This window comes from Microcebus murinus, chromosome 2, assembly GCF_040939455.1.
Source record: "Microcebus murinus isolate Inina chromosome 2, M.murinus_Inina_mat1.0, whole genome shotgun sequence".
NCBI classification, from domain to species: domain Eukaryota; kingdom Metazoa; phylum Chordata; class Mammalia; order Primates; family Cheirogaleidae; genus Microcebus; species Microcebus murinus.
The window spans coordinates 19201031-19345209 of NC_134105.1; the positions used below are offsets into that span (position 1 = coordinate 19201031).

Here is a 144179-nt window from a genome sequence, read left to right on the forward strand (position 1 = left end):
GAAATTCCACTTGAATGTTCCAAGGATTTTGTTTAACCATTTTGGTACGAGTGTGGACTATAGTTGACAGCCACAGATGAACGCGCACAGCCCAGTGTCAACTTTAGCTGACAGCTGTGATATGACTTTCCTATTTTTCATTTATCAAAATAAAATTGTGAACATTTAAAAATAACGTAATGAAAACATATATGTATATGTTACCTATTCTGATTTACATTACAAGTAAAGCTGCCTGTAAAGTAAAACAACCTTTCAGTGCTTTAAAGCTTTCCTCGTCACACAGGAGCAAAACGGATTCGTCGTCAATGCCCAGCACAAACTATCTTGCTGACATGAGTGCCGGCTGTGGGCAAGGTACCGAAGTGGTTAAAAGAAACTTGTTTTAGAAAAATAAAAAATTCCTAAATTGCTCATTTCCACCTGCTACCAAAGGATTTGTAAGAGAAATGTACCTTATATTAATTGTAGGGGGAGACAGATGTTTATCTACTCCTTGGGCTTGGAAATCAATGCCTTTAATATCTATGCTTATAACTGGGTAAGGATATACCAACTAACACATTTACTTCAACTACGGCGTCGTTCAAAATCTGCACCTAATAAGGAAAAATACGTGTAATAGTCTAACATGTATGGTACTTGGGAAGCTAGAACCGAATTCTAATTTTCTTCATTGGACTAAAAGGCAGAAAACTTTCTTGATGGTTTTCCAGGCCAGTGGGCGACAGCCAGACCCAAACTGGGAGAAATGAGACAAGTAGTTGATGTACCATGAAATCAGGCCAAATGAAGGTTTGAGGCCAGTTTGTCAGTTTTATTGCTTTTGTGTTTTAAACTCAGCACAGCAAGGTATTGATTTCTTTGGTAATTAAATTCCAGCACATTTGACAGCAAATGAAATTTCTTATCATTCTAGTTCTAAACTTTACAAAACAATGTATTTTTGAAATAATTAAGAAATAAATGCTCTCTTGCAGATTATTTAAAAATATTAATTTTTCCATGTGTATTTATACCAAATGGTTAATTTTAAAAATTTTTTTTGGTGAAATTAATGACCTAGTTATTGAAAAGGTGACATCTTTCTAATGAACTCTTCATTAGAATCTATATGAAGCCCTAATTAGGCTCCTCCTACACAGCTGGCAATTGGGCTTATCCTATTCAGAAAACACACAGGAGCAAACTGTATAGAAAATAAAAACTTTATTTTTTTCAAGTTTATAAGATAGTTCCCATTACATATAACATCATGGTCAAGGATTCTACAGCCACGAATGCCCGCAGTCACATAAATATATCTAATCCAATCAATGCCTTTTCCTGCTAAAAGAGGCATGTGAAGTCCAGAGGGAGAGTCGTATATGAGTAGAAGTCGTCCTCCACGGGATGGCTCCCGTCAGTGCAGTGGGAACCAGCCAAGGAGCCTTGCTTTCTGGAGCTCTCTGACTCAGAGGAGAGGAAGGGACAGTCTGCTGATTGGGGCTGAAGCAGAACTGGATTTTCTCTCTTGTGGTTTAAGATATTTTAGAATCTCAGAATTCAGATTTGGCTTCTTTAGTGTGGTATCTGGGGAGTTCTAACTTTCGGATGAAAAAGGAAACTAATTTAGTGGTAAGAAATAGAAGCTTGCTTAAGAAGGGCCCTAACTGCCCCCTTGAGGAGGAGTGAGCAGTGAGAAGGCCCCAAGCTCACCACTCGGCCTGGACCACTGCTCTCCCAAGGAAAAGGGAGACAGACGTGGCTCTGCCCCTGTACTCTTCTCCCCGCTAGCTCAGTGGCACTGACACCCATTCAAGGTAGTGGACATCTAGAAGCTCCATAGGCTGCTGCTGGAGTTTGCCAATCAGATCTGTCAGAGCTTTAAAGCTGAGTTTGTGTAAACTGCGAACAAGCTGTGGCACACAAGTCTCTTGGGACACTAGCTTTGCCCACCCTCCCCCCAACCTGCAGAGCAGAAGACAGGAACACCCCAAATCAAACAAAAGCCCAAATAGGCATCTAAATCTGGAGCAGGTGTCCATTCTCCTGGACACAACCAGCTGCCCCAGGGGCACTGGGCAGGGTGATGCTAAGGCACAGTCAGTTTTACATTCGAAAGTCAAGACTCCTCTTAAACCCAGGACACACCTGACGACTCCAGCTCTGCTGCTAGAGACAGCCCTCACCATGAAATGTGCAGACCCACCTTAGAGAACCCAGGTGCCCAGCTGGGGAAGGACTCATCATCTGGCTAGTTTCGTGGAGGCCTCTTTCTAGTAAAGAGGCCTTCCCCCTTGATGAAAGGACCCATAGTATCCTTTGGCCCTCAGCTTCCAACAGCTCTTGATGCTACCCACTTACTTTCTAAATTTTTGTGCTGGGGAGGAGGAAAAGACAGGGTAAGAAAAGCACTGTTTCCTGGACAGTTCAATTTGGCAAAGATGAGCCAAGAAGCTCCTATTTTCTGTCTGTCCTCTAAATGAGGGTGGCAGGAACTAGAAAGCAGCAGACTGCTCTGCTCAGAGAGCTTCCTTACGTCTCTTGGCCAAATTCAAGTTCCTTTTGGAAAGAGCTAAGCTGGGAAGTCAGCGCAAGAAGAAAAAGCCCATTGATAAAAGAGTCCAAGTCATAGTCTGCGAATTAAAGAGCTCCCACAGGGTGGGGAGAGGGAAGTATTTGTGTATACTTACGTGGGTTACCACTCCACAGCCTCGCAAACCTGAAGCACCAACAGCGTGGCCTTTGTCCAGGACAGGAAACCAACAGCTATATTGGCAATGGGGGAGTGTTTTAGGCCTGAAAGTAAAACCTAGAGCTTTCTAAGTTCAGCCATCAAGCAAGGCAAAGCAGCCTCTGGGCAACTATGCTGAATACAGACCAAGGCAAGGTCTACCTCAAGACCCCATCTCCCTCCTCCCACCCCCAGGAAGCAAGGCCAAAGAGGCAGCTAAGTAATGGAGCACTGCCTTCAGTTACTCTCCAAAAACTCTCCCTAACAATGTGAGTCATGAAGCACTTTTCAATGAGTTCTGAAGGACTGTGTATACCAGCCTATCTCCATTGCCATCTCGGTGACCTGGCATTCAAGTCTTGTCTCTTTGTGCTGTAACATTTCGGAAAATGGGTAGGCAGAATCTCTGGCAAAAGTGATCATAGCTGGGCTTGTTCAAGGATGCCTCACGAGGACCAAGCCTGCATTGCTCTCTGTGCAGCCTGGGAGAGGCTGAACTTCCTCAGCTCTGGGGAAGTTTACCCTGAGGAGATGCCCAGGTTGGTCTTGGAGGGATGGGGCACCAGACAAACATTGGGCTGGAAGGCTGTGACTAGTGCCTGGGTACCCAACAATCTGCCCAGATGCTTTTTTTGAGATGCTCCTGCATTTGGCCCAGGATTAGGTTTTCAGGCATGAAGCAAGAGATCCAGCACTCTCATTTAAATCAGGAAAAGTCTTTCTGGTCTTCTGTTTTCCTACTTTAGATTAGGATTTGAGAAGCGAGGTGTTCCATGGGAGACTAGGTTTTAATTATAGCAATCTTCTCTTTTCAGGCAGAGATGTGGATAAATGCATGCCTAGGGTACCCTTCATATGACTTGAGGGCTCCCTCAAAGGAAGTCAAATACATTGGTAATTCTGGCTAAAATGTAGTTAGAAGCCTGTTATCAGACTTGATTTGACCTCTTGGGTCCAACACCCAGGGACTGGCCAGAGCCTGGAGGTGGATGTGCGCATGACTAAGAAGGAAGAGGCTGCGGGGGTGAGCATCTCATGGGCAAAAGGTGCTTCTCTGCAGGAAGAATAAGTGGAAGCTTCCTGTCTCAAGAGCTAAAGAAGCTGAAATTCCTAAAAAGCCTTAGCCCCATCTCTCCAGTTTGGAGGCTAAGCCTCTGGGGACACAGTCTTTGAATAAGAGTCAAGCTGAAGGCTTAGAACTTACTGTCTAAGAAAAGGAGTCTCTAGAGTTGTGCCATTTGGCTAAAGGGGAAGAAGGATTGCAAAGGCTTAGACTAAGACTTCTAGGATAGGAAATGCCAAAGTTTAAAGTTGCTCAGTGTCCGGTGCCCCCATAGTTCGGCAAACCAGGAGATGGAAGAACAGGGAAGGAACCATCTCAGAGAGCAGACCACTGCAGCAGCTGAAGAGGGGCTACTGCTGCAGAGAGGTATTTTAGATATTTCAATTACTATTTTCAAGGAAACTTTACACATCCCTTTCTTGCTAGAAAAGGGGGGGGGCGGGAACCTGCTTCAGAGACCAGGCCTTTAACCTATAAAAATAACATACACATTCACCTGGAAATAAGTTCTACAGCTATGGAGATTCTAGACTGCAAGAGATGTTATTATAAAATCTGCTGCATTTATCCAATCACCACAAGTTAATAGCAGTTCTCAATCTGGTCATGGACTAAGAGTGCAACTCTGCCCCAAGAATTGCCTTTTTTTTTCCTTCGTTTTTTGAAATAACAACAAAAAAAAACAAAACACAGAAGAATTAAAAGCACTGTAGCTGCAGTGAGTCTATTGTTCTCTCTATCCAACTGTCCCCTGCTTTTGTGCGAGGATGAACACAGGGGCTGCGGCTCACTCTTGGCAGAAACTGCAGCTCTTGGTTCTGATTGTGTTCTCGCCAGCATTCGATGGAGAAGGACAGAGAGAGAAAGAAAGAGAGAAAGATCCCAGTTGGTTCCAGTCTCTAGCTCCCTTGAGGAGTGAAAAGTTCACAGGGTAGGCTCCTTATTCCAGTTCTTAGAGAAAATCAAGCTCCAAAGCCTGGTGAAGGGATACTAGGTCCCCGTGGTTTGTGATCCTCCAGAAAGGCATGTTGTGCTGGAAGAAAGATGGAATAGCTGGTTAATCCAATTTCTTTTGGGAACTTATATTTACCCCTATCCTTTCTCCCACGGACTTCTCCCCAAGGTATGAGGTAACCCTGGCTACTCAGGCCCACCTCCTATGGCTGTTGTACATTATAGGATACTTTATAAACGTGAGAGGTTGTTATTAGGTTTCAGTGGTAGCTTTGTGCCTTTATGAGAGATATACCTGTTCTATCTTTTATATGTAGGGTCTTCAGGATCAAATAAAATGGCCCAGGTGAAAAATTAGTATTGATATAAGATTACATCGTCTTACAGATGGTCAATTCATAAATTTCAGAGCCACAAGGCCCAAATCTTGCCCACGTCCAAGATGTAGGACACACAGATCTGGGAAATAATAATCCCATTATATTATTTGATCAGCATTATGTCCAGAATACTGTGTGCTGTTATAAAAGCCACATTTAAAAAAAAAAATTAATAGAGTCTCAGAGCCAGGTGCAGTGGCTCACACCTGTAATCCCAGTACTTTGAGAGGCTGAAGTGGAAGGATTGCTTGAGGCCAGGAGTTCGAGACCAGTCTAGGCAACATAGAGAGACACCATCTCTACAAAAAACAAAAACTTAGCTGAGTACAGTGGCTCACACCTGTAGCCCCAAATACTCAGAAGGCTGAGCACTTGAGTCCAGGAGTTGAGGCTGCAGTGAACTATGATGGCACCACTGCATTCTAGCCTAGGTGACAGGGTGAGATATTGTCTCTCTTTTTTTTTTCTTTTTTTGAGACAAGGTCTCCTGGGCCCAAGTGATCCTCCTGCCTCAGCCTTCCGAGTATTTGGGGCTACAGGTGTGAGCCACTGTGCTTAGGGTAATTAAATTTTTTTTTTATTTTTTGCCCAGCACTTTGTATAATGGAAATGTATAAGAAAAAGAAAAAAACATTTTTTTTTTAAGAGAGAAGGTCTTGCTATATTGCCCAGGCTGGTCTTTAATTCCTGGTCTTAGGTGGTCCTTCTGCCTCAGCTTCCTGAGTAGCTGAGATTATAGGCACAAGCCACCATGCCCAATTTTGGAAGCCATGGTTTAAAGGAGGGCTTTGATAAACCTAAGTGTTGGAAACTATGTTCTATGTAGCTGAAGGAGATTGGCTTTACTGACTGTCTTGTTCAAAGTGGTTCAAAGTTACTCAGAACACTAAGGTCCTAGATCACAATTATTTTGGCATGTATCCTGGTTTTTTTCAATCAAGCTGCTCATGCATAATACTTAAAAGACTATTAATATACATAAGAGGAAGCAGACTTGTTAGGTTATGCTCAGGAGCGCCAGACGAGGACCATTATTAAGTCAAAGTTAGAGAGAGACATTTTTGTTCACTGGAAGGAGAAACACCCTAACAGCTTGGTTGACCCCGCAGTGGAAAAGGCTACCTGGGAATCAGTGTCCTCATCCTTGGGTATTTCCAAGTAAGGACTGGAAAGTCTTCTGCAGAGAGGCTGAAGAAAAGATCCCTCACAGGGTGGAGGCTAACCTGGATCAAGTGCTAAGGCATTTTCCAGTGGGTCTATTCCACTGCAGATGATTATAGACATCAACTTACAGACACCAACTCTGCCTAATGACTTAAGTTGTTATTTCTCTCCCCATGCCCTTCAGATCGAGAAGCACTGATGCCTACACCCGCTAGTGTCTTCCCCCAAAGAGGGCAAGGAGAAGCACTTGAAAATCAAAGCTTCAGTGATAACATATGTGGAAAAAACAAAGTTCCTTGAATTGCTACATAAAGTAGCAAATGAAAACATAATGAGTACTAATGCCAACTAATTACCAATCTCATAGTTTATTATAGTTGCTGAGGTTTCTACCTTAACTGGGTAAAGAAAACCAGGCAAGTTGGTCCTAGTTGGCAACCCAATGCCTTCAAATCTAAGAAATCAAGTTGCTGGAAGAAAATAAACTGAGGTAGGAAGAGAAAGAACCCTTATAGATTCATTTAGTAGAAATGAAACTCAATCTACTGTTTCCTTTATTAAGAAAGAATGGCCTGGAGTTGGGACCTGGATAGTGATGAGTTTAACATCATAACAATCTTCCCAGGGCTCAAAAGCAGAAAGGACTTTCTCTATAGAAAACAACTTGATTGTACTGGTTTTTTGCTTGTTTGTGAGAATCTGAAGCTTATGTCAGAATGATTTGCTTTTTTGCAGTCCAGTCTGATGTTCTTGAGAAAGCATTGCCTTCTAAGATGAAGATGGGGCCCATCCACGTTTAATGCGGGGGGGTCCCTGTAGCAGGCCTCAAATGTCTTAAGATTCTTGAGTGCCAGGGAGGAGGGGGAAGGGAAGGATTTAGTAACTTACAGGGAAAACTACATTTAGGGAGAAAAATGGTCCTCTTTTTCTTTAAAGAAAAACGGTACCTGGGCACAGTGGCATATGCCTGTGGTCCCAGCTACTTGGGAGGCTGAGGCAGAAGGATCGCTTGAGCCCAGGAGTCTGAGGTTGCTGTGAGCTAGGCTGACACCACAGCACTCTAGCTGGGGCAACAGAGTGAGACTCTGTCTCAAAAAAAAAAAAAAGAAAGAAAGAAAAAGAAAAGAAAAGAACAATGGAAGAAGAAGAGAAGGAAGGGAAAACACTAAAAATGCGCAATTGATTGCTAAGATTTTGTAGTTTTTACCATTTTTCTAATTGCACAATTTTCCTTATAATGGTTACCTGTTTGGCTGCAATTTCTTCATCTCGTCCATCTCCAATCACTACATACGTGACTTTCTTTCCAAACCTTGACACAATTCTCTCAAAGCAGCTCTCCTTACCTGATAAGAAAAATAAATTTTCTATTAGAATATCCTCTTTTTTTCCCAAAACCAAGGAAAAGGACTGCTCTTAAAGTTACCTGCCTGTGCTTAGGTGGACTAAGTGGCAGCCTGTATAGTTTGTTTGGTGGGATGTAGGGATGGGAGTTAGAGATCTAGTAGATCCTCTACCCAAAGAAAGTGAAATTGTGCCATCAAAACAACTACTTATTTTAACCTACACATTGAGTGTGAAGTCCCTAAGATCTTAGTGTGAGGGAATTTCTATAAATGGGAGACTAAGGAGTCTTATCTATGTTGAGAGCTATGAATACCACCTCTTTCTTCCATTTCGCCTGTAGCCTGTACTTTACAGCTTACAAAGTACTTATCAATTTATTCATTTAGTTCTCCAAATAATCTAGTGAGATGGGTGCTCTTCCCTATTTTACAGATTTCAATGGGATTCACAGGTTTGGTAACTTGCTCCCAGATCACAAATAAGCTAGTAGCTAGAATTTGGACTTGGGGGGGGTGGTGTCCCTGGCTCCAAATCCAAGCTCTTGCCATTGTGCCATAATGAATAATTAATTTTTGAGGGGAAATGTTTTAGGGCTGGAAAGATAAGTGGAAGCATGTGGCCCTGATTTCTTGGTAGAAATAAGTAACAGACAAAAAGCCATTTCCATCCAATTCTTCATTTTCCAAAAACAGTCCTGGGCACAGACCTTGTGTCTTTCAGTGGAGGAGGAGCCCCAGCGCAGAACTGAGAAAAGTGACTAACAAATACAGCAACAATATTTGTTATATCCAGGATTCCCTCACTTACTATACTTTGTAGTTGTAACCAAGACATTGCATCACTGAAACTGACCTTGGGAAATGGGTGACTTAAATCCATTGCAGTTCTGAGAAACATGCCAGCGTAACAACATTCAAATCCCATATGCAATCAACACCTAAGCATGCACAGATGATAAGGCTGTGGGAAAGATACTTTATGTGCATAAACAAAAGGAAATTATATCTCTTGCTCTTTCTTCATCATCTCTTATACTTTATTTCCCTGTTTCTGCCACCTTTTTTAGTTAAGCAAGGTCCTAACTTTGGCTTCCTTCTTCATCCTGCTCCATTAACCTTCTCAGTCTTTCTTCTTGTTTTAGATCCAGTGACTTAGTACCAGGGTTCCTGTGTGAGTATAATAAAAGTGTCTCTTCCTCAAGACACTTGACTGCCATCTGCTGGAAAGTTGTAATAAATCCACAAATCTAAGATGACTGTAACGTAATTGACAAGAACTTATATCTCCATACTTAGAAGTCCTGCTTAGTACATCTGAGCAAGTGTAAATCTTGACATCCATAGCCCAAGTGGCACCTCAAAACAGATGGACTAGTCACCTGGACCAGACACTAATGCACTCTGGGTTCAGTCTCCCACTTATAATACTATGCTTGGCTTAGGTGCATTTAGGTCCCTTTTTACTATTAACACTTTACGATAGCACTGTCATACCTTACATTCATATGAAGCATTCAATCAATGTTTGCTGAGTTAATGTATATTAATCTCACAAATGATTCAATGAAGGACTATAGTCCATATCTTAAGCCCCACAATTCAGTTCAAACATTAAATAATTCAACTAATAATGAATTCTTATGTTCAAGGTATTGAAAAATTTTGTCTAATTCCAACCATTATAGCCTTACAAACTAAGCCAACCTCCAGCAGACCCACCGTCTAATATGCTCTCTCTACACACAAAAAAACTCATAAGTGAGTCAGATTTTGTCTTTATCCTAAGATTCAACAAAGGGAACACCTCATGTTTAGAAGGACACAGAGATTTTTTTTTTTATCCTGGCATGCAGTAAGTAATCAGGGATGGAATACATTCTGGAATGTCTCCTCTGAACAGATTAAGAGACAAGGAGAGTTATTAATAGCTCAAAGTAAAGATTACCTACATGAAAACATGACTCCAATACAACTGGTAAAATACTTCCATTTACATTCTCAAAACAATCCTGGACATGCGTGTTCCTATTCAGAAGGATGAGGCCAATGACAAGGCAGTTTACCAAACGTCAAGTAATGGAAGCTGGTGAACTGTAAGACCAGCTAAGCCTTTGGAGAACATTGGTTCCTGTGTTTCCTCTATCAGAAACATTTCTGACATTTTCAGAAGTGATTTTGAGAATTCTCTTTAATGGCCCAAATCAAAGAGTGGCCATTAAGAGAGAACCACACTTTGAAATCATTTCAAACTGAAAAAATATTTCCTTGCTCCCATTTCACAGTTCTGTGAAGGGAAGCCTCAGGCCGCCCACTGTGGTTACCATGGCACCAGATCCCACTGCAGCTTCACAAATTAGCTCCGGATGAACTGAGACTGAGGAAAATCACCAAATAAGCACACTTATTGTCAGAGGGAATGAAATCACTTCCATTAGATTGATGAGCCTGTGGGTGCCAGGACTTGGGATAATGAGCACTACAGAAAATCTACCTTGCAGGTGTGGGAGCTCCGTGAGTGTTCTGGGTTTTTATGACATGACATGGTAAGGCAGCGACAGCAGGAGCAATATCCGAAGGGAGTGTTGATGTATGTTCACTCCAACTCAACCTCTTGTAAATGAAATAATTCAACCACAAAATAATATGGAGAATAAAAAACCCCACAGATGCCTGCATAACTGCCTAAAAATAAGATATTATCTGTGATATATTTTTGTGTTCAACATTGTTTTTCATATTAATTCTTATGAGTAGATATAATTTTAGTTCATTCACCTTTAACTGCAATATAGTATAGTATTTCATAGTATTTCAATAGTATTTCATATAGTATTTCAATAGTATTTCATTGTTTGAATATATCTACCCATTTTTTGTTCACAAACAGGTTCACAGACCAATTATTTTCTATTATGAACAAGGCTGCACCAAAAAAATCCTTGGACATGTCTCCTCCCTGTGCATATGAGAATTACACAAAGGCAGGGGTCAGCAAACTTTTTCTGTAAAAAGTCAGATAGCAAATATTTCAGACTTTGCAGGCCATATGGTCTCTGTTCCAACTATTCAACTCTGCTACTGCAGTGTGAAAGCAACTATATAAATGAATGGGCATGACTATATTTTAATAAAAACCTTACAAAAACAGGCAAGGGGCAGGATTTAACCCATGAGCTGTAATTTGCAGATCTCTGCTCAAAAGTACATATATCTCATGGAATGGATCATAGGGTCACGTACATCTCAAACTTTATTAAACATTAACAAACTGTTCTCCAAAAAAGGTTATATTCCTTTTCAATTCCATTTGCAGAGTAAAAGTTCCCATTACCTTAACAAAGCTTGGCACTGTCAAGACTTAATTTTTCTCTGATAGGTGTGAAATGCATGAGGTTAAGGAATTTTTCATTTTTTTTAGACAGAGTCTCACTCTGTTACCAGGGCTAGAGTGCTGTGGCATCAGCCTAGCTCACAGCAACCTCAAACTCCTGGGCTCAAGTGATCCTCCTGCTTCAGCCTCACGAGTAGCTGGGACTACAGGCATGTGCCACTATGTCTGGCTAATTTTTTCTATATATATTTTTAGTTGTCCAGCTAATTTCTTTCTATTTTTTTAGTAGAGACGGGGTCTCCCTCTTGTTCAGGCTGGTCGGGAACTCCTGAGCTCAAACGATCCGCCCATCTCAGCATCGCAGAGTGCTAGGATTATAGGTGTGAGCCACCACGCCTGGCCAGGAATTTTTCATATGTTTACTGACAGTATGGTTTCCTTTTCTGTAAACTTGCTATTTCAAGATTTTTGCCTATTTTTCTATATTCTATATTTGCAATTGCTGCTTATTGATTTGCAGGGATTCTTTACAGATTCTGTATACTAATTGTCAGAGGGAATTAAATGTTTTGCAAATATCTTTTCCCAATGTATGGCTTGTCACTTGATGTTATGTTTCATTGTATCTAACATTAAAAGCTTCATGAAATCAAAATAATCATTTTTTTTTGTTTTTTTTATAGTATCTTTTGATGTTTTAAAAAGAGATCCTTCCTCACCTTAATATCAAATGGTTATTTTTCTATATTTTCTTCTAAAAATTAAAGTTTTGCTTTTCATGTTAAGTTTTTTTTTAGAGACAGGGTCTTGTTCTGTCACACAGGCTGAAGTGCAGTGGCCTGATCATAGCTCACTGCAACCTCTGACTTCTGGGCTCAAACAATATTCCCACCTCATGTTAAGTTTTTAATCTACTTGCAATTGATTTTATTAATGTAAAGAAGGAAAACAATTCTGCCTTTTCTCCCCCATATGGATAACCCGATTATCCTAATACCATTGATTGAAGGTAAGTTCCATGACAACAGAGGACTTTTGTCATTGCTGTGTTCCTAGTGCCTTGGCAATGCCTAGCCCACAGCAGGCACCATTATCATTTTTCCTCATCTAATGGATCATTTCCATCTACATATAAATTTGATATAATTTCTCTTATGAATCTTATAAATCCTCAAGCCCACATATCCCTCCAGCTACTGCCTTATTTCTTGCTCTTCTTTAAACAAACCTTCTCCAACAACATATAACAACAATATAGTTGTATCATTGCTGTCTCCAACTCCTCTCTTCACATTCTCTCTTAAACCCATTCCAATTAGGGTGTCATCCCCATCACTCCACTCAAACTGCATGTCAAAGTTAATACCTTCAAGTAGTTAAAAACCACCTTCGATTCTCAGGTTTCATTTGACTCAACAACATGGGATAGAGTTCCTCACCCTTCCTTTGTCTTTCAAGACACCATTCTCCTCATACCTCAAGGGCAATCCTTCTGACACTTCTGCTGGGTCTTTCTCACAATCCAAACATTTAAATATTGGAGGACTCCAGGGCTTAGTTCTTAGACCTCTAGTTTTTGCTATCTGCATTCACTTCCATGATCTCATCCAGTCTTAAATAGCCATGTGTACAAGAGAACTCACAAGTTTGTATATCTAGTCACTATCTGTCGACTTCCAGAATCAGATATCCAACTGCCTACTTGACATCTTCGTTTGGAAGTTTAATAATAATTTCAAATTCAACATGTCCCAAACTAAACTCCTCATCATTCTTTCACAGTCTTTTCCATCTCAGCGAATGACATCTTCATCCTTACAGGTGCTTAGGCACAAATACTTGGAATTATTCTTAACTTCTTTTTCTTTTAAATCCTACATCCAAACTATCAGCAAATCCTGTCAGTTCTGCCTTCATACTGTCACCCAGTAACTGATTACTTCTCAACTTCCACTGCTATTAATACTATCTGGAAGCCATCCATGATCTCAGGCTGGGTTGTTACAATAACCTAACTTTTCTACCTGCTATCCTCCTCAAGACCCTTGAGGAGGGTCTTAGTGAGACTAATCCATTTAAAGTATAAGTCAGGCTGCGTGTGGTGACTCATGCTGGCAATACCGGCACTTTGGGAGGCCAAGGCAGGAGGATCGCTTGAGGCCAAGAGTTGGAGACCAGCCTGAGCCAGAGCAAGACCCCATCTCTACCAAAAAAAAGTGTAAGTCAGATGTCACTCTTCTGCTCAATATCCTAAGTGCATTTCATTCTCTAAGGTCCTATAGAAACTCTCTACATTCTCCTTTAACCTCTCAATTTTATTTCCTACTATTCTTTTTCCCTTGTTCTTCCTTGAACATGACCCCAACTTTTCCCACTGTTTCCTCTCCTTAGCAGTTCTTTCCCCAGACATATGCTAATGGCTCATTCCCTTGCTCAAAAGATACCTGTTCACCAAGGTCTACTCTAACTTCTATTTAAAACATGACCTACCTTTGCTTCCTGACTGATTTTTATCCACACTACTTATTACCATCTCACATATTTTACTTATTCATTGGTTATCTTATCCATAGGGCAGGGATTTTTTCTTTTTTGTTAACTGCTACATCCCCAGTACCTAGAACAATGCCTGGGACATAAAAGGTGATCAATAAATATATATATATTTTTTCTGGTCAACTTGCATCTAGAAAACATTTGTTGAATGAAGGAAAAACACAAGTGTCAATAGGATTTGGTAGGCTTATTTATGACCTCCACAGATCCTGGGATATAAAAAATATTAGATCTATTTTTTTATGTAAAAAGCTGATCAACAGGCATATAGTATAGATTAGAAAATGAATGACCACATCTTTAAACTCCAGGACCTACCCCTTTGCTACAATGGGGAAGAAGGGACTATACACATAGACTAAATGATATGAGGGCAAGTGGATGGTTTCACCAGAACACACAGGGAATTAGAGTGAGATATTCTGCTGTCTTCTCAGCTGCACAAGTGGTTTTGTATAAACCTGATGCTAATTAATTAATCCAGCAAATATTTATTGAGTACCTATCACTTTATATACTTGGTATTAAATATATTTTTTGAGGTTAAAAACTACCTTCATATATGTTATCTCATTTGATTTTCCCAACTTTCCAACAGATTTTCAAATACATGAGAAAACTGAGGCTCAGGAGGTAATTTGGCTAAGGTAAGAGCTAGTAAATAGGGGAGCCAGGACTTAAATCCTACTCCGTCATTTTTATTTTCTTTTCCCTTTGTAAAAAATTGTGGTAAAATATGCATAACTTATAATTTACTAATTTAAACTTAAAAACTCCTAGGCTCAAGTAATCCTTCTGCCTCATCCTCCCGAGTAGCTGGGACTACAGGCATGCACCACCATGCCTGGCTAATTTTTTTTTTCCTATATATTTTTAGTTGGCCAATTAATTTCTTTCTATTTTTAGTAGAGACGGGGTCTCGCTCTTGCTCAGGCTGATTTCGAACTCCTGACCTTGAGCGATCTGCCCGCCTCAGCTTTCCAGAGTGCTAGGATTACAGGTGTGAGCCACCTCGCCTGGCCTAAAACTGAAATTCTAAACCCATTAAACATTAACTCCCTATTTCCTCCCTCCTTTGAGCCCCTGCTAACCACTATTCTACATTCTTTTCTAAGAATTTAACTACTCTAAGTACCTCATATAAGTGGAACCATACAGTATTTGTCTTTTTGTGACTGGCTTATATCACTTAGCATAATGTCTTCAAGGTTCATCCATGTTGTGATGTGTGTTAGCATGTGTCAGAATTTTTTTCCCTTTTAAGGCTGAATAATATTCCATTGTATGTCTATATCACATTTTGTTTATCCATTCATCCACTGATGGACATTTGCATTGCTTCTACTTTTTGGCTATTGTGAATAATGCTCCCATAAATATGGGTATGCAAATAATCTCTTTGAGAACCTCCTTTTGGATATTTGGATATATCTCAAGAATATGAGACTTAATTCTTTTAGATATTTATCCAGAAGTAGGATGGCTTAATTCTTTTAGATATTTATCCAGAAGTAGGATGAGACAGGATCTCATTATGTTGCCCAAGCTGAATGGGAACTCTCGGGCTCAAGCAATCCTCCAGCCTCAGACACCCAACTAGATGGGACTACAGGTATGTGCCACTGTGCCTGGCAACATTTGCATTATTTTACAGTTCTGCCAATAGTACACAAGGTTCCAATTTTTCCACATCTTCACCAACACCTGCCATTTTTTGACAGTAGCCATTCTAATGGGTGAGAAGAATTTTAACCATATTTAAGTATTCAGTTTAGTCCTTGATTTTACATCTAGTGCTTTTTATATCATCTATTCTCTAAGAAAAAGACAGAGAAACTTGAAATGAGGCAAACTAGATTACTAAGCTAGATATTATATTCTTTCAAATATTAATAAAAGATATGTTTATGTAACTAACTAGCTGTTAGGCTTTGAGCAAGCTATATAACTGCTAAGCCTCAACTGCCTCATCAGAAATATCAGAAGACTGTTGTGAGGATTACAGATACTATATATAAAGTTTCTAATAGAGAGGCTGGCAAATAATAGGTACCGTGTTTCCCTGAAAATAAGACCTACCCATAAAATAAGCCCTAGCAGGATTTCTAAGCATTTGTGAAATAGAAGCCCTATCCCGAAAATAAGACCTAGTGATGGGTGTGGCTATGCAGTGTATCTGTACAACCCATGCATTTCATTGTGGAGCGGTAAAGAAGATGAACAGCCCTTCTCATCTGCCCCATCGTGACAGCTACTATTCCAGAGGTGACCGGCAAGGTGTGGGCAGCCCCACCAACATGGTCGGCTCCCCCTGTCAGGTCCCGGCCATCCTATGTGTGCTATAAGCTGAGGCTTTGAGGGGAAAATAACACATCCCCTGAAAATAAGCCCTAGGGTGTCTTCTTGAGGAAAAATAAATATAAGACCCTGTCTTATTTTCGGGGAAACACAGCATATCATGAGTAGAAAGTTTTATTGTAAGGCCAGTGACAAGAAACAGAATAGAAACCATACCAATTTTGGTAGCACTATAGATGTTTTCAATAGGAAATATTTCTCCTAGTCCATAAAGGAGAACCTTGGCCAGGGCTGGAACCAGTTGGGTGGTAGTGATCAGAACATTCACACAATTCTTTCTAGAAGGGAGTAAGAAGAAAAAAGAAAAGAAACAGATGAAACTAAACTGACCTGGAGTAAGAATTCAAATGGGCCACCTCTTTAGGATCTAATTATTAAAAATTAACCTCAAAGGGCCTGGTATGATACATTTAGTGCCAATATGCAGCTATTATTATTATTATGCTCTTATTATTTCAGGTTATTTATTTTCTATGTTATTAAGAGATCCTACTCTTTTTTGTCTCTCATTGGACACAGAGCAGCAACTTAATTCTTACCTAATGATGATCATTCTAGTTCACAAACACTTGTTAGCAAATACTACCAACCTGTGTCATTGATACCATATTTTAGAAAACAAATAGCAAAAAGCTTTTGGGTGCTGTACTATTTTATCTGAATGCAATTCAGTCCATAAATGAGATATAATTTAAGTTTTCTCTGTTCTTCACACAACAGCAACACAAACGCTATAATACACGTTAATTTTACGTGTCCTTTACCCTCACTCACCAGATATCCAGCCCTCAGTGTCAGTTTTACTGTTTACTACGTTGTGTATCTGGAATTCCTGCTGTGAGGGAGGGAGCAATAGGATACTGGTGCAAACATGGCTGCATTTATTTCCTTGTCTAAGCTTCATGCTGATGTCTCCTTAATCTGCTTACTGTACCCTTTTTCTTTTGATTCTTGCCTTCTTCAGTGGGACTGAGTACACTTCTTAGAATTTCCTACACTTAGGATATTTGTGATGATTTGTCTTCTTTGATGTCGCCAGGCCCATCTCCTGGACTGGAGATTATCGGTTAGTGAGTTTTAATTTTGTGAGCAAAAAGTAAGGGGAAAGAAAAAGGATTTCATATATAAATATTCTCTGAAAACTCTAAGGTATGAGGTTAATATAAAATGACCTGGCCACCCACCCTAACCTAAATACTTCCCTGCAGCAGACTTCTCTCTCCCCATCCCAAAACCTATGTTAGGCAATTGCCTGTCCTGGACTGGGGTAGTAAAGAGTGTGTCTCTGAAAAGATGAGACCTAAAAGAATCATTTCCATACCTGGACTGGATGAGGAGTAAGGACTTTAGTGCAGTTCCTAACCAGGAATCTGTTAAAACTTCAATTTCTGCTCTTAATCTCTGCAGTGCTTCCTTTCTTTGGGGACTGAGGAGGCCTTTGGGAATAAAAGCAGACATGTTTACCATTTGACAACATATATTTGCTGATACTCAGACAGCCACTTCTAAATTCAATTTAAAAATAATGCGAGTCACTAAAATATTTTCCTGAGCTAATATATTTCTCTCCTCAGAGAAATATTAGAGTAGTGCTACTTAAAAGGCCATTTTGACTTTCTTCATCAGAATGTTTTGTTATGGGGCAAGAACAACAATAAGATCAGCTGACAGAAACATGACTGCATTCTGGTACAAGCTTCCTTTTTCCTCACTAACCAGTAACATCACTTGCAGACCAGTGGACCACACTTTGAGTAGCACTGCTTTAGAACATGACATTAAGAACCAAAGTGGGAAAAATGAGTGTACAGCTGGAGGAGTCCTCAGTAGTTCTAATTTCTTTCTAAACAAACCAAAGTCCAAGGGAGAAAGGGGACTGGGTCTAAGGTTACATAGTAAGTTAGTAGCTTTTTGTCTCAGGGAGTCTTTCCATTACTGTACACGACTCCCATGGTGACTGCACTTCCACCTGTGTCAGAATATGTCAACTTGAGATTCCAGGGTGAATGAGCAACTCTCTGTACTGTACTTACTTCTGAAACAACTTCAGCTGATAGACTAAAATACTGCTTAAGACTAGATAATTAAGCACAAAACAGAACTTGATGGGAGCTTGTTGTTGGACACTTGAGTTAAAATATTCAAATAAATCTCGCTCTGAATTTTCTGTAGTGAAGTTAAAAAACAAAAAAATTCTATTAGCTATACTATTCTATTAACAATACTCCATAAAAGCAGAAGGCATTTCTGTGAGGAGGAAAACTTGGAGTATAATCTGTTTTGACTGATGGTTTCAAAATGCAAGCCTAGAATTAGATGGTTCTTATTTAACACTTTAGAGGAAACAACAATAAAACCAATAACTGTATGTCACATACTTAATATATGATGTGGTACTTTTGTTAATTCATACTGTATAAAACATATAGCAAGCTGGACATTACTTTTAATCTGTTCCCCAAATTAGGCTCAGGGGATTCTCACAGGGGGTTAAATCATTTTCTTTAGGAAACCAGGTCCAGGCACTGTGCAGGGAAAGGATCAGAGACTTAGGTTATATATGAAAACTAACCAAAAAAAGGCTAATGTCTGTGAGAGAGAAAAAGTATAACAAAAAGACTTGGAGCTGCCAAAATAAAAAATACTGCTCTAAATCATGAGAAGAAATAAACAATAAAAAAGGGAATCTGAAAAAAGTAAATTAGATTCTAATGTCCGGAAGCCCATGATTTTTATCTGGTTTTAGAGGGCTAAACAGAAATAAACCAAACTGAATTTTAAAGCCAACTGAACTACACTTGGCACGACCCTGTAGGGCAGCATGGTGCAGTTAAAAAAACTCTTGACCTTGAGTAATCTACCTCGTGTACATTTTGTGGGCATGTACATCTTTGAGGGTGTACACAGTTTTAAGAATCTTCTCATAAGGGTATCTCACCAAAAAAAAGGGAACACATGAATGTAAAATGCACTGGACCAAAAGTTAGGGAATGTGGACTCCAACCACGGTAGGGTCACAAGCTTGCAGCATGACCATGGGTAAGCTGCCCTTACTACCCTGTGATGGACTAATTTTCTCAGCTGTAAAATGAGGAATTTATATTAGATTTCTAATGTCTATTCTAATTTGACCAATCTGTGATTAATTAATTCTTTTTTTTTTTTTTTTTTTTTTTGAGACAGAGTCTCGCTTTGTTGCCCAGGCTAGAGTGAGTGCCGTGGTGTCAGCCCAGCTCACAGCAACCACAAACTCCTGGGCTCAAGCAATCCTCCTGCCTCAGCCTCCCGAGTAGCTGGGACTACAGGCATGCACCACCATGCCCGGCTAATTTTTTCTATATATATATTAGTTGGCCAATTAATTTCTTTCTATTTATAGTAGAGACGGGGTCTCCTCACTCTTGTCCAGGCTGTTTTCCAACTCCTGAACTCGAGCAATCCGCCCGCCTTCGCCTCGCAGAGTGCTAGGATTACAGGTGTGAGCCACCACGCCCGGCCAATTAAGTTTAAATAATAGAATTTTAGGCATAGTGGTACCTGGTATTTGAAATATTTCTGGAAAGAAAGAATTTCCAACGTGCTTCAAATCATAACACAATGCTATCCTACAACGCTGGACAAACTTAGTTTGTCTAAACTAGCTAGAAGTCTAACTAGTTCTACTTGACTTGTCCTGATGGTATAATAATCAGCCAAAAAAACGTGGCACCCTATTAACTAGTATTGACAGTAGTTGTTGTAAAGAATAAAACACATCATCAAACGTAATCTATGGAATACATGTCCTTTAAAAAGGCATTTGTCTAAGAGAACAAGAGAACTGTGCAAAGTTATGCTAAGAGAAGTCCATTAGAAATGCAGAGCTTCTTCCCCAAAGGTTTTCAACCAAGCCTCTTATTTTTTATAGAGTGAACATGTTACTGTGGCATAATTCGTAAGCAGTTGTCAGGGGAATCTAAGGAATCCCTGGAAAGGAAAGTAGGAAATCAGAAAGAAACAGAGAATTAGACTGGCTGTATGCCACACTTACCACCCACATTGCTTTTATGCTTATCATAGATTTCTCTCACTTTTCGGTAGCGGAAAGCCAGTTTCCTCATCCAGTCTACACCTCCCTGGACACCCACAGAGGAACCATGGCTGCCACTACCTCCTGAGCCACTGAAACCATCTGTTGAGAAACTGTAGTTGCTGCAAAAAGAGAGGATAATGAAAATTAAAATCTATATACAGTATGGGGTTTTTGGATGCAGGCCACCTGGGATTCTCTATCTTGTTCCTGGTTATCTGATAAACAAGGCTAATGACTTTAAGAATCTTCTCCCTTAATCTTCGTATATCAGAGTCCATCTTCCATTAGTCCTCTACCTCACCTCTATGAGTTCTATCAAAGAAAGGACTGGGAGGGAGGGAAGGAGAGGAACAAACAATTCAAGCACTAGTATTCACCAGAGTTTGGCTTGGGATAAAGCATCTTTTTCATTAATGACAGACAATACCATACAGTGAAAAATGCAGAATATAAAATTTTGTCATACATATACATACACACAAAATGACATACACATACACACTGCAACTATGTAAAAAGGAGAAATGTAAAAAAAATAATGGAAGGAAATAACCCGGAATGCCAATACTGAAAAAATGGCAGATTTCCCCCAGTGATCTGCTAGCTAGTTTATTAAGTTCATGTACGTAGCTTCAAAACATGTCCACAAATTCTTTGATACTCCTCTCTTCTAATTCTGCTCCCCTTAGGTATGGGCTATACCTAGAATATAAATAGAAAGTGGTGAAAATGATAGTGTTAGAATTCAGAGACTAAGCTTTCTCTTGCTCTCTCTTGGAGCACTTGCTCTGGCAGAGGCCAGCTGTCACATGAGAACATTCAAGCTTTCCCATGGAGAGGCACATGCAGTGAGGAACTAAAGCCTCCTGTCATCAGCCACATGTGAGAGACTCCAGCCAACATCTTGATTCCAACTCCAGAGACCCTGATTAACAACTATGTAGCCAAGCCACTTTCAAGTTCCTCACCTATAGAAACTCTGAGAGAATAAATATTTAATTATTTTAAGCAACTAAGCTTTGGGGTAATTATTAGACAGCAACAACAGGTAACTAATATAGGGATAAACATTAAAACAAATTGATATGAAAAGACAGATGTGACAAGTCTTTTTTACTAAAGGTCTTTAAATATAAGCTAGATAAATTTTGGATCATTCTTAGCTAAGACTATTAGACCAGAAGACAATAGCCACAAGAGGAATAGGAGACTTGTGCAACCAATGAGATCTCATTGGTATAGCCTTCACTATAATAAAATGTTTAAGACTGTCTTCCACAGAGTTATTCCTGACATTATCAGACTCCTGAAGTTGGTTTCCTTGGTGAAATTTTAGATGCTTATTTGCATTTAAAACTACCCAGGCTGGAAGCACATTTTCTCCTGACTGAAAATCTGGCCAAAAAGAAACAAACTAGTATATCCTTCATTTTGCAAAGCTTCTCCTCATCCTGTCATTGCTACCTATCCTTTAAGGTCCTGCTCAAATGCTACTCCACTGAAAAGGCCTCTCCACTGTTGGTACCACCTGCTCCCTATTCCCATCAGAATTACTTCCTCCTCTGTGCTCCACTGTATTTTCTATTGTCACCTTCTCATACTGTATGTCACAGTTTATCATGTTTGTTTCTGTGTCCTCTAATAGAATGTGAGCACTTTTAAAGTTGTATCTTATTCATCTTTGTTTTCCCCTGCACCTACACAGATCTTGCACATAACAAGTGTACTGATGTTCAAGACATCATTGTATTTATCACCTCAAGTCTTGGCCATTGTCATCAGAAGCCACATCTTCCACATGTACCTGGTCACACTCCTGTTAAAAGACAAAACACACTATTTCAGTCCCCAGAGTAGAAAAGCTATTATTGCTATGACATATTGTAAAAAGATCACATACAATGGCAGGATGATGAAATGTCTTATGGTCTTTCTTCTGTGTAGGTGATCACTTTCACAACCCTTGCTATCCAACTTCTTTTATGGCCTGATTCACATCCCGCAGTCTTCATGAAATTTTCCTTAACTATCCTATCCCTCAGTTCTGCTCTTCTCTCAATAGTTCATTTCTCCAACAGCTCATGGGAATAAGCACAAGCTCCTTTACACTTCAGGTGCCATCTATGTCCTCCTACACTAGACTGTAAATCCTATCACACTATAGGCCTCTTGGGGCACTAGCTACATTTTACATCTCCTTTGCATTCCTCTGGTCTAGTCCAATGCCTTTATGAGTATGTACCCAATAAATTTTTGTAAACAAAACAGATGCTAGTGGAGTATGGTATCAAAACTGAGAATGACTGAAATAGAAATCTGTAAATTCAAACTTAGGAGGTAGAGAGCTTATCTAATTCAATCTCCTTATGTTCTAAAAGTGAGGTGAAATGATTTTATCAAGGTCATACAACTAGTGAGTGGTAAAAAAAGAATAGAAAGAACCTAAGTTTTCCGCTTCTAATCCAAGGTTCTTTCCACCAAGCCCATGCTACTACTGATATAAAATGCCACCCACTGCCTAACTCTGATGGATGCACTCCTCTAATACCACCTATGGTACTTGCATCAGAATCCTCTGGGGAAGTTGCTTAAAAATGCATATTCTTGAGTCCATCCCAGACCTACTCAAATCAGAATTTCTGGGATTGAAGTCCCAGAATCTCCATTTTTACAAAGTTCCCCAGGTGATTCTTATGCCCCCTAAAGTTGAGAACCACTGACCTGGGGGGCAGGAACACATTCAGGTCAAATTCTTCACAGAAATTTCAGTCCTGAGTGAGGACTATGTCTAGAAAATCATTACAAATACAATTTGGCAATAATTATTGTCACATAGTAGGTTTTCAATAAATGTTTGCTGAATAAAAACTATGATGTCCTAATTTAGCACTATGTGAAGCTGAGGGAAGCTTAAAGTATTAAGGAGTTCAGACAAAAGTACTGAAGTTTAGAGCCCTATTAATTTAATTCATTGGAGAATTGTCTATTGAGAATTAGATTCTATTTTAAAACAAAGGATTACTTTATATTTCTAAAATGCTATCTTATTTTACTTTAAAATGTTTACCATTTTCAAAAAGTGGTAGTAATGTATGTAGTACACAGCTCAAAATTCAAAAGGACGTGACGTGTAGAGTCTGCTTTCTCCTACCTCTGTCCCAGCAACTCATTCCCCTCTCCAGATACAATAACTGTTAGTAGTTGCCTACATAGGGTGACTGCTTAACTGAGGCCCAGAATGGGAAGATAACTTTCCCAATCTGAGATCGATGCTCTGGTCTTCAAACTCCCAGTGCTGTGCTCTTTTTGCTACACCATGTTTACCACAAAGGTGAACTCAAATGTCAAAGCCAAAAAATGTCCCCATTAAGCTCTTAGTGTTTCTTAATTTTCCTGGCACCTAAGTAAAAAATGATTCCGTACATCAAGGTTAACCTATATATAAACAATAAGCATGTATAGCATATGATGGGTTAGAATAGCCATTTAGAGACTTGACAAATCAAAAGACTATCTTTTTTGGTCCCCGCCCCCCCTGATACTATCTTTTAAAAAGCTAAAATTGAAGAACAGTCAAAATATAATTGAGAACAAAAATAATCAAACCCATTTTATATATATTATTTAATATGGATAAATAAATTGGAATGTTGGTTTATATGTCAGTGTTTCACCTGATAGGCTGGCATGTCCCTTAGTGCTAGATCACTTCCAAATACGCCAACAAAAATCAAATTTTGGAGCCAATAAAATTGAGGGCTAGAACCAAGACTATGGTGACACATCCATGACACTATTTCTCTAAGACTATATATGCTTAAGTGGCCAGCTGATCTCTCCATACCCACCCTCTAACTATGTTTCTTCTAAATATAATAAGCATTGGCTTTAAAACAGTTATTGAACAAGACTTCTCACCAAAGTACAGAAACAATTTAAAATGCTTACCTCTAAATCGTTGAAAAATAGATGTGTATCAGCCACTTCAAAGATCATTTCTTCCATTGTTAAACCTGAGCCAATCACTACTGTTGGGTCCTAGAAGACAATTAAGAAAAAAATTTCCTTAACTTGGTAATCACAGCACTGGTTCTAATCTTCAAATATTTCAAAATTATTTAGGGTTAAGGCCAAAACAACACAAGCCCACAATAGTGCTTCAAAGTATAACTGATGCAATTTCATTCATAGTTATAGGAATACAGGATTGTGCAACAGAGAAGATATGGACAGTTAAAAATTTTAGGACTTCAGTTTCTAGAAACTAGAAACTATAAAAGTAAATGGGGACAGAGGATATATTTTTAAAAACCAACTCAATGCTTTACAGTTAAAATTATACCCGTCATTCCCTTTGGAGGTCTCCTCCCACTTAAAAAAATTCACTGAATTTTTGGGAAATTCCCTGTTCCAGAGTAAATTCTAACTATTGCTAAAATATTGCTATCATAATATTCATTATCTTCCCTGCATGTACACACACAAAATGTATATGAACACACACAAGATATAACACTAGATGCCAGTTATCTGATAATCTCAACACCAGGAAGTAAAGAAAAGTTGCAGAACCAAAATATTTGCAGGAAAACCATTGCAAGTTGCTTAAAAATGAACCATCAGTAAGTTGCTTAAAAACGAACCATCAGTCTTTCAATTAGAGGCTGTATGCCCTTATTTTATACATTCTTAAAACCAGCTTAGTTATGTAGCTTATGACCTTATGCCAGTGGGCCAACCTAAATACTAAAAGTCTGTGGAAAATACTCCTAACAGAAATATTAGAAATAATACAAAATAACTGAAAGTAGTAAGATGGCAAAGGAGGCAGATATTATATTTGAATTTTTATTTTTAGAGATGGGGATCTCACTATGTTGCCCAGGCTGGATTCAAACTCCTGGGCTTAAGCAATCCTCCTACCTCAGCCCCCTAAGTAGCTGGGACTGCAGGTGCATACCTCTGCGGCCAGCTGGGGGCAGATATTTTTATAAAATTTATTCATAGAAATATGAGCTTTGAGGTAATTTAGTGTATAAACTGCAGCCTTAATCTTCTTAAAACAGCTCATCTTTCTGTTAAAATTGATGTTTACAGCCGGGCATGGTGGCTCATGCCTGTAATCCTAGCATCCTGGGAAGCAGAGGTGGGAGGACTGCTTGACCTCAGGAGTTTGAGACCAAGCCTGAGCAACAGGAAAATCCTGTCTCTACTGAAAATACAAAAAATTAGCAGGGCATAGTGGCGTGCACCTGTAGTCCCAGCTACTTGGGAGGCTGAGGCAGCAGGATCGCTTGAGCCCAGGAGTTTGAGGTTGCTGTGAGCTAGGCTGATGCCATGGCACTCTAGCCTGGGCAACAAAGCGAGACTTGTCTCAAAAAAAAAAAAAAAAAAGATGTTTACATTGAAGATAAAGTAAGTTAAATTTTGTTTGGTATATTTAGTTTAAAAAGGCATATAATCTATTTTAGAAAGATATTTTATCTATATATTTTACTTACACATACCTGGCTACATGAAATGCTCAGTTTGGGCTGTTAAAAGTATCTTAGGGTATAACAGATCAGTCTCTGGATTATAATCCCGAAACTCTACTCTGTTTTGAGCATCATTCCTGTGTTTGCTCTGTTGCCCAGGCTGGAGTGCAGTGGTGTGATCACAGCTCACTGCAACCTCAAACCCTGGGCTCAAGTGATCTTCCCACCTTAGTTGCCCAAGTAACTGGGATTGCAGGCATGTGTCATGTCACCATGCTCAGCTAATTTTATTTTTGTAGAGACAGAATTGTACTATGTTGCCCATAAAACTTCTGTCCTCAAGTGATCCTCCTTGAGGATCAAGGAGGATCACCTTGGCACCCAAAAGTGCTGGAATTATAGGCATGAGCCACTGCATTGGGCCATATACTTTAATCTTCATAAATGTCACTCTCAAACAACTTAAGCTTTCAGCATTGGTGCTAGCAGTCTCTAGCTTTACCATGTAGCCTGCCTGGTGCAAGCCATCTGTTGAAGTTTTATATGGAAAGTGAAAAGCCAACAGGGTAAGATGGAGGTAGCAGAGAAAATAATTTTACTTATGCACCTATGTAGTCCAGAAGAGGAACAGTTACAATAAAGGAAGACTTAAATTACCTTTCCATACTTCTGGGCATAGGATCCAGTAAGAAGAGAGTGGAAGATGATGATGGTTTCATCCAAGTCCCACAAAAATACCCGCTGAGAGAAGAAAATATAAAAAATAATGAATATCTTTTCCAATGGAAAAAAACAAGAAATCAATAACAGAAGGAAAACTGGAAAATTCACAAATACGAGAAAATTAAACAACACAACCTTAAACAACCAATGTGTAAAAGACGAAATCAGAAAGGCAAAATTAGAAAATACTGTGAAATGAACAAAAATGCAACATATTAAATTTTATGGGATATGGTGAAAGCAATGCTAAGAGGGAAATTTACAGCTATAATTACATATGTTAAAAAAGAAGATCTTAAATCTATAATATTTACTTTTATACTTAAGGAACTAGAAAAAGAAGAGCAAAATAAACATAAAGCCAGCAGAAGAAAGAAAATAATAAAGCTTAGAGTGGAGATAAATAAAATGGAGACCAGAAAAACAATAGAGAAAAAAACAATAAAATCAAAAGCTGGTTATTTGAAAGTATCTACAAAATTGACAACCTTTAGTTAGAATGACTGAGAAAAAAAAAAAGACTCAAATTACTAAAGTCAAAAATGAAAATGGGGACATTACTATTGATTTTTACAGAAATAAGGATTAAAAGAGAATCTATGAACATTGTATGCCAACAAATTAGATAAGCCAGATGAAATGGTCAAATTCCTACAAATATACAACAGAAAATACCAAAACTGACTCAAGAAGAAATAGAAACTCTGATAAGCCCCATAACTAGTAAGGTGATTGGAAAAATAATTAAAAACTTCACAATAAGGCCGGGCGTGGTGGCTCACGCCTGTAATCTTAGCACTCTGGGAGGCCAAGGCGGGCGGATCGCTCAAGGTCATGAGTTCGAAACCAGCCTGAGACCCCGTCTCTACTAAAAATAGAAAGAAATTAATTGGCCAACTAAAATAAATATATATAAAAAATTAGCCAGGCATGGTGGTGCATGCCTATAGTCCCAGCTACTCAGGAGGCTGAAGCAGTAGGACTGCTTAAGCCCAGGAGTTTAAGGTTGCTGTGAGCTAGGCTGATGCCACAGCACTCACTCTAGCCTGGGCACAAAGTGAAACTTTTTCTCAAAATAAAAAACCCAAAAACCCTTCACAATAGGCCTGGTGCAGGGGCTCATGCCTGTAATCCTAGCACTCTGGGAGGCCAAGGTGGGTGGATCCCTCAAGGTCAGGAGTTTGAAACCAGCCTGAGAAAGAGCAAGACCCCGTCTCTACTAAAAATAGAAAGAAATTAATTGGCCAACTAAAAATATATAGAAAAAATTAGCCAGGCATGGTGGCGCATACCTGTACTCCCAGCTACTCCGGAGACTGAGGCAAGAGGATCACTTGAGCCCAGGAGTTTGAAATAGGCTGATGCCACGGCTCTCTAGCCTGGGCAACAGAGTGAGACTCAGTCTCAAAAAAAAAAAAGAGAGGCCAGGCGTGGTGGCTCACACCTGTAATCCTAGCACTCTGGGAGACCGAGGCGGGAGGATTGCTCGAGGTCAGGAGTTTGAACCAGCCTGAGCAAGAGCGAGGCCCATCTCTACTATAAATACAAAGAAATTAATTGGCCAACTAATATATATAGAAAAAATTAGCCGGGCATGGTGGCGCATGCCTGTAGTCCCAGCTACTGGGGAGGCTGAGGCAGGAGGATTGCTTGAGCCCAGGAGTTTGAGGTTGCTGTGAGCTAGGCTGACACCATGGCACTCACTCTAGCCTGGGCAACAAAGCGAGACTCTGTCTCAAAAAAAAAGAAAAGAAACAGTACAGCTACTGTGGAAAACAGTTTGGTGATTCCTCAAAAAGTTGAACATAGAATTACCACATCATTCAATTCCACTCCTACTTTAATAATATCAAAAGAATTGATAAGAAGGACTCAAACAGAAAATTATGTAGCAGTGTTCAAAGTAGCATTATGCACAACAGCCCAAAGTTGCAAAATTCCAAGTGTTCATCAACAGATGAATGGATTAACAAAATATATATAACATATATATAATGAAATATTCAAACAAAAAAAGGGATGAAATTATGATATATGCTACAATATGGATAAACCTTGAAAACATTATGCTAAGTGAAAGGACCCAAATACAAAAGAATAAATATTGCATAATTCTGCCTATATGAGATATCCAGAATAGACAAATTCACAGAGAGAAAGTAGAATAGAGGTTACTAGAGGTTAGGAGGAGGACAGAATGACGAATTATTGTTTCATAGGTATTTTTTTTAAAAGACAAGGTCCCCCTCAATTATGCAGGCTGGAGTTCAGTGGTGATCATAACTCACTACAGCCTTGAATTTGTGGGCTTGAGCAATCCTTCCACCTTAGCTGCCCAAGTAGCTAGGACTATAGCTACATGCCACCACACTCAGCTAAGTTTTAGAAAATTTTTTGTAGAGATATTTACATTGTAGAAAAACTGAAAACAGAAAACCAAAGGGTAATGTTAAAATTGCATTCTTCTTAGCATTTTGGGTGACTTTCTTGTCTTTAACAATGAAATCAAATATATGTCAATAAATTCTTTTTTATTTTTTTTGAGACAGAGTCTCACTCTGTTGCCCGGGCTAGAGTGATGTGGTATCAGACTAGCTCACAGCAACCACAAACTCCTGGGCTCAAGCAATCCTTCTGCCTCAGCCTCCCGAGTAGCTAGGACTACAGGCATGTGCCACCATGTCCAGCTAATTTTTTCTATATATTTTTTAGTTGTCCAGCTAATTTTCTTTCTATTTTTGGTAGAGAGTCTCGCTCTTGCTCAGGCTGGTTTCAAACTCCTGACCTTGAGTGATCCGTCCGCCTCGGTCTCCCAGAGTGCTAGGATTACAGGCGTGAGCCACCGCACCTGGCCGATACATTCTTTATAGTGCTTACATTATACAATAAATCAGTGTGAATCTCACTAATAAGTTACCAGATCTGTTTGTGTCTTATAGAAACGTGGTTTAAAGCACTCTAGTCCCCTTACTTTTCTTTTAGTGGATTTCTGAATGGAGAACAGTATGATATCACTTGTGACTCCCTCTGCTTTCTGAATATGATGCATTATTTATTCTGTTCTACTTTGGAATATTGAGAATATTTTGTTCTTTCCATTAAAAAGTTACTTGGCAATCTAATTTGGCAAAGCTTTTTCAATGTTTTTGATGAAAAGCATCTGAAAAGGATAAGGAAAGTTATGGATATGGAGAAATGTGTTTTTACTTTTTTTTTTTTCCACCTGGCCAGTTCAGTTTCTTTTGCTCAGGAATTAAAGTGGACATAACAAGGTACCACATTATATCTCCATGAACTTCAAACATATGCTTCATAAACTTAAGAAGTGAGAAAAAACAATGTAGGTAACTCAAATGAGTTTCTTCCCATACTTCCAATTCACTGTCCTGGGAAGAAGTGGCATCAGCTTTCCTCTTGCCCCGGTTCTTGCCAGTCATGTTTTTCCTGGACTGATCATCAACATCTTTACTTGGTGTAGTCTGGGACAAAGATGGGCTTGCAGAAGGGTCTCCTGGAAAGGAAAAACAAGACATGTTGCCAGTAGTCACAGGCTATAAAAACCAGAGCAGGAAGAGTGTCATCGGATTCTATGTGCTTGATTCTATGTCATAATGCAGGGATAAAAATTGGAAAACTAGACTTTCCGAAAGTAATTAGGGAATGTAGATCTAGATACTGAGCATCAACACTGGCTAATGTCACAAGAAGAGTTTAAAATCAGACTTTATATGCTTGCCTCTTGATGGAGGAACACATCTATGAAGTTGTTTTGCCAAAGAAAACTGAACCTGAATCTAGTCAAGCTTCTTTATTTGTTTTCTTTTTTCTGAGATAGAGTCTCGCTCTGTTGCCCAGGCTAGAGTGCCGTGGCATCAGCCTAGCTCACAGCAACCTCCAACTCCTAGGCTCAGGCAACCCTCCTACCTCAGCCTCCCCGAGAAGCTGGGACTACAGGTGTGCACCACCATGCCCAGCTCATTTTTTCTATTTTTAGTTGCCCAGCTAATTTTTTCTTTCCTATTTTTAGTAGAGACAGGGTCTTGCTCTTGGTCAGGCTGCTCTTGAACTCCTCAGCTTAAGCAATCCTCCCATTTCAGCCTCCCAGAGTCCTAGGATTACAGGCATGAGCTGCTGCACCTGGCCAGTCAAGCTTCTGGGTCAGAGTTTTTCAACTTGTCACAACTGACATTTTGGGCCAGATTACTTTTTGTTGTGGAAGGATGTCCTATGCATTGTAGGATGTTTAGTTAAGCAGTATCCTTGACCTCTACCCACAAGAGGCCAGTGGCACCCTCCCAACTAGCATGACAACCAAAAATGTTCCCACATATTGCCAACCTGGGGTACAAAATTGCCTCTCATTGAAAAATACTGCTCTAGATCCATTTACTAATTTATAATAAAACACAGAAGGCAGTAGTACATGTTAAACTACTCGATGAGGATATAATCGGCAAAATTCAGACTGGGAAACAGTATGGGATAAACAATGCAGTTTCTTCAAGAAATAAATTAAAAAGTGGGGGAAAAGGGGAAATTTATAAGTTAGAAGAGAGATAAAACAAAAAATATATGCCCATCAATCACAATATGTAGACCTTATTTGAATTCTAATTTTTCTCCCTTCAAATTTTCTATTTATTTTTAACAAATAAAAATCATATATACTTCTCATGTATAACACATTGTTTTGAAATAAGTATACACTGTGTATTTACTTGGACCCTAATGTAAATAAAATGTAAAAAGAAAAACAACTTATAACATTTATGAGAAAACTGGAAATATGAATATCTTTTGGCACTTAATTTAAGAAATACTAGTATTGAATTTTTAAGATGGGATAATAGCACTGTAGTTATGTTAATGAGTACTGTGCTTATAATTTACAGAACAATGCCTGGAATTTAGAGAGGGAACTGGATGAAGTATAGCTGAAACAAAATTGGCCATGAGTTGTTAACTGCTGAAGATAGATGATGGATACGTAAGGGTTCATTATAGTACTCTCACAACTTCTATGTTTGAAATTCTCCATTATTTGAGTTAAAATTGTTATGAAGAACAAAGACATTAGGAGAAATGAATTCAAAACCTTAGTTTTTAATCAATACCTGTAATTATTTCAAATTTATGTAAGTATGAAGCACTGTCCATTTGTATGTCTTACTTACTAGACTGGTAAGGGTGAGATGGACAGCACAGTTTTTTTTTTTTTTTTTTTTTGAGACAGAGTCTCACTTTGTTGTCCAGGCTAGAGTGAGTGCCGTGGCGTCAGCCTAGCTCACAGCAACCTCAAACTCCTGGGCTCAAGCGATCCTCCTGCCTCAGCCTCCCGAGTAGCTGGGACTACAGGCATGCGCCACCATGCCCGGCTAATTTTTTATATATATATATCAGTTGGCCAATTAATTTCTTTCTATTTATAGTAGAGACGGGGTCTCGCTCTTGCTCAGGCTGGTTTTGAACTCCTGACCTTGAGCAATCCGCCCGCCTCGGCCTCCCAAGAGCTAGGATTACAGGCGTGAGCCACAGCGCCCGGCCAACAGCACAGTTTTTAAACATGCACCAGCGCCCATGATAAACAATTCTTTCCTCAAGATACATCATATGATAGTCAACCACCAAATTTTCATAAATATAGAGAGAAAAAGTATGTGTATATGTTTACTGAATGTGTGTATGAAGTTTTTATGTCAAAGGTTTTTAACCTGGACGTCATAATTCATTGATACATATCAGAGCTGTGACCCTTCTGAAATCCTAGGTTAAACTTTATGTATTTCTTTGGCGAAAAGGACCATAGCTTTCCTCAAACTCTTAAAAGCATTGAAGACACAGAAACAAGGCTCTGAGGTCTTAGCAGCAGTTCAAAATATGCAAAAACTAAAACCAGAGTCCTCCAATCTACAAATACACCAACATCCTGAAGCTCCCTGTGACAAGCGTATTAAAGCTACAGGGAGGGCAGAGTAGGAGTCACAAACACAGTCTTTTCATTTTTGATACTCTTCTGTTCTCAGAATCAGGCATACATTCTGACTCATCACAGCCTGCTTCCAATATTTAAATATTCCTCAACTGAGAAGGAAAGGCAACAGCATGGTAACAGTGGTTTAAACCAGAACAAAATCATCTTTACCATGGCCTAAAAACACCTGTTAGATGAAGTGCCCTTAAGCCAAGGTTTTCAGAGCTGCGGTGCTTACCAGAGGAAAGTCTCTGTGCTGCAGGTGCAGGTACCATGACACTAGGCTTCTCAGACTGGTATGTGGTTGCTGCTAACGTGGTGCTCTCGGCATCACTGTTAGTCTGGCCTGTGACTCCAAAGCTGGAGCTGGGGTAGCAGGCCTGGTACTGATTCTGACCAAGAATAGTATAGGTGGGATAGTCCTGTAGGCCAAAGGGAACAGGGAGGAAAACAAGACTCTTATAGTATACATTAATTTCAACACAAGAGGTTTTCTTCTCCCTCTTATTCATAATTATTTTCCCAAAAACATTAATTTCACTTGTCATTTACGTATCTAGTAGTATCCAAACTAAATCAATGATTTTCAAAATGCATTCTGCGGAAACTTAAGAGTTAAGAGGAGATATCACAGGAACTATCTTTGGGATGAGGGGCAGGATCCCATGTACTCTTATACATATACACATAATGCCCCCTTTTCTATAACAGCCCCTCCCCCCAATTTTATGTTTTGAATTTTTATAAATTTCTGCATAGAAATTTTGAGGGAATGATTCTGCTCTTTAAGAAGTTTATGAACCACTGCACTAGATGGCAGTAATTCTAAGAACAGATGATCTTAAGCACATTTCCTACATTAAAGTTTCCTAGTTTAAAAACTGATTATCTCCTTACATAAAAGAAACAAGTTTGCTTTAAAACTAAAGTTTCCTTACAATACTGGGAGGAAACTGGTGGTGGTGTCACAGGCATATGTAAGGCAAAACTTATCAAACTGTACAATTTAAATCTGTGCAGTTCATCATGTATCAATTACTCCTTAATAAGAGTAAGAAAATTAGGTGTGACACACAGCTCCAATACAAACCTTTAAAAAATTCCATTGACACTGATATTGGTGACAAATAAACAGCAAATTGATCACAACCAATTATTTATAAATAGTCACTGAGCATCTATAATAAACCAAATACAATTCAGTGTTTGTGTGTGTGTGTGTGTATTTGTGCACGGGCAGGAAAAAGAAATACTAAAGATAAGAATAAGTCACACTAGCACAACTCAAGAGGGTTAAAAATCTAATATGAGAGAAGAGAGAGAAAAAAATTCCCAACAAATTGGCAGTAAATTATACGTCAAATGAATGAAATACTGAGAAGATAACTGTCCCTGTAGCTTGTGGTAGTGAGAGAGTTTTTTGTTTTTTTTTATTTTTTTTTTTTATTTTTATTTTTTTTTGAGACAGAGTCTCGCTTTCTTGCCTAGGCTAGAGTGAGTGCCGTGGCATCAGCTTAGCTCACAGCAACCTCAAACTCCTGGGCTCAAGCGATCCTCCTGCCTCAGCCTCCCGAGTAGCTGGGACTACAGGCATGCGCCACCATGCCCGGCTGATTTTTATATTATATATATTAGTTGGCCAATTAATTTCTTTCTATTTTTATGGTAGAGACGGGGTCTCGCTCAGGCTGGTTCTGAACTCCTGACCTTGAGCAATCCGCCCGCCTCGGCCTCCCAGAGTGCTAGGATTACAGGCGTGAGCCACCGCGCCCGGCCGTGAGAGAGTTTTTTGAGATTAAATAGGCAGAGGAGAACACGAATAGGCCCTGAAAAGGTTTTATTAAGGGGCCACAGATGTTGAGTTTGATTGAAACAAAGGATCTCTATAGTCTTGAATAACTGGTGAAGCAATAGGACTTGGATTCTTTAGGCAATGGTGTACATATAGCTTGTGTGTGTGTGTGTGTGTGTGTGTGTGTATGAGCACATGCACTGGGGGGACAAGAGGAAATGGGGACTCTCAAATGAAAAATTCTGTGTAGGTGAATTGACATTTAGAGAAAATTAACCAGATAGTATTTTAGAGCATGGACAAGCATAGCGGGTGGAAAATGGAGATGAGATGAGCAATTAACCATGGTAATTCAGGATTAAAGGGGGGAAAAACAAAACATGGGAAATGATAGCAAAAATGAAAAGGAAGGGAAGAATTCAAGAAATGGCTGGATTAGGGAAGGGTATGGAGAAAAATGGAAGATGATTGGTCTGGTTTTAGGCCTAGGTTTATTAAGGAAAAAATAATTGACGTCAGCCAGATACAGTGGCTCATGCCTGTAATCCCAGCACTTTGGGAGGTTGAGGCATGAGGACTGCTTAAGGCCAGGAGTTAGAGAACAGCCTGGGCAACACAGCAAGACCCCAACTCTACAAAAATAAATAAATAAATAAAATTAAAATGAAAAAAAAAAAAAATTAGCCAGGCGGTGGCACATGCCCTCTACTCAGGAAGCTGAGGCAGGAGAATCCTTTGAGCACAGAAGTTTGAGGCTGCAGTGAGCTATGACTGGGCCACTGCAGCACTTCAGCCAAGGCAGGAGGGAGATATCATCTGTTTTTTAAAAAAATTAATTAACTAAAAAAAAAGAAAAAAGGGAAAAAAGTCATTGACAAGAATTGAGAAGTCATAGGGAAAGTGGTTTTACTTTTGGAGAACAAGCAGACAGGAAAAAGGTTGGAATGAAAGCTTGGTTTTAGATATGCTGAACTTAGGGAAACAGCAGGACTTTAAAGAAAAAATATTCATCAATCAGTTGGAAACCTGTAAATATCACGAAGTCAGGATTCAAATTTTCATTTTTTGTAGTAAATGGACATTGTGACTGTGGTTAAACATTCCTATGGATGAAGTAACTAACATATAGAAAAACCAAATAGACACTGTTCATGTTAGAAGACAGAATCAAAAAGAGAAGCAATGAAAGGAAGAGGCCCTAGAAGTATGTCAGGTACATAGATAGAAATTCAATAAATATTTGTGGACTAAAAAAATCAACAAATGCATAAACAGCAAAATATAAAAATGAACCAGAATAGGAATGTTAACTGCAGGCAGAAAAAAGATCCATGGAGGTAGTGGTGATACTATTAATTGTTACAGAGAAAACAACAAATAAAAACAAAAAAAAAAACCCTCTAAAACACTGAAGATATTACCATTGATCTTTTAAGCAGTTAATAATATCATCATCAAGACCAGATTTTTTAAAGTTTACAAAAGAATGAGTGGTTTAAAATAGAGGTAATTATTTATTCATTCCACAAATATTTATTAAGTGCCTTTGATGTGAGTGGCAGGTATTTTTCTATGCTCTGGGAATATATACGTGAACAAAATAGAAAACTAAATTCCTACCTTCATGGAGCTTCATGCCCCCATTCTAGTGGGGGCAGAATAGGAGGAAGAGACAAACATAAAGGAGCAGATAAACCATATTTTAGAGAGGCTTAGCAGAGGAACAAGAGAAACTGGATGATAGCCTGAAAAACCATTCGGGATCCTAGTTCTGAAGGCATCCAGAAAAAGGTCTCCATAGTCCATATCATTCCTGGTCATTTCTTAGATGGGCAAATTGACCATGGAAATAAGAGAGGAAGAAGAGCAAGCTAGAGGAACCATATATAAACAGGATGTACAAAAGTAGCACCATACCTGGTTTGAGATGCTGGCAACTGCTGCTGCTGGAATATTGGCAATCGTAGATGAAGTGGATATCAGGCTGGCATTTGTGCTTGAAGCTATAGGATTGAGAGTGTTAAAAGATACTTTATTAAACACATTATGTAAAAGGCTAGAAAAAATTGAAAACATATTATATCTTGAGTGAACACATCTACAAGGAGATCAAGAACACTGGCAAAGGAAACAAATACTTGTTTTGCCTTTTTGCATGCCATACCTCAAATTTAGACTTACTTAGAAACATAACACTTCAAACATGTTTCTGTTGCAACTTTAGTCTCAACTCTTCCTACTAAAGTCCTAGAAGGATACATACATAATTCACAGAATATACTAATGACACCCGAAATGAAATCAGAACTAAACCCAATCACTCCAGTCCATCTTCTCCAGAGGCTGAAAATGACTCACCTGCAATGTGACTTACTGTAAATCAGCAGAGCTCTGGTAAACCCTATATTGTGATATTGTTTACAGTCACTTCTCCCAAAGCATGCCTTTCTTGATGCAACATAATTACTTTGAGAAATAGAGCTGGTCCTCTAAATTCTAAAGTACTTGGAATTGCTTCTTGGGTTCTACTCAAATAATGGATTATTAATGTGGATCAACAAACACCATGATCTTGCATTTAGAGATTTTACCACTGAGCCAGGAAAAACTCAGAAAATATTAAATATTATTCTGGTCAGGTAAAAATGTACTTTCTAAGCTACTGGGGCTGCTTGTTTTAAAACAAGAAATTTGGATTAAGTTTTACACTCTTGTATCACAGATTCCAGCAGGGTTTTAATTAAAACTGCAGTGACTGGAATTTACCATAGTGATTTTTTTCAGGTGGACAATGTAATTGCTATGATGAGGTATTGGTCTTGAACTCTTCTCCCTCACTTTCCATAAATACACTTAAATAGGGTTCCTACTGCAGTCACACACCATAAGGGATTCACCATCAGGTAGATTGACTACTTGCCCCCATTAGCAATGAAGTCCTCCACAGGGAAAGTTAATAAGAAACCTCCATCAAGAACAGGGCAGGAGTCTATGGCCATATCACCCAGAATGTGCCCGATCTCATCTGATCTCGGAGGCTTTGCAGGGTCGGGCCTGGTTAGTACTTGGAAGGGAGAAGAACAGGGCAGGAGGACAAATGTAGCAGAACTCAGAATTTTCATCCCTTTCCCCAAGGATATTCAGTTTAGAAGTGTCTAGATGAGATTAAGGTCAGTTACAGCAATTGCAGCAACCTAAACTTCCAGATTAAGAACCTGGGACAAAGAAGAGTTAAAGTAACTTTCCAAAGATATGGAGATAGTAGTAGATAACCAAAATCATAACTTGGATCTCCCAATTCTTCATCCAGGGTTCTTTCCTCAGGGTCAGTTGCTGAGCTAGGGTTCAAATTTCCTGACTGTCTAGAGTAACTTTCTTATAACTCCTGTCTCAGGAGAACTAAAGGACTCTTAAGGGTTTACTTTCTTTTTTTTTTTTTTTTTTTTTTTTTTTTTTTTGAGACAGAGTCTCGCTTTGTTGCCCAGGCTAGAGTGAGTGCCGTGGCATCAGCCTAGCTCACAGCAACCTCAAACTCCTGGGCTCGAGTGATCCTTCTGCCTCAGCCTCCTGAGTAGCTGGGACTACAGGCATGCGCCACCATGCCCGGCTAATTTTTTTTTATATATATATCAGTTGGCCAATTAATTTCTTTCTATTTATAGTAGAGACGGGGTCTCGCTCTTGCTCAGGCTGGTTTTGAACTCCTGACCTTGAGCAATCCGCCCGCCTCGGCCTCCCAAGAGCTAGGATTACAGGCGTGAGCCACAGCGCCCGGCCAAGGGTTTACTTTCTTGAACAACTAAATGAAATGTATTTCCTAACTTTACAGATGATATTTTCTTCCCATCAATATTCATATTCTTTTCTACTATGGCTTAACCCATTGTTTTTCCTAAGAGGAAGAACCAAAAATGACAATACACAAAGTAGATGACTCTATAAATAGTTTTAATCAATCCTGTGGGAAAAGAATTTGACTAGTTTCCAGATTCTATTACCAGGACATTATGCTAGGCAGGTCTGAAATAAAACAGACTGAACATAAATGATTTAAGGTAGGAAAGAAAATAAAGAATTTATTTAATCTGTTAAGTTTATCTTCCCCAACAAAGTCCATTTCTAGTTCAATTTTCCTTTGGTCCTGGTTCTGGCATATACTCCTCCTTTTTCTCCTATTGATCTTTAGCTCTGTTCTACCGATAGCTTTGTTCTTCTTGATAATTTAGTAATGGCTAAAGGTACAATTCATTCATATGTGATCTCTAAACACAAGGGGGACAATGAACTCTCACAAGGTAGTTTTAGAAATTTAACAATTTTCAGACCATTTTCTGAACTGGGCTAGAGGTAAAAAGGTAGATATAATAAAAAACTGGCCATATACTCTATTATATCCCTGCTAGGAAGTTTAATGACTTGATTAGCTAGCTGATAACTACCTGAGTTTCTAAAAAGTGCCATGCTAAAAATAATAAATTTCTCTCAGCAATAGTAGCTTCTGTCATAGGGGATCTTGGCTTCCTGACTTAGAAAGTTCACAGGGCTCAATTGTACTTCTTTCTCTAACTCAACCAAATCATTTTTAACACGGGCCATTCATTCAGCAAACTAATTAAGTATATCAGCATCTACTATGTGCCTAGAAACTACTCCAGCCACTGAGGGATAAAATGATAAGCAAGACCAAGTCCTTGCCCTTATGGAGTTTAAAGTCTAGTGAGGGAAGTTAGTCAATAATTAAATAAATGATGCTGTTTAGGCTCTTATAACCATCATTGAACCCAAGCTAAATTCACCTAAAAATGTGCACAACCACTCACTATATGCCCTACTCTACATACAGGTATGACTAAAAAGCCAGTATTTAAAAAAAAAATGTACTGATCATCCTGTATATATATGTGTATGTATGTGTATATGTATATATATCTATTTCAACAAAATAGTATTCAATTGTGGGTTTAAAAACAAAAGCAACGGCAATGAAATATGCAATGAAAAGTACAAATATAGAGAAGAAAATAAAACTCAAGTGATAGGTCCTATTGTTATATATCTAATGGCTGTTAGCTCTTGAAATGCCACAGTATGGCCAATTGCTTTTAGATAGTCCCCACTCCCTTTTTGACAATGGAGCTACAAAATCATTTAAAAGCTTTTCATTTAAAATCATCTCAAAGCTTCTGAGAACCATGGCCCACTAGATGCCCACTTAATATAGTCAATATACAGACAGAACTTTGATCAGAAGACCCTGGTTATAGAATGATGAGTTGAATTATGTGACATCGCCTCAAAGTTGGAAGGTTAACCCAAGTATTAATGGCACATAAAATCTGTGCAAGATTTAGTTTTTACCCACTTCTCTAATTTTATTCATTGTGTCACTCTACCTTCCTTGACCCCACTGACTATGAGTTACTCAAAACCAGACAAGCTCTTTATCATTTGAGGACCTTTGCAATATTATTCTCTCTGCTTGAATTGTTCTCTCTATCCCTCTAGTCCTACTGGCATGACTCCTCCTCAGCACAACTCACTTTCTCAGAAAGGCTCTCTCTGACCTTTCTATTATAATAAAACTAAGTCCTTCCTTGTTTTCCCAATCACAGTCTATTGTTTTCTTTCAGGCACTTTTCAAAATCTGGTATTTATTTATTTATTTGCTTATTTCCTGTCTCCCCCACTAGTCCGTGAGCTCTATGAAGGCAGAATCTTACTATCTTATCATCTCCAGCATCTAGCTAAGTGCCTGGCATACAGTAGGTGATACTCAAATGCTTGTGGGATTCATGTATATCAGTCTTGTATGCACTAGGTGTGAAGGGCAAATCATTATTTTCTGCTAGAGGCTGACAGTTAGGTGGGTTCCTAAAACTTAACTTTCAGTATGTGACCAACATAACTAACAAAAACTCATCCAATTCCTGATCATTTGGGAATGAGTAAAAACTGCATATTTTGGTTAAAACTGATGGCTTAAGTGGATCATTCATTCATTAACTCATTTATTTATCAAATATTTATGGAGTGCCTACTATGTGCAAGTACTGTTCATGTGCTTGGGATGCATCAATACACAAAACAAAAAACTTCCCCTCAAGGAGCTTAGTAAATCAAAGTAATGAAAGTCTCCTAATTAAGGTTTCTCATGGTTGGAATAGAGATTTACAGATCACCAAGAGATGGAGTTTGTTTCTTTTTGTTTGTTTGTTTGTTTTTTTAGTAGAAGGCAGGAAAAGTTTATTAATTTGCCAGCAAATGAGGAGGTTGGCAGACTTCAGGGACAGAGTTTAGAATGATGTATGTGGTAATGGATTAGAGCTGGAGAAATGAGTAACAACTCATGTTTAACTTAACATAGATACAGATTACTACATAATAGAAATATTTATAGATATGTATCTTTACATGGGTTGTATACACACATACATTTCCTTGCTCTGTCAGTTGAGAGAGCCTAAAAGAAATGTCACCTGATACCCCAGTAGCAATGAGCATCCTGTGAATGCAGATCTTGGTTTCTAATATCATTCTCTCCAATAAAAGGAACCAGGATATGCATTCTCTCTAATAAAAGGAACCAGGACATGCATTCTCTCTAATAAAAGGAACCAGGACATGCATTCTCTCTAATAAAAGGAACCAGGACATCTTGAAAACATGGCTGATTATAGGACTTGGACAGGTACTATACAACATGAGCCAGGAGAATCTTGTAGTGCCAGGAAGTAAGAAAGTGCTTGGAAAAAAACAAAACAACCAAAAAAACACCTAAACAAACAAAAAATGGGAGTGTGTGAAAAGGCACAGGAGCCAACTGAAAGAGCTCCCAGTGGCCAAGGTGGAACAATCGGAACAACAAAATAAATAAGGTGGTTCTGGATTATGACCCAAAGTATACATTAAATATCTACAGGTCCATAAACAAATGATTGAATAAATTAATAAATGGAGAAGAGACAAATCTCTTGTGCAGAAGAATTTCAAATGTATTATGTAGATATTCCACCCTAGAGGAAGGGCAGCATAAGTCCTTAAGTGTGGGCTGGACATAGTCATTTCTATCTAACATATACAGTATGAAAAAGGAGGAAAAAGAGTAATTTTACAGTGTAGAAACCTGACAAACACTACTTCAGCTAGGTGATTGAGGTCAACATCAATAATCATAAACCATGTTGATAGTATGTACACCTGACATGAAGCAATAGAAAAGGTATTTTATCTCCATGGACTTCCTTCTAAAAACCCATAACCCCCAGTCTAATCATGAGAAAAACATCAGACAAATTCCAATAGAGGGGCATCTTATAATTTGCCTAACCAGTACTCCTCAAAACTGCTGAGACTATCAAAAACAAGGAAAAGTCTGAGAAACTACAAAGTCTAGAAAAGCCTAAGGAGACATGACAACTCAATGTAATGTGGTATCCTGGATGGGATCCTGAAACACAAAAAGGACATCAAGTAAAAACAAAGGAAATCTGAATAAACTATGGACTTAGTTAATAATATTGTACTAATAATGATTCATTAACTGTAACAAGTATAACATACTAATGTAAGATGTTAATAAAAGGGAAAAGTGTGTGTGGGTTCAGGGGGATACTGTGAGAACTCTGTACTACCTGCTCAATTTTTCTATAAATCTAAAACTATTCTAAAAAATAAAATCTATTAATAAAAACAAAACAAGCAAATCTCCTAGTCAAATTTAATAGACTACTGTGTGTTATCAACAAAATCAGAGCCTAAAGACATTCATTAAAAGAGTAAGTTAAAATTAGTGAGAGCTTACTCTCTATTAGAAGGCTGAGTTAAAATTAATTTTGAAATTAATTTTGCCACTTGATTCTTTTTTTTTCTGAGACGGTCTCAGGGTTGCCTGGGCTGGCGTATTAACGCCTCATCATAACTTCTTGCAGCCTCGAATTCCTGGGCTCAAGCGATCCTCCTGCCTCAGCCTCCCAAGTAGCTGGAACTATAAGCGCATGCCACTACACCTAGTTAATTTTTGTATTTTTTGTAGGGGGTGGGTAGTTAGGGAGGGGCTGTGGGGTGGAGGCCTCCCTCTTGCTCAGGCTGGTTTGAACTTCTGGCTTCAAGAGATCCTCCCACCTTGGCCCCCCAAAGTGCTAGGATTACAGGTGTGAGCCACCATGCCTGGCCTTGAATATTATTTAATCAATTAAACCATCCGAACTGAAGAAAGTAACGAAAGACAGGGCCACATAGTCACATGAGACTCTAGGAAATGACTGATACTATAAAGCAGCCTGATCTACCCATTCAAAGGATTTTCTTGTGTGAACAAGGGCAAGTCCTTTCTCATTATGGTACCACTGAGGTATAAACTAAAGAAAGGGTTTTGTTAAGAGTTAATCAAGCCAGAAGTGGAATTTGTTTTTTTTTTTTTTTTTTGAGACAGAGTCTCACTTTGTTGTCCAGGCTAGAGTGAGTGCCGTGGCGTCAGCCTAGCTCACAGCAACCTCAAACTCCTGGGCTTGAGTGATCCTTCTGCCTCAGCCTCCCGAGTAGCTGGGACTACAGGCATGCGCCACCATGCCCGGCTAATTTTTTTTTTTTTTATATATATATCAGTTGGCCAATTAATTTCTTTCTATTTATAGTAGAGACGGGGTCTCGCTCTTGCTCAGGCTGGTTTTGAACTCCTGACCTTGAGCAATCCGCCCGCCTCGGCCTCCCAAGAGCTAGGATTACAGGCGTGAGCCACAGCGCCCGGCCTGGAATTTGTTTTTGAGATAACTTCCCTAACTTCCCCAGGGAAGATGAGCTGCTGTCAACTGCAGGATGCTTGAGGGTAGAATGAATGAATATTGCTGTTTTGACCACCTAAAAAAAATCAGGTAGTCATGTAAGGGGAAAGAAGCAGTTCTAGCTAGCTGCTTCATTATCCATGCTAAAGGAAAGGGGAAGTGGGAGTGAGGAGAGTGGTATTGAAAGTAGTGAACCCAGGTAATTAAAATCATCTAATAATACCTATATTTCATTTTACCACTTGTTTTTCTACTAATTTTTCTTCAGAATAAATGGCAAAAGTTGGTAACTTGATGGTTAACTTCTGCTTTAATTTCTATCCTGTGCTAAGTTCTAATGAACAAAAAATGGGCCAACAGATTAGCCAGGAAAAGGGAAGAAAAATGAATTTAGATATTTGTTAGTATAGGTTCTCAAATATGGGAGAGCTGATATTAATACCATGACCTCAATACTGACAATCATAAATATTGTACTTGTGCTCTGGGGTCAGAATGCCCAGCTTATATCATGCTTTAATTATTTACTTACTTTGTGACTTAGGATATAGATATACTACTAAGCTCTTCTGTCCCCAGGTTTCCCCTCTGTAAAATGGGGCCAATTCCCTCATATGGTTGTTGTGAAGATTATGTAAGGAGAAAAACGTCTCTATCCACTGCTTAGAACAATGCCGAGAACATAGTAAGAATTCCATAAATACCAGCAATTATCATTACTATCAAAACAGGGGAAATCAGGTTAACCTATCCAAAGGAAAAAGTGTACTAATAGATAACAAATAAGGACAGTGATTACTGAAGTTTAAGGGATATTTTCACGACTCTTTTAAAGCACTGAGTCCCAACAGATCCCCAAAGAGGTGGTTCCTCTTGTTTTACAAGGAGGGAGAAGGAAACATAGCTATCAGGTTCCTCAAAGTCCAGCACCTTGGTAGAGGGTTGTTAATATAAGAGAACCCTTACTCTTCTTTCACAACCTAGGTGTAGTCATCAGGGAAATACCTGTTTAGGAGGGATTTGGCTACTTCATTTGCCTGTGGTTGGACCCAACAGGCACATCAACCTAGAGAAATTACTTTATAAAAATGAAAGAAGGTGCTGCAGAAGGCAAAGTCACACTCTCAAGTTTTTTCCCTCCTGGTTTGTTCTCATTTTAGAAAGAAAGAAGGAGGAGGGGACAAAGAAAGAAAGAAGGGAAAATAAGTAAGAAAAGGTGAGACTCAGTACACAACAGGAGGTAAAGGTGGCTTAGGAACATAGTGACCACTTCTTGTTCCCATTGTACTAAGCAGAAGTAATAATCATTTTTGAAAACAGTTAAAATTGAAAATCAAAATCTTCTATTCAATCTAATCTACATCACAACATTTTTTCATCACCAATGTTCTTAAGAGTACTTCAGCACAAACTAAACAGCTAACTTTTAAATCAAAAACAGAAAATAAATAAATAAAAAACAAAAAGGTAAATAAAAAAATATATTAAAAAAAGAGTACTATATGCCGAAATAAAAAAAAAAAAAAGAGTGCCGCAGACAGGTTATTGCTGTCTCATACTTATCCTTATATTAACCATTTTATAAGGAATAAAAAATTTTTTTTTTTGAGATAGAGTCTCACTGTGTTGCCCAGGCTAGAGTGAGTGCCGTGGCGTCAGCCTAGCTCACAGCAACCTCAAACTCCTGGGCTCAAGCGATCCTCCTGCCTCAGCCTCCCAAGTAGCTGGGACTACAGGCATGCGCCACCATGCCCGGCTAATTTTTGCTATATATATTCGTTGGCCAATTAATTTCTTTCTATTTATAGTAGAGACAGGGTCTCGCTCTTGCTCAGGCTGGTTTCGAACTCCTGACCTCGAGCAATCCGCCCGCCTTGGCCTCCCAGAGTGCTAGGATTACAGGCGTGAGCCACCGCGCCCGGCCTATAAGGAATAAAATTTTAAAACTGGGAGAAATCAGGAGAAAGAAGGCAGATGAGAAGCCAGGTCCACAGACACTAATCCCAGTCTGGAGCAACGGCAAATTGCCTGCACTGGATTTGGAAGGGTAGGCAATTAATTCTATAGTTTTTTGAGGTTTTTTTGTGTTCTTTCCTAATGCTCGTCACAATTCTAAACTTTTATTTTTTTATTTATTTATTTATTTTTTTTTAAAGATTCCATGTCTAAGCTTAACAATTCTAAACTTTTAGAAGAAGAACCCTGAAGGCAAAGATATTTAGAATTTAAGTTTTAATCCTATGACTTTTATACTGAGATAGAATAAGAATGAACATTTTGAGCAACATAAATGCTCTCAAGTAGTAAATGGGGTGTAGGTGTGACAAAGCCACAGCAGAAGAGCAGCACACGTCGTAGTGGTCATGTACCACTATGATAATTCACATAAAAGAAGTCAGCAAAATTCTAACCCATAGAGTCTTTTGCTCACTTATAGGACAAAATACTACTGAGAATAGACTAGAATAAAATCAAAGTGATTTTCTAGACACCAACATGCAAAAGGGAAGGCTTCAATTCTATTAAGCAACTCACATTCAAAGGCTAAATAAACTACTTATAAACCATGCTCCTCAGCTCTGCTTTGCCTAACACAAAAAGCATGCACAAATGCAAGTATCACTCCTTTCTATTTTAGAAGACAGAATCCTGTATTGCCCAATTTGTTTGGAGATACAGGTAGATTACAAACAAGAAACAACAACAACAATAATAATTAAAACACACACACACAACCATGCCTATTTACCTTGAATGGGATAAGAATAATGTGCTGGGCTTGGCTGGCTTGTGGTTAACCCTGTAGTGCAGGTAAGAACACTGTGTTGACTTGGAGATGGAGTCTGAATTAAACCACTTTCAGGTTTCATACCTGGCCACAATGCACCTGAATCAGATAAATTGGACCAATTACAAACAATACACTGGGACTGAGGAGCATAATTATGCTTTCAAATATCAGCCAGTAGGTTTAAAATCTAAATCTTAAAAATAAATTTGCTTGTTAAGAGAAAATTATTAATTGTCCCACTTGTAATATACCACAAGCAAATATACTTTCAAAGAATTAGGGGATGGGGCCAAAGAAACAAAAATCTTGGGACAGACCCCAATAGTGATATGTATATAAGTTCATTTCAATGGTTGTAGAAAATTGACCAGGATGCAGAAAAAAGTTACTGACACCCAACTGGAGTTTTTGTCTCCAGGGCCTAAAGAGTGTCTGATGTTCATGTACAGTGATAAATTATTTATCTGTATTGTCATGGTGGGAGACATTCCACATAAGTTTAAAATTCACTTACCCATTAAACAAGCACGAAATATTTCTAAAATATAGTAAATGCTTCTCTGCCTTCATAAGTTGGTTATTTTGTTATTTTTATTTCTTCTGATTAGGAAAGGCATACCTGCTTATTTTTTAACATTACAAAAATATGTAGCTTAAAAATATAATAAAGTCATATATAATCTCATCATCCAGACTTAACCACTATGAACACTTTGCAGAAGAGTTACCCATATTTCTTCTATATATTCACTAATCTTTTTAACAAAAATGGGATCATGTTATATATACAATTCATAATTTGCTTTTCTACATAATACCTCTGAAAGATATTTTTCCATGTCAGAATATATAAATCTATCTCATATTAATAGATATCATGGCTATTCACTTTTATTTTATTTTTATTATAATGTTCCTTCCTGAGGGACAATCTTTCTAATATATGTTTATATCCTTTCCTGCCTTCTTAGCAGGGAGGAAATAGCAAACATACCTTCAAATTTTCTCAGAATTATTGTTACAAAGATCAATATTGTGCAGTGCCATATATATACATACACACATATATACATTACAGAGATGCCATAGAGGCTATTGTGTTGTGTGAAGACATTTACTTAGTACTAAATAGAACTCAATTATAGTTCTATAATTTTTAGGTTCTTATATCACTTTCTGTGATTCAGGAAGTGATCTGTCACTTCTTGACTTCTCTGGCTTTTAATCTGCAATAAACTAGAAAACCATAAACAAAGCTTTGCTTTTTGTATGACAGCCTAAGTATATCCTTTATGAGCTAAATACTCATGAGTGTATAGTTTTGGTGCTAATTTTGGCTATGCAAAAGCCTATTTCTTAAAAAATTTAATTTTTAGTTGTGCACTATGTTCTGAATAGCTATGGTTGCTGGGTTGGTGTTGTTGAAGCGGACAGGTCTAATAAGATTTATCAATCAAACACATTCCATGTATGAAATCAATACTTAGATTAGCCATGGCTTCAAATTTAACATTAACTCATTTCATTTACTCCTAATCTGACAAAGAATTTATAGTCAATCAATAACTATGTTCAATAAAAAATATTATACTTTGAGAATGAGGAACTCTGCCTCCCCAGGACACTGAGATACCTCAGTGCAACTCAGATTTGTCAAATTTGTTGATAAGTAGATTTAAGAATAGTAAAAAGAAATTTGAAAATCTTAAAAGGTTGACAATGGGACATGGTAATTGCTCTGCCCCAAACTCTTACTGCATAAATATAGAAAATGTCATAGTTTTTTCCAAACTATTAACCATATGAAATAACTTATTTGAAGAGACAGGAACACTGGTATCTTTAGCATGAATTAGGAACGTTGCCCTGTCCCCCTTAGTTCATGATCATTTAAATATGTTTTATGCAGGTTAGCCACAGCTAAGATCTTATGTTATGTTTGATTTTTAACAATAAAAATATTTGAGAATGTTATTTTTAAAACATTTATGATGTAAAATGTGAACAATGGCATCACTCTTGGTAGTTGTATACCACGTGCTATGATAAATTGCCATTTCAATATTACGATGACTTCCAGATTTATTGTAATCAATGTAATTTCTTTTTCCAATGTAATTTCTTTTTCCCTCTTTCCAAATAGGGTTTGACTCTAATGTGTTGTATTTGTGAGCATGTTTATTATCACACTATACTAAAATAAAGCCTTATTAATAATAATAGTATCAACTGAGAATGTTTTACTGGTCTTATTATTTAGTATATATTTTTTAAGTTTCAAACTGTAAAATGTCTATGAATGGTCCCTCTTACAAAGTCAAAACTTGGGACACAAATGTCCAAGATAAGTAGGAATGTCTCTGGCCAAAAACACACAGTAGATACTTAATATATATAATTATTTTATGAGGAATGAAGGAATAAAAGACAATATAGACTCTGCCTCCAGCATCACTGCAGCCCTGCTCTTTAGGCATGTGAATATCTTCCTCTAGAAGCAACCCTCACAGAATTCCAGATAATAGGCAGCAAAACCAAATGGTGTGACTCTATAGCACCACTGCCCATAGCAAACAAAGAAACCAAATCCTGTTTACCTGACTCCTAGTACATTACTCTATGCCTACAACTACAAAGCTTCTTAGATACTTGTAAGCACCCAGAGCCTGCTGCGGGGAAACTGTGGGTCTAACAATGGAAAAGAAAGTCTGTTCTGGAGTGCTATGCTCCTGCCGCCCCCTAGTGGGGTCTTATCGCAAACTCTACCCAAGTTTCTTAGCACAAATGCCTCACAGTTGGTGAGTCACTAACCAAACTAATCTGATCAGTTCAGTTACAGTAACACAGATCAGAGTAGTAGACCTTTAGAGATTAGTTTGGTTAGGAACTGAAGTACACCCTATGCTAAAGAAAAAAAGACATAAAAGAATATTTTGGTTTGTTGATTCAATAGCTCATTGCTATGAGATATTATAAATGCTAAGTAATTTAAAATCTGAGTACTTTTTCCTGATTATAAATGAAGTAGATGTATATTATAGAAAATGAGGAAAATACAAGAAGTAAAAGAAAAAAATCACGTACCCTTACCACACAGAAAAAAAATAAAGATATTTCTCACTTTTGCATGGGATGTGTTAACTGAAATCTGTGCACATTCAAACTTTGTCCCTGCTTTGCACAGTTCCATGGTAAATGAAATAAAATCTATTGTGTTTGTACTATTAAAAAATCCACATTTTGGCTGGGCGTGGTGGCTCACGCATGTAATCCTAGCACTCTGGGAGGCTGAGACGGGCGGATCGTTTGAGTTCAAGGAGTTCAAGACCAGTCTGACCAAGAGGGAGACACCATTTCTACTAAAAAAAATAGAAAGAAATTAGCTGGACATGGTGGCACATGCCTGTAGTCCCAGCTACTTGGGAGGCTGAGGCAGGAGGACTGCTTGGGCCCAGGAGTTTGAGGTTGCTGTGAGTTAGGCTGAGGCCATGGCACTCTAGCCCGGGCAACAGAGTGAGACCCTGTCTAAAAAAAAATCCATATTTTCTTCCAAATTATTCTCTATGCATATTTTTAAAAATACTAAATTAGTATTACATTGTGTTTCCAGTGTTACATACTGCTTTCTTTAATTAATAATATACTGTTTTCTCAAGACCTTAAATATTTTTTAGGAGTATGATTTATAATGGCTAGTTTTCCATTCCATGTATACACTGTAATTTAATGTATACCTTACTATTCAATATGTAGTTTCCAATTTTTTGCTATTATAAGTAATGCAGCAATGAATATGTTGGTCAGTAAATTTTTGTGAGTATCTCTAATTAGTTTCATAGGTTAAACTCCCAAAAGTGAAATCTATGAATTTCACTAAGGGAAATGAAATAAACCTCCTTAACGCTCTTAATAAATATTGCCAACTCCTTCCATCTCATATTAAAGTTCTTTTAAGATATATCAGAATAGTGGCAGCTAACGACATATTTTATGAATCCCACTAATAATAAATGAGTACCCTTTTCCTCACACATACTCTGTCAGTCCACTAAGAGTTAAATCTCTAATTCTCTTTTTGCCACCCCTTCCCCATTTGTATATAAGCTCTAGAAAGAATTTGATCAGTATCCCTTCATTTTTTTATTTATTTATTTTTTTTGAGACGGAGTCTCACTCTGTTGTCCAGGCTAGAGTGAGTGCCATGGCATCAGCCTAGCTCACAGCAACCTCAAACTCCTGGGCTCAAGCAATCCTGCTGCCTCAGCCTTCCGAGTAGCTGGGACTACAGGCATGCACCACCATGCCCGGCTAATTTTTTCTATATATATTAGTTGGCCAATTAATTTCTTTTCTATTTATAGTAGAGATGGGATCTTGCTTTTGCTCAGGGTGGTTTTGAAACTCCTGACCTCGAGCAGTCCGCCCGCCTCGGCCTCCCAGAGTGCTATGATTACAGGTGTGAGCCACCACGCCCGGCCACTATCCCTTTACTTTTAAAGATTACTCATAATATAGCTTTCCTAGATTTCTTCTAGTCTTTTCTTCTTTCTTCAAGAGAAAGAAGGTTTTTAATTTCAAACTCAACTCTGAAACCATCTTTTTGATGTAGATCTAAAGTTATGAACATTGCTGGAATTAAACAGACATGGGTTCAATTCTAATCCCAGGCACTTACTAATTTTATGATCTTGGCCTAGTGATTTACCTAAACCTTAGTTTTATCCATAAAAAGGGAAAATGCTACTACTTACCTCTTAGGACTCTTCTGAGGATTAAATGAGACAATAATATAAAGTGTGAAGTGCTTACTTAGCATATTGCTTAATAAGCACTTAATAAATATATTATTATTACAAGATTTTCTGAAGCACTACTTATATCTGAAATCACAGACCAGCTAATCTGAAAATAGACAGTACTAAGATAATAAAATGTACCAAAATCTTGATTTCAAAATAAAGAAATCAAATGTTTTCTCATATTTAAGGAACACATTACCCAAAAAATCCACATGCTAAAACACTAGAAAATGCCTTTTAAAAATATAATCACTTTAAAAAATATTACAAACATCTAATTTCCCTCTCTAGTAAATTCTGAGAAGATGTGATATCTAACATTCACATTAGCCCCAACCTAAATCTCTCTCTGGTAAATTTCATACACTACTTAAAGCCAAATTAAGATAATGATTATCTCTCTCTGAATTACTGATAGAAAAAATTGTGAAACACAAGTCTCTCTTGCCCACAAATATTAAATAAAACCAGATTATTAAGGGAGCCAATATTTCTTCATAACATAAAACTCTATCCTTCAAGTTTTTAATAGAGATTGATTTACTTTACAGCATTTTCTTTCTTTCTTAATACAAGGAAATGCAGTCATCATAAAAAAATACCCATTAAATCTAGACTCTATACATACATGGCATTATGTTAGGTATTCCATAAACTGAGTTCAGAGATATAACTGAAGTTTTATATAATATTGAACAGCAGAAATGACCAACTGTTAAACAATGTTATTAAAATATAAAGGGCTTGGGCTTGCTAATAAGAAATTCAAGTCAAAACAGAGGATAAAAAAAACTGTGAAAATAATTATAATGGCTAGCCTCTTATTAGCCAGCTATTGTAGAATCAGCTTTAAATAACTGAAAAGAAATAAACACATATTCACAGAGGGTTTTTCCAAAAGGCCAATTCACTATTCAGTCTTGGCTGGTTAAATATATCACAAATACAAGATTTGAATATACTGGCTGATACTGACAGCCATGGAGGCATGGCCGTACAAATGGGGAAACAAGAGAATTTCTGTTTCCCTTCTCTCATGAATTTATCAACTATCCCACTATCATTAAACATAACCCCCAATTTTTGTTTCTAGCAGTTACCAGGAGCCAAAGAATGCTAACAAGCCTAAAAGAAGGCTGTCACTATCATAAAATACTAGCCAAATGGGCCAGGAGAAGTAGGAATATAGAAACCAAAAGCAGACAACGTTGATACATCAAAAATGTGTGGTGATCTATCTGGAAAATTTTCATATTCCCAGCTTATTGACATAAAGTCTGCAGTGATATAAATTATTAACATATTACATATTTAAAAATAATACAGTATTCTCAATTTACTGACACCAGTTCTAGGAGAGCAGGAAAGGGTCAACGAAGCACAATGTGTATTATCTATCAATTCACACACATAGAAAAATCAGCACAGATATTAAGTTGCCCAAAGAACTTCAGAGTGATTTCTGGTAAATCAACTAATTTACAGTTCATACCCAAGATACCTAAAACCAATGAAAATAACTCCCTACGCACATGATAAGATTATAGAAAATTAGGGATTTCCCAAATTCTAGGATGACTTTTTGGTTCAGCAGAACAACATTTGATCAGAATGAGGCAGGGGTGGGGAAGGGAGGAAAGGGAGAAATTGACAAAAAACAAACAAAAAAACACCACAGAGTAAAACTATGAGGCATAGTCTCTCTGGATATTTAGACTACCTGGTTGTAGCCACCTCAAAATATGTTCATTATGCTTACCTATGGTACAATGTTATACTATAAATAAAATAAGTCAAATCAATAGTAATTCCTCAAAGAGTTTCTAATATTAAAGATTCTAAGCTTCAGAGTCAGATTTAGCACTATGGAAATAGCTACATTTTGGTGGATAACAAATGAGTATCGGAAACTATGATTTTTATATTACACGGTTACGGATCAAACATACTGTTAGAACACTGCATGCCCAATTTCCACCACACACATAACTGAGTAAGAACTGTGTAAAGAATGACACATCTTTCAGCTTTCTGATCAGCCAAGCAAGTGTGGCTGATAGAAGTTTCTGGGGAATAAAATCAACATTATTAGAAACTACCTACAATAGGATGCCTTACCAAAAGGAGGTAGTCCATATGTTTGGGTTGCCTGAGGGTAGACAGCATAGGGTTGAGACTGCTGTAGTGTCTGGTACTGAGTCTGCCCAGGGTAAGCAGTTTCAGAAACGGGAACTGAGAGGATATGTGCATATGGTCTGGAAAAATTCAAGAAACAAAAATTTTCATGTGTAATTTATTTTGGTTATGAAAAATAGGTAAAAATAGCTAATACTACCAACAGCAAAGAACTAGCAACAGGGAGACTAACCTTCCACATAAAATGGCTCTTATGGGTCAGAAAGTAGACCACTTTTCTCCTTTTCAGATTCTACCATCACCTACCCAAGGAACAATTTTATGAAAAATGTAATAGTTTGATACATCCTCCCAAGTTCCAATTATGTTCCTATAAACATTCATGGCCTTTTGTGAGATATAAGGATGGATTAAACTTGTTTATGCCCTATGTCTACACACAGAATAAAACCCTAAAAACAGAAAACTGGATAGAACAGGATTGGCAATTGGCTCCAGCACCCTGGGCCAAGCTAAAGGTCTTAGAGGGAAAGGGGAACTTGGAAAAGAGAGTGAAGCTAGTGGAGAAAAGGTAAGTAACCTCATCAGGAAATAGCAGGTAGGGATATGGGTCCCCATATCCTCAAATCAAGCCAGGTAAATAATAAAATCTGGGAAGTTGCAGACAAGACTCAATCTCCTCCCTGATATTTAAGTCACAGCATGCTGCCACGAGCTGGGGCCAACCACATCAGGGACAGCTAGGGATTAAATTCAGCAGTTAAATCCCTGGGACTTTATACTGGCTGGGTGACACAGTAATTTCATCCATGATATTATACTAAATTTTTAGATATTAATTATTATAGTTGGTGAATTATGTTATAATTAAGAAAGAGAATGCTATATGTACCATATAAGTCATGACAACAAAATATGGGGATTGTACCTTTTGGGGAAGAGGTAAATGAAGAAAGGTTAAAAAAGAAGAAGTGGTATATGAGCTGAGCAGATAGGAGGTACAGAAATGGGAGAGAAAGGATGTTCTAGGACAAGAAAAATACCCTGTCAAGGTACATAGGAAGGAAAGCAAGGGCTTTAGCCTATAAGGAACATAGATTATATTAAAAGAAAGGAAACAGCAAGCCAAAGATAGAAAGATAGACAGCAAAAATCTTCAATGCCAGGCTAAAAGAGTTCAGACAAATCTGAAATTGGGAGCCACTGAAATTGTTGAGCAAAGAGTGATAGGAACAGAGATGTTCTTTAATAAGGATTAATTTGACATTGTTTTGTAAAATGCTTTAGAAGGGGGAGGAGAAACTAGAAATGGAGGTCCAGTTAAAAAATTATAATGCAATGGTTCAGATTAGTGGTAAGGAGGTCTAAATTAAGATAGAAGGCATAGCTAATAAGGTGTCTTGAATGTAGCAGGTATGCAAACACTTTTTGAATGAATTAGTGAATCTTGAATATGCAACATATTCACATCTTGGTAGATTCTAAGAAATTGAATTTTAAAATGTCTATTCTTCTTAGCCAGAGTTGAATCTAGGAAACAGCTTGGGTTATAGTTGTTATACTCAAGTCACATGGGAATGATTTAAAATCTTAGTGATCTCAAATAGATCTCCAGATATATTTAAGACCATAATTCCTTTTTCAAGTAGTTTCTTTATAGCCCAAGGTTCAAATGTGTTTTCACATTTAGTATCTAATTTCTTTATAATAATTCCAGAGAATAGATTCAGTCATTTCACACAAGAGAATCACAGGAAAATGGCTAGCCCAAGGACACCATTAATGTTAACACAAGATTAAAATTTGGAGAACTCACTGAGTTAACTTTTTAGTTTATTTTTTATGTAATGCAAAATTCAAAAGGTACAAATGGGTATAACAAGGGGGGAAAAGCCAGTTTCCATTTCATAACAGCCCCCTAGGCATCTCTCGTCTATGTTACTAATTTCCTTGTGTATCTTGCATTTGTAAGCACATTAGTATATATCCTGGCTTAATAAGGGCACTTGTATGTTTTTGTATGTACAGGTCAATTCTTCGTGAATGTACAGTTGGGAGCTTAGTATACACACTGTTCTGCGCCTACCTCTTTTGGTGATGAGTAGTCTAGTTGATCTTAAATGCTGATCTTACCCCATAAAGGGCCAAAACACTATCTCTTAGTGACTTTAACCCCCCAAACATATCTAACTTCAAGCCTAGTTCTACTCTGAGGACACTCCTCAATCAAGAAACTGAATACAGATTAGACTGAGAAATCCTAGTCTGGGCTTGGCTTGAGTGTTTTTATTGATCTGTATGTCAAGGTAGAGGAAAAAAGAGAATGATCACAGGTCAATCAAGTATATGCTTTGATCACTAACACTATTTTGCATTTTCAGTGTCTACTCATTTAGTGTGAGCTCTTCTGTAACAGTGATCCATTCTAGGCAACCATCTATTTTTTAAAAGGAAGCCACGTGCACTATATTTAGAGGGAATTGGAGTACGGACAGAGAGACCAAGAGAAGTGAAAATAAGTTAAGTATCACAATCAATTTTGCAATGAACCTAGAGAAAAAGCACATATATTTTGGAAATAATTATTCAACTTACTTTGTAGAATATATTTGTGAGGTATAATCATTGGATGAGCGAGGGATGTAATCGGTGCATGTCATAACTGAAAGAAAGATAATATCACCAGGTAAAAAAGTTAGAACATTTCAAAAATGGAATGAGAAAACTGCATATCTCACTGTATAGTCTTTCAAACTAATTAACAGAACACAATTTGGATACCAGAAAGTTTGAAAGACTATATGGTAGAAAATACCTCACTTTTGTCTTTACAGACCTGTTCACAGACTTTAGAGACAGTGAAACAAGAATGAGGGGGGACATGGAAAAGAGCTAAAAGTTGGTACTGACTGATCTCTACCTTCACTCATCGCTGACCTAAAACCATAGATGAAGCAACCCCCTAAGCTCTCAGCTATACTCACAGGCAAACTTAAAAAGCAAGATCCATACCTAGGAAACCACATTATGCTTCTTCAGCTTATTTATTCTTTGGGTACTTACTCTACTCTGAATAAAAGGCTGTTAAGAAGGGCTTACAGAAAGACAGATTTAGAGGAAGCATCCAATCTTATTAGAAAACCATTGCCACTGCTGTGTATAATCAACAGCAGAACAGATGCAAGTACGCTTCTATACGACTATTTTTTCTGCTTTGTAGCGAAGGCTTTAAGTTTGGCAAAGAGGAGACAGACCTGAGGAACTGATGTGATGCTCTGATGAACTAGCAAGTAAAGATACTAGTTTTCTAAACAGTGTCCTCTTGATTCTCATGACTTCATCTGGAATAGATACTGTGAAGGCTTGCTCTCACAATTACAAGTAGGATAAATGTTGTAAACACCTAAACACCTGACTCAAGTTTGACAGGTGGCAGAACCCTATTTATTAGGAATTATTTCAATCCATACTGTAGACAGAGTTACAACATAAAGAGCTTTCACCAGACTTTTAAACTGCTCAAGAATTTCCTTCATCTACAAAGGAGGTTGCTCTACTGTGAATAGAGATTCAAGGTGAACCAATTAACTTTATGTCTAGATAGGTTCCCTGAAAGAATGCCTGACCCAAAAAGGGAACCCTGGTCAAGAGCAGATACAGGATCAATTTACATCCAAGAGTAAGACAAATCAACACCTGTGACTTTATCATAGAAGATCTCGTCCAATACCATTGATTAAGGTCTTTAAAACTAATTATTGGAAACTTGAAGATCACAGTCATCAATAATCATTTTGACAAAAATGAAGATCTCAATTAGCTCTAAAGTTCTTACCATATATTACATAGAATGTAAATTAAGTTCAAATTCTGTATGATGGGTTCTTTCTCTGCTGACAAGTACTTTAAAAAATCCAAACCCAGCAACTCAGAAGGCTGAGGGAGGAGGATCGCTTGAGGCCAGGAGTTTGAGACTAGCCTGGGCAACATAGTGAGACCTTATCTCTAGAAAAATACAAAGAAAAAATTAGCCATGGAGGTACGCGTTTATAGTCAGCTCCTCCAGAGGCTGAGGCAGGAGGATCACTTGAGCCCAGGAGTTTGAAGCTATAGTGACCTATGATTACATCACTGCACTCCAGTCTGAGCAACAGAGAGACCTCCATCTCCTAAAAAACAACAAAAACCCAAACCCTTATCCTCCTCCAATTGAATTTAATCCTGGAAGAGATCAACAAAATATCCTAGAAGACTCAGGCCAATTTTTATTTCTCTAGAGAATAAGCGAGTCTTGATCTTGGCAGTACTTGGGAATCATGAAAGGATTATAGAGAGTCAAGACATAATCTGCTATTACACAATAGGGGGATCAAGTAAGTAATATGCTTGCTTAGACAAGAGTAGCAACAATGGGGATGAAGCAAAGATCCTGAAATATATTCTGAAGGTAAAACTAACAGGACATTCTGATGGATTTGAATATAGGGAATGAATAAACCAGAGGAATAAATGATATTTCTAGGTTTTTAGTTTGAGCAGGGATAATACCAATTCCTTAGATGGGCAAGTTTGGGAGAAGAATAGATCTGATGGGGGCTAAAGGAATCAAAAGCTCTTTTTCAGAAATTTTAAGTATGACTTTCCTTTTAGACATCTAAGTAGAAATGTCAAACTGGAAGTTTGATTCACAAATGAAATTAGGGAAGAAGTCAGACTGGAAATATAAATTTGGAGTTCACTTGCAATGTATAAGATATGTAAAGTAGGCCAGGTATTATGGCTCATACCTATAAATCCAAGGACTTTGAGAAGACAAGGCAGGAAGACTGTTTGAGGCCAGGAGTTCAAGATCAGCTTGGGCAACATAGTGAGACCCTGTCTCTACCAAAAATTTAAAATTTAGCCAGGCACGGTGCCATGTACCTGTCATCCCAGCTACTCAGGAGGCTGAGGCAGAGGATTGCTCGAGCCTAGGAGTTTGAGGCTGCAGTGAGCTATGACCGCCTGAGCGACAGAGACTCTGTCTCTAAAAAAAATAGATATTTAAAGTAATGTAATGGATGGGAAGATCCAGAAAGAGAAAAGACGGTAGCCTAGAACCACACTCTGAGGCCCACAAACAGTCAAGAGTTCAGAGGGAGAAGGGCCATCAAAAGAGAAGGGTGGGAGGAAAAGTGGAGAGGGAGAATATGAGTAGAGAGAAATGTCTAGTAGGGTTGGCAATATGAAAGTAAAGGATGACCTTGACAAGAGAGGTTTCATTGAAGAGTGGGGGTAAAATCTAAATTTGAGAGACCTGAAGAGTGAAAGAGAGGTAAGAAAGTAAGTGAGGGAAACTCTTTTCAGAGGTATTCATATGTCATGGAATAAAGAGAAATTCTATGACCAGCAGGACATATGGAATCAAAGAGGAGGCTTTTGTTTGTGTTTTAAGATGGTACCTACCAGAGCACGTCTCTTTAATATAGGAAGGATTAAAAAGAGAAGAATGTGATGATGTAGGACTGGTGGCTGGATAACTACACCACTATAATCCTTGGGGAAGGTGAGAAAGGATAGGATATAGAGCACAGATAAAAGAACTTACATTTTATAGGAGCAAGAATACTATTTCCATTCTGACAAGAAGGAAGCAAGAAAACATGGGTAAAAACACAGGCAGGTTGAAGATCTGATGATGGGATGAGAAGATAGTTTCCAGTCCAACAGCTTTTATTTGAGTAGTCATCAGTTAAGACTGAGGAAAGGTGAGTGAGTATTGGTATTTTGCAAGGAGAAAAGGTAATGTGAAATATTAAAAGGCAAAACTCACTAGGGAAATATAGTCAGATGTCCAAGCACACTGAGTAACCATTGAGGCACTGTGATTATGACTGAAGTGTAATTAACGAGTTGGGAATATAATTTTATCCAATAAAGTTTAGCTAGGCTGGGCGCAGTGGCTCACATCTGTAATCCTAGCACTCTGGGAGGCTGAGGCGGGCAGATTGCTCAAGGTCAGGAGTTCGAAACCAGACTGAGCAAGAGCGAGATCTCATCTCTACTAAAAATAGAAAAAAAATTAGCCAGTCAACTAAAAATAGAAACAAAAAATTAGCCGGGCATGGGGGCTTGCGTCTGTAGTCCCAGCTGCTTGGGAGGCTGAGGTGGGAGGATCACTTGAGCCCAGGAGTTTGAAGTTGCTGTGAGCTAGGCTGATGCCATGGCACTCACTCTAGCCTGGGCAACAAAGCGAGACTGTCTCAAAAAAAAAAAAAAAAAAAAGGGACCACAGATTCTATACTGAGTAAGAAGGAAAATAAAGAGATCAAAGACAGGAGAGGTACTGGATAAGTCATCTACGTGAATGTTAAAAATTACAAAGAACAATAAGATTTTAGAAGTAGAAGAAAATATAGAATCTAGTCTTTAAAGAACAGAACAATTGGGAGTACAATCTAAGGTAAAAAAGGTAAGGTGGGATGGCTGGGTGCAGTGGCTCATGCGTGTAATCCTAACACTCTGGGAGGTCAAGCTGAGAGGATCACTTGAGCTCATGAGGTCAGGAGTTAGAGACCAGCCTGAGCAAGAGTGAGAACCCATCTCTACTAAACATATAAAGAAAATAGCTGGGCAACTAAAAATATAAAAAATTAGCCAGGGTCGAGGGGGAGGAAGTAACACACGTAACTTAAACATTTGTACCCCCATAATATGCTGGAAAAAAAAAATCAGCTGGGCGTGGTAGTACATGCCTGTAGTCCCAGCTACTTGGGAGGCTGAGGAAGGAGGATCGCTTGAGCTCAGGAGTTTGAGGTTGTTGTGAGGTAGGTTGATGCCACGCACTCTAGCCTGGGCAACAGAGTGAGACTCTGTCTCAGAAAAAATAAAAAAATAAAAAAGAGAAGGCAGAGCAAGTTACAGGTTAGACTTCAAAGGAACTAATGTTTTTGAAGGGAAAAAAGGAAGAGAAATGATTTGCAAGGAGCAAGAACACTCAACTTATTTCCTGGCCCTGAAGAATGTAAAGTATAAGATTTTAGGGAACAGGCCTTCTTCTTGGGGATGAGTGGGATATTCAAGAAATTAGAGGAGACATTTCACTGATTAGAGCAGTTTCCCACAGTATGTACAGTTTCCCATATGTATAAGAATCACCTAGCTAACTTCTTGAACATGCAGATTTCCCATCCATATCAGATCTACTGAATGATCTCTGAAGGTGAGGCCAGAATTCTACATTATAAACAAGCATTACAGATGATTCTTATATATGCTAAACATTTGAGAACCAATGGAATAGAATCACCTTTGAGGAAATAATATATAGATATACCTTTTTTTCTACAGTCATCCTTTTTTTTTTTTAATACATAGGAAATATACAAGGTTAAGGATAATCATCTTAAGAGCAGAAATATTCCCCAAACAAGTGCCTTTTTAAAATGTCTTATACAAATTTATTTTTTTAAAGTGTGTGATAAAATATGGAAAGACATAGCTATTTAATTTTAGGGAGGACTATCTGATCTATGGAGGCAATTTAGGGCAATAAGTAGGTTGCCAGACAAAGTCTATGTCTTTTCCACAAGAAAAAAAAATAGAACACTTCACAATTTTTTTGTCTAGTGCAGGAATATAACTATTCTATAGGAGTGAGGGGTGGTAAGTGGAGGCTTTATCTTTCTGAGCTGGATCTCCTTTAGGGCCCAGTTATCACTCCTTGGCTCTCAGGGGGCTGCTTTTCTTTTGTGGCCTAGATTGATAGGTGGGATCACTTAGTTTTATTAGAAAGGTAGAAAAATATCAAGTCCTCTGGAGGAGCAATCAGGGGTTAGCCTACAAACTTCTCTGATTTTGAGGAAGACACTATTAACCTTTAAAACCTCCAACCTCAGAACAAAAGTAAAACCACTGAGTGTATCTCCTTGGGCGAGTGGATCCTGTGTGATTTCTCCTCAGTATGTATATCAATAAAGTTTGTAGGAGAGCACAAGGATGAACACACGCAAGGATGGGAAGGCTTTCTGGTATTCTGGGACAAACAAGGCAATTAGTGGAAACCAAATGTGTAAGAATATATGCCTGGTTATAGGAATATCTGTTCCATCACACACAGAGTATGTTATTAATACTTACTTTCCTCCGACATGGTAAGGTTTGAAGCAAGGCTTGATGTTTCAGGTTTCTGTTCGCTGACATCCGGATTGCTTACTTGACTGGGAAAATCAAAATAAATATATTAGCTCCTGACTGATTTGCTGCATTGCTAAAAGTATTGAGATCAGACCCATTTCCTTCTAGGCTATACAAGTATGGGGCAACGTAAATCTTCCTGATAGCCTTATTGTTGGTTTTTAGCAATTGCTTGAAAAGAACTAAGGCTAGGGTTAGTACCCTCAGCATTCTAGTGTTCTTTCTCATATCCCAAATCCCTTTCATTTTTATATCATTCAGAAACTCCAGCTAAGTCACAGGTAAGCCAGATTTTTCTGTAAGACCATATCACAAAAGAGCAATTCCACAACATCTAAAAACACTGCTGCTACTTTTTAAAAAATTGTATATATTATATATTTATGGGGTACAATGTGATGTTTTGATACCTGTTTATATCACAGAACGATTAAATCAAGCTAATTAAATCTATCGCCTCGCATACTTATTCTTTTATGGTAAAAACATTTAAAAACTATGGTTTTAGCAATTTCGAAATATATAATGTTTTATTATTTATTATAGTCACTATTCTGTATAATATTGCTGTGTCACTTTGTTTCTAAAGTACCACAGGAAAGTAGGGAGATGCCTGATTTCAAAGAGTGGTTCTCAACTGGTTACAAAACAATCACATGAGAAGTTTTTTCAAATTACAAATGTTTATTTCCAAGCAGGGGTTCTGAACCCATGGCATCTCCTCTCCCAGTTAAAAAATAAAAACTATATATACACACACACACACACATATACATACACAGCACCAAAATTCTTAAAAGTTCTCACATTATTTCTGAAACTGACCTCTAATATTAAAGTATAATAAAGGGTTCTTTTCTGGTACATTTTGAATGTTTAAATAATTTTTCCTTAGATCAATCAATGTTTAAGGCTACATCCCCAGATAAAATTTATTTTTATCCCTTCACTCAAATGCTTACATTTTTGGAATCACACTTAATGCACTAACCAAGATGTGACTATGGGAACTGAAGGGTAAGGGTAAGATAATACATGGAGTAGTTATATCAGTGTTTCCCAAACTGGCTAATTTATTATAATTACCCGAATGGTTGATAAAAATACACACTTCTAGGGCCCATGCCACATCTACTTAAATAGCGGAAGGGCATAAAAGTGGATAAGTTCACATTTCTGACTGCAATAACTGGTTTGTCTTATAGATATACCTGGATAAGTCTGGGGATCACTGTTATGCCCACTGTTGAAGACTACTTCTAGATTCTGTATCTTAGAAGCTGGTGATATTTGTATGGGCTGGTATATACTGGACCAGTTCCTAAAATATGATGGTCCTAGAATCTTACTTTATAGCAAAATCCTCTACATATTCAACTGATCATCTAGAGTTAAAAAGAAACAACAGCACAAACAGTGAATTAACTAGCACTTTTGTTAAATATTTAAAATTTTTTTAAATTAAAAAGTATATATTTTAAAGATATTATCTCTACAGAAATGATATACTGTCTCAAAATATAATTGTTTTTAGAGTTACACAAACATAAATTTTGCTTAACAATGTGTGCACCATGGGGAATAAAAAGTTGCTCCAGGCCGGGTGCGGTGGCTCAAGCCTGTAATCCTAGCACTCTGGGAGGCTGAGGCAGGTGGATCCTTTGAGCTCAGGAGTTCGAGACCAGCCTGAGCAAGAGCGAGACCTTGTCTCTACTAAAAATAGAATGAAATTAACTGGCCAGCTAAAAATATATAGAAAAAACTAGCCGGGCATGGTGGCGCATGCCTGTAGTCCCAGCTACTCCGGAGGCTGAGGCAGAAGGATTGCCTGAGCCCAGGAATTTGAGGTTGCTGTGAGCTAGGCTGACGCCATGGCACTCACTCTAGCCTGGGCAACAAGAGTGAGACTCTGTCTCAAAAACCAAAAAACAACAACAAAAAAAGACAAATATTCTATGATTTCACTTCTGTGAGGTACTTAGAGTAGTCAAAATTACAGTGACAGAAGGAAGGTAGAGTGGTGGTTGCCAGGCACTGGGAGAGGGGGTAATGAGGAATTCTTGTTGAATGGGTATGAATTTCAGTCTGGGAAGATAAAAAAGTTCTAGAGGTGGATGGTGGTTGCACACAAAGTGAATGTACTTAATGCAAGACTAAATTGTACACTTAAAATAGTAAACTGTATGTTATGTATATTTTATAACAAAAACACTGCTAAAGCTAAAAGAAGAGATAATTGCAGGAAGTGATGAAGGTGATGGGTTCTTTAGTACAACTGGAGGGGTGAGCCTTAGATAAGAACAAGGTTATTAACTTCAGAGGAAAAGGAAGCAAAGAATATCTACAGAAAAGCAGATCAAGTGGGTAGATACAGTGAAACAGACAGCAAGATGTTCCTATCTAATAGTTTCTAATCTCTATTTGAATTAGGGAGCAAGATCCACAGCTGAGTGAAATGTAAGTGGCAGCGGACAGAGAGGGAAAAGTGAGAGGGCAAGAGGCAAGGAGGAAAGGAAGGAATGAATTAAGATGATTTTAGAGACCAGAAAATCAGACACACCAGGAAGGGTGTTTAAGTGTCTGTTTGAGATGTAATCATGAATGGAAACTAAGACCAGTTGGCATAGTTTTGTGTTTTTCTCTTATGATGTATGTGGGTGATTAGAAGTTAAGTATAGAATGGGTGGATAGTTCGGCTTATCCAAGGCTGTGGTTTCGCTAGGCAAGTATGACACAGGGAAAAGGGGGAGGAAGTTAAAGAATGTCTGTAAGGGACTGATTACAGTAGATATTATCATTTAAGCAGCATGAGAAAGAAACTAAACTTTTTTTTGAGGGAAGGGCCAGTGGTTGATAGTGAAAATAAGATACTCATTTAATTGGAAATGTAAAACATCACATGGCTAGCAGTTCTAGAATAAATGAACTGAAATGATAGTGTGTGGTGGTAAAAGAGTAAGATTCTTGAAATTAATATGTTAGAGGTGACACAGTTAATGGCTCATATGATTGGTGCAAAAATGACAGGAGGTAAGAATTATGGAAAACTGAAAACTATGGTGCATGGAAGCCAGAGTGCGAGGTGCTAACAAATTGCCTCTTTTCTATAAGGGGAGTGGAGTTAACGACTAAGGCATCCTATACTTATTTGATAATTAATGCTAAATCCCTTGGATTTCCTTTATTTCAGCTTATGTTCCTATTTTGTATACTATACACTTGACTAAAGAATGTGGCATTTTTCATATTTACCATCAGGTCTCCCCTATGTAGTACAGTGCCTGATACATAACATGAGTTTGGTAAATGTTATAGAATAAATAATGCATAAGAAAAAAAAATAAGCATATGTGTTCCAGTGAAAAACTATTTTGGAGGAAAACTTTTATTTTTTTTAATTTACTTTTTGAAAAATTTAAACTTAAACCCAATAATCTCAAAATGTAAAGGCTGATGTTAAAACCAAGAAAAGGTCATTCAACCCAAAGCATGCTCATACACTAATCGGCATGAGAAAAAACTATAAGTAGATCATTAAAAACAAATTCAACTTTATATACCTTAATGTTTGCTCTCCTGATTCCTGCATCTTGGCTTTTTTCACCTATAAAAATAAATATGCAAAAGTATCAATGCAGTGATCTGTTGAAATCATCTAGCTACTCAAATAGCAGGCTAATATGAACTAATATATTATAGGTTAACTGTTTCATTTTGTTTCACTTAGATTTATTTAACTAACCCATGTTATATTTTAGAGTTATAGACAGACTGTTCTTACATGGAGCTCTTCTTTTTAATGAAAAAAGTGTTTCTCAGACTTGAAGAAATACCTTTATACTTAAACAGAAATACCTTTATACTTAACAGAAATACCTTTATACTTAAATTGTTTGAGTGTCAAAAATTCAAATAAATTTTTACCAGGTTACTAGTAATTTAGAAAATACTGTTCTATTCTTTTTTTCATATTTCACCTTTTCTACTTCCTTGTGAGAAGGCATTTCCATTGCAACAGTTTAATAATCCACAAATGGAAGATAAATGGTTAATATTATGAATGGATTTCTCTGTTTTAATATTATAAAAAATATAATTTTAGAGCTTTCTAGTTAGAACTAGTCACAGCAGAAAAATGATTAGTTTGCTTATCTATTCAAATTATGAATATCTGAAAGTATCTCAAACTAACAAAAGAAGGCAGAAACATTGCTAATAATTTGAAACAAATGTACCAGGTGGGAACAGAGATATAAATATAATTAAATTTAGCATTTTGGACCAGGTAAACAATAAATTCAAGGCCCATAAAATTTCTCATGGGCATCTATTCCTCATAAGAATATACAATCACAGGCTGGGTGCAGTGGCTCACGCCTGTAATCCTAGCACTCTGGGAGGCAGAGGTGGGAGGACTGCTCAAGGTCAGGTGTTCGAAACCAGCCTGAGCAAGAGCAAGACCCCATCTCTACTATAAATAGAAAGAAATTAATTGGCCAACTAAAAATATATAGAAAAAATTAACCAGGCATGGTGGCGCATGCCTGTAGTCCCAGCTACTCGGGAGGCTAAGACATAAGGATTGCTTGAGCCCGGGAGTTTGAGGCTGCTGTGAGCTAGGCTGACACCAGGGCACTCTAGCCTGGGCAACACAGTAAGACTCCGTCTAAAAAAAAAAAAAAAAAAAAAAAAAAGAATATACAACCACAAAATAAATAAAGAAGGGGTATGATAAAAAAAAGCACTTCTAATTTTTTCTTTTTTTTTTTGAGATACAGTCTCGCTTTGTCACCCAAGCTGGAGTACAGTGGTGCGATCACAGCTCACCATAGCTTCAAACTCCTGAGCTCAAGTGATCCTCCTGCCTCAGCCTCCCAAGTAACAGGGACTACAGGCCCACGCTCACCACACTGGGCTAATTTTTTAAATTTCTTGTGGTCTTGCTATGTTGCTCAGGCTGGTCTCAAACTCCTGTCCTCAAGCAATCCTCCTGCCTCAGCCTCCCAAAGTGCTGGGGTTACAAGCATGAGCTACTGCATCTGGCCCACTTCTAAATTTAAAAACAAAATTACAGAAGCCACAAAAACAAAATACAAAATCTCGAGGTGGTTAAATCCTTACCAAGCATAATATTAAATCCAAAAGCCATAAAGAAGAAAACAGATATGATTATACAAAAAATTTAAGCTTCTGTATATAAAAGATACCATAAACAAACCAAGAGGTTGAGTGATTCCAAAATAGTATGCAGACTGTGACAAAATAATCTAACTGTAAACTGTATTACAAATGTACATAAGCTCTTTGAAAGGTACAAGAGAAAAATGATCTGACCTAGGTAATGTTGGAAAACTGTTTTGACAAGAAACTGTGAAGTTAAAACAAGAAAAATTCAACTATCTAGTCTGCCACAATTTCACAAATAACAAAATACAGGCTCTTTTTATAAAATGTTCTATCCTTCCTATCTAAAGATGATAATATGTAAAGTCAGACAATAATGTACTGTCCAATAGCGGGGATGAATTTATGCTTAGCTCACCCAAAGACTCTGCTTTGCTATCAAACAAATGTAGTTATGAGCTTGTTGGTTGAGTAACCAAAACAATCTATTGTCTCTAAACAGTAATCCATACAAAGAAAATTAGAGCATTTGAGAATCTTAATGTATCATAGCCTTAATTTTGTTAGAGCCATAGAGGAACCAATTCAGAATCAAATCCAAAAAGAAAAAAAAAGGTCCTAGGTTTAAATATACCTACTTTCAAAGAACTATGCTTCTTCACTTTTTATTTATTACAGTGTCAACCCCCTGCAAAGAGTAAGTATTCATAAAAAGCAATGGAGAAAATGTGCCTAAAGTCATCTCTACGAAAAAGAAAAGTCTGGGGGAGGAAAATGTGTTAGAAAGCAATCCTTACCAAGGATATGTGCAGAAGGTCAGGAAAAAAACCAAAATTTTACATGTAAAAAAAAAATATAAATTTTTAAAAAAAGGCAATCCTTCTATTAATACAAGGCCCATTGCTCGCCTTGCTTTGGGCTATTATGTCCCACTCTAAGTCAAGGATAGGAAGCATGTGTTATCTAGGCAGCAGAGGTAGGTAAACTAATTCAAAGAATATAGATAGATTTCATTCAATTACAGAAGTACAGGTTCAAACAATACAACCCAGAAACTGACAGAAAATGGGCCCTGGTTGTTAACAGGAATAACAAAGATTGAATCAGGAAAAATTGGATCGGCAATTTTACAGAGTAGTAAAACACCTGCAATAATGAATAAAAACTCTGCACAGCAAGGTAAGCAAAGGTTGCAAGGAGCAGCCCGTCATAAAGGGCTGCATTCCCTGGTCAGTACTGGCCCCAAAAGATTAGGGTCATATTTGTGAGAAGTATACTGTTAGCACCATCTTCAAATTCAGAAGGCAAACTACTTCTGTATCTTGTAGAACACAACACCAAACAAATGCTGACAGTAATATAGGCTGCCAGCAAGTGGGAAAGCAATAAGGCTGAAAAAGCTCTCTATCAAGGTTAAAAGTGATATAATCACTATCTTTATTTGCATATGACATAATCTTATATACACAAATCCTAAAGAATCCATTAAAAAATTACAACTGATAAACAAGTTTGGAAAGGTATCAAGATACAAGACACATATACAAAAATAATTGTATTTCTATACATTTGCAATGACCAACACGAAAATGAAACTGAGAAAACAATTCCATTTACAATAGCATCAAAAGGAATAAAATACTTTGGGGTAAATTTAACAAAAGTCCAAAACCTATGTTATGAAAAACTACAGTATGTGTTGAAAGAAATTAAAGAAGAATTAAATAAATGGAAAGACACCACCTCACGTTCATGGATCAGAAGAATTCATTTTTTAAAGGTGGCAATACTTTGCTCCAATTGTCCCCCAATTGATGGACATAGTCAACCCAATCCCTATCAAAATCCCATCTGGCTCCTTTGCAGAAATTAACAAGTTGATCCTAAATTTCATATGGAAATAAAAGGGACTAAGAATAGCTAAAACAATGTTGAGAAAGAAAAACTAGGTTGGAAGACTCACATTTCTCAATTTCAAAACTTACTACAAAGCAATAGTAATCAAGACAGTGTGATAGTGGCATTAAGGACGGTCAAATGTGAAGTTACTATATGGCCCAGCAATCACACTCCTAGCCATATACCCAAAAGAAATGAAATGAAACCATACGTCCACACAAAACTTGTAGATGAATGTTCATAACAGCATTATTCAAAATAGCCCAAATGTGGAAATAACCCTGGTGTCCATCAACTGAGGAATAGATCAATAAAACGTAGTAGTACTATTTATATAATGAAATATTAGTGCAATAAAAAGGAATGAAGTACTGATATATGCTGCAACATGGATGAACCTTAAAAACAATATCCTATGTAAAAGAAGCCAGTTACAAAGGACCACAGAATGTATAAATCCATTTACATGAAATGTCCACAAATTGGTAACTCTACAGACACAAAGTAGATTAGTGGTTGCCTAGGGCTGAGGAAGATGGAGGAATTGGGAGGTAACTGCTAATGAGTATGAGTTTCTTTTTGGAGTGATGTAAATGTTCTAAAATTGATTCCGGTGATGGTTGCAAAATTCTGTGAATATACTAAAAACCATTGAATTGTATACTTTAAAAGTATGAATTGTGAGATATGTACATTATATCTCAATAAATCTGTTACCTAAAAAAAGGACAATCTTATAGGTGTATGATGGTTAAGGATAACACAGAAAGAAAGAACTACTGGCAAACTCATGAATCGGGGTTCTAATTATGCCTCTGCTACAAAATATAATCACACTTTAAATATAACACAGAAAGGAAACAGAAATAACCCAGTACACATATTCAGAATATTTAGGTTCAAGGCTCAGTTCTAAGAGATTTTTGTTTTTTCCTTCTGAGGCGGAGTTTTGCTCTGTAACCTGGGCTATAGTACCATGGCATCAGCCTAGCTCACAGCAACCTCAAATTCCTGGGGTCAAGCGATTCTCCTGCCTCAGTCTCCTGAGTAGCTGGGATTACAGGCACACACCACTATACCCAGCTAAACATTTTTTTTTTTTTTTTTTTTTGAGACAGAGTCTCTGTTGCCCAGGCTAGAGTGCTGTGACATCAGCCTAGCTCACAGCAACCTCAAACTCCAGGGCTCATGCAATCCTACTGTCTCAGCCTCCCAAGTGGCTGGGACTACAGGCATGCACCACAATGCCTGGCTAATGTTTTATATATATATTTTAGTTGTCCAGCTATATATATATTTTTTAGTAGAAACGGGGGTCTCGCTCTTGCTCAGGCTGGTCTCAAACTCCTGAGTTCAAACAATCCTCCTGTCTTGGCCTCCCAGAGTGCTAGGATTACAGGTGAGAGCCATAATGACCGGCCTAATTTTTTCTATTTTTAGTAGAGATGGGGTCTCACCCTTGCTCAGGCTGGTCTCAAACTCCTGACTTCAAGGGATCCTCCCACCTCGGCCTCCCAGAGTGCTAGGATTACAGGAGGGAACCACTACGCCTGGCCTCCATTCTCAGAGTTAATTCACTGCATATCTTTACTTTCCTGCATCTGTTTCCTCATCTCTAAAAGAAAGATACAACTATTTACTTCACAGGGCTGGTGTAAAGATGAAACTTAAAGAAAGCAAGTGAGCATTTTTAGCCTCCCTGCTGTCAGGTTGGAGCCATGTGAATTCTGATCAATGGAAAAAGCAGAGAAGTAATTTAAGCCACTTCTAGAACTAGCCCTTAAAAATATGCCATGTGATCCTTTAATCCTTTCTTCCCCTTCTTTGGAAATCACAATGGCCACAAATTGAAGATAATGGCATCACAAGATGAAAGCAACCTTCCTGGAGGATTGCCCTAGGAATGCTGCTAATCCATAGGAGACTGAGTGACAGAAAAATAAAAGTTTTTTATATTAAACTACTGAGACACTGAGGCTATCTGTCACAGTAGCAAGTAGCACTGTCACAACTAGTATATGCCCTTCTGTAGATTCTCCAATGTTATCCCATAGTGGGAATTCTGGGTCATATACATCCTATCATTCACTCAACAAGGGTATTCTCTACCAAGCCTTCCTGAAAGGGAACATAATGATAAACAAAATGCAGCCCTTGACCTCAAGGAACTTATAGTCTAGTTTAAAAGAAAGATAAGTAAATATATAGTTTATCAAACAGTGAGATTAAGGATTGCAATGGAAGTACAAGGTGCTATGGAACACACAGGAGGGACACCAAACAAAGTCTTTCTACTGGAGGAAGTGGCCGGAGAATGTAGGGATGTAGGAAGGCAATAAGTCAGAAAAAATTTCCTGGAGGAAGTATTGTCTAAGACAGTGGTTCTCAAGGGTTTTTTTCCCTACACTCTGTATACTGACAATGTACGCCCACCAGTTATGATCTGTAATAACATTCTATGGTTGTAAATCAATTGAGAATTATTAGCCTAAATTGAAACTTGATGGATAAACTAAATTTAGCCAAGAGGGGGAACTTATATATGAAAGGGCGGGGGGAAATAGTGTAATCCATGCACAAGGATTAGTATATCTAAAAAGGTTCATAGATGAGAACAAACATGCAACTTTGCAAAAAATTCAGTATGATTGGGAATAATAAGTCTGACAGGAGACATTGGTAAAATTAGGCTATATGGTAAACAGAAGCTTAATCATAAAGGCTCTTATAATCCAGATTAAGAAGTTCAATTTTGGCCAGGCGCAGTGGCTCACGCCTGTAATCCTAGCACTCTGGAAAGCCGAGGTGGGAGGATTACTTGAGTTCAGGAGTTTGAGCCCAGCCTGAGCAAGAGCGAGACCCCATCTCTACCAAAAAACAGAAAAAAATTAGCTGGGTATGGTGGTGTAGGCCAACTACTCAGGAGGCTGAGGCAGGAGGATTGCTGAGGCAGGAGGAGTTTGAGGGTGCGATGAACTGTAATAACACCACTGCAATCTAGCCGGGGCAACAAAGTGGGACTCTGTCTCAATTTTATCTTGAGGGTAATGAGGAGGCCTTGCAGTATTAGCAAGATAACATGATCCATTCTGAATTTTAGAACGATCACTCTGATAAAGTATAGATGAAAAATGAATAGGAAGTAGGACAAAACTAAAGTAAGAAAATCTGAAGAGGCTGTTGCATTAATCCATGTGAGAAAAGATGACCTAAAAATTGATCTAAGAGTAAGTTCTCAGAGACCACAGCTGGACTGTGCTGGTCCCATGATATAGTCACTCTCTAAGGGTCACTTGATTATTGTAGATAATTTTTCAGCTTTGTGCTAATTGCAGGAATCAGCAAAATGAAATGTTGTTATATCTGCGTCCATAAAATGCAAAACATATATATAAACCAAAAATATACTTATATTCATATATATTTCCACTGTGGGAAAACCAGTAACTTAAGGAAGAAAATTTCATCTACTTTAATCTTTTTAATCTCTTTTCCACACAGGACACAAAACTGGTATTCTTTTGTCACAACACAGGTAGAGAAATAAAACATGAGGTACCTACATCCTTTTTTGGATGAAGACACACTTCTAGCAAGTAATACTAACAGGGCCACACTTAGCTTATTAAAAAAAAAATTGCAATTGTAAATAACTTCATTATATAAGTTACCATAAACAACCTTCCAAAAATGTAAGAATCCTATCTACAGATAGAGGGATTCTCTCTGTGATGATTATATAGCCTCTACTTGAAGAGTAGCGGAAAAAGAACAGCACTGGATCGAGAATAAGAAATACCTCACAGTGAATATACACACTGAGAGTCCTTGAAGAAGTAACATTATCACTCTTTGATACTTTAACTTAAATATAGACACCTGATCTATTTATACTCTAAATCTTTAAGCTATGAATTAGAATGCAGAGCGTTCTTAGAGAAAATATAGAGTAGCTAGCCCCTGGTGACTGTCAGTCATATCCTTTTCTAAGTGTCCACCAGGGTCTGGTCAATATAAGGTGTGTTCAATATTATGTTTTAGAATGCTGTTACTAAATAGCATTAAATGAGCACCCAGTCTATAATTTCCAGCATCTAACACCACCTTTAAATTTAAAAAAACCCAAAGGGGGGGGAGGAGGGGGCATTTATTGAAACCTTAAAATTTGTACCCCATAATATGCCCAAACAAACAAACAAACAAAACCCCCCACAAATCCAATAAAAAAGCTTTCTAACTCTTTCTCATCAAAAACAAAAAACAAACAAAAAAACAACCCCAAACAGTGCAGCATTTCTTTATATTGCTTCAAGTACCTCTCTTATTTTCTGAGATGTTTTAGAGGTGATAAACACTGGTTTGGCAATGATGTTTACGCATTTTGGTGTAAGGGATAAAAACTTCTGAGTCTGGAGGATTAGAACTCATTTAAATAATTTAGGTGATTGCTCTAAATGTGGGACTAAATCTTTTTTTAAAAACTTCAGTGGCTCATGCCTATAATCCCAGCTTTGGGAGGCAAGTAGATGGCTTGAGGCCAAGAGTTCAGGACTAGCCTGAGCAACAAAGTGAGACCCTGTCTACAAAAAATTTAAAAATTAGCAGGGCATGGCTAATGCCTGTATCAAGCATGCCTGTAGTTCTAGCTACCCAGGAGGCTGAAGTAAGAGGATCAATTAAGCTCAGTAGTCCAAGGTTGCAGTGAACTGTGATAGTGCCACTGTACTCCAGCCTAAGTGATAGAGCCACCCTATCTCAAAAAAGAAAATAAAAAAAACTTGAATTCAGAGAGCACTCCTGGTAGCCATAAAGGGGGTTTTAATGCTTCCAGTTTGCCAGCAACAGTCTTAGTTTATCACTGTTATCCTAAAACTAAGTCAGGTTAGCGTACCCTTTCACTCTTTTTTAAAACAGTTCTAATTTGGACAATAGCTGAGAAAAATGAAGACTAGAGGAAAAGACTGAGTGATTTCAAGATAAATGGTAACTACAGAGAGAACCATCTCTGATTGCAGGGAAGGTTGAGGATTGATTAGCAATAAAAGGAAAGTAAAAGAACCGGAGGTTAGAATTTGTGTTGTGAATGACAACCTGAACAAAATATTTTCTTCAGGTAGAGCAAGCAAGCAGTAGAGAAACAAGAGAAGGGATAATTCAATAAGAGTCCAGAAGAGACAATAGGATTAAAATAACTTCAATAAGAATGCCTATCAGTAACCTCTCTCCCTAGATATAGGTAAACAGAGTTAAAAATGTTGGCTTCAGAGACAGATTTGAGGCAGCTTCTTTTGGTCTTCTGATGTGATGAGGTATTTGCCATATTAAAAACTCCTTTCTTCCTTGGCAAAAAAAAAAAAAAAAATTGTTGGCTTTATTTATCATCAACTTGGAATAGGACCATTCTTTCCACTCATATTTTAGATTTCTTCTATAGCCTGTAAAAAGCTGTGTTTCTCCTAAAAATATGACATTTGTTCTTCCTATTCAATTTTTAACAGTTAAGTGTTCTGTGTTTTCTTAGATTCTGTATTTGTCTATTTGGCATCCATAAATCACAGGGCCTAACTAAAGGCCAAATTTGTTTACATTTCCTCTGCAATCCAGGGGAAATGCCCATACTCTAAACTACATCCTTTATCTAACTCTCACACAGTAAGCCCCTATTTCTCCTGCCCTACAACAACCAACCTAGGCCCAGGTACTCAACAATGAGAAATAGCCCCTAGGCCACAAAGCCTGCTGGAATTACTCAAACTAGCCAATTATAAATTGTTTACCCTATCTTGCCTTTCCTTTCCTATAGAAACCTCATTAAAGTCTGTGGCCCATGCCTCCCCTTGCTCTCTTCCGCCTCCTGACCAACACTGGTACTCCCCCTTGTGGCCCTGTACATGCTATGTTTCTCCTTCCCAGGGGAACTATGACTAACGTTAAACGTTTATTTTAATGGCACTGACTCAGTCACCTTTATAAATTAAGACGTAGGCACAAATCAATAAGGAAACGATGCCCTGTGACTATAACCACTTATACTCGCAGAAGTTTTAAAGTGCTTCAATTTCTTACCTTTCTCTGAAGTAACAATCAGGTTTTGCACATCATTTTATAGAAGTTTAATAGAATGACAAGGAAATGAAGCAGAGCAGAGAGATGACTCGTAAGAAGGTCAGCCTCAACAATTCTCATTACCTTAAGTAGGTAAGGAGTAATTAACAATACCCATATTTCAACAGTACGTCAACACTTACATAAGTCTTTTGAAAATATGAAAAATATGACTTGTCTTACCACATTAAAAACTCAATGACATAATTTTCCTTGCTAAATTCAGTAGCTTGTTTCAGCAAGCTGAATTGCTGAAACAAATTCAGCAATTTGTTTCAATAGTGTATACCCCATATAAACTACTCAAGATAATTTTTAACCTTACCATTTCCCTGATCATTAATGTCTCACTAGGGATGGGATCACATTTCAAATGTTTCAAAAGGTCTTTTTACCAGTTGCTTATGTCTTCCTAATGTTACACTTAAACACCTCAACCGAGAGGGCTAGAGGAATAACGAATGGCAAAGTAACCATCAATATGCATTTCTCAACATAAAGAAAAATATTAAAAATATATTAAAGGATTTCACTGTTCAGATGGAAGCTGGTAAACATACTTTTGTGATGTAAAGAATACATTTAGAACATAAAAAATACATTCTATCATCTACTTTCAAAATTCAAATTTTTCTAGGTTGGATTTTCATAAAGAAAAATAAGCATGTGCCATTCTATATTCTCTCTTAATATGAAATGCAAGAGGCCCACTCAGGATAGTCAATTGAATCAGTATTTATTTAACTTCAGAAAAAGAAACTAGAGACAAAAGGAAAAGACCCTTTAACATAAAAGTTATCTTAAAAGAATAACACTATTGCTTTCCTTTTCTAAATGTTAAGGGCCAAAAACCAAAAAGAAGATAAATCCATATCACTTGAGGACATTTAAAATTATTTCATTATATTAAATATTTAAAATAAATTAACATTCCTGAAGTACTGCTCTGTATTGATTTAAAAAAAGAAGATAAAAAATTTTAAATATAAATAATAAAATAAATAAAATAAAATAAATTAACAATTGAATCTCATTTCTAAGGTCTTATCTGTTTTTAAGAATTAGCTGGCCGGCACGGTGGCTCATGCCTGTAATCCCAGCACTCTGGGAGGCTGAGGCAGGCAGATCAGTCAAGGTCAGGAGTTCGAAACCAGCCTGAGCAAGAGCGAGACTCCGTCTCTACTAAAAATAGAAAGAAATTAATTGGCCAAATAAAAATATATAGAAAAAAATTAGCCGGGCATGGTGGCACATGCCTGTAGTCTCAGCTACTCGGGAGGCTGAGGCAGAAGGATCGCTTGAGCCCAGTAGTTTGAGGTTGCTGTGAGCTAGGCTGACGCCACGGCACTCTAGCCCGGGCAAAAGAGTGAGACTCTTGTCTCAAAAAAATAAAATAAAAATAAAAAAGAATTAGCTAATAGTCAAATGATACTTCCTCACATTTAAAAAAATTAAGTACATTAGGGAAATTTAGGTAAAAATAAAACTAAATTTTCTGGCAGAAATGGTAATATGCTGCCTGACTAGTAAATAGGCATACTCTTTTATTTTCTAAAAACTGTAACACTAGCCATTGATTTTTTAAAATGACATTTCCAAATACAATATTCCCTTTGTAATGCTGAGCTTTCTAAATAGCATCATTAGCAAAATATAACATTTGGAATCTACAAGTATAACTGTACAATATTTAAAATCTTTTAAGATTTACTTTCCTATAGTCAACTTTAAATTGTTAAAGGAAATACTTACTGGTTGCTCTGGTAAATCTTGTTCTTCTTCCATGAGGCCCAGTATTTATTATACTTATGTGACTGAACTGCAAGTTTCTCTCAGCAGTCTTCACAGTCTGTTTTTTAAAAAAAGAGGGGGATTCAAAGCTTTATATACTCTTTAAAGTATTATCATTGAGGCCATCAGAGAATAATTTTTTAATATTTTGCTACCCCAACCTTTCTACGTGAGTTCCAATCTCAAAATCTCAAAACTTGCACGTGGCTTTTCAAAATTGACATGCTGCACCAAGTCAAGAGAGACTTACACAATAACTTTTATAATACCTTGCAAAAGCCAACACGTGGAACCACTTCTGCTGGTTACTATAGTGCCTAATGCATTAAACATTTTACGATGACAGCCACGTGCAGATAATAAAATAATTTTTTTAAGGATTAGAGTTACATTAAAAATGACAGAGACTAGCCTGGCAAGTCAGTAAGTTATGATAACATCTAACCTGCTTTAATGTGGAACATTTACATAACTGTTAACACAGACACACAGAATCATTTTAAATAGGACAAACTGGAATATCAATTAAATATATTTACAATCAACTATCTGTCTATGTGTAATGAATTTAAAGGCAAACTCAATTCTTCTGCATCTTAACAATGAAAATAAATAAGTATAGTAAAACTTTGAATTTTAGAATTAAGGAAAAATAGTCATGTAAAGCTAGGACCCAATTTAATTCTGAAATAATAAGCTTCCACTAACTATGCTGCCTAGTTGATTAGTCAAAGAAACTCTTTACCTTCTGAGACCCTGTTCCTCCTGTCCTGATTTTCAAACAAAAAAAGAAAAACAGGATTCTAATCCCCACATTTACTAGTAAGACCACATTACTATGCCCTGCTGAAAGGAGACAGAGTGACAGAAATTATCATAGAAAGCTAATTACAAAAATGAAATACTCCATTTCTGTTTAACAAAAATGAGACTAGCACTTCTACCAAACAGATGTGATTGCTTATGCTTTTAAAGTCACAGCTGTTTTCATTTCTTCTACAACCACTGTACCTAATTTAACATACAAGCTAAGAATCACACTGCAGAAATAATGAAAAAAGACAAATAGTATGAAAAGAAAAACAAAAGGCATCAGTTGTGCCAGCATACTACCAATCTACTTCTATTACTCTGTCTTGGTGCAATACAATACACTTTATTTTAGAGCCACACTCCAGAATGGTTAAAGGAGAGAAAACACGTGTAAGGGATACAATTAGATGCAAAACTGTCCAACTCTGACACAGCTTTATTCTCTGTCCTGATCTAGAATATCAAAAGAAAAAAAGTTTAAAGGTCAGAAACACCTGCTGCTCAATGCACTCAAACTCACGTGTAGCTCATACAGAGAGCCCCAAAGCTAAGTTCTCCTACTACATGACGCAGATAACCAGTGCAGCAGAATTAGAGAGCAATATCTAAAGCCCACGGGAGCTATCTTCCTTGTACTTGTTTTGCTCAACTCAGAAGAGCATAATCAATGTGACGTGAGGCTGATTCACAACTGTGCAAGATGAAACATTTTTTGTTTTACCAGTTTATATTTATCTAAGTATAAAATTGAAAAGTCTTTTCTTTACCTTATGGGATTTTAGTACTGTCTAAATTACATTATACATACATGATTTCATCCCGTAAGAGCAAAATAGGACCAAATCACTAGGGAAATGTAATGTCTTTAATATTTCATTTGTTAAATTTTTGTGTAACCAGCTCTCATCTACAGAAAAATTGAAAATATTCCATGCTTTCCATGACTGTCAAAATTGTAATCTCCAGTATATTCTCACAGCAAGGGAGAAGGAATGGATATCCACCTTCAATTCCTAGGGCAGAATGGTTATAAATTCCATATCTGGATAAGAGAATGGTAAGAAGTATTATTAAAAGAAGAAAAATGAAAAAACATGTGCTTTAATTTTGTTTTTAAACACAAAAACTAATTTATTTTAAAAATCTGAACATTAAAGGAGAACATAAGATTGTTTATTGATCAAAAAAGTAATGGGTTTTATAAAGTAAGAAACACTACTCTGAACAGTAGGGAAATAAATTCTCAAGCCACACAAAACCAAATGTTCTGTAGAAACATGGTAATATTGAATTGAATTTATAATAAAAAAGGCAAATCTGCTATTTTTCTTTATTAAATTATTGATAAGTTGCAAGAAATCCTCCTTTAAGGAGAAACTGAAAGACATTCCTTTCTACTGCTCCTAATTCTTCTTCAAAAATAAGCACTCTTTGTTGTTTCCATATTAAAAATTACCTTTATTTTCTTAGCTTTTCAATTTAGGGGAATAAAAAGTGCATAAGTAATTTCTATATGTAGAAGAGAACTTAAAAAATCAGTCTTGATATCTTAAAGTAACTGCCGAATGACCACCACTAATTTTGATTGTCTTAAAACAAAAAAAGCAGCCTCCAAGGAAAGAGTATGATATATTACAGAATCTTCTGGGATTCTACTGGCAACATGTGATATGTAAGAAGTTTCCAAACATACATTCTGGCCCATTTGTGTATAAAATGCATTAATGATAATAAATTATGTAATTCCATCACAACATGCATGCATATATTACTTTCCATTAATTCTCCTTCCTTCCAATAATTTGTAATCTGAAAGACCTGAAATATAAGAGCATACTAAATATAAGAATGCAAGTATTCAGCACATTCCCAACATTTATCAATGTGCTAAAACTTTTAGTAAGATCTCACATCATTTTATACAAGTGTTCCATGCTATACAAGCAAAAGTAACCATTTACCAGCAACAAGAGGAAAGTGTTGTATAAAATACACACCATATTCTAGTATCTGATAATAAAAGAAGTACAGAATTACTATAAAAATCTTAATATTAGTTTCCATGTATTAGTTCTAGAGTTTAATCTGTGGTTTTTCTTTTTTTCTTCCATTAATGTAACCTGACATTATTCTACATTCAATGAGATTCATCTTTTAAAATATCAAATAATACAATAGCTTTGACGTACGAGTGGAAAGTGGATTTTTAATGTAATTAAAATAATTAAAGCTTAGTCAAACAGCTGACGAAATTACAAAACGCACTCTGAGTTAATCTTTAGAGTGTCTTTAGGACATTTAAATAGTAATGTCTTTTCACAATTTTCTAATTTCAATTCTTACCATTAGCTTCTGAATACACTTGTTTTGTCACCTTTTTTGGAGGTAGAGCTTATCAGTATCAATATGCCTTCATGGACAGAATTCTAGGAAAATTTAAAATTTTTTGAGAACAGAAATAGATTTCCTAAGACTCCATATTTCCCTACCTATAAATGTTGACAACAAAAAAATAGAAACTTTGGTTTGATTTTAAAAAGTCACACAATTTTAAATATTATTGTGATTTCAGATGTTCAAAAAAAAAAAAAGCAGAATCCTTTTGTAATATGGCAGCTATAAATTTTAGTTTTATTCCTTAGAAGTTAGAAGGGAAATAATTAGTAACGAATACTTTATTCCAAAATTCTAATTAGATTCCTACCTCATAGTTTCTGTCTCATACTGAGTTTAACACACTATTTACCCTGTAATTGTAAATGGCCACAGGCAAAACCTCAGGTGACTTCAATGTGTTATTATAGCTCTCAGGCTTAGGAAGGTAAATTAAATATGTCTGTCCATATATAATATTTTTCCTTTTTTTTTTATTCAGAATATTACAGGGGTACAATTCTTTGCTTACATAAATTGCCTTTGCACTGTGTGAGTCACAGCTATAAGCATGCCCATCCCCAGCACCACATCCATTAGGTGTGAATTTACCCATCCCCTCACTCCCCTCTCCAATCTGCCTGACACCTGATGAATGTTACTTCCATATGTGCACATAAGTGTTGATCAATTTGTACTAATTTAATGGTGAGCACATGTGGTGCTTGTTTTTCCATTCTTGTGATACTTCACTTTGAAGAATGGGCTCCAGTTCTATCCAGGATAATACAGGAGGTAGTTCACCTTTTTTATGGCTGAGTAGTACTCCATGGTATACATACACCACATTTTATTAATCCATTCATGTACTGATGGGCACTTGGGTTGTTTCCACATCTTTGCAAATGGTGAACTGTGCTGGCATAAACATTCGAGTGCAGATGTCTTTATTATAGAATGTCTTTTTTGCCTTTGGGTAAATACCTAGTAGTAGGACTGCTGGATTAAATGGTAGTTCTACTTTCAGTTCTTTGTGGTATCTCCATGTTACTTTCCATAATGGTTGTACTAATTTGCAGTCTCACCAGCATTCCTATCTTTCCACATCCATGCCAACATATGTTGTTTTGGGACTTTTTGATAAAAGCCAACCTCACTGGAGTTAAGTGATACGTCATCGTGGTTTTGATTTGCATTTCCCTGATGATTAGAAATGTTAAGCAATTTTTCATTTGTTTTTTGGACATTAGTCTGTCTTCTTCTGATGTCCATATATATTTTTTAAAGTACAGAATATTCTGGTTCGAGTTGGTGAAAAGAAAAATGAAAAAATAAAAGCACAGAATAAAGATCAAATTGTTTTCAATGAAAACAAAGTATATATCACTCTTAATTACAACTTCAAGATAAGTGTCTAAACAGAGCAAAAACAGTCTGATTATAGGCCCTGGACAGTAGCTAAGTATGCACAGAGATATGTGGGGGTTAACTGAATATCTTTGATACAGTCCTATATAGAACATAGTAGTCCATAAATTTGATCACTGACTACACTGTATTTTAGAAGTTTATTTACTACCCCTTTCAAAGCCATATATATATATATATATATATATATATATATATATATATATATATATATATATATATATTTTAGAGCATACCAAAGATCAGGCTACAGAAGTTTCCTGGGGGAACATTAACAGCATCCTTACCAAAATTAAAAATAATAGCAATAATAGTTATAAACAATAGTAGTCTGAAAACATATCAAAAAAGTAGTGTATCATCACTTAAGATTTTTATTAATATGTGGATTACTTCAGGACCTAAAAGAAGTAGGTAATTAGCAAATGTTTACCATGGCATCCTCAAATATACTTTTGTGTATACCTTTAAGAATGAAAACAAAAAGCAAATAAATACCCTCTTCTAATGGTTTTAAGACAATTGCTTCAAGTACTGATATCCAACAATTACTGGCTGATGCAGTGACCCAAGCCTGTAATCCCAGCACTTTGGGAGGCCTAAACTGGTGATTGCTTAGGGCTAGGAATTTAAGACCAGTCTGAGCAACATAGCAAGACCCCATCTCTACCAAAAAAAAAAAAAAAAAAAGTTGGCTGGGTGTGGTGGTGCATGCCTGTAGTCCTAGCTACCTGGAAGGCAGGAGGGTTGTTTGAGCCCAGGAATTTGAGGTTGCAGTGAGCTACGATGACGCCACTGCACTTTAGCCTGGGCAACAGAGCAAAACCCTATCACCAAAAACTAAAAATTTTTTAAATAAAAATCAATAATCATTAACCTATTCTGAGGGGGATATATTAACCCTTTGTACTCGGATATCAAGTGTGACTCGACACGGGTAGCAAAAATTATAGAGATTAAAATTACTCTTTGAATGTATCAATAATTTGAAATATAAAAAAATCCAAATAAATAAGTTTGTATGAAAAGGAACTTCATATATCTCCTGAGGTGTGGTAAAAAAAAAATTAAAAAAAAAAAAAAAAAAGAAAAGGAACTTCAGTTTTTTATTCTACTGCCATGCTTTGTAAAATCTGGGGTATTTAAAAAATTAAATCCCGAGTAGAATAACGGAATCGAGAAAAAAGCAAGTGAGTGCAAAGGGTTAATGAATTCAGAAACAAGTGTCCTGATACCCAGAGTACCAAACCTAAAGCCTAAAGATATCAGTTCAACATAAATTCTAATTTATAGGCTGGGCATGGTGGCTCACGCCTACTCTGGGAAGCCAAGGTGGGAGGATTGCTTGAGCTCAGGAGTTGGAGACCAGCCTGAGCAAAAGTGAGACCCCTGTCTTTATTAAAAATAGAAAAAATTAGCCAGGCAGCCAGGTGTGGTAGTGAGTGCCTGTAGTCCCAGCTACTCGGGAGGCTGAGGCAGGAGGATTGCTTGAGCCCAGAAGTTTGAGGTTGCTGTGAGCTAGGCTGACGCCACGGCACTCTAGCCCAGGGGATAGAGCAAGATTCTGTCTCCAAAAAAAAAAAAAATCTAATTTAGAAACTAGAAGGCTTTATAAGGAGTTCAAGATCCCCAGGGGATGCATGAAAGTGTGGATAGTACCAAACTCTATATATACTATACTTTTTCCTATACGTACATACCTATGACTAAACACCTATCATACACTGTGGCTATAATTTTTGCAATTTGAGGTGCAACAGTGAACCTGGCATGAATTTCTTTTTTCTTCTTCACAATTTCATGGATAGAAGATTTGTTCTTACTGTAGATCTCAGCAATCTCAGCATAACATTTTTTTTCTCTCCTTACTAAGTCAAAAGCTTCCACCTTTTCACTTAAAGAAAGCACTTTACAGCTTCCCTTTGGTATATGTGAATTGCAAGCATCATTACTCTTGCACTTGGAGGCAATTATTAAGTAAAGAAAGGGTTACTTGAACACAAGCACTGTGATACTCCAACAGGCAAACTGATAACCAAGAGGGCTCCGAAGTGCGTAACAGGCAGGTTGTGTCTATAGTGCGGATACACTGGCCAAACGAATGATTCAGATCCCAGGCAGGAAAGAGGGGAATGGCAAGAGATTTCATCACACTATTCAGTGTGGTATGCAATTTTAAAGTTATGATGAACTGTTTATTTCTGGAATTTTCCATTTAATATTTTCAGACCGAGGCTGACGGCAGGTAACTGAAAGAACCATTGAAAGTGAAACTGCAGATAAGGGGAACTACTGTACTTAAATAGTTAAAAAAGTTAATTTTATGCTATGTTTATTTTACCACAATAGAAAAAAACCCATAAGAGACTAGAAATGCCAAAATAATGATCAAATCTAAAAAATACTTCAAATATGAAATAATCAGGAAAAAATCAGTATTTTAAAAAATATTGTCAAAAAATGGATTGTCAATACCGAAAAAATATATCCACATCATGTGCTATGTTAATTATAAATATATAAAAAACTTAGCATTCAAAATATTTTGGAGAAAATAGAATAGCATATTTATCTTATTTGTGGAAACATAAATTTATGGGCAACAGAAGAAAGCATAAGCAACAAATCAATAAAACTACTTATGTAAAATAAACTATGAAATGAAAAAACAAAAACAAATGTAATATTAAAATGATATAACAAATGAAGGCAATATCTGCAATAATTATTACGGATAAAGCTTAATGTCTACAATATAAACCAAACCAATTCAACATTTGCCAATTATCTATTATGTTACAAATAATGAATAACATATAAACCTATCAAAAGGATAAAAACCTATCAAAGGATTGGTTTAAACCACTAAGAAGATCAAATCTGAACTTGAGAAAAAAGACTCTCACTACTAAAGAAATAGATTGGAATATTCTTAACAAACCTCTTCATCCATATTAAACCACTTAAAAAAATTTAAACAACAAAATAAATCTAAACAACATAACCTGAAATTATCTGGGCTTTAAGAAGATAAGACATATTCAGGCACAGCTATAAAATCACATGTATCTTTACACAGTCCCAAATAAAGTATAAAAGAGGTCATAAAATTGGTCATCACCTAACCTGTACAATTTTTCTTAGATATTTTCCCAAGAATTACATACGGGGGAAAAAGCTAACCCTATTTTAAAAAATAGGATAAGTTTGCTGTTCACAGAAATGAAAAATTATAAACCAACATGTGAAGAATGATTTAAAACTATGCTATCCTAATTCTACAATTGAACATTCCGTATTAAAATGAAAACTGTAACCTATTTCATATAAGCTTATTTAAAAGGTTAAGAAAAGGTAAGTTTTTTCATTATAGTTTAATAATAGCTTACATATAATTTGATATGAATCAAAAGCAGACACAAAGTTATATATTTAAAGGTTTGTATAGTAAAATGTTTAAGTATATATTCTAAAAATGCAACAAAAATGTTTGACATTAAGGTAAAATTGGACATAAATTCTGCATTCCTGTTCCACTCTTTTTCCTCAGGAAAAAATTTTAAGTTGGGGATAAAAGCAATGTAAATTGCAGAGATCCTCCTTCACCCCCATAACCTTGAAGAAGTTTACAACAACAGTACAGGCAGAAAGATTTGATTTTCTTGCTGTGTTATCTCCTTCATAAGAAGTCAAGTTATTTAAACATTGTACACAAACCCAGAGGTGGTTTGTTTTATGTTTCTAATCAAAAAGCATTGAACTTTCAATAGTTAAAGAATTTGCTATTAGAAGAAACTTCACATTTGGTTTCACTCTTCTGAACAGAAATTATTATTCTCTCCTCCTAAGACAAGGAAATATATAAGATGCTACAAAGGATATAGAGTATTATAGATCATTAGAGGTAATCCTTATTTTAGAGTTGAGGAAATTAAACCAAAGAGGTCAAGGCACCACCTCATGAACCTGTAAGCAGCAAAACCACTGGTGGAACCCAGACTCTGAACTCCCTTATCCTAAAGCTTTTTTCTCCCTTCCTGTAGAATTGAGCATACAATCCTCCCTTCAAAAATTGCATTTCTAATATTATTACCTGAGGCCACTTATTCCTACTTATTCCTTTCCCTTTACTAAATATCTAACTATTCTATAGTATAATACATTACTTTGATCTTGCAGAATAACAACATTTTCTTAAAGTTTTAAAATGCTTAAATTTATAAACCCAATCAATGTATGGATTGGCACTTTAAGGACTTCCTAAAAATCCAAAAACAAGATTCTTTTTTTTCTCTACATGAATTAAATGTAACACAGTTGAGCAAAGAACCATAAATGAATCCTGCAGCCCTCAGAAGCAGAAGAGGTTCAGAGAGCTACCTGAGATTCTTTTTTATGCTACTTATTAAAATCCTGTAGAGTCTAGCAAAAAAAAAAAAAATTCCTTTTTACAACCTAAGCCCTTAATTTACAGTGTATGAGCTTTCATGAACTATTAAGAAAACAAGTAATTTTAACTAGAAAGTATATAAAAATAAATTATTTTACCATTTCTAGACAAAGATAAGCATTATGGTTTCAGAAAAACAAACCTCCCAACCTACTAAAATCTAAGTTATTAGTGAAAGAGTTCCCTGCTTCATTATTAGTTAATAATTAAGAGTTCTTCAAAACTATTCCTCTGACCTACTGTGGCTTATAAATCTGGCAGTAAACAATTCTGTTACAACTATTCATTTTTCTTGGTTCTAAATTTCACAATGGCAGAGACCATTTTATTCTTATTATCTGACAGCATATAGCAGGCATTGAATAAATATTTGTTCAATCAAGCACAATTTTCAGTGTCTTGATTCCTCTAAATATTTACTTAAAATCAGTTCATTAAGAACTTTCAGTATGTTTAGAGACACAAAAACCTCAAATCTTCACTTCTCCAACATTTTCACCAGGGATGCCTAAGTTACAACTCTAATTCTTTACAAGTTTTTTTTTAAACTGATTTAAGAAATATCATTTTGAAGTCTGTGTTAAATGAAAAGTTCCCTACAAATATAAGAAAAGAATGAAATGCAAATGAAATTTTAATATCACAACCATAACAAGGATCATATGAGCTACTTACAAGTTAGAAGCTCTTAGGGTTCTTATCCTTATTAATAGGCTAAAGTTTTAAATAAAAAAAGAAAAAAAAGGAGGGGAGGAGGAAGAAAATAGAAGAAGGAGAGAAGAGGGAGGGAGGGATGACAGGAGAGGAAGAAGGGGGGAGAAAGGAATCCCCTTTCCCAAGCACATAAACACACATCTATCATGAAATAAATTTCTAGCCAAAGATAGGTCCACATCCTAATGCGCAGAACCTGTGAATGTTACCTTAATGGAGAAAGGGTCTTTGCAGACGTACTTAAATTAAGGATTTAAAAATGAGATTATCCTGGATTACCTGGGTAGGCCCTAAATACCATCACCAGTGTCCTCATATGAGAAAAGCAGATAGAAATTTCACACACGCCTGCACATGCAAAGGCAATGTGAAAATGGAGAAACAGACTGAAGTGATACGGCCAAGGAATGCCAGCAGCCACTAGTAACTGGGAGAGGCAAGGAATGATTTCCCCTAAAGCCTCTGAGGGAAGTTCGGCCCTGCCAACACTTTGATTTCAGAATTCTGGTTTCCAGAACTATAACAGAGTAGTCACCCCTCCTCCCATAGATATGGAAGGGAAATACTGAGAGTGGGGAATATGTAACAGAGGGAATGTACTGAGAAAACAGCAAAAATATTTTCTGTCTCTTTAAAATATCCTCCACTCCTTTTTGAGAACTAAAACCTGTATCTCTGCCTCCGGCCAGTGGCTGGAAAGAGCAGGGTAAGTCTTTTGTTATTTGTGCTAAAGGAGAAGGCTGAGCCCAGACTTGGTAAAGGGAAGTCCTGGGTGGAGGTCAAAAGACTGTTTTCAGCTGAGATGGGACCACCAGAATCATCAACTGTAGGTGAAAAGTAATTGCCTAAAGCTGAAACCCGCCCCCCCTCTTTAAAAGTTCTGTATTTCTGATTATTATCAGGAGGACAGCATTTCAGATAGGAGTCTCCGTTCTCTTCCTTTGCCGGCAAAGTAATAAAATTTATTTCCTTCTCCTCAAAACACTTATTCTTGTTCTTCTTATGCAGCCTTGAGGACAAGTGGCTGAGCTTTCAGTAACAGAACTATGAGATAATAAATTTCTATTGTTTTAAGCCTCAAAGTTTGCTTGGGGTAATTTGTTATGGCAGCCACAGGAAACTAATACAAATATAGCAAAGCAGTTCATGTTTTTCTTTTATATATATATATATATATATATATATATGTATGTATATATATATATAATAGGCATGTGCTACCATGCCCGGCTAATTTTTTATATATACATATTTTTTAGTTAGCCAATTAATTTCTTTTTATAGTAGAGACGGGGTCTCGCTCTTGCTCAGACTGGTCTTGAACTCCTGACCTTGAGCAATCCACCCACCTCGGCCTCCCAGAGTGCTAGGATTACTGGCGTGAGCCACCGTGCCTGGCCTGAAGTTCATGTTTTTCATTTGTTGGTTTTTGCTATTACCTCTCTGCTTAGGTTTGTTTGGCCATCTCCTGGCCACTGAATAAAATGCACAAATTGAAAACAAAGGTGAGAAATAAAGAAAAATAAGTAAATATCATAACAACATGACTTTGCACACACAGCTGAAAAAATGCTTCCAAACACTGAGAGGAATAGTGTAACAGAGGTGTAAAAGCCTGAAAAAGGGGGAAATGTTGCCTCTTTAAAACCCCTCACCCTTTTAAAAAAATTAAAACTGGCATGCTAAGGCCAGTAATCAAAGGGGCAGAAAAATGTTCTTTGCTCTTAGTTTTCTAGTATCTTAAACCATAAGAGATGGCTCAACAGAACTGTCCTGAGGTCATGAGATCATCCTCACTAGAGATAAGGTGGAGGAAAACCACTAACTACAGTTAAACAATAGCCTGAAGCCACAACATGTGATGCTGGTCACACAGACCCAAGCAAACTGCTGGAACCCTCCCTTTAAAAAGCCCTGTATTGCTGCTTAATGTTAGGGAGGTAGTCTTTTGAGACGCTAGTCTGCCACTCTCCTCATCTGCTAGCAAATTAATAAATTTCTCATTCCTTTTCCTGGAACCACTTGTCCTACTTCTTCATTCTCACTGATTCAGCCTCAGGGACAAGTACCAAACTTTCAGTAACAATAGGGTGAACACAAAACACTCAAAAACGTTCAAATAATCAGCAAGTCTGCCTCTCTTATAGAACTGTTACGCTGGGTGTGGTGGCTCACACCTGTAATCCTAGCACTCTGGGAGGCTGAGGCGGGCGGATTGCTCAAGGTCAGGAGTTCGAAACCAGTCTGAGCAAGTGCGATACCCAATCTCTACTATAAATAGAAATAAGTTAATTGGCCAACATAAAATATGTAGAAAAAATTAGCCGGGGATGGTGGCCCACGCCTGTAGTCCCAGCTACTCGGGAGGCTGAGGCAGCAGGATTGCTTGAGCCCAGGAGTTTGAGGTTGCTGTGAGCTAGGCTGATGCCACAGCACTCACTCTAGCCTGCGCAACAAAGCGAGAGTCAGTCTCAAAAAAAAAAAGAACTGTTATGTAACTTCAAAGTTAGCATTCTGCTTTCACTCCAGGTCAAACTCTAAATTTATATAGTGGAAGAAATACCCAGGTAACATAATAACACTGATAGTTCCAGGTACTTCATGGATCTTGAGAAGCCTTATATATCTTTCCAAAGCCCTGAGAACAAACTCAAGTACTAGTATTTATAAGAAAGCACCTAAAATCAATATACAATCACTATACTCTGATTTATTTTGCTTCAGAAAAAATTTACTGCTACAGATAAACCTGAAAGATGCAATTCCTCCTTTACAGTTGATCTTAACAATCTAGGCAAACTATTCCTCAAGACTGACACTCGTATTTTTCTAATTTGATTGAAGTTCATACTTTGCAGTTCTGTCATGTGGTCGTTTTGTGTTATCTATAGAGTAGAATGCTTCTCCATAAAGCACTTACTAAACTTTTAATTTTGTAATATTATGTTCAGCACTAAATTAAGAACATTGATAAATACATCAAGGGATGGTACTGGATTATCAGAAATTTTTGTTATTAGAAAAATGTGACTTTTCTAACTCAACAATACATTTTTTTGGCATGTATTACTTTCTTTGGGACTTTTTGTGTGCCATGAATAGAGCCCTGAAATTCTTTCTAAAGTATTCACAGAATATTTTGAGCTGGAAGAAAAACACTGAAATGAAATCCAAGTTAGAATATGCCAGATATTAAAGACATATTCTGAAAGAAATCTTAATTGCTTTTGGCTGCAATGTATCAGAAGTTCAAGTCAGTGTTGAATACGCTATTTAACTGAACACTAAAATGTAATAATACAGATCAAACGGAATGAAAATAAAAAAGCTTAGCTAATTTAACCAATAAAAACTGTTAATTCCAACTTCAAGCCAACAAAGTCAACAAAAAGGATAAACTTTAAGAACTTATTCATTTTCTTGATAAACACTCTTAATTGAAACAATTCTTCCAGAGGCTCTCTATATTATTCTCTGGCTTAAATGAAAGGATCCAATCTACAGAGGTCAGCAATCCAAAACTTTGGAATCTCCTCTGAATGCAACTCAAAAAGGATGATATACAAACTCATTTCCCAAAAGAAAAGTACATGACATATAAAGCATTCTGGGATAGATATGAGCTAAAAAAAATTCTTGCAAAAAAACAGAACCAAGGCCAGTAGCAGCATCTTATAAATTGGTTATAAAATGTTAGAGCTAGAAATAAAAATTAAATTATATTAAATGCAATGTGGTATCCTGGAATAGAAAAAGGATATTGGTAGAAAAAGTAGTGAAATCTGAATGAAGTCTAGAGTCTAGTAAACAGTAATGAAATAGTAACGTACCAATGTTGGTTTCTTAGTTTTGACAAACATACCATGATTATGTAAGTTATTAATCCTGTAGCAGGGATACTGAGATAGGGGTAAAGGTATTTCTGAAACATTTCTGAAAATCTAAAATTATTCCAAAATTAAAAACTTACTTAATAAAATGAGACAACACTACATACTTACTAGAATGGCTAAAATAAACATAAGAAAACTGACTAAATGCTGGCAAGGATTCAGAGCAAAAAGAACTCTATGCAACTAGACCAATGTACAACTAGAAACTGTACACTGATGGTGGGAATTCGAAATGGTACAGTAAAGCCATTATGGAAAACAGTTTGGCAGTTTCTTTATAAAAGTAGAAACAGGCCAGGCCGGTGGCTCACGCCTGTAATCCTAGCTCTCTGGGAGGCCGAGGCGGGCAGATTGCTCGAGGTCAGGAGTTCAAAACCAGCCTGAGCAAGAGCGAGACCCTGTCTCTACTATAAATAGAAAGAAATTAATTGGCCAACTAACATATATAGAAAAAATTAGCCGGGCATGGTGGCGCATGCCTGTAGTCCCAGCTACTTGGGAGGCTGAGGCAGCAGGATTGCTTGAGCCCAGGAGTTTGAGGTTGCTGTGAGCTAGGCTAATGCCACAGCACTCACTCTAGCCTAGGCAACAAAGCGAGACTGTCTCAAAAAAAAAAAAAAAAAAAAAAGTAGAAACAACATACAACCCAGCAATCCCATTCTGAAGTATCTACAAAGTGAAATGAAAACTTCTGTTCATGTAAAAACATGTATGTGAATGTGTACAGTGGCTTTTTCATACATATGCCAAATACTAGAAACAACTCAAATGCCCTTCAAACTGGTGAATGGATAAAGAAACTGTAGTACATCCATATAATGGAATACTACATAGCAAATCACAGAACAATATGGATGAACTTCAAATGCATTATGCTAAGTGGAAGAAGGCAGACTCAAAAGCTTACATATTATATAATCATATTTTTTTAAGAGACAAGGTCTTAATCTGTCACCCAGGCTGGAGTGCAGTGGCCTGATCATAGCTCACAGTAACCTCAAATTCCTGGGCTCAAGCAATCCTTCAGCCTCAGCCTTCTGAGCAACTGGGACTGCAGGTGCACACCACCACATTTGGCTAATTTTTTTTTTTTTTTTTTTTAAGAGATAGGGTCTCACTATGTTACCCAGGCTGGTCTCAAACTCCCTGGCCTCAAGCAATCCTCCCTCCTTGCCCTCCCAAAGTGCTGGGACTTCAGGCATGAGCCACTGTGCCCAGTCTGTATGACATTCTTTATATGACATGACTATAGGGTCAGAAAACAGATAAGAGGTTGCCAAGTGTTGGAGACAGGGGAAGGGGTTGGCTACAAAGAGGCACAAGGGAACTTTCCTAGGGATGATATAACTATTCTGTATCCTGATTGTGGTGACAGTTACATGACCGTATACATTTGTACAACTCACAGAACTATATACTTAAGAGGAAGAATTTACTGTATATAAATTATACCTCAAAAGTTATAATAGGATCTGTTTAGGTTTTTAGAAAATTACATATGAAATTGAATAAAATTCTATGACTGTAATACAAACAAAATTATAACCAATTGGACCAATAGTTTATTTATGAATATAGGAGTTTGAAATGTTGACTAACAAAATTATAAACATAAGTGGATCAACAGTTTATTTATAAGTACTGAGATTTGAGACATTGGTTATTAAAATTATAAACACAGTTGCATCAACAGTTTATCTATGAGTACAGAGATTTGAAATGCAGGCTTTATTACTTGATATCATTGTAACAGAAGAGTTTTCCATTAGATAGATGACTTAAATAAGGTCAAACTGTATAAATTCTTATTTTTCACTTTAAATGTGACTGCCTTCAAATGGATACCTTTTCCCTACTTAAATAGAAATGGCTGAAGAATTCTACCCCTATCTTAAATCACTAAAGGTAGACCTACACAACATACAATCATTCAGAAGCAGTTACACCTAAATGGGAGCTGATACTCATTTTAAAAAGAGAAAAAGATCTTAGACTTCCAACCTTCAGAATTGTTAGAAAATAAGTTTCTGTTATTTAAAGATATGAGTCTGTGAAATTCTGTTATGGCAAATCAAGGAGACTAAAATAGTTGTCATACCTTCCTTTAGTTCTTTGAACATATTTAAAATGGCTGATTTAGAGTCTTTGTCTAGTAAGTCCAAAGTTTTGTCTTCCTCAGGGACAGTTTCTATTTTGCTGCTTTCTTTCCTGGATGGATTGTACTTTAACTGGCATAGTTTTTCTGCATGCCTTTTAATATTCTGTTGAAAACTAGACATTTTAAATGTGTAATGTGACAACTCTGGAAATCAGAGTAACCAGCATTTGTTGTTGTTAATATCTACTGTTGTTCTTTGTTTCTTTTAGTGACTTTTCAGAACTAATTATGTAAAGTATGGATTATCAGTCATGTGGCCACTGAAGTCTCTGCTCTGTTAATGCTCAGCTAATGACTGGACAGAGATTTCCTCAGAGGCCTGGAAGAAGTAAGTCCCAGTCTGTACCACAGGCTTTGTATATGTGTTACTTTCACACTCAGCCAAGAAGTTTACAACTCTGCCTTAGCATCCACTTCCTGCTTGCACAGAACCTCGAGATCAACCAGAACTGAGAGCTTAGGGCCTTCTTAGTTCTTTCCTAAGCATACACACATGTACACAGTCTTCTAGGTTCTCAGAAATATATCAGAATTTTACAAATTCCTTTATAACATCTCATACCCAGCTTTTCTTTTTATGCTTTTTTTTTTTTTTTTTTTTTTTTTTTTTGAGACAGTCTCACTCTGTTGCCTGGGCTAGAGTGCCATGGTGTCAGCCTAACTCACAGCAACCTCAAACTCCTGGGCTCAAGCAATCCTTCTGCCTCAGCCTCCCGAGTAGCTGGGACTACAAGCATGTGCCACCATGCTCAGCTAAGTCTTTCTATATATTTTTAGTTGGCCAATTAATTTCTTTGTATTTTTAGAAGAGACGAGGTCTCACTCTTGCTCAGGCTGGTTTCGAACTCCTGACCTTGAGCAATCCTCCCACCTCGGCCTCCCAGAGTGCTAGGATTACAGGTGTGAGCCACTGCACCCGGTCCCCTTTTATGCTTTTTGATTAGCCTATTATTTGCCCCAACTATTATTCACTGTCACAGGCACTCAAGATGTTCAACAATTGCCTCTATTTCTAATGAACACGCTGGGGGAATAATACAGTTTGTACTGGGTGAGCTCCAAGTCAAGTCAAATACAGATGGTTTTGTGAATAAGGTCTTTCAAGGAACCAACAGCTAGGTAAAATGACATCTCTCTGGGAATGGGGCTTTGAAGATACTCCAAACTTGTTTTGCCCCTTTTGGTGGCTGATTTTCATCATGATTGGAGGCTGTTAATTTTCAAGGCTATATAATTGTGGTGACAACTTATGCCCAAGAATAAAAGAATTAAAACTTTATTAAATGTAATATAAATATTAAAAAAAATTTTTTTCAAGGCTACTGTGGAGCTAGAGAGGGGGGTATGGGAAAAGACCAAGTTAAAATGCCACAACGTTTGCTGTCTTTGCCAAGATTCAGCCATTTTTCTTGAATAAATGCTCCCAGATTGCTGCAAGCCTGTAGTTAATTTCCAGAATTCTGAAAAAAGTTGCCTCTGACAATTTTTGCTAGTGTTATCAATGCTTTTATGGAGGAGAAAATTTTTAGGCATTCTTACTCTGCCATTTTTGCTGACATCCTCTGCATTGAATATTGAGAAACTCCTTGAGCTTAGTCTTTATACTTGTTAATTTGTTATTCTGCTATTCAGTCCATTAAAAAATTTTTTTCAATTTTAATATTTCTATTTCTCATTTGCCTTTTTATTTCCTCTAAAATTAGTAGTAATGCTTATCTTTAATATCTCCTTCAGTTTATACTAATTATTATTTCCTTTATTGTTGACAACATTTGGTACCTCTCTTTCATGTATTAATTTTCCTCAAATGTCTGATAAATCTAGGTTATTAGTTCATATTTGTAGTTGGGAGTTTCAACAAAATAGCTTTTCCTCAAAGTGGATGAAAATCTTTATCTGTTGGTGTATGCAGGTTCTAACTATTAATATATACACCCACCTCCACTGATTGTAGAAGAGAAGTAAAAAGTGCAGTTAGGCAGTATCTGCAGGTAATTTGCTTTCTAGATATAAATTCCTGTTTCTTCTGAGCATCACATAAGTTACTTGGGATACAGCTGGTCTTCTATGCCAGGACTCACTTCAAGGGATCTACTTCACATGGGGTGATAATTTCTCTAAGCTGGTAATTTCTCAGCAGAGATATGAATAACAAAAAGAGAGCTATAAGAAGACATGGAGGAGGGCTTTCCAGCAGGGAACAAGTGTAAAGAAACTGAAAAGGTAACAACTTGTCATGTTTGAGAAATAGCAAAAAGGCCAGTGTTAGCAATGAACCAGTAGTAGGAAATGAGGCCTGAAAAGCAGAGAAGGGCAAGATTGCACACAGCTTACAACAGGAGTTTTGGAAAGCAATGAGTGCTTTAAGCAAGAGTATGACATGATTTGAGAATAGACTGTAAGGAAATACATGCCCTCCCACACAAATTGTCCAATGTGTTTAAAAGTGTTTCTCTAAGCAGGCTTTATCCAGGGGACAAACACCAGATGCTCGAAATCAAGAGCAAGGGCCAGCAAACTGATGAATGTTCCAGGCCCTTCATATTTGTTTACTTGGAGTTTGGTACATTTCTGAAACTTGTACATATACTTTAGGCTGTGATTTCTTCTCCTAGTTTCTCTACCAATCCAATCTCACTGTTGCCTTTCTTTCAGAAATCCATTAAAGTCTCATCAGCTAAAGGCTACCCCCTCTTGATTTACTACGTTTTAAAAAACATCTAACATACCTACTAACATATCCACTCAGAACCCTTTGTACTCAGAGCCCAGCTGAAGTAGACACAAATAACCAGGAGACCTACGCTCAGGTGACCTCTCTTAAGGCCCAGTTTAGAATGATTCTAAGACAGCCTTTCAGCTCTCACAACTAAGGCAACAGCACAAATCACATTTCTGTGAAAAAACTGCAACCACCTACACCTTCCCCGATGGACTTTCTGTAGACAGATAAAAGCCATCACCAGCTGGGCGAGGTGGCTCACGCCTGTAATCCTACCACTCTGGGAGGCTGAGGTGGGAGTATCATTAGAGGTCAGGAGTTCAAGACCAGCCAGAACAAGGAGGAGACCCCATCTCTACTAAAAAAATAATAATAGAAAAAAAAAAAAAAAAAACAAAACCTAGCCAGGCAACTAAAAATAGAAAAAAATTAACCAGGTGTGGTAGTGCTTGCCTATAGTCCCAGCTACTCAGGAAGCTGAGGCAGGAGAATCGCTTGAGCCCAGGAGTTTGAGGTTGCTGTGAGCTAGGCTGACGCCACAGCACTCTGGCCTGGGCAACAGAGAGAGACTTGGTCTCAAAAAATAAAAATAAGCCATCACCATGCTGGTCAACTCCTTCCATAAGTAAACAGCCCAGCAAACTGACTGTGGTAAAGTTGGTGAATTCTTCCAGCTACTTTCTTCGGGAGGCATGACTGACTAACACATCATGGTACTGTCAGCTGCAGGAATATTTATAGTAACTTTACACTTAACAGAATACTATGAGATTGAACATTACTAGATATCAAGGTGGCAAAAAAAAAAAGGAAAAAAAGATTAAAAAAAGAATACTATGAGAACTTACTGAGAAAGTTTTAAAAATATATATATTTAGGCTCATCCAAATTCTTAATAAACAATATTATCTCAGGCATAGATTCTCTAAGAAGAACTGTTTTTTACAATTTCTAATATTACTTCTTGGAAAATCATCCTTTAAAGTTGTCTATAAAGCAATCTTTAATAAAAATTAGCACTAACTTTTCCCCACAAGCTTCCAGTAAGTTGGAAGATGTGTTCCACAGGGAAAGTTCCAAAACCACAGTACAAACCATTAAGAAGGAACAGGTTGATCTGAATTAGCTCTGTCATGGTAAGCTTAATAATAGTCTAACAAGTCTTCTACTATACTTCCAACACTCCTTACACCTCTTTTCAGTTTTTAGTACCTTGTCAGTCACAGAGCGTAAGAATTTGTTTGGAGATCCAGACTCCACAGAACTCAGACTCCAAAACTTTATCTTCATCCTTCTTTAATCTGTGAAGTTAACACTTCTAAGCTAATCACTTTTTTTTCTCTATGTAACCTGACACATGGTATTATACTCCAACAGGAATATTCTATAAATATGTTGCTTCCAGTTACACAGGAAAAGTTGTACCCTATTTCATCCATTTTCTAATATTCTATATCATTCTATATATCTCATCTATATATCCATTCTCTATATCAAACAGCACTTCAGTATTTGGATAATATTATACACTATACTAACAGAACTAAATCTTTTGAAATGTATGTCTTTAGCTGTCAGAAGAAATGTAAAATCTAGTTTCAGTTCTTTTATTAATGTTTTATTTCCCCAAACTTATCTACTCCTTCAAAAATCCATCAGACAAGGATGAAGACAGGTTAATGGCTACAAAAATACAGTTATTAGGAATAAGATCCAATGTTCAATAGTACAGTACAGTGTCCATAGTTAACAATAATTCATTGTATAGTTCTAAATAGCTAGAAGAATTGGAATGTTTCCAACATAGAAAAGATAAATGTCTGGAGGTGATGGATATCCCAATTACCCTACTTTGATCATTACACATTGTATGCATGTATCACCTGCACCCCCAAAATTATTCACAACTGCTATGTATCACTAAAAAAAAAATCCATCAGACAAATAACGCCATCACCCATAATTTTAGGGCTGTCATTTTAGCCCAGAAAGAGTGCAGAATAGTGAAGTAAGATATAACACTCTTTATTTTACCCTTTTTGACATAACACCTCTGTAAGAAGCAGGTTTGGCAAGTGTAATGTATTTCTGGAGCACAAACTCTGGAGCCAGCCTACTTAGGTCTAAATACCAGCTCTGACACTAATGAGTGGTGTGATCTTCAATAAATTATTTAACCTTTCTAGGCCTCAGTTACTTCATCTGTAAAATGTGAATAATAGTGCCTTTCTCATAAAATTATCATAAGGATTGAATGAGTTACTATCTGTCAAGCTCTTAATATAGTGCCCGGCATATAGTAAGTGTAATACAAGTGTTTGTCAAAAAATAAAAATAAACATAATAAATAATAAAATAAATATCTTAGACATAGATACACAGAAAAGAAATCTGGTATTGAGTGAAAGTTAATTCACTAAGTAGCTCCTCTTAGATTTCCCGAACAGCAAAATATTAAAACTATTAAGAATATAGTCCAAATAATAAGAGATGCTTACGAGATATTAAACAAGTTGGGCCTGTACCTCTGATAATCTTTGTCACTTGGCTTTCAAGACAACACTCTACACAACAACTTTCCCTAAAAGTCCTCAAGAAAAGATGTTTTCAAGCTCCTGAGCAATATAACATTGAATGTCAATCATGTCCTGTTACTCAGCAAATATACAGAACTTATCACAGCCACAAATACTTTCAGGAGATCCAACTGTGAGTTGATACTATTAATAGCTAACACTTATGGAATGCTCTTTATGCATCAGGCACTGGTCTAAGTACTTTTGATATATTAACTGTTTTAATCCTTTCAATAAGTTTATAAGATAGGTACTATTTGTTTTTATCACCACTTTACAGATGAGAAAACTAAGGCACAGAGAGTAACTTATCCAAGGTTATACACCTAGTAAGTCACCGACCTGGGATTCAAGCCAAGGCAGGCGATCTTCAAAGCCTGGGCTCTCAAACTACAGCTACATGCCCCATAATGGAACATCACAGACAGGACTGGTGATTTTTAAAAGCTAACCAAGCTTAAAATGTATGATTTACATTTTACATACTATAGTCACCAACAGCCAGAATTCATAAGCCAAGTAATGAGAAGATATTAAGAAGAAGGCAAGTTTTCTTCTTTATCCTTTCTCATTCTTCTCCCAGGCCTCCCAATAAGTATGAGTTAATACAAGTGAAGCACTTTAAATAGTGGCTGGCACATAGTAAGCGCTCATTAAGTGTTAAGAGGTGGTAGTGGTAAAAATAGTAGAGTATGCCTGCTGACCCTGTTTCACTCTAATGGCTATGATAGGCTAGGAACTGTTGATATCTCTACCATCTTTCTCCTCTCTGTGATTACAGGAAACAAATTGGGACAATAAATAAATGTAGTCCACTGTCACAAACCCTAATGACTTTTCAAATCAGCTTACTTTCACCTAACCATATACACCATGAAGCAGCAAACTGCTTCATTCCTCAATTCTTTTATTTTGGTTCACAAAAACTGGATTGGGACCAGAAGAAAGTAGAATAAAGCAGCTTTGTAACTTTTTGACTAGTTGCCAAAAACAGAAGCAAAGTTTGTGAAAAACAGCTGATTAGACCTAAATTTTTGACTGTTAGATGGAAACTAGCAAAGGATTCTAATGACAGAAGCTCTGCACAATTATTTAGGTTAAAAGCTTTACAGAATCAAGGTACATTTCAGAGAAAAAAAACTAGCAGCCCAAACATTTTCAATTCCAAAAAGACAATATTGGAAAAAACCTAGCAGTCACTAGACTGTTTCAAACTGCAGATACACTGCATTAATAGGTTATCATATCAACTTAGTGACTGAAAACCAGTTTGTTTTAAATGACACACAACAAAACAAGATAGAAAATATTACAATGCACCATCAGTAGTAAAGAGAAATATTGTGTTTCATGAAACTTATGTTTCAATTTAAAATATTAACATGTACATATATAAGTACTAGGTATCAAAGGAAAATGCATTTTATAGTGAGCCATGATCAAAAAAGTTTGAAAGCCAATTTACCAGAAATAAAAAAGCTAGCCAGTCAAAAAAAAGAGAAAAATACCCAGTTCAAACTATATATGAAACAACATTCAGAATTTGGTGGTTCTCTAAGTTATAGTTTTATAAAAGCAAACCTCTGAAAGAGAACAAAAATGAAAATGAAACCATCTTGGTAAGAATCAACAGCCACTTAAAAAAAATAAAACCAAACAGTTTCACAAAATGTAAGGTACCAACACTACATAAATATATGTAGAAAGAGAAAATACATAGAAATGAGGTAAAGCAAAGGTTTTCAGTTCATTTAGCTAATCTAGCTATTAAATGCTCCACCAAATATGAGATGGCCTATTCTCTTTGCAAAAGCCCTAGCTTCACTCTCAAGAACACTATTCATCAATGTTATCTAATCACTGCTTCTTAACCTATTGCAAAGGAAGACCTGGTGAAAACAAACAGCAGATTTGGAATATTCTGCTTTATTTTAAATTATCATCACAGATGTTTCCTAAATTTGACATCTTTAAAATTTAAAAGAGAAAAATTCAGTGAAATAATAAAACACTGATTCCTAAGGTATTTTTTATAAGACATTTAAATACTATTTTTATCCTAAAATGTCCTCTAAAGTCTGAAATGTTCCAAGAAAAAACTTCATACATATATTTTGGATTATGCTGTTGGTAAAGAGAATAAGATTATCATATTAAAATCATCAGTCCAGTAGGAAGATATTAACATCATTGCACTAAATTAAATGTTCCTTTTTTTTTTTAGTTTAATGAGTTTATTCAAATGTAAAGGTTGACGATGGCCCTCCAGGAACATATATTCAAGTTTTCCAGAATACGCACTCTTAAATGTTCCTCTCATTGTGAAAGGGGGAAGGGGCACAACACATGAAGCTGACCTAAATCTTTTTCAAGTACTATGGAAACTAAAGAATAAAGTTCAATTCCACCTGAAAGCTAATCGCTCTAATTTATCCCCATAGTAACAGTGCTGATAGCAACTAACTACTACTTTTCCTAAATTCATAATTGCTACATTATTAAATTTCAGGTGAAAGAAAACTATTGAAATTTTTAAAGACAAACTGATTATCAAACCTACATTTAAAACAGAATTGCTTTGAACCCAAAATTAAATGTTTAAGTAAAAAAATATTCTAAATATCAACAAATAAATCACCACAGTAAATAAACCTTACTCTTTTCAGCTCCATAACTATACTTTTCCCACAAGGAAAAAAACACACTGAGACAAAAGCCACTATGAAAGATAACGTACTTAATTAATATGTCTGAATTAATAAGAAGAGTTAACATGTAAGAATTAAAGTAAGTAGTACTCCTAATCAAGTGTTCCTTCTTACCAGAAAAATACTTTTCTATGATTCTCATGTTTTCAAAATATTTAGAAAAATAACTTGAGTACAAGATGTTTGCACTGAGGTGTACCTCAACTAATACAAAATCATCTCCTTCCCCCAGGTATGCAATTAAAATTGTTATTTGAGAATAATAAGGCACAAAAGGATAATATTAATATGGTTAATATTCCAAATGACTCTGATTTGCATTTTTTTAATTTAAAAAATTAAATTGGTTTGAGTTTCTCTCCTCTCTTCAAAAAGCAAAAACACTCACTACATATTTTACTCTAAACATGGTAGCTCTACTGAATGTACTTAACTTTGCACAAATTTCCACATTTAGAAATGAAACTAGAGGCAAATCACAAATTTCATTTTTTATCTTCTGTTTTATATTTTGAAGCTGTTAAATTCATATGGGGGATGTTAAGATTTCAGCATTTTAAGACTATCACATTAGCTTATTTTATATTCTGCAGATCAAGGAAAATAACTAACTTTGAGAGGGCATTTTATTAAAAACATCGCCTTTTCTCCAAATAACTCTGAAGTAATTAACTTCCATAAGACAATTTTTCTCAAAGGGGGAGGAATTTAATCCTGTTTTGCTTTCTTAACACACGGCTTTTGCCACTTGAGAAACAGGTAGTAAAGGGTTTGCGATTTGCTGTAAGCCAGTATTAATTAAAAGGCCAGGTAAAACCTCCTCTAAAAGGTTCCCAACCAAAAGCAGTATTCTTTTGTACTTTAGAAAAATTGGATTTTTAACCTTAACCTATAAAGGAAGAAATCAATAAAGTAGAACCTTGTACAAAAAAGGTCATGCACAGTGGAGCTAGAAAAGACTAAGTTCAAATATAGCTCTCAATAACTAGTTGTGTTACTTTGGGCAAGTTATGTAACTTCGATGCCTTGGTTTCCTCATATGTAAAATGGAGATAATAAGAATAGCACTTACTTCATAGAGTTGTAAGCATTAAAGTGTTAATACATGTAAACCACGTGGAATTGTTCCTAACACACAGTAAGTGCTATGTAAAGTTCACTTTATTTTTACTGTTTTACCACTACAGATTTTTACAGTTCAGTTGTAAAAGTTTCCCAAGTGAAAATGATTTAATTGTATCTATAATGAAAAGAATGTGATTTTATATTAAGCTTATTTAATTCTAATTATATTAAGTCTTATGTTTAATTTGGAAATGTACAAATCCAATCCAATATTTAAGGGTAAATGTCAAAATAACAAAACAAAAAAGGAAAATGTCAGCTCTGTACAATGTCACATAATCATATGAACAGCCTAAATATATATTATGTATTAGGTCATTAAATATGAAATGTCAAAAGTTTACTATGTCTCAAACAAGCAGCAATACAGTTAATCAAAGTATGTTTCTAAACTATCAAAAAAATTTTGCCATCTTAATGGTAGCTTGTTTATGTCAGCAGTGAAGAAGACTGGAAAGCAAGTGGCAATGAAATCGAGAAAGTCTTATTTCACAGCTTGTTGAAAACTGAATATTTTTTCTTGCTAGATGTAGTCCAAAATCTGAAAGAAGTGGTGGTCAATTGGTGTACGGTCTGGTGAACCTGGTGGATGACAGAGAGTTTCTAAGTCCAGTCTCTGTGGTTTAAGCAGTGTTTTTGTGCGGTATGTGGTTGAGTGTTTTAAAAGGATTGGCCTGTCTCTATCGACAAATCTTGGCTATTTAATCTCCAAGTATCCTCATTATTTTGTCCAGTTGGTGGTGGTAGACATCCACTGTATAACTGACTAGGTTTTATGAAGCTGCAGTGAATAAAAGTGGCTGTGGACCACCAAACCAAGACACCATTCACTTCTTTTGATGAATACTTGGTTTTGGACAGTTTCAGCACTTTATCCAGTCATTGTGCTGAATGCTTGATTGTCAAAAAGAATCTTATTTTTTATCACACATAATAATGGTAGAAATGGTTCACCTTTATGTCAGCAAAAGACAGGCTTTGGGATGATTTTTCTTTTGACGTTTGTTTAATTTATGTAGTAACCATCTATCCAGCTTCTTTACCTTGTGGACTTGTTTTAAATGGTCTAATATTGTTGGAATAGTAATGTCAAACCTTGTTAATTTATGTGTAGGGGGAGATGGATTCACTTCCACTACAGTTTTATCATTATCCATCTTGGTCTCAGGTCATCTCCGTGGTTCATTTTTAAGACTAAAATTACCAGAATGGAACTTTTTAAACCATCAATGAACTGTGTTCATTAGCTACATCTTTTCCAAACACACTGTTGATATTTTGAGCTATCTGTGTTGTATTGGTTTTATGATGGAACTCATGTGAAAATAATACGAATTTTTGACTTATCTATGGTTGTACAAAAATTGCTCTAAAATATTTGAAAGATAATCACAATTCAAAATGTGCATTTGAAAGAATGAGGATGTATTTACAATAAAAATAAAACAAGAATGTCAAAGTGAAATGTCACAGATACTGTCAAACTTAGTACTTAAGGACATCTAACATTTCATACTTAATAAGCTAATCATTGTACATAGCAGGTACCCATATTATTTGCTTAAGAAATGTTATTACAAAGATTACTGCTAACTATTTTCTAGGGAGAAAAAAAAAAAACAAATCTAACTGGTACAAACATTAACCAAGCTAATAACTTAAAGTGAATTCAACAGAATCTGTGGTAAGATCTTTAAGATATTAAGCACTGATTGCCTTGGGCTACTCTGTTAACTTATTTACAATAAGTGTACTATTTAAACTACACATTTCCTTTCTGATTCAAAATATTATTGCATATTTATAAAGGGAAAACAGTAAAGACAAATTTTATGAAGCTCATCTTTTATTTATTCATTCATTTATTTTTTGAAGCCTTTTATTTATTTCTTTTTCTTTTTTTTTTTGGAAGCCTATCTTTTAAATGTCTGCTTTTAAATTTACTATAAATAATGGAAAAATATCTTAATATTTCTACATTTAATAATTAGCTACCCTAGGACTTAGGTTAATGGGACAAAATAAAAGTACCAAGATGATGATGTGTTCCATTATTTGCTATGTTCTGACAATAAAACATACTACTACTAATAAGGGTAGCTTATAGCTTAAGCCATAGATTCTGCAAAAGAACATGCACTTGTATTTTAAGTTAATCAGAAGACAGAAAGTCCACTTATTTTCCACTTTACTATAAATATAACAATCCTTTGGTATATAAACCAATTAGATGAATATATGGGAAGAAGGAACTATTCCTAATATTTTTAAATATACATTTCTCCTTTGAACTATTATTCTTCCATTTAAATCATACATGAGCTAAAATATCCTGTTATATGCAGAACACAAAAATCTTTTAGACAAACAACGACCAAAAAAGAAGTTCTATGAGCCTTTTATTTGTAATCAAAACAAAGAGAATGAAGTCATGAAGCAGCTTAGGCGAAGCACAGAAACCATTATGCTGCAAGGTACAAACAGCAAAGACATGTTGGAGGTACATTTTGCTTCTTAAATTTTTAAAACTGCATCCTCCTTAAAACACAACATAGGGTTCAAGAACAAAAATTAAAACATGTAATACAAAGTATAGTAGCAAGAAAAATAAAAAATAATCAAACCAAAACAAAACAGAAAACCAATATGCAGAAATGTATTTTAAATTGAGCCTTCAGGGTTACAAACTAAGATCACCAAGCTAAAGTAGAAATTTCTACAGAAAACTGACAGTGATTCCTCTCCTGAGCCTTAAAAATACACACACACTAAGCAAGCTATCTCTAGTGGTTTGGGTTTTTTTTTGTTTTTTTGGTTTGGCAGCTAGATAGAAGGGCAGGATTTTCGGTAATCAGAAAGTCTATCAGTGTTCTGTATGAAGACTAGCAGCATAAACACAACTGTTCCAATGGGAACATAGGATGTTCATTTCATTTAAGGGCTTTCATGTAGAATTTATAGTATAATAGGCCAAAGTTATTTTAGAAGAAAAAAGAAAGACTCCTAAAATTTTTGTACTTCCACTTCTGCACAAAAGTTTCTTTCTCTAGTCCCTTTCTGAAGAGAAAATGACTTCAGCCTTGGATTTAAAAATCCGTGTCACAGATTTCTTATCCTAATAGTCTCATTGCCATGCCATAAATGTATCGAAATGACACACTAAATACTATATGGTGCTCTCCAGCCTTCAGCTTTGATGAAACTAAAACCTACTACTCTGAGTGCATGTGCATTTACTTAAAATAATAATAATAATAACCTTGGAAAAATCATCATTCATTCTTTAAGCCCTGATTTCCTTACATGTAAAACAAAGTGTCACTTGTTACCAGTGACAATGGTAATTTTTAAAACTAGATTTTATGATTTCCTACTGTTTTAAAAACAGTGATTTCTCATTTTGGAGTTTGAGGTTCTTGCTGGAGTCTACTAACCTGACAAAAAGGAAGCAACTGGAGTAAACTATACTCATTGGGATTTTAAGGATAGGACATGTTAAGGCCAGGATGGACAGAAGCCACAGTTTCACATAGGTGCAGGGAAAGAGGTAGAGATAAGAAATTTTCACTAAGGACCCAAACTCTTAATAACTACTGAGTACTCCAAAACACTTTTGTTTACATGGGTTATATTATTGATCTTTACTTTATTAGAAATTGAGAAATTTTTGAACTACTTTTTAATTCATTTAAAAGTAAAAATAACAAACCTGTTACAAGTCAAAATTATTTTTATTAAAATAACATTTTCCAAAACAAAAAAAATTTAATGAGTAGCATTGTTTTACATTTTTTACAAATCTCTTTAATGTCCAGCTTAATAAAACAAAATCCGAGCTGAAAAAAAAAAAAAGAAGAAAGAAACATTCAAAGGGGCTTCCCTCAGCAGTTAGATAAGTCCCGAAAGGCCACCAGAAGGGTCCTTCTCTGTGGCTTCTAGGACTAACATAGTCAAGCTTCAAAGTCCTTTGCTAAAAATAGCTAAAGAGAGCAGACCAATTTTGGAATAAGCCAAGGTTTATACATTCTTATATGTATCATATAATGAGGGATGCTTTTTAATAACTCATTAGCTAAAAGAGAAGTAGATGATAAAACCTGTATTTGTTCTATTCACCTTGAAGTACTAAATTTTAGAGCACAATTTATATCATTACAGAAACCAATCACACAAAAATCCTTTGCAATCAAATGCTAGATGTACACCATAAACTTGGAAAAACAAAAATAAAGATTACCCAACTCTGTACCTCTAAATATACCTCAGACCACAAAATTTGGGAAATGGGGCACTAACCATTATTAAATCCAATTCCTTCATATTATACACGATTTAAACCCTTCAGAGAAATTTAAGAAAGATACTCCAAGTTTCAAAATGAGAAAAAGATGGTTTTAAGACTAAAGTGGAAACGATAAAGAAAAAAAACCAAAAGTTAGCAGAATATTCTAAGAGGTCCTGTAATGTCTGGCTTATGAAGAAACAGAAGGAGAAATAGAAACCTCAGTACAGTAAAAATGAGAAAACAATGTAGAAGAGGCAAGGATAGGGATACATTTGCATACTGAGTTCAACTAGAGAAAATTACTTTGAAATCATTATAGTGAACTCTAACAGAAAACGTTTCAGTAACAACACACTAAAATTTTTGACAATAAATTTATAAGTCTGGGGCTAATAATCTCCAAAAAAAGCCTGTCCTCTCTCATAGTAACTGTCCTATAAGTAAAGCCCACGCAGAAAACAGAGCTGACCGTCCCAAAACATTCGCATTTTTGCCTCAGCTGTGCATATCCATTCTCATGGAAACACAAAACTGACAGAACGTCCTCATGATCTGTCAATTAACAAGATCACACAAGCCCAACCGCCAGCAGTACCGTGAGCCTGCCACCTGTTAGCTGCTCTTGAGAGAGCCCCAAAACTGAGCTCCAGCGAAGAACTGGGAACGCCTTTGTTGTTCCCTAATTACGGAAGCTACCAGAGTTCAGTCCAACCCCGCGCCCTAGGGCAAAACTTCCGCTAGGCTGGGGAAGTTTTCCCCAATTGGGGCTTTGGCAGAGCCCTCTCCTAACTAAAAACAGGCAGGAGAACTCCAGGCGCAGCACTGTCACCTAGTAGTCTCTGGAGAAAGGGTCAAAGGTGAGGAAAGTTGGGGGACAAGGACCTAAGACCCTATAGAGAGGCTCATTTTCGCAGTGGAGAAGAGTAAGCATAATAAGGAGGTGGGCCATCTCGCTAGGTAAAAGGACGGTGAGAATCAGGGGATAGGGAAAAGAGGTGCTAACACAAGAGAATAGAAGGAAAAAGGAGAGGCAGTCGCTGAGGGAAGCGCTGAGGCGGAAGGCAAGAAACCGGGGTTAGAAAGGCGCTGAGGATGAGGCGGAGGAAAAATAGCGAGGCGAGAGGTGCGCGGACCAAGAAGGCTAAGCTGAGTTGCAAGAGGCGAGGCCAGCGTGAAGGAAACCGCTGGAGTGAGCGAAGAAGCATTGCAGGGACAAGGGATAGGCGAAGAGACCCCCACCCACAAGGACCGAGGCAAAACTCTTGACTCGTCCGCCTCCAGGCTGTACTCGATCGGCTGCGCTCATACCCTGTCGACTGCGGAGACTCACCCAAAGGCTGCAGAAGCCCCACAGCAGGACATGGGGGCCAGTCCAGACCCACAGTAGAACCAAGCCAGCGGAGGAAACCGCGGCGCTAGCGTAACCCGGACGCGCATCCCTAGGAACCGGAAGTACATCCCTAGGAACCGGAAGTAAGTGGCCAGGGTCACCTCAATCCACACCTCGTTCCGCGAGAAGCCTCTGGGAAGCGCGTTTGTCAGGCCTCAGGAGGCGGGGAAGCGCCTAGGCCCCGCCCACTTCGCTGGCTTAGCGAGCCCCGCCCCTGGTCTCGCCGGGCTCAGCGCTTCTGAGTCGTGCGGTGTGAGGATGGTGTCAGCTGCTCTACGGAGCTGCAAGTATACCTGGCAATAAGTACTACAGCCTTCGTTCCTCAGGTCTTTTTATTTTTTTTAATTTTTATTTCTTTGAGACAGAATCTCACTGTGTTGCCCGGGCTAGAGGTTAGTGGCATCAGCCTAGCTCACAGCAACCTCAAACTCCTGGGCTCAAGCAATCCTCCTCACTCAGCCTCCCATGTAGCTGGGACTACAGGCCTGTGCCACCACGCCCGGTTAATTTTTTCTATTTTTAGTTGTCTGGTTACTTTCTTTCAATTTTTAGTATAGACAGGATCTCTCTTGCTGAGGCTGGTGTCAAACTGTTGAACTCAAGCCATCCTTCTGCCTCAGACTCCCAGAGTGCTAAGAATACAGGCATGAGCCACCACACCCGGCCTCTCCAGGTCTTTTTAAACGCATGTAATCCCTACCTCCCTAAAGGAAATGAGAGGAGAAATGCTGGATGCATTTGGTATGTAGATCTAGAAAACTGGGAGGAAGAAAGGGTGGGAAGTTTTGGAAGACACTTGGGAGGCTAGCCCAAGGTGATGTTTTTGTCCCTGAATTCTGTTTATTTCTAGTAGTGTATTGATCTTACAATTAACTTCATTTCGTGCTCATTGTTTTCAGAAACAAAAGTTTTAAATGCTTTGTTAATTGTAAATTACAACCCAACAGTGGGCAAGGAGCAAGGTTGAATTCAGGCTTTTGGAGAACTGAAGTTTATTCAATTTGGGGGTCCTCTTTAAGAAAAAGAATCCAAAATTACAAATACAATATTAGATACAAAAGTGAATCTTTTATAATGAGAAAAGAACAGACCGGGCATGGTGGTTCAAGCCTGTAATCCTAGCACTTTGGGAGGCCAAAGCGGGAGGATCATTTGAAGTCAGGAGTTCAAGTAAAGAAATCACAAATTGCAAATTTAAAAAATTAGCTCACAAATACCACAGAACACTATCTTTATTAATTAACTGCTTGATACACCTCTAAAATACTTTGTTGCCTAAATTTTTGGCTGCATACTCTTTGATCATGTCTTCCTATGACAACAATGTAGTAAGTAACTTCATTTACTGATATCCTAACTTCTTTCTCTAACATGCCACATCTAATTCACCAAGTTCTGCAGACTCTGCCTTTAAAGTCTGTCCAGAATCTGACCATTGACTGCCTCTGTTGGTAGAAGCCACAGTCAATTGGTGACTGTGAGTGCACTATTTATACCTTTGCCTTCCCACATCCATTAATACAGTAGCAGTGGGTTCCTGTTAAAACCTCAATCAGATCCTATCCATTCTCCAATGGATTCCTATCTCAGAGTGAAAACCAAAATCCTTACATTGGCCTATAGGACACCCCCCAGTAGACCTCATCTTCTTTCTCTCTGTCACCCTTCCACTTAAGGCACACTGGCCTCATCATCTTCCTCAGACCTGCAGGTGGGCTCTGGGCCTTTGTGCTTGCTGATCCCTCTGCTCGGAATCCTTTTCTCCCAGATACCTGCATCATTCGCCCTTTCACGGCCTTTACATTTTTATTCAAATTTCACTTTCTCTATGAGACTTCTCTGACACTATATTTTAAATTTAAATTGGGACACTGCCATCATCCTCGTACTGACTACCCCAGTTCCTCCCTTAATTTTTCTCTTTTTATCACAAGTGGCTTGTAAATTTGTTTATTGTCTCCGTCCCCCTGACCAAATGTAAACTCTATTAGGGCATGGATGTTTGATTTGTTTACGGATGTATTTCAGTACCAGAACAGAGCTTGGAACATTGTAGGTGCCCAATAAAGGCTTGTTGAATGAAAGGATAAAATGCTTATTTACTTTGAGAAAAATTGGTCATTTTACTTTGCCTTTGCTGATCTGAAACTGTGCAAGTGAGTCCACCAGGGGGACCCCGTGAGTAACCAATGTGGCATCCTCAGAAAAGTTACTCCTAAAGCCCATACATACACATACAGTCACACAGCGCTTAATGACAGGGATATGTTCTGAGAAATGCCTCATTAGGCAATTTCCCTGATGTTCGAACATCATAAAGTGTACTTATACACACCTAGGCTATGTGGTATAGCCTATTGCTCCTAGGCTACAAACTTGTACAGCATGTTATTGTACTGAATAAATATGCAAGCAGTTGTAACACAATGATAAGTATTTGTGTATGTAAACAATCTAAACATAGAAAAGGTATAATTAAAAGTATTATAATCTTTTTTTTAAGTATTATAATCTTATGGGGCCAACTCCATACATCGTTGACTGAAATGTCGTCATGCAGCACATGACTGTAATTCTAAAACAGAGCTACAGGAAAACACAAATTCGTCCCCAGGGCAGAGAGTGCTGTACCTCACCAGCCATAAAAAATCTCCACTGTCTTTACAGTCCATTAAGAATAAAATCCAAGCTCCTTACTATGGTCTACAAGGCCCTTTGTGGCCTGCCCTTCCCAAATCTCAGATGTCATGCCCAGCCTCCTTCCTTTCAAATCATGAGCTCTAGCCATGCTCTCCTTTCTGTTCCTTGCACAAACCAAGTTTTCTTGCCTCAGGGCCTAAGCACATACTGTTCTCTCTGTCTGTTCCCCAAACCTTCCCCCATGAATGGTTCTTACTGCTGGCTGCAGCTACACTCACCTTGTAAAGGCCTCCCATACCCTCCTGTCACCTCCCTTCCCATACCTTATCGTTTCTTCATGCTCCCACCACTATTTGACGTTATCTTATTTACTTGTTTGTCACTAGAAAGTGAACTCTACCGGGATCTTTATCTCTCTTGTTCACTGCTGAATTCTCAGTAAACAAAACAAGTAATTACTAAGATTTATTGAAGCTTTACTATATGTCATTGACCATATGTAGTAAATACATCAGTGTTCACATTTCTTTTTTATTTTATTTATTTATTTATTTTGAGACAGAGTCTCACTTTGTTGCCCAGGCTAGAGTGAGTGCTGTGGTGTCAGCTTAGCTGACAGCAACCTCAAACTCCTGGGCTCAAGCGATCCTCCTTCCTCAGCCTCCCAGTGGCTGGGACTACAGGCATGTGCCATCATGCCTGGCTAATTTTTTATATATATATATATTAGTTGGCCAATTAATTTATTTCTATTTATAGTAGAGACGGCATCTCACTCTTGCTCAGGCAGGTTTCGAACTCCCTACCTCGATCAATCCACCTGCCTCAGCCTCCCAGAGTGCTAGGATTACAGGCGTGAGCCACCGCGCCCAGCCCACATTTCTCTTTTAATCCTCCCAACAAACTTGGGAAGAATTATGATTATTTCTATTTTATGAATGAGGAAACTGAGGCAGGGAGAAGTTAAGAAACTTGTTTGTGGCTGTACAACTGGCAAGAAGCAAACCCAGGACTTGAATACAGTTGTACATGACTTCAGAGCCCATGATGGTAACTACTAGGCCATGTTCCTCTCACACTACAGGAAGAGCAACAGGTAGTCAAGTATGAATTCTTTTACTTACAAATTTCTCTACTCTGATTTCATGCATTTTGCTTGCTACTGTCGTCAGCAAGCAGTGGAAATATTTGTTGAGGGTTTATTCTTACCCTACCACACTACTTCTTGGGAAAAATGTTTTACAAATGGCAAAAATGTGGTTAGAATTGTTCAAGCCGAGTTGTAAGTACTCAAATATTGGTTACATTGTTTTCTGTTCTTTTCTGCAGATTTGAAATATTTCATTCAAATGTAACACAAAAGAGCCAGGCACAGTGGTTCACACCTGTAGTCCCAGCTACTTGGGAAGCTGAGGCAGGAGGATCACTCAAGCCCAGGAGCTTGAGATTGCAGTAAGCTATGATTGCACCACTGCACTCCTGCCTGGGTGACAGAGCAAGACCTCATCTCTAAAACGACCACCACTACAAAGTTTAACACTAAAGAAAGGCTATTAGTATAGTCCAAAAACATTATGGCCAAATATTTCTAAACAAAGCCAAAATGTAAATCAAAGCACAAGGTTAATTACACTAAAAATAACTAAAAATAAGCCCCCTATATATTTCCATTAAAAAAAGACATGATGAATGTATGATGGGTGTTTTGTAACAGTTATCAATTTAAGCACTCCTGATTGGCCAGGTGGGGTGGCTCATGCCTATAATCCTAGCACTCTGGAAGCCTGAGGCAGGAGGATCCCTTGAGGTCAGGAGTTCGAGACCAGCCTCAGCAAGAGCGAGACCCCATCTCTACTAAAAATAGAAAAAAAATTAACCAGTCAACTAAGAATAGAAACAAAAAATTAACCGGGCATGGTGGCTTGTGCCTGTAGTCCCAGCTACTCGGGAGGCTGAGGTAGGAGGATCACTTGAGCCCAGGAGTTTGAGATTGCTGTGAGCTAGGCTGACACCACAGCACTCACTCTAGCCTGGACAACAAAGCGAGACTCTGTCTCAAAAAAAAAATCATAAAAAAATAAAAAATAAACCCTCCTGATTGATATATCTGAAGTACAGTGTCTAGATTTTATTTCTGTTGATGTTCTCTATTATACTTAAGGCAATTTCTTATTATATACATGACAGTTGAGCCTCTAAAAGCAATCTATAGTTGGTGGGATTATAAAATGCTACAACCTCTATGGAAAACAGTGTGGTAGTTCCTCAGAAAAATTAATAGAATTATCATATGATCTAGTAATCCCCTTCTGGGTATATATCCACAAGAATTGAAAGTAGGGTCTCAAAGAGATATCTGCACACCCATGTTCATAGCAGCACTATTCACAATAGCTAAGGATGAAAGCAACCCAAATGTGCACGGATAGATGAATGGACAAACAAAATGTGTGGTGTATGCATACAGTGGAATAGCATGCAGACTTCAAAAGGAAGCAAAGTCTGACACTTGCTACAAAATGGACGAACCTTAAGGACATTATGCCAAGTAAAATAAGCCATTCGCAAAAGGACAAATACTGTATGATTCCACTTATGTAAGGTATCTAAATTAGTCAAATTCATAGATATAGAAAGTAGAATGGTGGTTACAAGGGGCTGGGGAAGGGAACAGGGGGAATTGTTGAATGAGTATAGAATTTCAGTTCTGTAAGCTGAAAAGGTTCTAGAGATCTGTTTCACAACAATGCAAATATACTTAGCACCGCTAAACTGTATACTTAAACATGGTTAAGATGGCAAATTTTATGATAGATGGTTTTGCTACAATAAAATAAACAAATATTTTAAAAATCTATAGCTCCTCATTAATATAGTGGTGAGTAAAAAAAAAATGTTTTAAATCTATAACAATCTAGTCAACATTGTAATGAAAACATGGATCACTTTTTGCCTCCATGACCCTGACTAGAAATTACTAGAGTCTTTTTCATAGTTTTGTCCAAAATTTCACCAGCAAAAAGCCTTTGGACTAGAGTAAATTCACATTTTTAAGATATGCAGTAAATATTGCTATCTTTAGAACAAAGCATTTTCTGTTTCCTGAGTATATACTACCCTCAGTTTACCCACAGGCATCTTTTCTATTTAGTTGCTATTATTGTTTCATATTGTTTTCCCAAGAAATCAGTATCATTTAGCAACATCCAAGATCTCTTGCATGCTTTGTAGAGAATACATCTTAAACAAAATGTGGGTGTTTTAGGAATACATTACAGAAATACGTACTCTAAAATTATAACCATGGATTAAAACTATAGCCGTGGGAATATACATGAGATACACATGGAACATTCCCTCCATCTTTACCACAGTCAGCTTTGTATTCACTAAGACAACACCTGTGAGGCCCGGTGCGGTGGCTGGCGCCTCTAATCCTAGCATTCTGGGAGGCCGAGGTGGGAGGATTGCTCAAGGTCAGGAGTTCGAAACCAGCCTGAGCAAAAGTGAGACTTCGTCTCTATTAAAAATACAAAGAAATTAATTGGCCAACTAAAAATATATACATAGCAAGAAAAAATTAGCCAGGCATGGTGGCACATACCTGTAGTCCCAGCTACTCAGGAGGCTGAGGCAGAAGGATCACCTGAGCCCAGGAGTTTGAGGTTGCTGTGAGCTAGGCTGACACCACGGCACTCTAGCCCAGGCAACACAGTGAGACTCTGTCTCAAAAAAAAAAAAAAAAAAAAAAAAAAAAACAGACCATAGCTGCGGTGTACTCTGGTTATCTATTGGTACATAACAAATTATGCCAAAATTCAGTGGCTTAAAACAACAACCTCTATAGCATATCTCACACATTTTGAGTCAGGAATTTGGGCAGGGCTCAGCTGGGTGATTTCTCCATTCCGTATGACATCAACAACAGTCAGTTAGTAGTAGTATTCTAGCTTGACACTAGGCTAGTGTGGAAGGTCCAACACAGCCTTACTCAGGTGCCTGGCACTGAAAGGCTGGACATAGCCGACTCTCTCCACGTAGCATTGGAGCCTTCCCACGTGGTCTCTCTAGTAGGGTAGTTGGACTTCTTACGTGGCAGCTCAGAGCTCCGTAGAGATGGGTTGTGGGAGCTGCCATTCTGGAAACTGGCACAGCATCACTTCCATCCTAGTCTATTGGTTAAAGTAGTCATAGAATTCACCTAGATTCAAGGAAGGCAATGTAGACCCCACCTTGTGATGGGACAAATGTCGAAGAATTTGAGGCCATCTTTAATTCACTAGAGTATTTTCTTTACACTGTGTATCTGACTGGTTTTTTTTTACTATTTTCAGAGTAACTTAGTCTTGTTATCACTACTGTAATCTGTCTGATGTTCACAAAAAGAGATCCTGAGGAAACATTCGTTTTACCTGTTCAACCTGTTTATTTAGCTACTACTTTGTAAAAATCTAGACTCTGAAGACACAGTAAAAAGCAAATCAGACAAAACCCCTGCCCTCGTGGAGCTCATATTCTAATCAATCCATAGACAGAAATGTTGTGTGCTGAGTATGTTCCAATGTGACTCAACATTCTTTCCCACTTCATTCTAGTGAGCTTTCCTTTACTGTAGAAATCAGAAGGTTAAAAATAGCATTTCTCAGGCATCCTTTCAGGTGGGATTCCAAATGAAAACTAGGTATTGTCCATTAGATGTACTTGGGTGAGATTGCAAGGTAGAAATGAGGAAGAGGCCATTTTCCTATGCTCTGGCTATTTCTGCTGGCCAATATGATCATTATTGGAGACATGGAGTTTTTCTGCAGCAGAATTTCAGTTTCTAGTCTCCCTCCAGGAGTTTTGAAAGACAGTTGCAGCAACAGTGGCTGCGAAGACAGTACTTAGCCAATCCTAGCTTTCTAATCCCTGAATCTTTGTTGTAGAGGTATGTTCTTGAAATCGGCAATTCTGGAGTTAACCTCCTGATTTCGCTCCACCAGCCTTTCCAGTCATTTTGTCAGCATCCAACCTCCTGAACTTTTAATTGCTTTCTGCTTAAAACACCTAGAATTATTTCTCTTTCCCGTACTGAAACCTGACTAAGAAGGTATGGCATTAAAATTGAAATATTCAGGCCAGAAAGGTGGCTCACGCCTGTAATCCTAGCACTCTGGGAGGCTAAGGCAGGCGGATCCTTTGAGCTCAGGAGTTCAAGACCAGCCTGAGCAAGAGTGAGACCCATCTTATCTAAAAATAAAAATAAATTAGCTGGACAACCAAAAATATATAGAAAAAATTAGCCGGGCATGATGGCACATGCCTGTAGTCCCAGCTACTTGGGAGGCTGAGGCAGAAGGATCACTTGAGCCTAGGAGTTGGAGGTTGCTGTGAGCTAGGCTGACGCCAGGGCACTCTAGCCCGGGCAACAGAGTGAGACTCTGTCTCAAAAAAAAAAAAAAAAAATTGAAATATTCAGTTAACACTACCTCTGCCTTCTAGGTGGACTCTTCCATATTTACCTGAAAGCTAAATTAGTTACATGGAAATCTGAGCATCTGATGTTCTTGCCTTTAATTACTCCTGGACACTCCACAATAGCTCCACAGCTTTCTAGGGACTGGGTGGACATCGTCAGCTCCCTGGCAGAGAGAAAGCCAAGAGCAGAATGCCAAGTGTTGGGGCAGACAGCAAGTCTCAGGAATCATGGGAAGCTCGGGAAGCAGCAATCCCAGTGCAACAGCTGCAGCGATGGGTTCCAGGCCACCATCTTGGTGACAGCTCTTCAGAGGCAAAATAGCCAGAACCCTCCCCTGCTCCACAGCAATGTGTTTTTCAGCTATAAAATGGGGTTTAAAATACTTTTCCTGATCCAAGAAGCTTTGTAAACTATACGGAACCATACATATATAAAATGCTCCATGTTATCTAGCCCAGGGGTTATCCAAGGGTGGTCTGAGGACCTCCTGGAGATCTCTAAGACAGGGAGTATGTAAAATCAAACCTACTTTTAAAATAACACTCACTCATTATTTGCCTTTTTCATTCTCATTCTTTCAAAACTGTGCTGGCATTTTCCAGAGACTGCATGATGATGTCATTGCTGATGGCAAATGGGATGTGTGCCAGTGTGTTCCTCAGTTTTAATTCCTAAAAGAGAAAATATAAACAGCTATGACCCATATAAACAAAAGCTCTTTGGGGTCATCAATAATTTTTAAGGGTATTAAGGGATCCTGAGATCAACACATTTGTGAACTGCTGACCCAGGTCACTGCATATAGTCATTCTTGTGCTATCTTCAGGGGCCCCCACTTTGATCATTTCTGGATGCCTGATGCCCACACATGGTCACACCCATGCCATGTCCAACACTCTTCTACGAGAATGCCTTTCTATTTTAATGAACACACTTGAGACAGTATCTTCTTACGCAGATGACCAGTAACAGCTGTTTTGGCACAGCCTTGCAGCCCCACATAGCTGCGAACTGTCCTCATGGACAACACTAGACCCACAGGTCAGCCCCTCACCTCACTGGTGCTGGATCATCCTTTCTGACTGAACTCCTCTGGGATACCTGGTTTCTGCCCCTGCCTTAACCCTACTGAGAGCTGACCTTGTAACAGAGTAGTCACCCCTCCTCCCATAGATATGGAAGAGAAATAATGACAGTGAGAAATATGTAACAGAGGGAATAGCCTAAAAAAAATAGGGCAAAAATATTCTCTGCCCTTCATCTACCCAAAAGATCAAAAGTCACTTTATGAAAAAGACACCTGCACTTGAATGTTTATAGCAGCACAATTCACAATTGCAAAGCTATAGAAACAACTCAAGTGCCCATCAATTCATGAGTGGATTAATAAAATGTGGTATATGTATACCATGGAATACTACTCAGCTTTAAGAAACAATGGTGATATAGCACCTCTTGTATATTCTTGGATACAGCTGGAACCTGTTCTACTAAGTGAAGTATCTCAAGAATGGAAAAACCAGCACCACATGTACTCACCAGCAAATTGGTATTAATGGATCAACACCTAAGTGGACATATAGGAGTAACATTTATCGGGTGTCCAGAGGGTGGGAGGGGGGAGGAGGGGAGGGGTGTATACAACCACAAAGAGTAAGATGTGCAACGTTTGGGAGATGGACGTGCTTGAAGCTCTTACTTGAGGGGGGAGGGGGGCATGGGCAATATAAGTAACCTTAACACTTGTACCCTCATAATACGCTAAAATAAAATAAATAAAAATTTAAAAAAGGATGGAACGCAAAAGAAAAAAAAAAAAAGAAAGAAAGAAAGGAGTGGAAAGACTTGCCCTGCCTCCTGTTTGTTTACTGTAACCCTAGAAACATTCTTTTGAGTAAAAAAATTAATTTTTAAAATTGAAAAATATATATATTCTCTGCCCTTTAAAACATCTTCCACTCCTTTTTGAGAACTAGAACCTGCATCTCTGCCTCAGGCCAGTAGTTGGGAGGGCCAGGGGAATGTCTTTTGTTCTTGTGCTATAGGAGAAGGCTCAGCCCTGACCTGATGGAGGGAGGTCCTGGTTGGAGGTCACAGGATTGTCTTCAGAGGAGATGGGACAGAGATGGGAAGATCATGATCATCAACTGTAGTTGCCTGAAGCTGAGAACCCACCCTTTAAAAGCTCTGTATTTCTGCTTATCATGAGGAGATGGCATTTTTTAGACAGGAGTCTCCATCCTCCTCCTTTGCCAGAAAAGTATTATAGTAAGCTTCTCTTTCCTTCTCCTCAAAACACTTCTCTTTTCTTCTCAAACCTCTTGTCATCATTTTTCTAATGTGGCCATGGGGGCAAGCACAGAGCTTTAGGTAACAGTCTGACCCACTTGGGCCTCCTGTTCCTACTCTAGGTTCCCCTCCTGTTCAGGTGGCCGCTGCTGTGGAGCTCAACTGTCAGCTGCCCACAGCTAAGCGAGCCATCCTCACCCTGTCCTTGTCCAATTCCAGAGAGTGAGCGGGGCCACATGGAGGTTGCTTAGAGCTTTCCTGCCAACCAGATAATGGGTTAATGTTGGCTTTTAATTATGGTTATACCTTCCCCAAGAATGTCATTATCTGTGTATTTGTACTGTATACAAGATGTAAAATTAAAACATAAACTGTTATGGATGGATGTTTCTTGTGGATAGAGTTAAGGGGACTATTAATTTCTATGCTATATGTATCTGTCAAGTTTGCTTTTGTTGTTGTTGTTATTGTTCTTTTAATTTCCCCCTAAAGTAAGAATGTGTAGAGATTTTTTTCAAACATATTTATTTATCATATTCTTCACATATACAGTAATTTGCCACTTTGTGTGTATACAAATTTTAAAATGTTTAAATTAATGCTAATACAATATATACTAATCAAAGTATTTGGACCAGTGATTAGACAAACAGGGATTTGCAGGACAGAATAGGAATTCAGGAAAACAGCAAACAAGAATGAATTAAAAAAGATATCTTTAATTAAAATGAAAACCTTTAAAAACAACTTCAGATTTATGTGACCTTTCTGTTGCTCTCAGAACCCTATGGATTAACATACAGACTGGAAAGACACAGGAATAGGAAGAAGCTGCTCTATCCCAAATGGCAGAGCCTTGAGTGGGGCTTCAGCTCTCTTCCCACCCAAGAATTGGCACAGTAGCACATGAGAAAGAATGTGTAGAAATTAAGAATAAGAGCTTTGCAGAAAGTTGTGTCCGTATGAATCCCAGTGGAACAGTTGTGTGCCATGGGACAGGTCAAGTAGTGCCTCAATTTTCCCCCATGTAAAATGGAGATTTTAAAAAGACTTATCTCAAAAAAAAAAAAAGAAAGAAAAAACCCTTATCTCATAAGGTTGTGAGAATTATATATATGTAAAGTACTTAGAATTATGCCAGATACATACATATATGTATGTATGTGTGATAAAAATTGGAAAAGAATGGAGGTATAAAAGCTATGCTATGAAGCTTTCATGACTATAGAGATATAGAAAAAAATTATAATAAACTTTAAAGTCCTGATCTTTATCGGGAAACTTGAGATGAGATGCCATTAACTTAAGTGCTTTAGAGAATGTTAAGCACTGGATTATCCAACCCCCTTTATTTAGAAAGATAAGGGAAAAGGATAGTGACTATTACATAAGAGTTACCATAAAATTCAAGATAAATCTAAATGGATTCTGAATTATGTCACTATAAAAATATACTAAGTCTTTTAATTAAAAGGACAAAGAGCTTTTCTATAATATTAAAGTGCTTGTTTTAATAATTGCAGGGAGTATTTATTTGTAACACTGAGGCTTCTATTTTTTATTATAAGAAACTACATTTTTAAAAGAATGTTGTAGAAAATAGTGTTATTCATTTAAAGTTATAAACTGTGTTTGTTATACAGGTTAATTTTACTCCAACATGGTGATAAATTAACCTACTCACCATGACCCCATTGATCTAAATCTAATAAACTTAGCCAGTATAAAAGTCTAGGCAGATTTTCTTAAACTTGGGAATAAATCTAAATACATTTATTCATGTGAAAAAAAAAGTTATAAGAAAACAAGCATAAGACTCTAACAAATTACCTTTTAAAAGCAATGCAGAAAAGGAAATTCTGATACATGCTAAAATGCTGAAGACATTATGCTAAGTGAAATAAGCCAAATATAAAAGGACACGTATCATGATTCCACTTATATGAGGCAACTTCATAGAAACAGAAAGTGTAGCAGAAGGAAGGGCCTGGAAAAAAAATGGCAAAAATATTTTGTGTCTATTTAAAACATCCCTACTCCTTCTGGAGAACTAGGACCTGCATCTCCGCCTCTGGCCAGTGGTCAGAGGAGCAGGGGAATGTCTTTTGTTCTTTGTGCTACTGGAGATGGTTCAGCCCTGACCTGATGGAGGTCGGTCCTGGGCGGAGGTCACAGGATTGTCTTCAGAGGAGATGGGAAGATTGGGATCATCAACTGTAGTTGAACAACAATTGCCTGAAGCTGAGAACCCACCCTTTAAAAGCTCTGTATTTCTGCTTATTATGAGGACAATGGCATTTTTAGACAGCAGTCTCTATCCTCCTCATTTGCAGGAAAATTAATAAATCTCTCTTTCCTTCTCCTCAAACCACTTGTCCTCTTTCTTCTCATGTGGTCCTCGGGAACAAACACCAAACTTTCTGTAATAAAAGTAGAATAGAAGTCACCAGAAGCTGGGGGTAAGAAATAATGGAGAGTGATTTTTACTGATATAGAGTTTCAGTTTGGGATGATGAAAAAGTTTTGGAAATGGATAGTGGTGATGGTTGTACAACATTGCAAACGTGCTTAATACCACTAATTTTGCGCACTTTAAAATGGATAAAATGGTTTTATGTCATATACATTTTTCCAAATTAAAAAAGACTATACCAGGGAAAAGAAAAAAAAGGAATGCAAAGGAAACAATGTAAAATTGTCTGCAAGACAACTAGCCTGGACTTTTCAAAATGTCAATGTCATGAAAAATCCACAAATGTAGAGGAATTGCTCTAGATTAAAAAACGATAAAGAGACCCAACAAGCAAATGCAATGAGTGAACATTTATTTACTCCTGATTTGAGAAAAAAATATATAGAATACATTTTTGTATCAATTGAGGAAATTTGAACACGTGCTGGCTATTAGAAGACATTGTGGAAACAATGGATTTAAGTGTGGTAATGGCATTGCAGGAGAGTGTCACTGTCCTCAGGAGATATATGCTGAAATATTTAAGGGGTTAAAGGCCATGATGTCTACAAGCTTTCAAATAGTTCAACAAATAAAAATATGCAGAGAGAGATAATGCAAATCTAGCAAAATGTTTGCAATTGTTGAATTTAGATGGAAGGTATGTAAGTGTTCGTTGTTACTCTGCATGTTTGAGAATATTTGAAAAATTCAGAATCTTGGTATTTCATCACAGACAGAACAGTGTAGAAGACACCTGCTCTTTGTGCCCATCCAGCATACATGCCCCTCTTCTGGTAACACAACGTGTATTTTTCTTCAGGAGTTTACTCTCTTCCAGTGTATACATACTTGAATATCAACCAAGCTGCCTTCTCCTCCCCTAGACAAGAGGGTAGGTGCATAACCCCAGTAAGGTCTACCAAATGCCTCGTTGTAAGAATTTAACTTTGGGTAGATTAATGCAAGTCCCCTCTGATGGTGCCTGGAGAGACTGTTCATCACATCCTGCTACCTAGATCCCTAGAAATACCCTGTGTGCCCATCCTCCTTTCTTTCCTTTCATTATGGGTATTTAATAGTTGTGTATCTTTATAGGGCACATGTGATGTTTTGATATAGGAATACAATGTAAATTCATGAAATCAGGGTAATTGGGGTATCCATCACCTGAGGTATTTATTATTTCTTTGTATTAGGAACATTCCAATTCCACTATTTTAGTTATTTTAAAGTATACCTTAACTTATTGTTGATTACAGTCACTTTGCTGTCCTATCACATGTTGTTCGTTCTATTTAACTATATGTTTGTACCCATTAACCATCCCAAATTTATCCCCCTCACTGACACCCTACCCATCATTCTACTGTCTCCATGAAATCAATAGTTTTTAATATTTAGCTCCCACATATGAGTAACAACATGAGAAATTTGTCTTTCTGTACTTGGCTTATTTCACTTAACATAAGGTTCTCCAGATTCATCCATATTGTTGCAAATGGTAGAATTTCATTCTTATTTTTGGCTACATAACATTCCATTGTGTATATGTACCATAAGCTCTTTATCCAGTATCCATTGTTAGACACTTGGGTTGATTTCATATCTTGGCTATTGTAAATAGTGCTGCAATAAACATGGGAGTGCACATATCTTTTTGATATCCGAATACTGAATTCCCCTTATTTGGATATATACTCAGCAGTGAGATTGCTGAGTTATATGGTAGTTCTATTTTTAGTTTTTCGAGGAACCTCCATACTGTTCTCCATAGTGGTTGCCCTAATTTACATCTTCACCAGCATTCTTTATTGCCTGTCTTTTTGATAAACGTCATTTTAACTGGGGTGAGATGATATCTCATTGTAATTTTGATTTTCATTTCTCTGATGACTAATGATTTGGACATTTTTTAATATACCTGTTGGCCATTTGTATGTCTTCTTTTGAGAAATGTCTATTCAGATCCTTTGCCCATTTTTAAATCAGATCATTTGATATTTTTCCTATTGAGTTATTGGAGGTCGGTATATATATTCTAGTTATTAATCACTTGTCAGATGGGATGTGTGTAAATATTTTCTCCCATTCTGTTGTCTCTTCACTTCGTTGATTGTTTCCTTTGCTGTGCAGAAGTTTTTTACCTTGATGTGATCCCATTTGTCCAATGTTGCTTTGGTTGCCTGTGCTTTGGGGGCTTCTTGCTTCTTACTAAAGAAGTCCTTGCCCAGACCAGTGTCTGGAGCATTTCCCCAATGTTTTCTTTTAGTAGTTTCATAGTTTCAGGTCTTAGATGTAAGTCTTTAATCCATTTTTATTTGATTTTTGTGTATATTGAGAGATAAGGGTCTAATTTCATTCTTTTGCATATGGATATCCAGTTTTCCCAGCACCATTTATTGAAGAGACTGTCCTTTCCCCAATGTATGTTCTTGGCACCTTTGTCAAAGGTAAATTCACTATAGGTGTATGGATTTATTTATGGGTTCTATATTCTGTTCCAATAGTCTATGTGTCTGTTTTTATGCCAGTACCATGCTGTTTTGGTTACTACATCTCTGTAGTATAATTTGAAGGTCAGGTAATATAATTCCTCCAGTTTTGTTCTTTCTGCTCAAAATGGTTTTGGCTATTCTTTTGGCTAGGTCTTTTGAATTTATAGATTGCTTTGGGTAGTATGGACAGTCTAACAATATCAATTCTTCCAATCCAAAAGCATGGAATATCTTTCCATTTTTTGTGTGTCCACTTCAATTTCTTTCATTAATGTTTTATATTTTTTATTACAGAGACTTTTCATGTCTTTGGTTAAGTTTATTCCTAAGTATTTTATTTTATTTGTAGCTATTACAAATAGGATTACTTTCTTGGTTTCTTCTTCAGATTGTTTACTGCTTGCCTATAGAAATGCTACTGATTTTTGTATGTTGATTTTGAATCTTGCAACTTTACTGAATTTGCTTATGTTTTTTTTGAGACAGAGTCTTCACTCTGTTCCCTGGGCTACAGTACCATGGTGTCAGCCTAGCTCATAGCAACCTCAAACTCCTGGGCTCAAGGGATCCTCCTGACTCAGCCTCCCTAGTAGCTGGTACTATAGGCATATGCCACCATGCCCGGCTAATTTTTTGTTTCTATTTTTAGTTGCCTGGCTAATTTCTTTCTATTTTTAGTAGAGACAGGATCTTGCTCTTGCTGAGGCTGGTCTTAAACTCGTAACCTCAAGCAATTGGCCTTCCAGAGTGTTAAGATTATAGGAATGAGCCACCACAACCGGCCTTGAACCCATCATTCTTGAGAAGGCTTTCCAGATATTCAAGGAGAATTGAGTGTTGTTATCTAAGTGTTTGGTCACTGTGGCCATATCAGCACTGGGGGTGCCCCCAGCCTAGTAATGCTATAACTAGACTCCTGGTGGTACCACCATGGTGGACTTGGGTAAGATACAGGAGAATTCCTGTGTCAGGTTTGTCAATCTTATTCTGTGTTCTTGGTTCTTGGTGTGCTCTTGGCTCAACAATGACCAAATACACCAAAGGAAGGCAAGCATAGGGTGAAATTTATTGAGGGAGAGCAAGATACTATTACAGGGCAAGAGCAAGATACAGGTTTACAGAGCATGATACATATACACCAGACCCACTGTCATAGCAACGGAGACATTGATTATGGTCTGGGTCTTGTTTTATAGCGTCCAGATAAGGACCTCTCCTTGGTTCAGACATCATCATGGATCCACTTTAATGGACAGTTGGGAGTTTCATGACCTGAGTCTTACTGCACACAAAGATCTCTCCTGAGTCTCTCTGAAAGCCCACTGCCGGGTGAACTGCAATGTAGATTTGAGCTAATGACATGATAATTAGCTTCAGGTTGTCCTAAGTCACCGTCTAGACTCTATTGTACCTATCCTGCTTGGCTGGAGGACTAGAGAGTCTGCTGCATTCTTTTGCAGTTGGTGCACTAAGTTCCGATTAGCATATTCATAGGGTGTTCCCTCCTTCCCCAGGTATAGCAGTGGCTAGGGACAGGATTAAGATGGGGTGGCACCAAGCTGAGGGCCTGGGGCCAGCCCTTGTCATTATTCCAGGTGAGCAATTGCTCAAGTCAGCGCCAAGGTAAGGCACTCACTTTTGTCCCTAGGAGGTCTGGAATCCCTTGCTTTCTACCTAACACCTGGATGATCAAGTAAAGTCTCACTCTCTGTGTTGGGCTACTGGAGTTAGGGGAGGAGTGATATGGGCACTCCCTCATGGCCACTAGTGCCAGGTCACACCTGAAGCCAGCCCTGTCTCACCCAAAGCCATGGTGATTATTGCCTGGCTAGCTCTGATGTTTATTCAAAGCCCAAGGGCTCTTTAGTCAGCAGGTGGTGAATCCTGCCAGGACTGGGTCCTTCCCTTCAGGGCAGCACATTTCCTTCTGGCCAGGGTGGGTCCAGAAATGCCATCCAGGAACTAAGACCTGGACTCAGGGACTTCAGGAGTCTTCTTGGTACTTTATGTTACTGTGGCTGAGCTGGTATCCAAGATGCTAAACAAAGTCCTCTGAATTCTTCCTTTTTCTTTCCCCAAGTGAAAAAACATTCTCCCTGACCTGTACTGCCTGAAGTTAGGGGATGGGTGACACAGGCACTAGCTTGGCTGCCTCTGCTGATATCTCATTGGGTCACATGCACCCCAAGTCCACTGGCTGGGAGCCAGCACAGCCTCAGGAATTGCCCAAGGACTGCAGCCTTTGTGGCCCAACTGTCTTACAAATTTTAGTCCAGGCCCCAGGCTGCTTTTTGTCAGCCAGTGGTGGGGCTAGCCAGAACTGGAGTTTCAGGGCTGAGGATTTCCCTCTGGCTAGGCTGGTCTAAATGCTCTCTCTCCCTGGGTACTGGCAGAATTCTGCCCTGTGCTGTCATCCCCTGTGCTAGGGTGGTCCCGAGTTCCAATGCCCAGTCCCTCAATCACTTCACTCTCAGATTCTCTCTCCCCTGAGCATGCTGGCCACACTGCTGGGGGAAGGGGTGCCGTAGGCAATGCAAGATTGTTTTTTCTGCCCTCTGCAGTGCCTCTTTCCTTGATAATGAGGTTAAAACTAGGTAGTATGATTGCTCACCTGATTTTTGATTCTTCTGAAGGTGCATGCTCTAGTTGAGTTCGGTGTTTCTATGAAGGAATGATCACTGAAGGTTTCTATTCGGCCATCTTGCTCTGCCCCTCCCCACCCCAGTGTGTGATGTTTCTAAGGCTTGATGTTCAGCTTTCCTTCAGTGAGTCATCCCATATATTTCCAATAAAATCTTTTTGTTGTTGTTATTAAGACCAGAATTGGCCACTGATGGTTTAAATCAATGAACCATGGCTGATCTATTTTGTCTATAAAAGCCATAGAAAAATGGCATAGTGAAAATTCCTAGTATAAAAAATCTATTGCTTTTGTGTGTCAGTTTAATATCTTCCAGGCAAGAGACAAAGTACAACTGTGAAATGAGCTGTGAACCATAAACCCAATAAAAATCATTCAGAGTTTGAACAAATGAAAGATGAGAAAGACATTAAATGTACTCCATCCCTGGAATACAGTCACACTTTCCTACCAAAGAAGGTGGTGATGGGAGGGAAGGTAGAAAAAGCTTCTCTGATTCCTCTGAGTAGGAATCTCGCAATAATAATATGGTACCCAGCACTCACTGTGGGGGGCACCGTGTTAATTCTTCATGTGCATCACCTCACTGAATTCAACAGCACAATTATTCTATTATTTGGCTATGCATACTCTGATTATCTCCACTTTACAAAAACTGGGGCTCAAGGTTGTTAAATGATTAAGTCGAAGACTCATTAGTAGGAGGAGCAGGATCCAAACCCAGGTGTGTCATTCCAGTGCTGGGGCAGGAGCACCATGAAAGCAAAGGAGCCACCAAGCTCTGGCTTCCTGGTCCAACCTTACATCAGCATCCCGGGCCTAAGCCCCTCCCCCCAGATCCTTGAGTCAATCCAGAGACAGGCCAATGGATATTGACAGAATCTGCATCCCCTACTCTGGGCCCAGGAGCTTGGTCTGTAGACACTTTCCAAACCACTCAACTGCTAGCTTCTGGGGGTCCCATGAGTCACCTCCACTGCCTGCAAGAACTGGGTCTCAGGCTGGGCACGGGTGGCTCACGCCTGTAATCCTAGCACTCTGGGAGGCCAAGGCGGGCAGATTGCTCAAGGTCAGGAGTTCAAAACCAGCCTGATCAAGAGTCTTGACTAAAAATAGAAACAAATTAATTGGCCAACTAAAAATATAAAGAAAAAATTAGCCGGGCATTGTGGCGCATGCCTGTAGCCCCAGCTACTGGGGAGGCTGAGGCAGGAGGATCGCTTGAGCCCAGGAGTTTGAGGTTGCTGTGAGCTAGGCTGATGCCACAGCACTCCAGCCTGGGCAACAGAGTGAGACTCTGTCTCAAAAAAAAGGAGACTCAGGGAGAACTGTGTGAGGTCCCAAGGTGCCTACTTTGAAGGGACTGAGGTGTCATTGTCCTATGCACAATGTTTCTTGTATCTTCTTCAAAAAATGTCTCTATTTCTCATATTACATAGCTGGATATTTTCCGGACAGACCTCGTATGTACACACACATACACATACATATACACACTCACCCAACACACATAACATATAGTACAGTACCTGGAACCTGTAAGCACTCAATAAACAATAGTTACTCTCATTAATCCCATTGTTATCCCCACACTATAGCCCGTCCAGCATAATTCTCACACCCAGTCTTCTGGATTGGGACCTTGATCTCTCCTGCCTTCTGCTGTCAATATTTTTTCCTCTCTGGAAGTGAATCACTGATGGGTCTTTTTCAATTTGGCCTCCATAACTTTTTCATTTAATAAACTTATTTCCAGGTGGATTTTTGCTGCAATGCCCAATTTTCATCTAGAATTTGAATGTAGGTAGCAGGCCCCTGGGAGAACCAATAAAGGATGGGGGGATGGGGGGTGAGGTGGAGGCTGAGCTGTCAAGTTAGCTGGACCTGACCTGTCACTCACTGACCATGAGGCATGGTCACAGTACTTCACACCTCTGGACCTCAGTTTCCTCAGCTGTGACGTGGAGGATCTCACCCTTAACTTGCAGGGATGTAGTGAGGATTCCATAATACAGTGGCTGGAAAGCCCATGTGTCTGGCACAGAGTAAGCACGAATGATGTCAGTTTCCTTCCCTCTTACAGCCCATCAACAACTTGAAATACTACCAACAGCCTCCTGAAAGAGAGGTAGGTCCTCCCTCTAAGGAAATAATTGCAAGGCTCCCCCTCTCCTGTTGTCACTTCTGCTTCCTCCCAGGCACCCCCTCCTTTATTCTTCTGAACCTTTGCTCTTCTGAAGTTGAGGGTGGGAGATGGGGAGACATTAGGCAGAAAGGCTGTTCCCAGGGACTCAGCCCGCCCCAAAGTGGCCCTGCTCTGATGCCATTTGGTCAGGAGCCAGACTCATTGTTTAGAAAAACACATCCGTTCTGGGCACCACCACCTAAGGAAAAACTGCAAGTCTTCAAACGCAGCAGTGAGGATGATTAAAGAGCTAGAGAATCAGGCCTGGGAGGAAGACTACAGAACCTAGATTGTTCAGGTTAAGGAAGTGAAGGCTGGAGGGGGACAGGGGGCTGCTGAGAAACATCGTTCAAAGAGGCAGCAGCGCCATGCAGGACTGGTAAGCTTGTGCTGTGGACTGGGAGGGGCGAGGGGCAGGGCATTAAGAGGCTCTTGGCAAGTCCATTGAGGCAGGGGACTAAACTAGGTGGCTCTCTTTGAGAAAAAGAATGCAGAATTATAAGCACAAAACTGCTAGGGCCATTCCTGGGCTTTAAAAGGAGTTTTTGCCGGTGAGAGTCCCTGATGTGTCCCAGTGTGAGCCCTGTTGACTTCACAGTGAGTTTGCCTCTAACCAAGGGTGTGGCAAGTGATCTGGTAACAGGTTCGGGGAGTGGTCTTTGGGCTTGATTGTTCTGTAACCTTGCCTGGAAACTCCTCTCCCATATTCCCTAACGAATGCCTTCTGAGCCTGCAGACTGCAATGCAAGCCTTCTCTCCTCTCAGAACCTTACCAGAGGCCACCCTTCCCCACCACAGTGGTTTCCTGTCTCGTCTCCGTGTGTGCACCTGTCACACACCGCGCTGTGTGTACCACTCTACTTGTGTACTAGTTATCTATGCTGCGTAACAAATTTCTCCCAATGTAGTGGCTTAAAGCTACCTCATTATCTCACAGTTTTTGTGCTTCAGGCATTCTGGCATGGCTTAGCTGAGTCCTTGGTCAGCTAGGGCTCAACTGGAAAAGATCTGCTTCCTAGTTCACATGACCCTTGGCAGGATTCAGTTCCTCACAGGCCGTTGGACTAAGGCCTCAGTTCCTCAAGAGCTGCTGGCTGGGGGCTTCCCTGGGTTCTGTGCCGTGTAGGCCTTGCCATCAAGCAGACACGGCAGCTGCCTTCATCAGAGCCTGCAAATGAGAGGGCAAGAGAGGGAGAGCCAGCAGGACAAAAGTCACACTCCTTGGTAACCTAATCACAGGAGTGACATCCTATCATGTTTGTCATATTCCATTTATTAGAAGCAACTAACTAGGTCCAGTCCATACTCGTGGATAGGGAATTACACAAGAGCATGAAGAGGAGGGAATCACTGGGAAACTTGTCAGAAGCTGCCGACCACAATTGTCACTCCCTGTTGCTCTGCCTGTCTCCACTATTTCATTATGAGCTCTGTAAACACAGGGACCGCATTTTGTTCCGTGCCTAACACGGGCCTCTTGTGCTTCTTAAGTGAATGGATGATGGATAAATGATGACTTGGTTACTCAGGGCAGCAGAAATGTAACCAGACATTCTGGTTATCTTTTGACCCAGCCATTTAATTTCTAGAAAATTAAGGAACTAGGCCAGGTGCACTGGGGTTCATGCCTGTAATTCTAACAGTCTGAGAGGCTGAGGCAGGAGGATCGCTTGAGGTCAGGAGTTCGAGACCAGCCTGAGCAAGAGTGAGACCCTGTCTCTACTAAAAATAGAAAGAAAAAAAAAATAGCCAGACAACTAAAAATAGAAAACATTAGCCGGGCATGCTGGCATATGCCTGTAGTCCCAACTACTGGGGAGGCTGAGGAAGGAAGATCACTTGAGCCCAGGTGTTTGAGGTTGCTGTGAGCTAGGCTGATGCCATGGCACTCTAGCCTAGGTGACAGAATGAGACTCTGGCTAAAAAAAAAAAAAATTAGGCTGGGCGCAGTGGCTCATGCCTGTAATCCTAGCACTCTGGGAGGCCAAGGTGGGTGGATCGCTCAGGGTCAGGAGTTTGCAACCAGCCTGAGCAAGAGCGGGACCCCATCTCTACTATAAACAGAAAGAAATTATTTGGCCAACTAAAAATATATAAAAAGAATTAGCCGGACATGCTGGCACATGCCTGTAGTCCCAGCTACTAGGGAGGCTGAGGCAGAAAGTTTGCTTGAGGCCAGGAGTTTGAGGTTGCTGTGAGCTAGGCTGACACCACAGCACGCTAGTCTGGGCAACAGAGTGAGACTCTGTCTCAAAAAACAAATTAAAATTAAAAAAAAAAATTAAGGAAATAATCAGGAATGTAATTATATAGGTATATTCAGGAGTTTAGTTAAAAGGATGTTTATTGTTTATAATAGCAAACATCCCCCTCAAAAACAAAAATAAAATCCACTAACCTATAAACTATCTGACCTGAATGAACAATGATAAGGGATTCATTAGCTGCATTTTGCTCCACACATAGAGTCATATTCTATACAATAGAAAATTCTGAACAATATTAAATGACAGGAGAAGATGCTTATAATATTATACATTATTTTTAAAAAGAAGGTTATAAAGCAGTACATGTATTTCATATTTTTACAAAGTAAATATACACATAGAAAAAATCTGAAAGGATTAAATCCATTTTGAATGGCCAGGAAGTTCAATAAGCCTATTTTAAGTTGCTTAAACAAACAGGGGGTTTTTGTTTATTGTCTTTTTCACTTAACAAGATGTTTAGAGGTAGGCAGTTTCTGGCCCTAGTTCTCTCTGGCTCGGTTTCACCACAGTTTTTTGGTTTTCCCCTTATGCTTGCCACCCCATGGCCATGGATGGCTGCCCCAGGTCCAGGCATCTCATTCAAAGCAGAAGAACAGATATGGCAAAGCTCATAGCAACTGACTCTTTATAGGAAAGCAAAAGCTTTCCTGGAAGTGCCCCTCCAGACCTCCCTAACTTTCTCATTGGCTGAGTTATTAATACATGGACAGTCCCATCTACAAGGGAGGCTGTAGACACTAGAAACAGAATTTCATGATTGGTTTGGGAAATCATGATTTATGCCCAGAAGCTGGTTTGAGTACCACTCAAACAAGCCAAGAGTTTTGTTAGCAAAGAAGGGGGAAGGCACATTGTAGGCAACTAGCTGTTCCATCCCCTAGAGAGGACAAAGAGCTTCCCATTTTGTCACAGTCACCTCTCAAGCCCAGATTGCTTTACTCGGTTAATCACCTGCCTAGCACCTAAAAGCATTTGACCTTTCAACACTTGGATATAAGGCTCAGAGTTAGAAAATGTGAAAATATTGCTGTCTTCCATTATACATTACTTCCAGTAATGAAATAATCCTCACCCCAAGATGTAGCAGTGTATGTGGCTGCCCAGCTCCAGATGATATATCCCTGCCTCCCTTGCAGCTAGCTGGGTATGGCTGTGTAACTAAGTACTCACCTTTGGAAAGTGAATAGAATTGATATGAGTATCACTTCTATATCATTTCCTAAAAGGAAATTGTTAGCCATCTCCTTCCTCTTTTCTTCCTTTCCCACGGGGTGGGAGGTAGATGTTGTGGTGGAGAGCTTGCCTCAATAATAGCCTAGGAAATGACAGAGCAACAGACTAGAAGGAACTTGTATCTCTAAATGGCTGCCCAGAGCAGAGTCGCTTACCTTCGGACTCACCCTGAACCACCCATATGTTTAAAGAGATACAACAACAATAACAAAAACCAAAATAAGAAAAACAAACAAAAGCAAAAATACAAAAAAAAAACCCTGTTAAATAAGAGATTAAAAATAAATTTTATCCTGTATTTTCGGGTCTTTTTATTAAAGCAGCTATTCTGTTCCTTAACTAACATAGGGGGGGATAATTGCCTTATGCCATCAGCTGTTGTTAATAGTTTAAAAAAAGGAGGCTTGGGAGCTAAGATGGGGAAAGAGAGGAGTCAAATAAGTGGAGGAATAGGAAAAGATGCTTTTATAAAGGCTTTCATTACTAGGGGAGGCAACTGAACTATTTGTAGGCAGGACATTGATAGAGCTTAGTCAGAAGCTCTGCTGGGCTCTGCTTTGGTCTGGAATGCAATTAATGTGGTTGGCACTGAAGCAAAATACAAAGACCAGAATGAAGCTGAACCATTGTAGCCTATACATATGGCATGAAGGCCCATGGTTCAAGAAAGGTCTATGTAGCTTTGCATTAGGCAGGAGGACCATTATTCCTAGAGTCTTTGGGATGCAAGCAACAGAAAGCAACTCTGACTTGCTCAAACAAAACAAAACAAAAATAATTTACTAGAAGGACACTGGGGAGATAAAAAATTTAAGGAAGACCTCAACAGCTAGGGCCAAGGAAAGGACAAGATCCAGGTAAGTTCTGGGAATCTTACTTGCAGAAACTTCCATTTTTTCTAGGGCAGTTTTTAGCATACAACAGAATCACCTGCAAGGGTAGTTAAAACAGATTGCTGAGGCCTACCCCCAGAGTTTCTGATTCAGTAGGTATGGGGTGGGGCCTAGGTATTTGTATTTCTAACAAGTTCCCAGGTGCTGCTGCTGCTGGTCTGGGGACCACATCACGAGAAGCACTGCTCTGGGGACACACATCAAATGACCCAGCTCCCACTGCCTCCCATTGCTGGGTTCTCCACTCACCATTCCAAGGTCCTAAGAAAGTCTAGGTGTCCCAGCATTGAGTCACTGTTGTGGTCAGAGAGACACAGTCCTGTGATTGGCAGCCCTGTGACTATCACATGGGGTGGGGTTTGGAGGAAGTTCCTCAAAGGAGGGAATGCTGGACACAGACTTGGAGATGCCCTCAAAGTAGTAGCTGGACAAGCTGGATGCACAACTCTCTCAGTGGAGAGCAACTTTCCCTCTCAGGGCAGAGAGTTCCAGAACAGAGAACTGGGGGTGTGGAAGGAAGGAGAAGGTGGACTCCTACTGGCCATTATCCCTATCCATATTTCATTCTACTTTCCTGTCCAAGAGAGGAGACTCCTGCCCCCTAGAGGCCAGAGATCAATTCCACAGCAGCTTTGGTGACTGTGGAGTCAATAGACTTTGTATTGGGGCCACTTTGACCAGTTAGGCCACTGTCTGGGACAATGTGTCATCATGCATATTGTAGCTTTTCTCAGCCTCAGAAAGATTAACACTAACAGATAGTTCCAAAGAGGCCTAAGCATCTCATATTTGCATTATTTTATAAGCTCCAGTAAGAGAGGAAAAACTTCCTTCTACTCTCTTAGATCCTACGGCTGGCCTAAGATTTTTTTTTTTTTTTTTTTTTTTTTTTTTTGAGACAGAGTCTCACTCTGTTGTCCCAGCTAGCAACCTCAAACTCCTGGGCTCAAAGGATCCTCCTGCTTCAGCCTCCTGAGTAGCTGGGACTACAGGCATGCGCCTCCATGCCTGGCTAATTTTTTCTATTTTTAGTAGAGATAGGGTCTCGCTCTTGCTCAGGCTGGTCTCAAACTCCTGAGCTCAAGTGATCCTCCCACCTCGACCTTCCAGAGTGCTAGGATTACAGGCGTGAGCCACCATGCCTGGCCTGGCCTAAGAATTAAACTGACATAAGATAGAAGAACAGGAGAAAAGCATACAAATTTATTTAATAATTTATGTGTACACAGGAGCCGTCAGAAGGAAAATTAAAACCCAAAGGAGCCATTAGGCCCCAAAGCTTTTTACATAAAGAATGATAAACTGTGGGGATGTGAGAAGACAAAGGAGCTTGAGCAGTTAATTGTGGGACAATGACAATGAAATATATGGGGAAAACTAAGAGAAGATGCGGGTTATTTTAATAGGTTTGTTTGTACGTTCCAGAGGAAAGTTTTTCTCTTCCTGATACAGAAAGAGCACTTTTTCGAAGGAAATTTATGACCTGCTTTTAGGCAGAAAGGGAGAAGTCAGAGAGCTGTCAAGTGCCTTCATCTCAAAATAATCTAAATGCCAAAGTGGCATATTTTGGGGTGGTATATCCTAAACCCCTTCACGATGAATTTTCTCCTTCAGAAAAACTTTGCAGAGAGAAAAAATTGTTAACCTAAACGAGCCTATATGTAAGTCTAGACTGTCATCTGTCAAATGTTCTTAAAATGAGGCCCACCTGGCCAGATGTGGCGGTTCAAGCCTGTAATCCTAGCACTCTGGGAGGCCGAGGCAGGCGGATTGCTTGAGGTCAGCAGTTCGAGACCAGCCTGAGCAAGAGTGAGGCCCCGTCTCTACTAAAAATAGAAAGAAATTAATTGACCAACTAAAAATATACATACAAAAAAAATTAGCCGGGCATGGTGGCGCATGCCTGTAGTCCCGGCTACTCGGGAGGCTGAGGCAGGAGGATCGCTTGAGCCCAGGAGTTTGAGGTTGCTGTGAGCTAGGCTGATGCCATGGCACTCACTCTAGCCTGGGCAACAAAGCAAGACACTGTCTCAAAAAAACAAAACAAAACAAAACAAAAAACTAGGCATAGAAGGTCATTTTTCTCAACCTAATAAGGGTCAAAAAGAAAAACCCCCAGCTAACATCAGACTTACTTGTGCAACACCGCTTTCCCCGAAAATCAGTCGCGCAGGGGCGGGGGGAGGGGAAAATAGGAAGTGACTGCCAGTGGGTACGGGGTTTCTTTTGGGGGTGATGAAAATGTTCTGAAATTAGATAGTGGTGATGGTTGCACAACCTCATGAATGAATATACTAAAAACCACTGAATTGTACACTTTAAAAGAGATATGAATTGTATCTCAAATAAAATTGCTTTTTCTATTTTTTCTTTTGTCTTTTTTTCTATATATATATATTTTTTACACAGGGACAAACATATATGTGTGTGTGTGTACATATATATATATATTTTACAGTGCTACACAGTAATTCTGGAAGCTTGCTTGGGACAGAAAGAATTATTTGTTATTCTATTCTCTTTAGTTTACAAAAAGTAATGGGGAAAGAAGATCAGCCTAAGAATTTAATTTCATTAAAGAAAAAAAAACCTGTACTTTCAATTTTCTGCCCCTCCTTTGTGGTGCTAAAGGACAAAGATTCGGGCTACTTGGCTTTCTGTTTAGAAGGACACTTTAATAAATGTGCTCTGGGTCAGCTTCAGTGTAAAGTTCACTCTGGTGACTGGTGCAGAGAAGAAAATATTTTTGCATTAGAGAGTGGAGAGGTTTTGGAGCAGACTGCTGGGAAGTGGAAGGGAGCTAGAGAGAGGCTGGGAGAGAGGGTAGCAAGCTGATTCCCAAGGAGGATTATGGCCAGAAAGAAATTTGGCAAGGGATGGCCAAATCTGGCATCATGTCCCATAAAGTTTCAGGACGGTGACATCTTATATGTAGCTTTAATACTGCCTAAACTGTGCCATGTCCCTCTCTCTATTCCCAAACGTTCAGTAGAACATGCTAAGTTTTCAGGGTACTTTGAGGAATGAAGGAATCAGGGGTGTGCCCAGGAGGGGCTGAGAGGGCCTGCAAGAAAAAATAGCAGCAGAGGAGCAAGTTTAACTGCAAGAAAACAAGCTGTTCCTTGGGCCCCATCCCTTGCCAAAATGACAGGAATAATGGAGAGAGGACTGGAGAGCAAGTTAAGGATGGTTTTGGCTACTTCTTTTTTTGTGTTGTTTTTTTGCGACAGAGTCTTGTTTTGTTGCCCAGGCTAGAGTGAGTGCCATGGCATCAGCCTAGCTCACAGCAACCTCAAACTCCTGGGCTCAAGCAATCCTCCTGCCTCAGCCTCCCAAGGTGCTGGGACTACAGGCATGCACCACCATGCCCAGCTAATTTTTTCTATATATGTTAGTTAGCCAATTAATTTCTTTCTATTTGTAGTACAGATGGGGTCTCGCTCTTGCTCAGGCTGGTTTCGAACTCATGACCTCAAGCAATCTGCCCGCCTCGGCCTCCCAGAGTGCTAGGATTACAGGTGTGAGCCACTGCGCCTGGCCAATTCAGCAGCTTATTTTTTTTTTTTTTTTTTTTTACTTTTTTTTTTTGAGACAGAGTCTCACTTTGTTGCCCAGGCTAGAGTGAGTGCCATGGCGTCAGCCTAGCTCACAGCAACCTCAAACTCCTGGGCTCAGGCGATCCTCCTGTCTCAGCCTCCCAAGTAGCTGGGACTACAGGCATGTGCCACCATGCCCGGCTAATTTTTTGTATATATATTTTTAGTTGTCCAATTAATTTCTTTCTATTTTTAGTAGAGACGGGGTCTTGCTCAGGCTGGTTTTGAACTCCTGACCTTGAGCAATCCGCCTGCCTCGGCCTCCCAGAGTGCTAGGATTACAGGTGTGAGCCACTGCGCCTGGCCAATTCAGCAGCTTAATGGTGTCATCAAAGGCACAAGTTCTTTGCCTCTTGCCACTCTGCTATCCTTAGCTTGTTGGCTTACCTACAGGCCACCTTAGATCCACCCATCCTGTTTGCGTATTAAAGTGAACCCATGTATCAGTCAGGATTCTTTTGGTTGTAAATGTCAGAAATCCAACCTAAGCCAGGCATGGTGGCTCATGCCTTTAATCCCAGAAATTTGGCTGACCAAGGCAGGAGGAGTGCTTGAGGCCAGGAGTTTGAGGCCAGCCTGGGCAACATAGAGAGAAACTATTTTTACAAATAATAATAATAATAAATAGCTGGACATGGTGGCACATGCCAGTAGTCCTAGCTGCTCGGGAGGCTGAGGCAGGAGGATCACTTGAGTCCAGGAGCTTGAGGCTGCAATGAGCTACGATCTCACCATTGCATCAGAATTCTCTTTTTTTCCATATTTCAGGGTTATTTGATTGTGTTTGGCTTCACTGTCAGACAGGCAGCAAGACAGCTGCTGGCAGTGCCACACCTTCACTGCCGTGTATGTCGTGACAAGAGAGAGACAGCTTCTTTCTCCTAATGTCTGTGTAACAAACATCAGGGACTCTGATTAACTCACAGGCCCATTCTTGAACCAATCACTGGAGCCAGAAGAATACAGACCTTGGATTGGCCAGTAGTGGGTCTACCGCCTACCCCTAGAACTTGGGGTCAGGACCACCCAAACCACAGGGACTGAGCTAAATTTGGGGGATGAGGAATGATTTCCCGTAGGAAGACAGGCCAAGTAATGAGAATGCTTCTGCCATACCCAAGAAGGCTGTAGAACATGAGGACACCAGGATTCCAGTGCAAACAGAGGCTTAAGGGCACCTTCCAAGAAACCAGAAGAGTGAAAGGAACTGGAGTTTGGGAGGGCCTACTATGTGTTACCCCAAGGCCCCACAGATACTAGGAAGTGGCAGAAGCTGGACTTAAATCCCTGCCCTTTTAGTTCCAAGTCCATGCAGTTAGCTGTGGGAGGACCAGTCAAGGCAGCGGGGCCAAGACAGGGAGGAGCTGTATTCTTGGGATGGTGTGAAATGGCCGGAGACACCATGGAAGGGCACTTAGCGCCACCTGGGAGTACAAATAGAGGAGCTTTTGTGGAGGACACACTGGAACTGAGGCTTAAAATGACCACAAGGATTTGTCAAAGAGGTAAAGGAGAGAAGCAAAAAGGAGGTTGTCTGGGTAAGCAGAGGAGGTCATGAAGGCCAGAGTTTCAGCTCTGGACTGTCACTGTCTCCACGGGGCAGGGGCTTCCTTGTCCTGCCCAGCTCCTGCTTCCTCCCATCTCTGCCCCATGCCATCAAACCATGACAAGCCATCATTTTTCCAGAAGCATTCTCATAGTGGTTCGGATGGTGGCCTGGGTTCTACCAGCCTATTCTCTGTGTAACTATTAGCCAATACTTCCCCTTTTTGGGGTGGAATTATCTCATCTGTAAAATCATAGTGTGCAAATTGACCATGGTGATTGTTGTGTATAACAGCAACAGAACTAGAAACAGTTGCATTATATACTTTAAATGGGTAAATTTTATGGTGTGTGAATTTTATCTCAAGTAAATTTTGTTTTTTTAATTGCAGTGGGCTTGGTGATAGGGAAAGTATGGCCTAAGGGCTGTAGGGCTACTGCAATCAAGGGTTTGCTACTTTTCAGATGGGCTTGAACTTGGGCTCATTTCTTTATTTCTGTGAACTTCATTTTCTCGTTATAAGAGGGGAATTATAATTTTTTATTGATATAAATATTTGTACATATTATGGGGTACATGTGATGTTTTGTTACATGCATAAACTATGTAATGATTAAGTCAGAGTATTGGGGGTGTCCATCGCCTCAAATATTTATCATTTCCATGTGTTGGGAGCATTTCCAGTACATATAAAAGTTATGTTTATATTATATTGTAATCTATTAAGTGTGTAATAGCATGTGTCTAAAAATATAATGTACATGCCTTAATTTAAAAATATGTTATTGGCCAGGTGTGGTGGCTCACACCTGTAATCCTAGTACTCTGGGAGGCCGGGTGGGAGGATCACTTGAGGTCAGGAGTTTGAGACCAGCCTCAGCAAGAGCAAGACCCCATCTCTACTATAAATATAAAGAAATTAGCTGGACAACTAAAAATATAGAAAAAATTAGCCAGGCATGGTGGCGCATGCCTGTAGTCCCAGCTACTCAGGAGGCTGAGGTAGGAGGATCGCTTGAGCCAAGGAGTTTGAGGTTGCTGTGAGCTAGGGAGATGGCGTGGCACTCTAGCCCGGGCAACAGAGTGAGACTCTGTCTCAAAAAAAAAAAAAAAAAAAAAAACTTTATTGCTAAAACAAAAATGCTAATAATCACCTGAGCCTTCAATGAATTGCAATGTTTCTGCTGGTGGTGGCATCTTTTCCTTGCCTTCATGTTGATGGCTCCTGACTAATGATCAGGGTGGTGGTTGCTGAAGGTTGGGGTTACTGGAGCAATTTTTTTTTAGGCTTGTCAATGTGGCAATTTCTTAAAATAAGACAACAACGAAGTTGGCTGCAACAATTGACTCTTCCTTTCATGAAAGATTCCTCTGTAGCATGTGATGCCGTTTGGGAGCATTTTACCCACAGGAGAACTTCTTTGAAAATTGGAGTCAGTCCTCTCAAGCTCTGCTGCTGCTTTATCAACTAAGTTCATGGAATATTCTAAATCCTCTGTTGTCATTTCAACAACGTTCACAGCATCTTCACCAGGAGTAGATTCCATCCCAAGAAATCACTTTGTTTGCTCATCCATAAGCAGCAACTTCTTATCTGTTCAAGTTTTATCATGAGATCACAGCACATTTATCACTTAAGTTTTCCAGCTTACATGGGTGCGGTTTGGGACACCCCAAAACAATTACGATAGTAACATCAAAGATCACTGATCATAGATTACTGTAGTTTGAAATATTACAAGAATTACCAAAATATGACATACAGACATGAAGTGAGTACATGCTGTTGGAAAAATGGCACTGAAAGACTTGCTCAATGCATGGTTGCCACAAGCCTTCAATTTGTAAACCATGTAATATCTATGAAGCGCAATAAAGTGAAACACAATGAAACGACGTATACCTGTATATGGGAACATGCGTGTAGGTTACATGCAAATACGGCACTATTTTATATAAGGGACTTGAGCATCTGTGGATTTTGGTATCCACGGGGGCCTACAATCCATCCCTGGTGTACACCAAGGGACAACAAGAAAGCCTCACGGCTGAAATGAGTAAGTCAGGGGAGAGTGATTGGGCAAGAGCCAGATCATCATGGGGCTTGGTAAGGAATTTGGATATTATTTAGATAAAATGGGAAACCACTGAAAGGTTTTGTACAGGGAAACAAAACAATCTTATTACATTTTTAAAAGATTGCTGTGGCTGCTGGGGGAGGAATAGATGGTGAGGGGTGGGAGGACAAGGGCAGAACCCGAGGGAATGTTGCAATAGTCTGGGCGAGAGGGGATGACAGCAGGACCCTGGGGACGAGGGGGAGTGGTAAGGAAGAGTGGGAGTCTGGATCCATTTCTGAAGGTTCCAGTTCCTGGTTCTAGTTCCTCATGACATCTGTCTACTTCCTGCCCCTGAGTTCATCCAAATTTCCCCCAAAATTTCCTTCTTGCTTAGGCTAGTGTGTGAGCAGGATTCTGTATATTAGCAGCCGAACCATCCTGACCACACACCTTGGCCCCCAGGCTGGTCTCATTCGACCCTGTCCAGGACATGATCCGGTTTCTGGTTCCCTGTGTGGAGTGTGTTCTCTTGTGAGTAATACACACAGGAATTGACAACTTCCTGAGGGAAACTTTTTCTCTTTTCTTTTTTTCTGAGACAGAGTCTCACTCTGTTCCCTGGGCTAGAGTGCCGTGGTATCAGCCTAGCTCACAGCAACCTCAAACTCCTGGGCTCAAGTGATCCTCCTGCCTCAGCCTCCCATGTACCTGGGACTACAGGCATGTGCCACCATGCCTGGATAATTTTTTTTATTTTTGGTAGAGATAGGGTCTCACTCTTGCTCAGGATGGTCTCCAACTCCTGGCCTCAAGTGATCCTCCCACCTCAGCCACCCAGAGTGCTAGGATTACAGCCACCCAGAGTGCTAGGAGCTGCCTGCCACTCCCCGCTGGGAAACTTTTCTTACTGAGAATTTTCAAAGGAAGCAGTCAAAAGCAGACTTAATTTTATGATGTGGGAAAAATGCTTATGCTATGTCATATGCCACCTCCAGTTATGCCTACAACATCAGATAAGGAGCACAGAGAGTAGTAAGAGGTGCTAAATAGGTATAGCTGATTATGTGTGCCAGGGCTTGTCCTAAAAGCTTGATATATATTAGCTCATTTGAGCCTCAGGGCAACCCTATGAGGTAGGCTATATTGTTCTTATTTTACAGATCATATCCTTGTTCCTATTTCACAGATGAGTAAACTGAGGTGCAGAACAGTTCGTAAAGTATCTAAGATAACAAAACTAATAAGTGATTCAACCTAGGTATTTGGACTCAATACTCTAAGCCAGTGTTTCTCAACTAGGAGCACTAATGGTGTCTTGGGTGGGAGGATCCCTTGTTGTACAAGACTATCCATCATTCACTGTCGTTGGTTCAGTATCCCTGGTTTCCCATACATTAACTGCGTTTAACCCGCTCCACAGCCCCTATGAGTTAGGCATGGTTACTTTCATCCCCATTTTACATAAGAGGAAACTGAGGCATAGAAAAGTGAAATATTAGTAGCTCTGACCCAGTTCAGAGTCAGCATTTGAACCCAAGCAGTCTGGCTCCAGATGCTATGCTTTTAACCATTCTGCAATCCTGCCTCACAAGAGGGTAAGAGAATACATGAAGGAATGAGGTACTCTGGCCAGAGAGGACCTTGAAGTAGAGTCCAGCAGATCTTTCAGAGTGGGTTCAGGAGCTCAAGGGCCAGAAAGGCAAAGACTGGCAGGAACCAGTGACCCTTCCTGTGTGTAAGACTGGCCAGCAGACAAGGAGAGAGGGGGGTGTGGTTAGGAAAGTCTAACCTGTGAAGGACACAGCCCAGGAACTGGGGATAACCAAGAAGTAGAAGTCAGAAATTCACAGCAGAACAAAGCCAAAGAAAATTCCAGAATGCTGGACCACTGGATGATGTCTTCCCCTACTTGTTTCTTCCCCAGCTCCTCCTGCTGCAGCTCTTCATTCCCTTAAAGGTATAAATCTGCCTCGGATATCCCGGGAATTCCTTTGCCTGTAACTCTGCACCTTTGTACTCCTGGATATGCTCACAAAGGCTAAGGGCAGGGCTAATTAGCACCACTGGGAAGCAAAGCCATTGGTAGCTGATACCAAGAGTTGAATCTTCTGACACTATCATTCCACTTCAAAAATAATTAACAAAAGCCAAAGGCCAGAGGCCTGAAGATGTTGATGGCTGCCCTTCCTGACCTGGTACCTTTTAGCCAACCACACATCACAGGTGGCAGAGTCCAAAAAGCAAAACTGCGAAAAGCAGAAGGGGGCCATTGCCCGAGACACCACCTCTCTTTGAGTTCAACCTTGTCTTCTTCACTTGCAGTTCAGCCCTGGGGCCCTGGCCCTGACCCATAACTCTGTCTTCCTTTTTCTGCTCCATTTCAGGCCTTTGAACTTATGGGGGATTTTGATGCAGACTCTCTGCTCTGGTTCTTCCTATTCCCACACACTTCAAGAGGAGAACCCCATTCGGGCTTGGGTCACTGGGACCTGTGTTCTGATCATTTGTTTCCCAGTTGCCTTCCCACAGTTAGCTGCCCCAGCCCTAACTCCTTTTTCCTTTGTCTTATCACGTCTCCACAATTTATCGTTCTTTGTTAAAATGGTATAGAAACCCCCATGTCTAACCTCTTCTTTGGGGTTTTCACTTCATTCTATGAAGCCCCTGTGTCATGTAAAAACATTAACATCAAATACAATGTATATGCTTTTCTCCTGTCAATCTGTCTTTTGTCAGTTTAATACCCAGGGCTCACTCACAGATCCTTAAAGTCTTTCCTTCTGTACACATACATTATTTCAAGCCTACAGATGAGGTGCCACTCCAGACTGTGGCCTGGGGGCTGCCTTCTGCCTAAGAACCCAACGATGAGAAATGGCTCCCCAACTGCTTTGGCAACATTTATCCAGAACTTTCCATGGACTAGACACTGTTCTGTTTCACACATATTAACTCATTTAATTCTTCCAATAACCCTGTGTGGTAAGCTCTATATTGAAGCCTGATGTTTTCACTCACCAACACATTGTGACTATTTTCGCCTGTCAAAAAATATTCTTCTGTACATGGATTTAATTGCTACACAACCTTCCTTTGCGTTAGCTCAAAACCTCATGGTTAAGTACATAGGCTTTGGAGTTAGCCTGCCTGTTTTCAAATCCATCTCTACTAATTGCATATGGTATAAAACTATTTTGTAATGGAAATAAATATATGTAGCTCAAGGGTTGGTAGCCTGGATGTCCCCTAGATCTCCAGCCCACCAGGGTTGGCCCTTTACTTCATCAATACTTTCTAAACACCTAGCATCTGCCAGAAGCTTGGGATACGACAATGAATGAGACTCTCATATTCCCTGCCTTTGTGGAGTTTATATTCTATAAGAAAGAGAGACAGTACCAAGTAAAAATGCCAAAGAAGGAAAATGCAAAACAATGCAAGTGATAAATCTAATGAAGGAAAAAAGCAAGGAGTTGTTGGAATGGAGAAATAGTAATTCTTGGGAAGTTTATTAATAAAATTGGCTTGAACTTCCAGTTTCCAGAGGATAAGAGACCCAGAGTCCCTCCCAAAGTCTCTCAGGATGTAGCTGGGGTACAGGAGAGTGAATCTATGGCATCTGGTCTGCTCTGGCTCCAATCCCCTTCTTTTGGATTCTTTTTTTTTTTTTTTTTTTTTTTTGAGATAGAGTCTTGCTCTGTTGCCCCTGCTAGAGTGCCATGGCATCAGCCTGGCTCACAGCAACCTCAAGCTCCTGGGCTCAAGTGATCCTCCTGCCTCAGCCTCCCGAGTAGCTGGGACTACAGGTGTGCGACACCACACCTGGCTAATTTTTTCTGTTTTTAGTAGAGATAGGTCTTGTTTTTGCTCAAGCTGGTCTCAAACTCCTCAAGTGATCCTCTTGCCTCAGCCTCCCAGAGTGCTAGGATTACAGGCGTGAGCCACCACACCTGGCCCAAAGTTGGGGGTAGATGGCAGACTGCATCCTCCCTGAGCTGGCCATACCCTCTTGTCTGGGACTGTCATCATAGTATGGGGCAAAGTACGATGGGTGTTTGGAATCCTGGCCATGCCACTTACTGGCCATGTAACCTGGGGCAAATGGCTTAACTCTCTATGCCTCAGTTTTTCTATCTGTAAAATGGGATTATTAATATTCCTAACTTCATAAGTCAGTAGATGTACAGTACTTAGAGCAGAGCATGGCATGTCACTAAATGTTAGCAATCATTATTATTGAGCACTTTCCCCTGGCAGGCGCTGCGACAGCTGCTATATGCATTGTAACTCATTTCATCTGCACAAGGCCATGCAAGGCAAGGTTAAGTGGTATTATGCCATTTGCACGTAGGGACACAGTAGGCTTAGAGTGGTCAAATCACTTTTTCATTTTAATAGACATTGCACCTTGTGAGCACGTTTTTGCTCACGTTCTACAACCAAGTAGCTGGGCTGGGATTTAAACCTAGGAGGGTGAAGCTGCCTATCTCCTGCTCTTCATCCACATCATGCCCCCTCCCTCCCACGCCCACCCCCACCCCCACGACAAGTTTAGCGCCTCCGTCCCCCAGCTTCTCTTGGTCTGAGCTTAATTCCTCTTCCTCCCAAGACTTGTTTTGCCAACCAAGTCCTTGCAGGTCTTTACAGGCCCAGGAAGCTCCTCCCTTTCATTTTTTTTTTTTTGGTTTGTTTTGAGATGGGGTCTCACTATGTTGCCCAGGCTGGTCTTGAACTCCTGGGCTCACGTGATCCTCCCACTTCAGCCTTCCAAGTAGATGGGATTACAGGTTTGAGCCACCAAAGCTACTCCCTTTCAAATGTAGGACCCTTAGGAGATGACCTCAATGACCTCATCTCCATTCTATCTCCCTCATTTTCTAGATAGAGAAACTTTTCTAATGTTCTAGAGGAATTAAACTCCCCCCCTGAATTGTAAAGTCATGATAAAACAGATGTTCAAAGGGATGTAAAAACTGATCTGAAATTTCATCAAAGTTTATCTGAAACTGTTAAACCATCATCACTTTGGGGTACTTCCACATTCCATATCTACAAGTGTCAACGCGAAGGGAACTGAACAAGGTAAATAGAAAGAGCTGTCTCAGAAAAGAGAAGTGGCAGCAGTTGACAGGAAGAGCAACATCCTCAATTTTCAAGATATTTACAAAGCTTGTGTATGTTTTTTTTCTTTCTAAGTTCCCTCTTCAAAGAAACTATCCCTCCCCAGTTCCAATAAACTTCTACGAATGGCACGCCCTGTCCACCTTTGCTGTTAAAGGGACAAAAAGTAAGTCAACCATGAGGCACCTTATACATCAGTAAAAACTAAACATAGTTATAATAGTGCTGGCAAAGATGTGACAAAACCAGTATTTACATACTCTGCTGGTGTCATTGTAACTAGTGTCATTGTAACTGCTGGTGTCATTGTAATTTTAAAAGCAATGTGGCAAAACAATTTAGGAGACAGTAATTCCTCTCCTGGAACTTTATCCCAACTGAGTCATGTTAAAGAGGAAAGAAATGAAGTAGCAAAAACTTAGAAACGACCTGCATGTCACGGGTGTTTTGAGTGCTTACTTTGTGGCAGATCCCATGTTATACACTCAATAGTGATAATCTCATTTAATCCTCAGAGCCATTCTAGGTAGTATACACTATTTTACCCCTTATATACCAGATGGGAGCCCGGGCATGCTGGCTCACGTCTATAATCCTAGCACTCTGGGGGGCCAAGGTGGGAGGATCATTAAAAGTCAGGAATTTGAGACTGGGCATGGTGGCATGAGCCTATACTCCCAGCTACTCAGGAGGCTGAGGTAGGAGGATCGCTTGAGCCCAGGAGTTTGAAGTTGCAGTGAGCCGTCATGATGCCACTGCACTCTACCCAGGGCAACAGGGTGAGACTGTTTCAGAAAAACAAAACAAAACCAAAAAAGAAAAACTCCAAGAAAACAAACAAAAAAGAACCCAGAAAACGATATGGGGAAACTGAGGCGACGGGAAATAATGTAATTTGCCCACAACTCAACACAGCTAAAGCTGGGATTTGAACGCGAGGAGTCTATCTTTGGGGTCACATGCTCCATGGCTGTGCTGGCCTTTGCCTGCAGTTACCAGCTGCTCCCACGTGATGCTGGTATCTTGATCTGATAATAAATAGGCTTTTGAAAGCTGTGGGGCAAGGGAGGACTTAAATAGTTGAAGAATAACGAAGGTCCAGAATTTCTTTTCCTTCTACAGTGGTGTATGGAGAAGGGGCAGTGGACGGCATTTCTCA

The 144179-nt window shown here is 38.4% G+C and overlaps 1 protein-coding gene across 4 annotated transcripts; it reads right to left on the reverse strand.

The window, feature by feature from the left end:
* Positions 1-1193: 1193 nt before the first annotated feature.
* On the reverse strand, positions 1194-106201 carry EYA3 (EYA transcriptional coactivator and phosphatase 3). 4 transcript variants are annotated; one of them, XM_012750561.2, is made up of 18 exons: positions 106079-106201; positions 75465-75561; positions 64145-64188; positions 60528-60607; positions 55005-55071; positions 52392-52528; positions 45433-45570; positions 35821-35906; positions 32350-32533; positions 29512-29651; positions 26075-26158; positions 23889-23978; positions 21698-21756; positions 19899-20059; positions 17190-17304; positions 16025-16146; positions 7523-7623; positions 1194-4812 (listed from the first exon to the last, which is right to left on the reverse strand). In XM_012750561.2, exons 2-18 carry the CDS (start codon positions 75495-75497, stop codon positions 4732-4734), a joined length of 1722 nt encoding a protein of 573 aa, XP_012606015.1. In that variant the 5' UTR covers positions 75498-75561; positions 106079-106201; the 3' UTR covers positions 1194-4731. The 4 variants fall into 4 exon arrangements, with proteins under 4 accessions (XP_012606015.1, XP_012606016.1, XP_075851748.1 ...); XM_012750562.3 differs by lacking the exon at positions 45433-45570; XM_075995633.1 differs by lacking the exons at positions 1194-4812; positions 7523-7623 and having other exon boundaries at positions 15029-16146.
* Between the last annotated feature and the right edge of the window lie 37978 nt (positions 106202-144179).

Coding starts and splice junctions, on each gene's coding strand:
- EYA3 (XM_075995633.1), bottom strand. CDS start 75,497: ATGGAAGAAGAACAAGATTTACCAGAGCAACCA. Junction 55,072..60,527: donor CCTTACCATGTCGGAGGAAA/GTAAGTATTAAT, acceptor TCTTTCTTTCAG/TTATGACATGCACCGATTAC. Junction 32,534..35,820: donor TTGCCAGCATCTCAAACCAG/GTATGGTGCTAC, acceptor TTTGGCCTACAG/GACTATCCCACCTATACTAT.